At 39.1% G+C, this 144,179-nt stretch overlaps 1 protein-coding gene and 1 long non-coding RNA gene across 7 annotated transcripts; one reads left to right on the forward strand and one right to left on the reverse strand.

Moving 5' to 3' along the window:
* Positions 1 to 9,367: 9,367 nt before the first annotated feature.
* LOC123792835 (uncharacterized) lies at positions 9,368 to 22,203 on the reverse strand. 5 transcript variants are annotated; one of them, XR_015727830.1, is made up of 4 exons: positions 21,498 to 22,203; positions 21,176 to 21,334; positions 19,361 to 19,507; positions 9,368 to 17,557 (listed from the first exon to the last, which is right to left on the reverse strand). It is a non-coding gene; the product is annotated as an uncharacterized LOC123792835 (long non-coding RNA). The 5 variants fall into 5 exon arrangements; XR_015727828.1 differs by having other exon boundaries at positions 9,368 to 12,215; positions 15,774 to 19,507; XR_015727829.1 differs by having other exon boundaries at positions 9,368 to 10,352; positions 12,034 to 19,507.
* A 561-nt stretch (positions 22,204 to 22,764) lies between these two features.
* On the forward strand, positions 22,765 to 119,210 carry OXSR1 (oxidative stress responsive kinase 1). 2 transcript variants are annotated; one of them, XM_045798233.2, is made up of 18 exons: positions 22,765 to 23,165; positions 40,872 to 40,984; positions 50,087 to 50,195; positions 57,880 to 58,021; positions 70,455 to 70,510; positions 83,624 to 83,733; positions 86,682 to 86,783; positions 88,270 to 88,403; positions 93,396 to 93,444; positions 94,071 to 94,136; positions 96,734 to 96,856; positions 101,776 to 101,811; positions 105,089 to 105,235; positions 109,527 to 109,591; positions 113,419 to 113,471; positions 114,896 to 114,964; positions 116,048 to 116,112; positions 116,533 to 119,210. In XM_045798233.2, exons 1-18 carry the CDS (start codon positions 23,096 to 23,098, stop codon positions 116,605 to 116,607), a joined length of 1,584 nt encoding a protein of 527 aa, XP_045654189.1. In that variant the 5' UTR covers positions 22,765 to 23,095; the 3' UTR covers positions 116,608 to 119,210. The 2 variants fall into 2 exon arrangements, with proteins under 2 accessions (XP_045654189.1, XP_045654190.1); XM_045798234.2 differs by lacking the exons at positions 22,765 to 23,165; positions 40,872 to 40,984 and adding an exon at positions 52,685 to 52,821.
* Positions 119,211 to 144,179: the final 24,969 nt, after the last annotated feature.

The raw sequence follows: 144,179 nt of genomic DNA on the forward strand, positions 1-144,179 counted from the left end.
GTTAAGTGTCCGACTCTTGATTCAGGCTCAGGATCGTGGTCTCAGGGCCATGAGATCAAGCCCCTCTGTCAGGCTCCAAGCTGAGCGTGGAGCCTACTTAAGAATCTCTCTCTCAGGGCGGCTGGGTGGCTCAGTCTGCCTTCAGCTCGGGTCATGATCAGGGTCCTAGGATGGAGCCCCGTGTTGGGCTTCCTGCTCAGTAGGGAGTCTGCTTTTCCCTCTCCTCCCTGCTTGTGCTCTCTGTCATTATCTCTGTCTCTCTCTCTCTTGAATAAATAAAATCTTTAAAAAACAAGGATTCTCTTTCCCTCTCCCCCGCAACCTACATGCATTTACACGCATGTACGCTCTGTCTCTAGAAACAACAACACAAGAACAACCTTAAAGTTGGAACAGCAATGAGTCAAACTGCTGCTGGAGTTCCTGAATGTACCCGGGGTCCATGCTCTCTCACTGCGAGGCAGGATCTAGGCACATGACTGTTCATTTAGGTATATATATATGACCAAGAAAAGTGAGAGATGGAAACCACTGGAGAACAGAGAGAATTAAGAGCTTTTCATCAGGCAATCCCAAAGCTCTCTGTCCTTTTCCTCTTCTTTGCCTCTGTATGCCTCTGTTCCAGCTGAATTGTAACAATCTCAAATTGTTCCTTCCTCTTTTTCAGGTTTTCATCATCTTCAGACTTTCTAGAGATTGAAGAGACATTCAAACCAAATCTTTGAGCTCTTTCCTTTAGTTTATCCAGGTTAACCATAGGTTTGGCATCAGATGACAGGCCTTTTGAAGGAACTGAAGAAATCCCAAATCTCACTGCCCAGGAGGCAGTCTTACTCTCCAAGCTCACAGGCACATTGAATTGTTCAGCTCTCTTCTGCATTTCCTCAGTCTGTGGTATCTCAGATGCAATTTTTACCACTTTCTTCTCTGCAGCCACATCAACAGATGCTGCTCCATCTCAGGGGGTTCTTCCTCTTTGACAGACAGTTCTATGGGCTTTGGTTCTTTTTCCTGTCTCACCTCCCAGTACATTTTCTTCATTTGCCTCCTCTTCAGGATACTTTCAAGCTATACCTGGAGCTGGGGCGCCTGGGTGGCTCAGTAGGTTAAGTGTCTGCCTCCAGCTCAGATCATGATCCCAGCATCCTGGGATTGAGCCTCACATTGGGCTCCCTGCTTGATGGGAAGCCTGCTTCTCCCTCTCCCTCTGCCTGCTGCTTCCCCTGCTTGTGCTGTCAAATAAATAGCATCTTAAAAAAAAAAAAAAGATATGCCTAGAGCCCGTTCATAAGATCTTGTTTTATTCCCTCAGTCTCCAAATCACGAGCAAGACATTACTGTTTTAGTTCAGCAAGCTTTGGCTTATGGAGCTCCACTGTCTCTGCCGCCATCTTCTTACCCCACTAGTCTACTCACAAACGCACTTTAAACCAACAACAACAAAAAATAGTCTTGGCAAAGAAATAAAGGAAATGAAGAACTAAATTGAAAATCTAGACCTGAAAAAAAGTGAAAAAAAAAAAAACCCTCACTGGATGAGTTCTATGGTAAAATGGAGAGGACAAAGGAAAGAATCAATGAACTTGAAGACAGATAATAGAAATTACCCAATCTGATCAGACAGAGAATAGATTGAAAAAAAAGTTAACAGTGTCTCAAGAATTTGTGGGATTTTGAGAAAACATCTAATATTTGTGTTGCTGTGATGTAGAAATGGTGGGGTTTGGAGCCAATAGACCAGAAAGAATTCTTGAGATGTCTTCACTGCAGTGGTTTTATTAAAGGACAGGGACAGGACCTGTGGTGGGAAAGAGATGTACTGGGGTTGTGAGGAATTATACTTTGGAGTTGGGAGAAGTAAAGACAAAGGAAGTTTCCAAAAGGATTTTCATATTTAAAGAGGACTGGATCTTGGAGGTCAGGTTAATATTAAGATAAGGTTGCCTTTTGCTTAGCATATTATCATTGAGGCAGCTAAGCTCCTTGAAGAAGGTCATTCTGCCTGTCCCAGGTACTTGTCAATGGGCTGTAAGTCATAAGGAGATTTAATTTAAAGTACAATTCCTTTGCCTTTATTCTCCACATCAATTGGAATTCCAAAAGCAGAAGAGAAAGAAGGTAGGGCTTTAAAAGCATTCAAATAAATATAGCTGAATATTTTCCAAATATGACAAAAGACCTAAACCTACAGATTCAAGAAACTGATCAAATCCCAAACAAGATTAACCCCCCCCAAAAATCTATACCAAGATATATCATAGTCAAACTTCTGAAAACTAAAGACAAAATCTTGAAAGCATCCAGGGAGAAATGACACCTTCCCTATAATGGAAAAACAATTTGAATGACATCAGATTTCTCATTGGAAGCCTTAGAGATGAGAAAAAGTGGCATAATATTTCCTTTCCTTTTTGGCACAGCATTTCTAAGTGCTAAAAGAAAAGAACTGTCAACTCAAAATTCTACATCCAGTGAGAATCGAGAATGAAGAGGACATGGACATTCTCAGATGAAGAAAAACAATGACAATTTGTCAACAGCAGACCTACCCTTAAAAAGTAGCTACAGGAAGTTTTCAAAAGAGAAATTAAATGATTAAAAAAGGAATCTTGGAACATCAAGATGGAAGAACTAAAGTGTGAAAATAAGTTAATATGTTTTCCTTCCCTGTTTGAGTTTTCTAAATGACATCTGATGGTTTAAGCAAAGCATTAGTGGTTGCGTATAGGATAAATTAGGGAAGTTGGTAAGTGTAGTTATAATTTCTCCTTCAAGCAACTGCACAATGAAAAGGAGAAATGAAGTGATGGCTGGCCAGGAGAAGGGACTCTGGGGTTCCTATGACTTCCTCTTTCCTCAAAAGATCAAAGCCCACTAGGCCCAGTCTAGTGTCCCCTCCCAGTCTGGTGTCTCCTGTCCTATATACTCACTCATGCATTGCCTGATGTGATTCTCAATTTATACAGAGGAAATTTTAAGACCATTATAAACAGGGGCAGGTAAAGGGACTTGAAGGGAAGAAATTTTTGACATCTCGCTGAAACTGGTAATGTTAACACAAGTAGAACTGAGATAAATGATATACATACAATATTATACTGAGTACCTACTAAATCTCTATAAAAAGAAATACTCTTCAAACTCTGTCAATAAATCAAAATGAAATTCTACACAAATGACCAAATTATATGGGGTGCCTGGGTGACTCGGTTAAGTGTCTGCCTTTGGCTGGGGTCATGATCCCAGGGTCCTAGGATCAAGACCCACATCAGGCTCCCTGCTTGGCTGGGAGCCTGCTTCTCCCCCTGCTTGTGCTCTGTGTGTGTCAAATAAATAAATCTTTTTTAAAAATGAGCAAAATTATAGAAACAGAGACCAGATTAGTCAGGTGTTAGGGCTGCTGGGGGGGGAAGGGAGTATGTATATAATGTATATATAATTCTTATATTCTTTATCCATTCATCTATCAGTGGGCACTTAGGTTGTTTCCATGTGTCGGCAATTATAAATAACGCTGCTACGAACATGGTAGTGCAGATATGTCTTTGACACGGTGTTTTCATTTCCTTTGGATATACACCGAGAAGTGGAATTGCCGCATCATATGCTAGTTTTATTTTTAATTTTTTTGAGGAATTGCCATACTGCTTTCCATACCAGCTCTGCTAGTTTATATTCCCACCAACAGTGCATGAGGGTTTGTCTTCACATCCTTGCCAGCATTTACCTACTATCTTGTTTTTAAAAAAGAATACTCTTCATTATAAAAATGATCACTGGTAATACATATTTATGCATAAATAAAAGTCTTTATATTTTCAACTAGCATTTTATGTTGGGAAAATGAACCAAATTATGTTTTTTGAGGATCTACTTATTACATAAGCTCTGGTCAAAAGCAGAATTCAAACAAAACAAACAGGGCTCTGTCCTCAAGGAACTTAAAGCCCAAGGAATCAAGGCACAAATGCAGGAAAACCTTCATAACTCAAGAGTTACACAAGATAGCCCTCCATAACAGAAAGGCTGGATTGTGCCAGAGAAAGCATGTCTTACAAGTTCTGAGGGCAGGCTTCTGTGGGCCAAGTCTTGAAAAACCCCCATGGAGGCAGATAACCTTGAAGTGGGCTTTGAAAGGTAGAGTTGGTGGAGCCGGAGATTCAAGCAGTAAGGAAATAACTTAAGATGGATGGGGAAAGTGAGAGACACACTGGGAGCTGGTGGACTGGAAGGACAAGACCCTCTGATTCAGTAGGGAGCCCCTGGAATGGAGGCTGCAACTGGGTACATTGATCTGGGCAGGAAAGGGCTAAACCAGAATGTAGAGATTAGTTTAGTGGTTGTGTGCAGGACAGATCAGGGAAGTGGATAAGCACAGTGGTAATGTCTGCTTCAGACAACTGCATAAACAAGAATGAGAAACGAAGTGACTGCTGGTTGGGAGGAACAACTCTGGGATCCCCAGAATCTCCTCAAACCTCACCAGGTTCATTCCAGTGTCCCCTATCCCAAGCACTCAGCGTTAATTCAACCTGCAACTACCCAAACCTGAGGTCCTGAGGTCCGAGGAGTGGGCCAAGTCCAAGGAGGCAAGTCTCACATGGTCCCTGCTATATTAGGTTCTCCTCCTCCTCCTCCTCCTCCTCCTCCTCCTCCTCTTCCTCCTCCTCCTTCTTCTTCTTCTTTTTTTAAGATTTTATTTATTTGACAGAGAGAGACAGCCAGTGAGAGAGGGAACACAAGCAGGGGGAGTGGGAGAGGAAGAAGCAGGCTCCCAGTGGAAGAGCCTGATGTGGGGCTTGATCCCAGAACTCCGGGATCACGCCCTGAGCCGAAGGCAGACGCTTAATGACTGAGCCACCCAGGCGCCCCTATATTAGGTGCTTCTGACTGAGTACCCATAAGTGAAAATGAATGTTTAAAGACCACCACCCTTATCCACTTCATAACCTCCTTCTAGAGTAGCCAACAGAAATATATAAGCCACACATGTATTTTTAGATTCTCTAGTAATGTATTAAAAGAGTAAAAATAGGTGAAATTAACTTTAAAATATATTTTATTTAACCCAATATATGTAAAATATCATTTTAACATGTAATCTATATGAAAACTCTTGATGAGATTTTAACTAGTTTTCAGTCTTCAAAACCCAGTGCATATGTACACTTACAGCACATCTCAAGTTAGACTAGCCACACTTCAAATGCTCAATAGGCACACATGTGGCTGGTGGCTATCATATAGGACTATGTAGCCATAAAACCTTGCTACTCAAAGTGTGGTCCTTGGACCAGCAGCATCAACATCACCTGTTAAAAATAAGGAATCTTAGGCCCCACTCCAGACCTAATTCATCAGATTCTCTAAAAGGATCCCCGGATAACCCATAGGTACAAAAAATTGAACAGTTCTGCCTCATATATTAGAGGAGAGAGATACAGGGTGCACAGAGTTTTGGCTGTTCGACATCAACGTTTCTTCTAGTCGTCAAAGTTCCACACCATGATTTCACTCAGTCCTAGCTCTAAGAGATCTAAGCCAACCAGCACTTCTTGGTGCTGAGCGCTATGGTTCGTTCAGGTAGTTCATGTGAGCCAACAAGAGTCAATGAGACCCAATGAATCCTTTGATAGATTCCACTGTGTTTGAATGAAAAAGGCCGTGCACTCTGGAGCCATTTGGGGGCATGATGGGAGAGCCTGCCTGTATATGGGGCCTGTGAATGGAGGAAAAACCACATATGACCACCTCATTTGAGCCCGTTTCAAGGCTTACAGCTTGACTTTTCAGACGTGTGAGCCAGTAAATTACTTATTTGTTTAAACTTGTTTGGGTTGTGTGCTAGATAGATATCGGTCTCCTCCTCCACCTCTCCTCCCCTGGGTCTCTACCAGGCTCTGAGCCTCAGGGTATTGACATTCAAGGATTACATCAATAGGCTCCCTTTGCCCTCTGGTTCTCTATTGGGCTTGGCCAATGGGAGGTACCAGCAGGAGATCGGAGAGTCAGAAGAGATTGAAGTCAGGGTATGTATTCCACTTGCCTCCCTTCTTGCAAGCTTGCTGAGGGCTAACTTCTTCCTGTCAAAGGCTACAATCACTTTCAGGTAGCTTTCTCCTTCACTTACCTTCTCTGGTTCCAGTAGTCCTCTGTCTCCCTGCTCCTTCATGGCCTAGGGCTGTTTGCTCCCCAAGGCTGCCAGTCCTGGACTACTGCACAGTCCTTTTGGTTTCCCTATTCCCTGACCGTGACTCTGCAAAAAGCTCCTTTATCAAACTCTCCTCGAGGTATCCATTTTGAGTGTGCAATTTATTTCCTTTTGGGACCTGACTAGTACAATAATTAGTATCAGGAGTGGTCTTAAAATAGGATTACACACACCCACACAATGAGCTATTACTCAGACATAAAAAAGAATGAGATCTTGCCATCTGTGACAACATGGATGGACCTAGAGGGTACTATGCTAAGTGAAATAAGTCAGACAGAGAAAGACAAATACCATATAATTCCACTTATACGTGGAATCTAAAAAACAAAACATATAAGCAAGCAAACAACAAACAAAAAACAGAAACAGACTCTTAAATGCAGAGGACAAACTGGTGGTTGCCAGAGGGGAGGTGGTAGGGGGAATGGGTGAAATAGATGAAGAGGATTAAGAGGTACAAACATCTAGTTATAAAATAAGTGATGGAGATGAAAGTACAGGATAGGGAATGTAGTCAATGATATTGTAATAACACTGTATGGTGACAGATGGTAACTCCAGTTACTGTGGTGAGCACTGCATAATATATAGAATTGTTGAAAGAAAAAAGGATTCCAGAATTGAGTTGCTCATGTATATGAGAAAGACATGGATAACCTACTTGTCGGGGTGAAATGGGACCCTGGCAATCCACAACTTGCAGTGTTATCACATATAAGCCAATTATCACTGGGAGTGGCATGGGATAAAGCAAAGGTAGAGGAGGATCAAGATTTGAGTAGATTAAACCAACCTGAAGTACCTATCACAAACTGTGTATTATCTAGTCCAGTGAGCCATAAAATTGGAGAGGCATATCAGCCTGCCATTATAAAATATAAATGGTATATACTGGTCAGGTCCAAAGGCATAGAACTACCTGATTCCCCTCGTATCCAATGCCGCTGCCTGACCACATCTCCTTCAACCTTCTTCCCATGCCCTCAAGAGGAACAAATAAGGTCAGTTGGCGGAGGAAAAGAAAGCACAGGCTTCTCTTACAGAAGCAGCCAGAAGTGTTGTACCCCAGCCGACTCTGGAGTGGCTCCCAAAGTGAAGGAATATTCTCCAGTGCGCAGAGATCTAACCTGATTTGTGGGTAGTAACTAATAGGCTGTCCAGCTGGTCAGGAATTTACAGAGAATAAGATCTGAAGACCAGGGACAAGGAGGTCAAGGGAAGGATAGACTTCTTGCCATCCAGAAAGTATAAAGATGTTCACGTTCCACATAAATGCTCATCCAAGGGCCTCTGTTGTAGACGAGACTCTGAATAATCGGGAGGACAAGATGACCCAACCCGTGGACATCAGAAGGCCTCTTCCTCAGATACTCTGGTGCTTGGTCAATAGACCCATTTACAAAGTGGCTATGGGGACAGGAAAGGAGACGGTGATAGGCTTAACAACATAGACTTGCCCTCACCAAGGTGATCCGGCTACTGCCAACATTTTCTTTGTGTGAGTGTGTGGGGGGTATTTTAACTACAAATCCAAAAATTTTAATAGATAGAACTCTACGCAGGTTATCTATTTTTTTCATAAATAAGATTTGACAGTTTGTGTCTTTCAAGAAATGCATCCATTTTGGGGTGCCTGGGTGGCTCAGCTGGTTAAGCATCTGCCTTCAGCTCAGGTCACGATCCCAGGGTTCTGTGACGGAGCCCCGTGTTGGGCTCTCTGCTTAGCAGGGGAGTCTGCTTCTCCCTCTCCCTCCCCTCATTCATGTTCTCTCAATTAAAATCTTTAAAAAATAAAGGCATAAAAAAAAAAAGAAATGCATCCCTTTAAATTTATTGGCATTAAGTTTTTCATGATATTTCTAAATTATCCTTTCAATATTTGTAAAAACTGTGATGATGTCAACTCAATCATTCCTGATATTGGAAACCTGTGTTATCTGTACTCTTGAGCAGTCAGACTACTGGTTTAAAAACTGTAGAGATCTGGGGCGCCTGGGTGGCACAGCGGTTAAGCGTCTGCCTTCGGCTCAGGGCGTGATCCTGGCGTTGTGGGATCGAGCCCCACGTCAGGCTCCTCTGCTATGAGCCTGCTTCTTCCTCTCCCACTCCCCCTGCTTGTGTTCCCTCTCTCGCTGGCTGTGTCTATCTCTGTCAAATAAATAAATTAAATCTTTAAAAAAATAAATAAATAAATAAATAAATAAAAACTGTAGAGATTTGTTTTTCTCAAAGAATCAGTTTTTTTAGTTTCACTGATTTTTCTCTATTTTTTGTTTAGTATTTCACTGAATTTCACTCTGGTCATTATTTCTTTTCTTCTGTTTACTTTGAGTTCAAATGACTCTTTTTTTCCCCGATTTACTAAGATGGAGGCTGAGGTCATTGATTTTTGACCGTTCTTCTGTAACATAGGATACTTAGCGCTACACATTTCCCTGAGTACTGCTGCTGAGTGTCCGGCTTGTTTATTCAGAAGCTGTGTTGAGCCCAGAAATGGTACCACTGCCGTAGGGACCAGCCAGACGCCTAGATACTGAACCCCTTTCAACATGCTGGGGAAAGTTGTCTTTACAGGAGTAGACACTTAGCATGGAAATGGATTTGCCTCCCCCGCCTGCAGCATTTCTGCCAGCATCACCAGTTTCGGACTTGCAAAATGCCACATTTATCTCACACTATGCTGCTTCCATCAAAGTGACACATTTTATGGCAAACCAAGTGGGACGGTGGCCTCACGCTCTTAGAATTCCTGGTCTTACCACATGTTCTATCACCCAGAAAGAGCTAGTTTGGTAGAACAGTGGGTTGGCCTGTTTAAGGCTCAGTTTATAAGCCTTAAAAATCAGCAGCCAGTCTACAGCACCATCTCCCCCATAGCCAGAATGCATGGCTTTGGGAAACAGGGGTAAGGAGGGGTTCACCCAATGAACTACAAAGAAATTTTTGTGCTTCTCATCTCTGCAAACTTGGGCTTCGTGGGTTTGGAAGTTCTAGTGCCAAAGAGAAGGATGCTTCCACCAGGGAACACATCCATGGTTCCATTAAACTATTAGAAGAAACTGCCTCCTGACTGATAAACGCCGTGGCAGAGACTGTTCTCAAAATCTAGCTTCCTTTTCTTTCCTTGAGAATAGAACTCCAGAGTTTGTTTGGTTGGTTTTTTTTTTTTTAAAGATTTTATTTGAGAGAGAAAGAAAATGAGAGAGAGGGATAGAGAACCGCTTACACTCAGAGAACATGAGAGGAGGGAGGGTCAGAGGGAGAAGCAGACTCCCCGCTGAGCAGGAAGCCCAATGCGGGACTCAATCCCTATCCTGATCCAGGGACTCCAGCATCATGACCTGAGCCGAAGGCAGTCACTTAACCAACTGAGCCACCCAGGTGCCCCAGAACTCCAGAGTTTTAACTGGAGTTAAAATGGTCACCCTGCTGAACACCATAGGTGACATTATCATTTACAAGACATTTATTCCTTCTCTCCTCTCCTCTCTTTGTGAGAGTATACGTCCTGCCCCACTGATGTTGAGTTTGGGTATGTGACTTGTGTGGGCCAATGGGATGTTCGCAGACATGATCTAAGAAAAGGCTTTAAATATGCTTGTGAGGAGCGCCTGGGTGGCACAGTGGTTAAGCGTCTGCCTTCGGCTCAGGGCATGATACGGGCGTTATGGGATTGAGCGCCGCATCAGGCTCCTCCGCTGTGAGCCTGCTTCTTCCTCTCCCACTCCTCCTCCTTGTGTTCTCTCTCTCTCGTTGGCTGTCTCTATCTCTGTCGAATAAATAAATAAAATCTTAAAAAAATATATGCTTGTGAAATTGGTGGGCTCAGACCTTCACCTTGCCATTCTGATTCTGGACAGGTAAGTGCAGAAGTAAAAGGGTTCATACCTCTGCCAGGTCACCAATCTTACTCTAAGGAAATCTTCTCCACATAGCTTATAACCTATGTATATAACTTACCAAGGCATATGTATGTTGCTATAACCATGGAAGTCATTACCATGAAGAGCACGTGGCCTGGGGAGCGTGCTGAGGGCAAGAGGAGGAGAGGTACATCCCAGAGGATGAGATCTGAAACCAAGCTGTGGTGAGCCATGTCCAGCTGAATCCAACACAGACTAGCCAAACACCAGTGCATCTGTAGACACGTGAACGAGAAATTAATGCTTACTGTTGGCTGCCACTGATATTTTGTGGGTGTTACACAGCATTTTTGTGGCCACAACTAACTGAGACCCTAAGTGTGGCCATGTGACTAACTTTTGGGAATTAGGATGGAAGAGGAAGTTATACATGCAACTTTTAGTTCATGACCTCAACAGTAAGGTGTGTGCCCTCTACTTTTCCTCTTCATGCTGCAGGAATGTGGTGATGGGAACCAAGAGCTGCATGCTGAGGATGGTAGACACAAGATGGGAAGGGCCTGGGATCTCGACACTATGGCATTGAACTATCAGCATAGGACCGCTTACACTCAGACTTTTATATCAGAAAGAAACAAATTTTTATTTTGGTTATCAATACAGCAGGAATGCTAGCAACCTAACGTAGCATGGGTTTTCTGTCAGTAGCAACCAGGAGGTCCTAACTGAGAAATCAGTTTGTTGCAAGCCCCCTGCAGTGTTCATCCAACCACAGTCCCATGATGTCTGCTGCTGGTCTCCTTCTTGCTCTACTGTGGGTCCTGCCCATTGACCACTGCACACTGGTCTGCCTTGGATTGCTGCTGCTCCTGTCACGAAGGCTCCCATTTCCTGCTGTACTGCTAGTGGTGAGGGTATATCTGACTTGAGTGAAGGGCTAACTGTAACTGGACACTTTATATGCCTGCCGTATAGTCTAAAGCACAAGAAAAATTAAAGCAGGGATGCATGTTCACTCACCCTGTAAGTCAGACAATGCAAAGACAATGGAGCTTCTGTTTTCTAAAATCTAATCTTTCTCATATGCCCCTGCCCTGCTGGGTACACGAAGGGGAGATTTAGACTTGCCAGTAAATAATAGATAGGATTAGTTTGGTTCAGTGTCTTTGGGGGTAACTTGGTCTCTCTTAAGTAAATGCTGCTTCTCTTTTCCCTTCCCCTTCATCTTTTCTTTTTTTAAAGATTTTATGTATTTATTTGAGAGAGAGAGACAGCCAGCAAGAGAGGGAACACAAGCCTGGGGGGTGGGAGAGGAAGAAGCAGTCTCACAGTGGAGGAACCTGATGCGGGGCTCAATCCCATAACGTCGGGATCATGCCCTGAGCTGAAGGCAGAGGCTTAATGGCTGAGCCACCCAGGAGCCCCGCCCTTGATCTTTTCAAGATAGTTATCTGGGAGTATGCGAAAGGAAAGATACAAACATGACTATGTGATAGAAAGAAAGAGCTTCCTTGGATCCCTGTGAGCAGGTCCTTATACTGTCCTCTGGTTCTGCCACGAAATACTGGGTTTGATTCCTGAGTTCCCATAATTACCTGCTGAGATGCAGGGGGCCTAATCTGGTCTTTGGAGTGTGATGCCAGCACCTAGAGCTGAAGTCCATTGTCCCAACATATGCCTTCTCCCAAAAAGCCCTACCTCTGCAGGCTTTTCATTCCAACTCTCAGTGTAAGCCTCTACAACACTTCCTCATGCCTTCTTGGGGCACAGAGAAGCTTTTGATCTCCTGTGGAACAAGTTTAGGCTGTCAGGGACTGGGTACCGTATACTGGTTTTCATTGGCCTAGATTCTGCCCTCCATCATTGCTACATTATTGTTCCTACAGTATTTTGGTCACGATGCAAAGCTAAGTGCAAGGCTCCTCCTAGTAGCCTGCAGCCTCCCTGATGCCATACCTGGGGAAGTGGTCTACAAGCCTCTGATGTTCTTGGGTTCTTCATAGTCTCTGTATCTGTCTTCTAGAGTTTCCCCCGGTCAAGATCCGGATGGACTGGGGAGGATGGGTAGGGTAAAATGAGAACCCTGGAGCATGCCTGCCTTCCTTCCTTTCCCTCTTCTGTTTCTCCTGTCCACATGCCTGCAGGTTGGAAAACACACGTTACTTTATTTCCTCTTCCTTTTTTCCAGGGCAATGACCCTCATGATCTGGACATTATAGGTAGTTGGGGTTTCATCCCTACAGTATGGAAGGAGCACCATGCTCTGACTGAATTAGGCATGGCTTCTGATATGAAGGCTGCAGGGTATTTGTGAACTACGGCCCTCCAAGAACAATTATATTGATGGTTCATCCCTCGAATGTTACCTGTTGAAAGGTTAAGGCACTCTGCTGGGGTGCTTTGTGCAAGCATCCTAGTTGCTGGCTCTACTCTACTACCCTCAGGTCTGCCCACTTCTCTTTTTCAAATATTCACAGTGCAAATTCCTTTCTATTCTTTCTACACCCAGGGGTATGGCACTAAGATCAGCTCCCTTACCTCAGGCAATCTGTGGACACGCGCATCTCCTGGCCGTACATTTCCTACAGCCTGATTTATTTAACCTGTAAGAATGCCACATTTGTATGTGCCCTTGCATATGCACCTGCTTCCCCAGGACCCTCCAAGGGCTTCTCGGCACTCCAGATTTGCTTCTTTCCAAGGTTTCCCTACCAGGTGAAACATTAGTAACACACCATGCGCACCATATGCACATTTACAGGTGAAATGATCCAACTTCTTATTGAGAAAGGTTTTTTCTTGCTGCAACACAGTCTCTACAGCTTTACTTTCTGAAGACCAGTGGGTGCTGGTGCAATATGTGGAGTTAGTTCCTCTTTCCCTGCTTTCAGGCTGTTCCCCAAGGCTTACCAGGCACATAAGAAGGCCCATGAGAGCACCAACTATTCTATAATAGTTACCACAATGCTACCAAATCTTTAACTATTTTTCTCTCTGGGATTTTGGTAGATTAAATTCTTAGACAACGCATACTGTAGAACACTTTTATGTAATTCTATTTAAGAGGTCAGGGTGGGCTTTGTTATCTTCACGCCCCACTAGATGCTCTATGGGAGCATGGCATGGGGATGTGGGAGGGCTAACTGGGTTAGCATTTACCAAAGAGAGATCAAGTTTCCCCCATAAGACTGAACCAGAAGAGTCTGTTAATAGTAGGATAACACCTTCTCTGTCTGCTGGATGGGGTACTCAGACTCTGCTCTAAGGTCACAGGGAGCCCTCCCTCTGTCATGGTCTGTTGCCATTCACCAGGGAAATAACACCAGTTCTGGGGGCCAGGTCCCTTTGGGAGATTGGAAGGCAATTTCCTCTTTAGGCAGACTGCTCACAGCTGTGCATATAGAGAATGGTTCATAATCTGGGCACTGCATTTGATAGGGCACTTTTGGACCCATTTCTTGTGTCCTGAATTTTCCAACTCAATGTCCAGGCAACGGGGGGCCTAATTTTGGTAGACCTGAAACCTGAATTCACTTTTTCAGGTTGGGTGCTGAAGGCAAACAAGCCCTCACAATTCCCTGAGAATCAAAGAGAAAGCCTTTATTTCCTTCAACAGATTTTGCAATCAGAAATGAGGCAGTGCCGGGGCGCCTGGGTGGCTCAGTCGTTAAGCATCTGCGTTTGGCTCAGGTCATGATCCCAGGGTCCTGGGATGGAGCCCCGCATCGGGCTCCTCTGCTGGGAGCCTGCTTCTTCCTCTCTCACCCCCCCTGCTTGTGTTCCCTCTCTCGCTGGCTGTCTCTCTCTCTGTCAAATAAATAAATAAAATCTTAAAAAAAAAAAAATGAGGCAGTGCCATTGGCAGCAGGGCAGCAGTATGGAGTCAACGACATCACGCACATGGTGGTGGAAACCTGTTTGTCCTGAGTAAGCAGACCCGGGTCAGACGTACAGCAGGCACTGCTGCTCAACCTCCATCCCCAGAATGCGTCCTTGCTCTATTCCCACCAACTAGTAAATGACAGCTGTCACTTACTCAGCACTCACAACAAGGCAGGTACTGTGCTAGGCATTTCCAAGAATTTCTGGAGGCAAGTTCCTCAAACTTTCTGAGTTTGTTTCCTCATCTGTAAAACTGGCATAAAAACCTCACAAGGTTATTTCACTGACTATATGAGGTATTTATATCCCTTAGCACACTGCCTGGCACATCATAAGCACTTAAATCTAATTGTTGCTACAAAGATTTTATTGGGCTTTTTATCTGAATTTATATTAGGAAACTAGCCATTAAGTTCTAGGCTGTCTGAATCTATTCAGCTCCTGAGTTCACAGAGGGAGGGATACCAAGTTATCAGGTTCCTGAGTTTAATGAGAGATACCTATAGTTTTAAATTTTCAGAGATTCTGAAACCCCTGCCTGAGGATGAGAAGTAAATGGCATATACCTTTTTGTAAACTTCCCCAGAAAGGAGAAAAATGTGGTTCTTCATATATTTCTAAATTGTCATCATGCTGGCAGAGCTTAAGGTGGGTGAAAAAGCAATACAAAATATGAAACCCAAAACTCCACAAAAATCCTTTGATTCCTTTCTAGTGATAGGGTATTCCCCACTCCTCATGGGTGACCCACAACCTAATCTGAAATACAGAATAATCACAAAAAGAGAAGACTATGGGTCCGTGGCAGCACAGGCTCAGCGCCCAGAAATGGTTTGGGTGAGGTGGAAAGCGTACATGACTTCACTCAGGCCTGGAGCAATCCCAAAGCATTCAAAGTGTTGGGGGGGGGGGGAACCATCAGCTGAAGCTGTCAGAGCCAGCAAGACTTGGACAGGTGGACAAGAAAAATGGCGTCCCTGAAAAGAAGACCAATCTGAACAAAGGGGCCAAGGGAGGCACAGTGAAACCAGGTTGAAGAGCATGCTGGAAGGCCCCTCAGTGTGAAAGAAAAGAGAAGGTTGTGGAGTACTATAAACATCAGTACTGCCTGAGATATGAAACTTAAACATACACAAGTAATTGAGCACTTGTAACCTGAATCTTGAAAGTCTTCTGTGTGACTGACACTGGTGGCATCCCTCTCCTTTCCCTAGAGCCAATCACCAAACTGGATTTTTTTGTTTCCTTGCTCTTCGTATCAAATACAGAAAAGCTTATTCAATTGTGCCTACTTTTGACCTTTTTGTGAGTGCAATCACAGTATATGTATTCTTCTGTTACTTTGTTTCTACTGTTTTGGAGATTTCTCTGAGTTTTTTATATAGCTGTAATAAGTACCTTTCCACTGTACAGTACCCATTCTATAGATTTTTTTAAAAAGATTTTATTTATTTCTTGACAGAGAGAGAGAAAGAGACAGCCAGTGAGAGATGGAACACAAGCAGGGGGAGTGGGAGAGGAAGAAGCAGGCTCCCAGAGGAGGAGCCTGGGATCACACCCTGAGCCGAAGGCAGACGCTTAGCTTAACGACTGAGCCACCAAGGCGCCCCCCACTCTATAGATGTTTTTACATTCCATTTGGGTGATGTCTTTTGTTTAGCTAGTCATTATAAAGCCTACTGATATAAGCATAAGTATTTATATATATATTACTCAGAATATACGCAGAGGAGTTTATTCAGGATCGATACCAAGGAGTGGAACTGCTGGGCTGCAGGGGAAGCGCAGGTGCTACTTTGCTAGGGAATACCAACCTGCTTTCCAAAGAGTTGTATCAAGTGACGTTCAACTAGCAAAGTCATAATTTCTGCTGCTCTTCATCTTCGTCAACACTTGGTATTTTCTGGCTTTTAAATTTTGCCCCGCTGGTAAGGGTGAAATGGTATCTCACTTTAGTTTTAATTTGCATTTCCTTGATTATTATTGCAGCTGAGGTTTCTATTTCTGGGTCCCCAATATACTCTTGTGAAACATCTCCAAAGGCAAGAGAAACAAAAGAAAAAATGAACTTGTGGGACTTCATCAAGATAAAAAGCTTCTGCACAGCCAAGGAAACAGTCAAAAAAACTAAGAGGCAGCCCACAGAATGGGAGAAGATATTTGCAAATGACACTACAGATGAAAGACTGGTATCCAAGATCTACAAAGAACTTCTCAAACTCAATACACGAGAAACAAATAATCAAATCAAAAAATGGGCAGAAGATATGAACAGACACTTTTCCAATGAAGACTACAAATGGCTAACAGACACATGAAAAAATGTTCAAAATCATTAGCCATCAGGGACATTCAAATCAAAACCACCTTGAGATACCACCTTACGCCAGCCAGAATGGCAAAAATGGACAAGGTAGGAAACAACAAATGTTGGAGAGGATGTGGAGAAAGGGGATCCCTCTTACACTGTTGGTGGGAATGCAAGTTGGTACAGCCACTTTGGAAAATAGTGTGGAGGTTCCTCAAAAAGTTAAAAATAGAGCTACCCTATGACCCAGCAATTGCACTACTGGGTATTTACCCCAAAGATACAGATGTAGTGAAGAGAAGGGCCATATGCACGCCAATGTTCATAGCAGCATTGTCCACAATAGCTAAATCATGGAAGGAGCCAAGATGCCCTTCAACAGATGAATGGATAAAGAAGATGTGTTCCATATATACAATGGAATATTACTCAGCCATCAGAAAGAACGATTACCCAACATTTGCAGCAACATGGATGGGACTGGAGGAGATTATGCTAAGTGAAATGAGTCAAGCAGAGAAAGACAATTATCATATGGTTTCACTCATTTATGGAACATAAGAAATAGCAGGAAGATCCATAGGAGAAGGAAGGGAAGAATGAAGTGGGGGTAAACAGAAGGGGGAATGAACCATGAGAGACTATGGACTCTGGGAAACAAACTGAGGGCTTCAGAGGGGAGGAGAGTGGGGGATTGGGACAGACGGGTGATGGGTATTAAGGAGGGCACATATTGCATGGAGCATTGGGTGTTATACGCAAACAGTGAATCATGCAACACTACATCAAAAACTAAGGATGTACTGTATGGTGACTAACATAACATAATAAAAAATTAAAAAACAAAAAACAAAATACTGCTGTGGAATCAATCTAAATGAATTACTTCAACAATTTACATTGTTAGTGCTATAAATTACTGGAATGTTTTGTTCTTACAGTTATAACAAGACATATAAAGCAAATGTGTCTTGCACCTCCAAACATCTCCCAGAACTTATTCTATATATTCACATACACGTATGTTATAGACTAAACTTTTGTGTCTCCCCCAAATTCATATACTGAAATCCTAATCCTGAACGCGCTATTAGAATTACTGCTGGAAGGTAATTAAGTTATAAGGGTGGAGCCCTTGTAAATGGGATTAAGGCTTTCTCCTGCTCTCTGCTCTGTGCCATATGAGGAAACAATGAAAAGACAACCATCCACAAGCCAGGAAGCAGGCTCTCACCAGACACCAGATCTGCCAGCACCTTGATCTTGGACTTCCCAGACTCCACTCCAGAACTGTGAGAAAAAGACGTTTGTTGTTTAAACAAGCGGTCAACGGTAATTTGTTATAGTAGCCCAAACTAAGCAATGCTGAAATCTATTTTATCCACGACTTGTTTACCTTAATTGTAGATCATCCCATTCCAATATGCATAGATGTACTTCATTCTTTCTAACTGCTGTCTAATAGTCCACGGTATGGATGACCCATAATTTCAGTCTCCTCTTTAATTTTTGAACCGGTAATATTTGGATTTATAAAATCCAATGTGTACAAGGGCATATTCCTTCTACTCCTCTTCCTCAACAAATCAGTAGCACTGGCCTGGAGACAACGAAAGTTAGCAGCTGCGGTAGAAGATTGGCCAGATGCTCACCACTCTTATTTCTTCTTCCTGAGCACAGGGGAAGCCATGTCCCAGTTTCCTTGACTTTGGTTGGGGTCAGACAACCCGGTCTGACCAACACAACATGGGAGGAAGTAACAGACACAAGTTCCAGTGTCCGCTACCTTTCGTGGTTTTCTCTCTCTTAGCTAACCAGCTGGCTGAATGCAGAGTCCAGTGGAGGACTCCAAAGAGGCCCTAGTAGATGGCGCCACAAGACATTAGAATCCAACATCTCTGATTCTCTGCTTGGAGGAGAAGAACTAGGAACATCTGTATTGGACTTTACGTGAGAAATAAGCTTTTGGGTTAAACCAGTCAACTTTTGGGGTTGTAATTTTAGCTAGCATTAATTATAACAACACACACATTTCTTATGTATCCTGAAATGTTTGAAGTAATATATACAAACAATTGCCAGTCCTCTGTCAACAGACATGTAGATTACTTCCAGTTTTTCCCTATTACAATGATGCTACAATAAACATCCTAATGAGGTAGGTTTTTAGACATAGTAAACCTTTAAGAGTAGTGTTTGAAATGGAGCAGGCACCTAGCAACCTGCGTCACCTCAGTGAGGTATTTCCCATCTTTTCCTTAATTCAGCTTGAGCTCATCAAGTTGGCTGCAAGGTGCCAGTCTGAGGTGAACTTCAATCTACTCCCTGGCTCAGAATCCAGCGTGATGCTGAGATTCTCCTTCCTGCACAGAATGATTTTTTTCCTACAGTAACCTTTGCACCTACCTATTTCTTATACACTCTGAGTGCCTGTCCCCTTGGACATTCATTTCCTGGGTTTGCCAAGATATCAGCTTCTCACCAGGCTCCACACTCCTAGTTTGTGCATGTCTCCTATAGTCTCATGCTCCATCTATTTATTCACCACAACACCTGAATATGTGCCTGTGTGGGGTACTGTTCCAGGCACAAGGGGGGAAGCACACCTATGTAAGGTATGGGTGTTGTCCCCTTTCATAACAAGAGATGATATTATACCACATGTGACATGCGATAGGGACTGATGAGGTGGGGGGCAGACTCCAGCAATCTACAGTTGGTCCTGGCACTGACATGGAAGTGCTGAGAAAACTGGTTTATAACAAAGACATAAAATTGTGCTTTTCTTTATTCAGGTTACTTATATAGGATACACATCGATTTCTAGACTTCAAAAATTTTCTTTCATTAAAGGAGCCTACAAAACTTGAATTATTACAACTGTAATTACCACTTGAAAGCATCACTAGTCCTGAAATCAGTCCTTTTTCCTCTATCCTGTAGGTGCTAAAAGCAGAACACAATGCAGGTAAGCTGCTTAAAGGCAACAAAGAAAGAAGGTGAAGCATGAATATACTTTCCCTCTGGGTTTCTCAGTCCAGGCAGTGATTCTCAACTTTTGGGTTTATACACTGTAGTAGATGCTGTCTATACCTTGGGGGCTTACTCTGGAGTTTGCTTTCAGAGCATTCCAGTACGTGAGGAAGACCGCCTGTGTCTGTAGCCTGAGTGCATTCTCTGACTTCAGGAGCATGCTTTTCCCAGCACTGAGCTGGACAGAAATACAGGAGCATTAATACCCTAAAGAGGGAAAGGAGATGGTGGGTAAGTACCTCAGCTACCTTGCTTCTTCGTGGGACAATTCTGGGGTGTGTTTCTGTTTCTCAGTTCACCGCATGATTGAGCCCACACAGTAACCCCTCATTAATTCACCCTTTAATGACTTTCCTTCCTGTCTCACTTCTCCACCCTGTCAGAGTGCCTCTTGGGGACACCTCCTAAATAAACTATTTGCATCCAAATCCTGGTTTCAGTGCCTGATTTTGGGAGAAACTCAAACTAACACAAACACTTTTTTGAAAATGTGAGGGAAAAACAAGGTCTCTCTCCCCAGGAAAATATGTCATACTTTCAAGAAACCTAGATAGGATTTAGTAAAATTTTGATATTAGGGCCAGGCTTCCAGAATCACCCTAACTTCTCTCCCTCCTCCCACTTCCATCTTCCAAAACATTACTGAGGGAGCCATATACAAGGACTAGCAGCCTAAGAGGAATGGAAGTATCACTTTAATAGATTCAGAAGTGCCTAAAACCCCTTTTACCTGTTTAAATACTCTCTGTATGAACGGCGTCCTCTACAGTTTTCTCTTAGAGGGTGTTCGCCAAACTCCTTTTTTCTAGCACAGTATACAGATGGTCCGCAATTTACAATGGGTCAACTTATAATTTTTAGACTTAATGATGGTACATTCTACATTTGGTAGAAACTGTACTTCAAATTTTGAATTTGGATCTCTTCCCAGGCTAGTGCTATGTGGGAAAATCTTCTCCCGTGAGGCTGGCCAGGGGCAGCTGTCGCAGCTCCCAGTCAGCCACGTAATCACCAGGGTAAACAACCATACACTTACAACCATCCTGTACCCATACAGCCATTCTGTTTTTTACTTTCGATACAGTATTCAATCAATTACATGAGATATTCAATACTTAATTATAAAACAGGCTCTTTATTAGATGACTTTGCCCAACTGTAGGTGAATGTAAGTGTTCTGAGCATGTTTAAGGTAGTCCAGGCTAAACTATGATGTTTGGGGGTTAGGTATATTAAGTGCATTTTCGCTTACAATATTCAACTTACGATGGGTTTATTGGGACATAACCCAATCATAAGTTGAAGAAGATCTGTGCCGGCCTTTTCTGCATGATGCCTTATGACATAACTATTTATCTACGTATATGCTTAGTTGTTTGCTGTTTCTCTACTAGACATATATGCTCCACGAAAACAGGAACTAAGCCACTTTGTTTACCACTGTATACCCGGTATTTATGACGATGTTCTCACATGGAAGATACTCCATAACCAGAGAAAGAGGTTGAGGTTTGGGCTCCCGGGCTCCAATAGACACCAATTCCTTGCTCATTAAAAACATGGACTCAACCTCTTCAGGCCACATGGAGAAAGCCCCAGAGTAGGCAAAATAAAATGATCAGATCTGCAGAGCAGATTCTGGCTCAACTACACCATCAAGCTATGTGTATGGAGGAGGGAGAGAAGAACTCATTGATGAATGTATAGTGACCCTCCCCACCCACCAAGAATGTGGGTCAATTAATAAACTAATTTTCACTATTAGGTTAGTAGCTCTTTTCCTTGGGGAAGGGGGAGAAAGGAAGGTGGTCAAAATCTCACCCTGAAGTATATACTATTCTGCATGTAATTTCAAGGGAGTAAAACAAAACTTACACAAACTTCTGAAGTCCGTCCATGGTCCATGCAGGCCAACAATCCCAGGTTAACAATCTCTGTGGATTTGTTTTTAACCAGTACAAACCTTGAGATCTCTAATCTTTACCAACAGATTTAGCTCCTATCTGATATATTTGATCCTCATCCCTCTTCTCCCTGCAAAAAGAAAGGCAACACATGGCTGTAAAGGTGTCAGTGGTAATGGCTGAAATAAATTCCTGCAGCAAGGCCTGTGTTCTGCTTTCAAACTTGGGAAATGGCCCTTTGGCTGCGACTGGAATATTCTATCTTGTAAAGTTCCCACCTGTTGAAATGTTACCTTTGCAGGGCCTGGTACAAATGCCAAGTCTTCCACGAGAAACGTTCTCCAATCCCACCAACCAGGAAACCTAACAGTTCCATTCTCGCAGCTCCTAGTTGACTACTTTTGTTTTATGGTCAGTGGCCCTCCTATAGCAGACCTCAGCACAGGACTTCCAGGGCCTGCCAGGAAGGTCTCAGCGAAGGTCTCTCTTAATGACTACTGTCATTAACGTCTGAAAGGTGCTCGAGGGAACAGTTTTGCACCAGGCCCAATTCATGCTGATCCCCTTTCTTCCATTTTACCAAACGCGTTCAATTTTCACCTCAGGAATTTCCCCAATGGACTTAAGTGGTCAACCTGAGAAAACTCAGGTTCAGGGAGGTCACACAAAAGTCAAGGCCCTTGCAACGACGCCAAACCACATGGACCGAATATCACTTCTTTAATGGCCCAAGCCGCGGCAAGACAAAAAGCCCAACTTTTCGAGGCCCCCAAAGACAGGTTTGAGCTCTGGATCCAAAGTTGAGAATGGACAAGAACTTCCTCCCTGCCCAATAAGGTGACAGAGAGGGCGGCGATAAACGCTGCAGAGAGCACTTCCGCCTTGCGAAAAGTGTTGTCAAGGGACAAGCTTCCAGTTCCATTCCCGGCCCACAGCTCAAGGCCTTTCATCCTAGCAGGCAGTTGTCCACACCCCAAGGCTACCCCACCCAGCTGCGCCCTCCAGCTTCTCCACACCCTGCCAAGCCTTTTGCACGTCTCGAGGGTGTGACGGTTACGCAGTGACATCACTCCGGGAAAAGGGCAAAGCTAGCAAGGTCCTGGCGATCTTCACGCGGTCCTGGCGCTGAGAAGCGTGCAGAAAGTCTAGAGGCGGGACTAACTTTGACTGACGTCCACACCCACCCATTGCCTTTCTGATTCCTGCTCAAACAAACCAATAAATGAGACGACGGAGACGGCAACGTGCCCCAGACCCAAGGAGTGGCTCCGCCCCCTCCACTTGGGCATCCTTTGGTCTCCATGATTAGTGTGGCTACCACCTTTTTGCTACTTTAGGCCCTCTTCTGGCTTTCCGATACCCTCTCTGAACTCCTTCCTAAGCATTTGTTCCCTTCCACTGTCAACTTCCACCTTCTCGGGATTCTTGCTGGCTCGGTGCCTATACAGCCACACTTGAGATGGCGGCCGGAGGCGGGACCAAGGCGGGGCCTGCCCGGCGCGGTGACGTCAGCGCGCTGCGTGTCGGCAGGTGGAGGGAGAAGGGAAAGTTTGGCCCGTGCGTGGGGCTGGGGTGGAGGGCGGGACAGAGGGGTTGGGCCCAGGCGAATACTCTGTCGCTGCTGCAGCGGAGGCCGAGGCCGGGACTTGGGCCGGGCGGGGAGTGCCGGACGCGGAGGAGCAGCGGGCGAGGTCCGCTGGAGCTTCGAGTCCCCGCCGCACTGCCGCGCGGTGACCCCGCGCCCAGACGCCGTCCGACCCGAGGCTGTTCCCAAGGCGGTTGGTGGGGGCGCGGCGGCGGCGGCGGCGGTGGTTGGGGGTGGGGAGAGGCGCGGCGAGGAGACGAGAGAGGTCAGCGAGTTTGAGGGAGGATCGCGAGCCGTGCCGCCGTCATGTCCGAGGACTCGAGCGCCCTGCCCTGGTCCATCAACAGGGACGATTACGAGCTGCAGGAGGTGATCGGTGAGAGCTGGCGCCGCTGAGGGGGGACGCGCCGCGTTGGGTGGCGGGTGACACGCGGGAACGTGGGTACCCGCGGGAGCTCGGGGAGCGCAGGACTCACAGATAACTCGTGGGCGCTCGTGGGGTCCGGGGTTTGTAGGGCGCGTGGGTGAGCCTTCGGGTTTGTGCAGCGCGTGCGAGGCGGGTAGGGGATTTTGTGGCGAGCCTGTGAGGCTGGTGGGGTGGGGTTTGAGGGGCTCGTGAGCGATTTGGGTAGTGACAGATATTTGAACCTGAGCGATAGATGGGTCTGGGAGGGGAAGAAAAGTGCAGGCACTGGACAGGCCTTTAGGAGGCTGTGTGAGGCTGTTGAGTTGTGGGCACAGCCACCTATTTTGGGGATTGTGGGATAGGAGGTTTTAGTTCATTCCTGCGCTGGTGTGAGAACACTAGAGTGCCCACGAAGTGCCAAACATTGCTGGGGTGGAGCTGAGGATCCTCTCCAGATGAAGCTGAAGGTACCGGGCACCGAGGCAACGTAGACACAACTTCCTACTGTTCGGGAGTAACAGTCTAGTCAGGGAGGTAGACATTGAATAAGTAGACAAATGAAAAGAATTTCAAGGTTTGGCAAGTGCTAGGAGGGAAATAAACAAGATGTTCTGATAGAGAGTGACCTGGAGACCTAGTTAGGGTGATTTCAAGGAAAATTCTTTTTCTGAGGCGTTGACATTTAAGTTGACCGCTGAAGGATGAGGACTCTTAGGATTCCAGGGAAGATTTTTCCCTACTGAGGGATGAGGAAGTGCAAAGGACCTGAGGAGGGAAAGAGCTTGATGGGTTTCAGGACCTGAAGGAAAACTGGCAAGGATAGAAAGGGGATCTTCTCAGGCTTGGTAAGGTTTTTGGAATTTTGTTCTAAGTGTATTGGAGGGCTTCAAGCAGAGACAGGACATGATCTGAGGGATCTGGCTGCTGTGCGTGGAGTGGATTTGAGGTCCAGGAATACCAGTTGGCAGAGACCAAAACTTGCACAAACGTGGATTGTAATTCTCAGGCACAGTGACTGGGGGAGGGTGGGGACTTGGGATGAGGGGAGTATTTGTTGGACAACAATAATCCAGTGACTTTAGAAATCAAAAGGGGGTGGGTTTAGCTACACAGAAGCTCAATCTCACTGACATGAGCAGACCCCTCTGTATTGGAGGAAGGAGATTGTCTACTTTGCTAGATCAGCATCCTGTCCTAAAATTAGTTATAACAAAGACTGGCTGAAAACTCCTTAGCTGCCTTAAGAGTTGTGTTTATTGCAATGTGTCTGTATTTTAGAGAGACTTTAGCATATTTCTTTTTTTTTTCTTTTTTCCTTTTTTTCCTCTTGTTTCAAAACAAATCTGGGCTAAGTTTTATCTGAAAGAAATCATATCTTTTTCCTTAAGCCACGTCATGGGTGTCCTTGCTAGGTATTTGACATGTACTGGTTTGTTCTAAAGACAGCTAGTTAGGTCTCTGTCTTGATTGATTGCTTCTGGGTCCCTCAGTCAGTTTCATACTGAAGAAAGAAATTAAGTGAGAGATTTGAAAATGATGTCTGAAAAGTAAGGGAAGGGGATCCTTTTCATTGTTTTGGAAAAGGAATTTTGCTTTCCTTTCTGGAAAGGTATACATCTTTCTGTGGTCATTTTTTATGCCCAGCTGTTAAAGGTGGCATAGGGTTCTAGACACTTAGAAACTTATTAATTTGGTATCCGCGTGCCAGTAGGGGGTCTGTGAGTGGGCAAAAGGGAGTCTTAGTCCTCTGGGTTAAGGTTAGTCTTCATCTCATTCTTAAAGTGGGCCCTGGGTAAAAGGTTAAGAACTCCAATTTGATTTGACCATTTTATTTTTTATTTTATTTTTTTTTTTTTTAAAGATTTTATTTATTTATTCGACAGAGATAGAGACAGCCAGCGAGAGAGGGAACACAAGCAGGGGGAGTGGGAGAGGAAGAAGCAGGCTCCTAGCGGAGGAGCCTGATGTGGGGCTCGATCCCATAACGCCGGGATCACGCCCTGAGCCGAAGGCAGACGCTTAACCGCTGTGCCACCCAGGCGCCCCTGACCATTTTATTTTTAAAAATAACTTTACTGAGGTGTAATTTAATGCTCTTCACCCATTTTTAGGTACAAAATCCAGTGGTTTTTAGTAGATTTACTGTGCTGTGCACCAGCCAGCATAATCCAGTTTTAGAGTATATTCATCACCCAGTAAGATCCTTGTGCCTGTTTACAGTTAATCCCTGTTCCCGCCCCCAGCCCCAGGAACCGCAAATCTTTCTGTCTCTATAGGTTTGCCTTTTCTGGACATTTTCTGTAAATGAGGTCATAATAACATATTGTCTTTTGTGTTGGGCTTATTTCACTTAGCAAATATTTTTTCATTTGTAAAAACAGTTTTACTGGGTTATAATTTATATACCACAGAATCCACCTGTATAAGTTTACAATTCTATAATTTTTTAGTAAATTTACAGAGTTGTTCAGTCATCCCCACAGTCCAATTTTAGAACATTTCCATCATTCCAGAAAGATGCCTCATGTCCATTTGCAGTCACTCCCTGTTCCCACCCCCTGCTGCAGGCAACCACAAATCTACTTTCTGCCTCTATAGATTTGCCTTTTCTGTATATTCATGTAAATATAATCATATAATATGTGATCCTTTATGTTGGTTTCTTTGACTTACTGTAATGTTTTCCGAAGTTCATCGATGTTGTAGCCTGTATCAGTACATTGATTCCTTTTTATTGGACACCACATAATGGACATTGGGTTGTTTCTGCTTTTTGGCGATTTGGGATAATGCTGTTATGAGTATTCACTCATCAGATCTTCATGTGAACATGTTTCATTTTCCTTGAGTGGAATTACTGGGTCATATGGCAAATTTATGCTTAACTTTTTAAGAAACTTATAAACCTTTTCAGAATGACTGTATCATTTTTCATTCCCACCAGCCATGTATGAGGGTTCCTATTTATCATTGTCAGCATTTGTTGTCTTTGATTATAGCCATCCTGGTGGGTATGAAGTGGTATCTAGTGGCTCTGTTTTGCATTTCTTAAATGACTACTGAGGGTGAGTATCTTTTCATGTGTTTATTTACTAGCTTTTCATATATCTCCTTTGGTGAAATGTCTATTCAAATGTTTTGCCCATTTGGGTTGCACTTGGGTTATTTTCCTATTGAGTTATAGGGTGTGTGTGTATGTGTTCATTTGGTTGTCAGTCCTTCACCTGATACATGATTTCAAGTATTTTTCCCCCTGGTCTGTAGCTTGTCTTTTCATTTTCTTAATGGTGACTTTTAAGGCAAAAAAGCTTTGAATTTCGATAAGGTTTTATTTATCACTTTTTCTTTTATTGATGATACTTTTAGTGGCGTAGCTAAGAAATTTTTACTAATCCAACATTACAAAGACTTTCTTTCCTGTGTTTTCTTCTAAGTGTTATAGTTTTAGCTCTTACATTTAGACCTCCAATACATTTTGAGTTAATTTTTTAAGGAATGATGTGAGGTAAGATGAACCATCTGTTTCACAGATGAGGACATTGGGGCGTAAAAAGGTAAAATGACCAGTCATAGAGCTAATTAGTGCACAGCTAACACCTGTGTCCAACTCTCCTGTTGCCTAATTCAGCATCCTTGTTTCTGTGTAGGAATTTGATTGGTTTTTGTATATAAAATGGAAAATAATAGTCCTAGTCTGACAAAGGGAAATTTTGAGGGTTTAAGTGAAATTAATTAAAGGAAATATTCTTAAAATGAGGGATTAAGGGAAATACAATGAAAAATTAATAGGAGCAGATACTTTGAAGGTGACCCTTTTGGATATAGTAGAATTTTTCTTTTGTGTATCCTATTTTGTAAGTTTTAAATGTCTCCCCCTCATTTGTAAATTCCCGAAAGTTCCCAACAGGGAGGGGAAAAAGATTCTTTTCCTTGAACTATAGCTTATTACAAGTAGCCAGCCCCAACAAAGTGGTGTATTCTTATTCTGAATTTGCTTCCATGCTGAAATGTTCAGAATACAATATTTTGTAATAAGCTATAATCTCCAAAATGAATCTTTGTGATTTTTTCAAACTACACCTAATTTTTTCAGGAAACAAATGATTAGAGTTCAGAAAAAGAAGTTTGGGGGATCATTTGAATTTTCTGTTTTCAAAGAATTTTATTTTAAGGCAGTGGTTACATGATGTTTCCTTTCTGATCAAAGCACATGCATTTATTTGAAATGTAATTTTTTTTTACACTTTCTACTTAGCCTATAATATTTGTAGGGTTGGGGCGCCTGGGTGGCACAGTCGGTTGAGTGTTGGACTCTTGGTTTCGGCTCAGGTCTGATATCAGCATCATGGGATTGAGCGCCTCTTCAGGCTCTGTGCTCAGAGCGGAGTCTGCTTGGGTTTCTCTCTCCCTCAGGTGCCCCCCCCCCCGCTGTCTGACAAATAAACTTTTTTTAAGATTTTATTTATTTATTTGAGAGAGAGAGATTGAGCAAGAGCATAAGCCAGGGGGAAGAGGCATAGGGAGAAGCAGACTCCCCCACTGAGCAAAAAGAGCCCTACGTGGGGCTCAGTCCCAGGACCTTGGGATCATGACCTGAGCCGAAGGCAGATGCTTAACCGACTAAGCCACCCAGGTTCCCCCTTAAGATCTGTTTTTAATAAGGTATGATTTCTCTAGCTTCGATACTTTGGTGAGGGCAACTCATTAGCTTTATTCTCTACTTTCTCCTCTCCTTTTTTATTTTCATTATTGTTCACTAGCCACACATTTTGGTATCTGAAAGTAGTGGTTGTCAAGTACAGGTTCCAGGATCCCACCTCTAGCCCCTCCATAAATGTGAAAGACATCATGCTTTATCAATAGAATGATGCTTAATGGTTAGTGTATTTTCTCCCCCTGATTGGGAGACTTAGCTATGGTGATACAATCAATAAAGGCCAGCATTGGGCCAACAACCTCATAAGGCTGTATCAGATAAGGGATTGCATTGGCCGCATGTAATGGAAAACAAATAATAATAGCTTAGTAAAGTACCTTTTCAGCCTTCTGTAACTGGAGTGGCAGCCTCTGTGCCCTAATTAAGCACCCAGGCTCCTAGTTTTTACTCCACCGCACTTAGCATGTAACTCTCATTCTCATAGTTGTAGCGTAGTTGTTCTACCCCTAGCCTCATGCTTGTGTTCTAGCCTGGAAGAATATGGCAAAAGGACAAAGGCACGTGATGCCTGAGTTGGCTCCCTTTCAAAGAACTTTCTTTCCTGGAAGCCTTACCCAGTGACTTCCATTTCTAGTTTATTGGCCAGAACCATGTAATTTGGCCATTTGCAAGGGAGGCTAAGAAATAAAGCTTTTTAGCTGGGCACATTATTACTTAAGCAAAATAGGTCAAGGTTCTCTTATTAAAGAAGAAGGGAAAATTTTATGTTGGATAGACAATTAAAAATGTTGGCTTTGGTGGTTTTTTTTAATTAAAATAGTTGAATACATTACAAGTAAGTAATTTAACCATAGTAATCAGTTAATAAGTGTTAGCTTTACTCTAAAGCGGCAGTTGCTAACCAGTTAAGATCATGGTATTGAGTCATCCTGTAGTTATGGTTTCTAGACCCTACTCTGCCTCTTACTAGTTTATGACCTAAGTCTTATTTTTGTAATTATTATTATTATTATTATTGCATTAGATGAAAAAGTGAAATGCAAGTAAAAGTGCTCAGCATGGCACACAGAATAAATGTTCGATAAATGTTAATGCTCCTGATGGTAATAATGAGCTCATGCCCATGAAGACTGGGCCATTTTTGTGTTTGCTCTGCCTTAAATGAGTAATTTTTTCCCTTGAACTTCTATTACGTGGCAGGTACTGTTCTGGATGTTAGGGATACAGCAGTGAAGCAGACAGAAATCCCTGCTTTTATGGAGTTTATAGGATTATAAACTGGTGGTGATAAAAGTGGTGATAAAAGACAAAAATAAAGCAGAGAAAGGGGTTGGAGACTGCTAGGGATAGAGGTGAGGTTTTTTTTTTTTTTTTTTTAAGATTTGTTTATTTTAGAGAGAGAGAGCGGTGGGAGGGGCAGAGGGAGAGAGAGTCTCAAGCGGACTCCCCACTGAGTGCAGAGCCCAACGCAGGGCTCAGTCCCAGGACCCTGAGGCCATGACCTGAACCTAAATCAAGAGTCTGAAGCCCAACCCACTGAGCCACCCAGGCGCCCCTAGAGGTGAGTTTTAACTAGGTCAGGGAAAGCCTCACTGAGAAGATGATATTTGAGAAAAGACCTGAAGGAGGTGAGCAAGTGAATATTGTGGTTATCTGCAGGAAGCTTGTTCCAGGCAGAGGGAGCAGCAGGAGTGAAGACCCTGACGTGGAATGGAAGCATGCTCATGTGATCAAGGAATAGGAGGCAAGAGTGGCTGGAGCAGAGTGAGATGTGGTGAGGAGGCAGACTGGAAGAGATCAGAAGAGAAGGGAGGTAGGGTTGTGTGGTCCTGACCATAAGATGAGGTGAAACCTTGTAAGTCATTGTGGGTACCTGGCTTTTGCTTTGAGTAAGAATGAAAATCATTGCAGGGTTTTGAGCGGAGGGTGAATATAACTGTGTTTTAATAGGATAATTCAAATCTGCTGTGTAGAGAATAGTTTTGTAAGGGTGAAAGGGTGGGAAGAAAACTTTATCCAGTGGGGAGAGGTAGTATTAGAGGTGGTGAGAAGTAATCAGGTGCTGGATATAACATAGTTTGGAGTTAGAGAGTTGCCATTGGATTAGATGTGAAAAGATTCTAAGAGTTTTGGCTGGAGCATCCGGAAGGATGGAGTTACCATCCGTTGAGATGAGAGATTACCAGAGTGAATAGGGGACAGAAAGATGATTCATTACAAAACCATCAGGCTGTGTGAATAATCACTGAAAGCATATGGCAGTGTGTCTTTATTTTCATCTTTGTATGGAGAGAATAGCATGATTTTTATGATGATGACTATTCTTACAGCTGTTTTACCGGTTCTAGGAGCTTTAATTTGCAACATGACGCTGACAAGAGAAAAGGGTTTTTAAAATTGTAATTTCCTTATATTTCCCTTGATTCAGGTGACAGTGCCTTAATCATCTTTCAGAATGATGAGTCTGGGCTAGCTCTTTAGTCGAATGCAAAACCTTACTAAAGAACACTTAAAATCTTTAGAATATGTATCTGTTATAATGATGGCTGGCCAAGATTTGGAGGAAATTATCTTCAGCTGATTTCCTTTATTTTTTCCTCACAGTTAGGAATAATATCCATTTTTAACTTTATTTCTTAAATTTCTGTGTCTAGTAAAGTGGCCAGAGACTAAACATTTTTTTAGTCCTCCTCATGCCTTTGGGCATCTCCTTTTCTGTCTTGAGGGATGTAGTTACCCAGTTTGAAGAATTTTAGGAGAAAGCTCATTCATATTTTTGTATACTTAATCCATTCTGTATGTAATGTATGTTAAGACTGCAGTTTAAGAGCTCAGTAGGAGGGACGCTTGGGTGTCTCAGTTAAGGGTATGTCTTCTGCTGGGATTGAGTCCCACATCCGGCTCCCTGCTCAGTGGGGAGTCTGCTTCTCCCTCTGCCTGCCCCCCCCCCCTTGTGCTCTCTCTCACTCACTCTCCCTCAAATAAATAAAATCTTAAAAAAAAAGAGCTCACTAGGAGAGGACAGAACAGTGGAAAAAACGGGGACGTAGGGAATGGTACATGGAGGATACACAACTGTGTAAAGTAGTGAAAGTCTGAATTAGGATGTTCTATTGGAAACTGGTTTACATTTTCCATTATATTATTCTTCACATTAGTCCCATGCTTAGTATTGGGCATTAGAGCAGTAGCTTTTACACTTTTCACTAAACCGTTTCTAAGAGATTTCTTTTACAATTTGCATGTGTTTTTATAATGAAGTAAAAGTTTCACTAAGTAACATTTACTATGTGCCATGCATACTTAGGTTTTCTATTTGACTGTATTTACTCTAAGAAAAGTGATGGCTGAAACTCCATAAATTGACTTGTAGTTTGAAAAATTCCTCATAAAGGAACATGCCTTAAAGAGACGAGTATTTTTAAAATTTGTATCTCTCTCTTTTTAAAAAATATTTTATTTTATTTTTATTTTAAGTAGACGCCATGCCTAACATGGGACTCGAACTCACGACCCTGAGATTAAGAGTCACATGTTCTACCAGTTGAGCCAACCAGGGCCCCAAAATCTGTATCTCTAATCCTGTATTTTCAAAGTCTTTCAAAAAATTGGTGAATAGTTATAAAGACATTTTAAAGGTATTCTTCCTGTCCTCTTATCTACATTATATAATTGTTATTTTCTGTGAGTAAATTTTTTCTGATGAAAGAACATCCTTAGCTATTCTGAATTAGTGGTGTTGAGTATTGCATTTTTACTGAATTACCATAAGCCTTTATGTTAGAACCTTAAAATATTTTTCAGTTTCTGAATAGTGTTTTGGTATTTGGGGAAGATAATATGAAGGTCAATGAAAGTGATTTATTGTTAGCATGGAAGAACTGGAGCCTGCAAGTCTCTTTTTATCATTAAATGTGGGAAGTGCTGGCGACTTTGTCTTTCGGCCATTTGTTAAATCACGTCTTGCTTCTAGGGAGAATTTTCATTAAATGAGTGATTCTTTGTGTAAAAGAAAGGTATTTTAGTATGTAGACAATTATGATTTATAATACCTAGGTTGAGTGTTTCATTATTAGTGAAATCAAGTCTGTGCTTAATAATGACTAGGAATTAACTCCCCAAATTGCTATGTCTGTATTTTTAATGCCAGCATGGTTTTGGTTTATGTATGATATGACATTAGTATGTTTAAAGCTAGTATTTCAAATTTTGTATAAATAATCAATGCTTGATTTTCCAGGGGTAGAGTAAGTGGTTTGAGAGTTGATACTGGTTTAAAAAAATACCACTAGGTAGCACATTTGCAAAAAATAAAATGATAACGTGTCAGGGAATACCTTTAACATATTGGAAGACATCTGTTATCTAGGATCGAAGGTACCCTGTAGAGGCCTCATTGTGTCTTCTTTGGCTTAAGAATGCCTCTCATCTTTGCCTGATAGATATGTGACCTGCATGATTAGCTTCCTTCCTCTGGGACTTCCCAGAGTGGGGCAGCGGCCTCTCACTGAAGGCAAGAGAGTTGTTAAATTTTCTAAAGGCATTGCATGCAAAAGAACTTGGAAAGGAAAGGATGGGAGAGGGAGAAAAGTTAATGCCAGGCACTACTGTACTGCTTAGTTCTGTCTCATACTCATGTGCAGAGCAAAGGGAGTTCAGCGAAGAAGCAAACTGCAAACTATTTCAATAGTAGCCTATTGGATCGATCGTTCTTATCAAGGAATATGTTAGTGATCCTAAACTATTGTCAAAATAATTCAAGTACACTATTGGATAATGTCATTGAATGGCAATGTGTTCTTGAATATTGGATTTTATTTTGAATTTTGCATGTCATGAGCTTTGTGCAGAGTTTTTGCTTGGTTTGTTATAGTTGCGATTTGGGTTTATCCATATCAGTGTTGACTGTGGTTGTGTATGTATGGCTTTGATCAGGGACTTTCAAATGGATTTCAGTGTAATGAACAAATTCTGTTGAATTTATATAATTGTATGTAAATTGTTTTCAAATCTTAATATCTATAGCACATTTATACTGTTAGAAATTTGATGTCATACTTGAAGGGATTTTTTAGTAACAGCTTTATTGAGATACAATTTACATACTATGAAATTTGCCCTTTTAAAAGGTTTGCTGTTCTGTGTATTCACAGAGTTGTGCAGCCATCACCACTGTCTAATTCCAGAACATTTTCATAGCTCTAGAAACTCCATATCCATTAGCTGCACTCCCCATTTCCTCCTTTCTCTAGTCTCTGGCAACCTCTAATCTACTTTCTGCATGTATGGATTTGCCTATTCTGGACATTCTACATAAATAGAATCATACTGATGTGAAATGTTGGGGTCTGGGAGCGAATGGTCAAGAAAGAATTCTTGAGACGTCCTCGGTGCCAAAAAAGTGTGGTTTTATTGAAGCATGGGGACAGGACCTCTGGGCAGAAAGAGCTACACTGGGATTGTGAGGAGTGACTGATTACGTACTTTCAAGTTGGAACGGAGTTAGGGATAGCATAAGTCTCTAAAGAATTTGGAAGCGAGGTTTCCAGGACCTTGAGGGGCTAGCTATTGTTAGGAAAAGGACATTTACTACTGTCTAGTAAAACTTTAGTCATAAGATTCTTCAGATGTCTATCAGTGGGCCATATGCTTGGAGGATGATTACTAACATATATCTTTGGGGTGGGGGTAGAGATAAAGGAAGTTTCCAAAGAGATTTTTACAGGATCCTGGATATCGGGCTATTAATGTCAAGCTAAGGTTGCCTTTTGCCTCTAGCAAAATATTAACACTGAAGTAGCTAATAAGCTCCTGGAAGGTTACTCTGCCTGTCTCAAGTAGGGCTGTAAGTTATAAGGAAGTGTAATTTTTTTCTTTTGCCTTTGTTCTCTATATCAGTGCCATATATGGCCTTTTGTGTCTGGCATATTTACTTAGCATGTTTTCATGGTTTGTCCATGTTGTAGCATGTATCAGAACTCTTATTTCTTTTTATTGCCAGATAGTATTACCATTGTGTGAATATACCACATTGTCTTACTCTGTTCCTCAGTTGATGGACATTTGGGTTGTTTCCACTTTTTGGCTTTTATGAGTAATATTGCAGTGAACGTCTGTGTGAAAGTATTTATGTGTGTACGTTTTTTGTTTTCTTGGGTATATACCTAGAGGTTGAAGTTCTTGGCTGTATGGTAATCTGTGCTTAACATTTTGAGGAACTGCCAGACTCTTTTCTAAGGCTAGTGCATCATTGTACAGTCCCACCAGCAACGTAGGAGGCTTCCAGTTTCTCCACATCCTTACCAACACTTGTTACTGTCTTTTTGATTACAGCCATCTTAGTGGATGTGAAGTGTTATCTTGCTATGGTTTTGTGAAGAGATTTTTAAAATTGAAAACTTTGTATTACAAAGTGTTAGCTATTGTAGCTTGTGTGTTAATTTTTTTTTTAAAGTAAATATTTGAGGGAATATATAAGAACAATAAATAGTAATTAATGAAATAACTTTTAACACTGAAATAAATGATAATTACAAAGGGTAAATTTAATACTATGTTGTCTGAGCCTGACTTTTTTAGATATTTCACTATAGTTAGACCATATAAACATAGGTAACTCTCAGTTCGTGTTTAAGATAGTCTTTTCTTTGCCATATTCTGGTGTTCAGGTAAGTTGACTTGTAACTTGAAAATGATTTCAAAATCATTACCAAGCCTTTTTTCTTTCTTAGAAAGAAATTTCTTAAATTTCCTAGAATCCAGAAATCTTCTGGAAGATTTGCATATTTCATTTTAAGATGATATGATATCTCTTGCTCAGTCTGATGGGGGCCCCCTAATGTGGGGTGACAACCTGGTGGAAGCCAGCAGTGCAGGCAAAGGATTCACCAAGGCAGAACAAAGGAGAAAGGAGATAGAAGTTTACTGAATATACTGCAAAGGAGCAGCAAGACACAGAGAGAGGGAGAGCAGAGAGAGGGAAGGAGGGAGGGGGAGAGCCACATAGAGACACACACATACAGAGACAGAGACAGATGTAAGTAGCCCATTGGTTAGTTAGAGCCTATGGATATTTTCATATGGGTCGCCGGTGGGCCTGTGGGTCCCCGTGGGTCCTTTCTACATTCCATTGTTCAAGCCTGTTTGCCTAAAAACAACCTCTACAGATGATAGAAATGGAAATTTTTTCTGGTAATATACATAATAATATGATGGCAAATTGGGAAAAATGAACATTTAAGGATGGAATACTGTATATTTTTTATTTTGTCTTCTGGTGATAAGGTCCTCCTTTTCACTGTTAACTGCTTCTAATTGTTTCTGTGGATTTTTTAAAGAAAACTTTTAACACATATGTATCCTTTTGTAGAGTGTTTTGCTTTGCTTTTTTTCACTTAGATAATTTAAGTTTTAAAGCCCCAGGTGTTAAATTGCCATATACTTCTCTTGGATGATCTAATTAGCTCTTTTACAGGCTCTCATAGAATCTTATTAAAGTAAATATCTCATTCTCCAAACTGAATCCTTTGCCTGAGAGTGGCTAGGTAGTATTTCCCCCAGAATATTGAAAGCATGTTGCATTTTACATGAAGCATTGTGCTCAAGGTTGCTTTTTCTTAATATAATTACTGTGCAGTACATAGAGCACTTTTTCTTTCCCTGTGTTCTCATTTGCCAACATTTGGATAAAAATCGCTATTTGGGAAGGGGATGGGAGAAAGTAGAGGAAGGAGGAAAAATTTAATGATTGCTCATTTTTCCTTTTTTAGTATTTACAATTCAGTTTTGTTCAAGGCTGAGTATTTGTACAGGACAGTGTTTAGTCTCTGGTCATACCAGTGATTAAAACTGTGAAAAAAACCAATGTTAGTGGAATGGGTATAGATGGGGAGTTGGTGAGGGTGATTTTTCTTCATGCATTTTGCTTAAGATTCAAGTACCTTAGAAGTGTAATAAACCTGCCCTGTGCCAAATACTTGAGACACAGCAATGTCTTTTAACAGTTTAAACATTTAACAAGAAGATAAAGGGTAAAGAAATGAATAGTAGTGACAATTATTGAGCATTTATGTGTCCCTGGCACATAGGCAGGAAATGAAGACTTACTCTGCTAACAGTAGTGGGGCTGAAGTTTGACTCTGTGTTTTGCATGAAGCTTCCTGAAGTTGGGTGAGTTGTACATTGGGCTTTCAAAGGAGGGGCAGGTATGGATTAATACGTAGAAAGCAGGGTAAATGGCATCTGCAGAGGCCTGGAGATGGGGATAAATAAATTGCATCTGGAATGTGGAAAACAAGTTGTTCAGTTATCAAGTGGTACTGTGTCAAGTAGCTGCTGTGGTTTACTGATCTGATGAGTGACATTGTGCAAATGGTGTTTGAAGATTATGTTATTAATGGCAGAGGACGGGTTGAAGCCTTTTTTTTTCTCTCAAACCACAGAATTTACTCAGATTTTGTTGGTTATATGTATACTGTACTTATTTGTGTGTGTGTATCTATATAGTTCTATGCAGTTTTGTTACACATGTGCTTTTGTGGAACTACCAGTAAACTCAAGATACAGAACTTTATCCCACCACAGAGTTCCCTCAGACCACTGATAGCCGGGCTACTGATAGTGGTACTTAACCTCTCTCTCCACATCCGTATTCCCTGACAAGCACTCATCTGTTCTCCGTCTTTGTTGTTATTTCAAGAGTGTAATATACAAATGGAGTCCTAAAAAAGTGTAACTTTTTGAGATTGGCTTTTTTTACTCAGCATAATGCCCTTACGGTTCATCCAAGTAATTGTGCATATTAATCGTTTGTTCATTTTTCTTGCTGAATAGTATTTCTCTGTATGGATGATTCTGTTCTTCTGCCAATACCACGTTGTCTTGATTACTCTAACTATATCATAAGTCTTTTTTAAAAAAATTAATCAGTCAGCATTTATTTTTTGAGAACCTAATATGTATTTTTTTAATTGAAGTATAATTGTCATGCAGTAGCCTGTTAGGTGTACGTCATAGTGATTTGATTTTTGATCCTTTTGAAATGATCCTCGTGATAAGTCCAGTTACTGTCTGTTACCATAAAAAGTTATTACAGTTTCATCAACTATATTCCCTATGCTGTACTTTATATCCCCATGAGTTACCTTTTTTATAACTGGAAGTTTGAACCTATAGTAAGTCTTGAAGTTAGATAGTATGAATCCTTCAGCTTTGTTCTTCATAAAAGAACTTCATATAAACTTTAGAATGAGCTTGTCTGTGTACAAAATACCTTGCTGGGGTTTTGATAGGAATTGCTTTAAACTTATATATAGTCATTTTGGGGAGTATTGACGTCTTCAGTATGTTGAGTTTTCTAATCCATGAACATGGTAAGTTTCTCCCAATTTTTAGACCTTCTTTGCTTTCTTTCATCAGTATTTTATAATTTTCAGGATACGTATCCTCTTCATATTTTATTGGATTTATACCTAAGTATTTCATTTGGGGGGAGCAATTGTAAATGATAACTGCATTTTAAAATTTTGGTTTCTACTTGTGTTTGCATATGGAAATGAAGTTGATTTTCATATGTTGATCTTGTATCTTGCAACCTTGCAAAACTGTCTTACAAATTCTGGGAACTTTTTTTGTACATTCCTTGGGATTTTCTTTATAAACAACCATGCCATCTAAAATAAGGACAGTTTTGTTTTCTTCTTTTCCAACCTGTGTGCCTCTTATTTCTTTTGCTTTATAATGAAGGCTAGGATTTCCAGTACTCTGTTGCTTATGAGTGATGAGAATGGACATCCTTGCCTTTTTCCCAATCTTAGAAGGAAGATATTGGGTCATTCACCATTGAGTATGTTGTTTGCTCTAAGTTTTTTTGTAGGTGTTCTTTATGAAGTTGAAGAAGTTCCCCTCATTTCCTAGTTTGCTGAGAGCTTTTTATTATGAATGGTGTTGAATTTTTTTTAATGATTTTCTGTGTCAATTGACATGAGCATATGATTTTTTTTCTTTAGCTTATTGATATGTATTGCATTGATTTTTTTTTTTCATATTGTACCAGCCTTGCATGCTTGGAATACATGTTACTTGGTTGTGGTGTATTAGCTATTTTGGATTCAATTTGCTAATTTGTTAAGGATTTTGCAGCTAACTTCATGAGAGAGATTGGTCTGTAATTTTCTTAATTCTTGTGATGTCTTTATCTGCTTTTGGGATTGGTAATAATCGGTTTCATAAAGTGAGTTGGGATGTGTTCCCACTTCTTGCATTTCTGGAAAACGTGTAAAATGGCTATTAATTCTTCTGTCAATGTTTGGTAAAATTCTCCAGTGAAACCATCTGGGCCTGGGGATTTTTTCAAGAACTTTTAAATTACAAATTTGATTTCTTTAATAGTGTTAGTATTATTCAGGTTATGTGTTTTATCTTGACTGAGTTTTGATAGTTATTTTCAAAGAATTGGCCCATTTTTTCCTAAATTGTGTAATTATGAGCTAAAGTTTTTTTGTTTGTTTTGGTTTTTTTTTAAGATTTTATTTTAAAGTAATTGCTACACCCAACGTGGGGCTCCAACTCAAAACCCTGATATCAAGAGTTTTATGCTCTACCGCCTGAGCCAGCCAGGCGCCCCGAGCTAAAGTTGTTTGTAGTATTCTTTTATCTTTTTTAAGAAGTTGAGGTAGAAGTTGTATAACATAAACCCCACCATTTTAAAAGTGTACATTTCAGTGGTTTTTTAGTATATTCATGCTATTTTGCAACTGTTGTCTAATTCCAGAGCATTTTCATCACCCCAGAAAGAAATCCTTTTCCCATTAAGCAGTAACTTCCCATTGTCTTCTCTTCCTAGCCCCTGGAAATTAGTAATGTATTTTCTGAATGGATTTTCCTGATTTGGACATTTAATATAAATGGAGTCATACAGTTTGTGATTGGTTTATTTCACACAGCATAATATTTTCGTGGTTATCCATGTTATTGAATATATCAGTACTTGTTCTTTGGTTCATGGTCCCATCACTCTGACCTCTGCTTTCATTATCTCATCTTCTTCTCGGACTCTCCTGCCTTTCTCTTATAAAAGAAAGACCTTTATAATTACCTTGGGCCCACCCAGATTATCCAGGGTAATCTTCTCATCCTTAATTTAATTGAAAAACACATGTGAAGTCTTTTTTGCAATATAAGGTAATGTTCACAGGTTTCAAGGATTAGGACATGGATACTTTGTGGGAGGCCATTATTTTACCTACCACATGGACTTTAGATTTTTTATTATTATCCACTGCTCCCTGAGGCTCTGTTCTTTATTTTTCAGTCCATTTTCTCTCTGTTGTTTAGATCCAGTAAACTGTTGCTCTTGTCCTCAGGACCGAATTTATCCTGTCATCTCTACTGTTGAGCCTATCCAACACATTTTTATTTTGGAAATTGCATATTTCATTTGTATACATAGTTTCCATTTGGTAGTTTTTAAGAAAATAACCTCTGTTTCTTTGCTGAAATTTTCTGTTTTTTTTTTTATCTAAGAGAATTCTTAATTGTTTATTGAAGTATTTTTATGGTGACAGCTTTAAAATTCTTGTCAGATAATTCCAGATTGTGGTTCATTTTGGTGTTGGCATCAGTATGGTTCTCTTTCTTATTCATGTGTGTTTTTCCTGATTCTTGGTGTGTGAGTTTTAAAAAATTTTATCCTGGAATCTAAGACATTAATGTCAGGAGAGTCTTTATCCTGTTTAAATCTTCTATTTTTGTAGGCAAATAACTCTATTTAGGTTTAGTGTGTGGGTTCTGGACTGCTTTTGGGAGCTGTGTATTTCCTATGATAATTTAGTTTTCAGAGCTCTTGCAGTGCTATTCTCTTCTTTATTATTCTGGCATCACAGGAACTCCTGCTTGATCTCTACAGGTGTTGCACGGGCTGACTGGTAGGTGTGGGTCCCCATCTCTGCTACTGCTAAGGGCAGATTAGCTGGACGTTGCCCAAGTGTGGCAAATACGGCCTACTGCTGTCTGGGGATGGGGTGGAGGCCCTGCTAATGCCAATGTTGTAGTGAGTTGGGGTCTCCTGCTATCCTGGATAGGGACTGGGGAGTCCTGGGAAGGGTCTGTCTCCCCTTTAGGTCTCTGATAAGCTTCCCCTTTTACAGTCCTTTGGCCAGAAAGCAAGATTTTCTCATTTGTTTGTCTGTCTGTGTTGGTGGTTCTGGGTTGCAGGCTTTTCCTCACATCCCAAGGCCCCTAGCTCATCTACCTTCTTTCCACCTGTCAGGGTCATTATATGATTGTTAAATTATTTCTAGGGTATTCAGGTGTATTTAGAGGAGAGGAATAGGGAAATGTGAGCCTGTGCCATCATGCGCTAGAACTGGAACTGTAGCCCTTTTGATTCTTCCTCCCAGCTGGTATTAATAGCAATTCTATGAAATGGTCAAGGCTTTGGCTTTTATTGACACCCTACTTTTTAGAGTGTTATCTGTCGTTGAGTGTAGGAACTAGATAAGAACTATTCTCTTGTTAATTTTATTTTATTATTTATTTTTCTTTTTAGAGAGAGATAGCATGTCCCCAAGCTGGAGGTGAGGGGGAGAGGGAGAGAGAAATCTTTTTTTTTTTTTTTTAAAGATTTTTACTTATTTATTTAACAGAGATAGAGACAGCCATCGAGAGAGGGAACACAGCAGGGAGAGTGGGAGAGGAAGAAGCAGGCTCACAGTGGAGGAGCCTGATGTGGGGCTCGATCCCATAACGCCGGGATCACGCCCTGAGCCGAAGGCAGACGCTTAACCGCTGTGCCACCCAGGCGCCCCAGGAGAGAGAAAATCTTAAGTGGAGCCCAGTGCGGGGCTCAGTCTCACAACTCTGAGATCAGGACCTGAGCTGAAATTAAGAGTCAGGTGCTTAACTGACTGAGCCACCCAGGCACCCCAAATTATTTTCTTGTTTAAATTGTGTGGGAATTAGAAATGTCATGTTCTTACCTATTCATCTATTTATTTACTCATTTATGTATTTATTTTTAGGAAGTGGAGCAACAGCTGTGGTCCAAGCAGCATATTGTGCCCCTAAGAAGGAGAAAGTGGCAATCAAACGGATAAACCTTGAGAAATGTCAGACTAGCATGGATGAACTCCTGGTATGCACATTTCATATTTTTTATGTGAAGAAATATACTCGTATGTGTATTCATGTTGGAGTGGGAAATAACTTGAAACTTTTGATTACTTTTCCAAAAAAAAAGGTGTTGTGATTTGCTCGTTAAGTAATGCTTATTATAAATTCATAAAAATCCAGTTCTAATCCTTTAGTTAATTTAAATTAAGTTAAATTTAAATTAAGTTAATTTAAATTAAGTTAATTTAAATTCTAAATTAATTTAGAATTAAAATTAGTTCTAATCCTCTCATTCTGAGATTAACACTTGCTATATAGTCTTTTAGACTGTGCACATTTAAATATCTTTGTATTTCTATGATAATGTAATCATTTATTCTTTTCATTGAAAAATTTATCAAATTCTTTCTGTATCTATAAATATGAATTAATACACCTTTCAGTATGTATGTAATGTTCCACTGCATAGGTAGACCACATTTTATTTAACCTGTTTCTCATATTGGACAATTACCTTTTTCCTCTTTTTTATTGTTTTAAACAATGCTTGTTTACTGCTCTCTTTCCTTAAAATAGTATCATGCAATCATGATACCTGGTCAAATGGAATATGCTTTAAAAGGCTTTGGCCTCCTAGGAACATGGTACCAATCTGCATTCTGACCATTGATGCAAGATGAGAGGTAGAAGGTGGCATTGCCTTCTCCAAAGTCTAGGGGAAAAGAGAAGAAAAGGAGTCTCAGGGATTAATAGCTGCAAGAGATGTTCTGTGACATTAAAAGCCAGACACACAGGGATTGTTTTATACTACTTTTATGAACCGTGACACCCAGAGTTGTTTTGAGTATATAGTAAGTGCTCAGTAAAGGACATGAGATAGATTTTCAAATCATTTAACTTTGTAAATCCTCAGTTTCTTCAGCTTAAAATGGAAGTAATAACATCTGCTTTGTGTACCTCCTGAGGTTTTCCTTCCTTTTTTAAAAAAAAATTTTAAAAGCTATTTATTTATTTATTTATTTAGAGAGTGGGGGGAGGGGCAGAGGAAGAGAGAATCTCAAGCAGACTCCATGCTAAGTCCACACTTAGCTTGATCTCACAACCCTGAAATCATGACCTGACCCAAAATCAAGAGTTGGATGCTTAATTGACTGAGCCACCCAGGCTCTCCCTTCATGAGGTTTTTCTTGAGGATCAAATGATCCAGTACTTGAAAACTATAAACTGCCATACGAATAGGGACTAATGTTATTTTATTAAGTATTTCTCTAAGGTCACGTACAGCTAGTGATAGAGAGGCAGGAGTTATCACTGGGATGATCTAACACTCCAGAAGTCTTTCTGCTCCCAGGTTGGATTTAATTTCTGGTGGAGCCTGTGCTGAGTATTAAGGAATATTGGAATAAAAGGAAAAGAGATAATAGAATTATGTATTGAACTTTCAGCAGATTAAAGAAATGCATTTCTTCAGGGGTTGGTAATGTGTGAGCAGAAGCTAAAAAAGAAAAGTGCTAGAGTGATCTTGAGCCTCTTTGGTGAGAGAACATAACACACACTGGGAAAGAGATGCTGATGGAAATCCTGGGTACTGATCTTAGATTTACAGGTGGCCACAACCCCTTAGAGCATCATTTAGGTATTTGAACTGCAGTGATCAGAAAAGAAGGCTGTAAATTGTAAACTAATTGTTTTGAGGAAAAACAGAATTTTTAACCTACATATTAAGACTGGAATTTGAGAAGCCCAGTATGAATTTGTATCATTTGCTGGTTATTTTACATAACCCGTAAGGATAGCATAAAGGTGAATGAAAGTCTTATTTATTCCCTCATGATTAAAGAAATGGAGGTTCAAAGTTTACATAACTTGACTGTGCCCACATGATGGTAACAGCAAACATCTGTTTAGTGATAGGCACTTAAGTGTACTTTACCCTCATAAACGCCTCCATGAGACAGGTGGTAGCTCCAGTTTAGATGAAGGAAGTAAATCATACAATAAGTGACAGTCTGGATTAAAAATCAGGTCTTTCTGAGTGAAGTCTAGTATTTTCTACTTCATGTAATGGTAACTAATTATAATCTTGGTTCAAAAGTAGAAAGACCATCTATTCTTGGATATTTGACATCTTGAAAATAATATCTGTGTTATAACACTAGGGCCTTAGTTATAGAGGGATGCAAATTTGGTATAGCTTAGTAAAAGAAAAAAAATAAATTAGACCTCCATAATTTTGCCCACATAGTCCAGTAAGCTTTACATTACAAATATAGTATTTATATATTAGCAAATAAGGAGGGGGAGAAGTGACTTCTAGTAAAACAATTTTTTTATTTTTTATAATTTTATTTATTTGAGACAGAGAGAGCATGAGTGGTGGGGAGGGGCTGAGGAGAGGGACAAGCAGACTCCGTGCTGAGCACAGAGCCCCAGGTGGGACTCTATCCCAGCACCCTGCTATCATGACCTGCGCTGAAGGTAGATGCTTAACCGAATGAGCCACCCAGGTGCCCCTTAATAAGACAAATTTAAAATAATAGGCCTTTTTGGTGGGCAAACAAGTTAAGATACCACTAAAGTCTAAAGAAACATTGAGAATATAAAGAGGGCTGAATTTATATGTGGTGTTTGTAGTGTCAGGGACCTGAGATCTGAGTGAGAAGGGCTCCATTTCTAAGAGATAAGAAGCCCTTTAGTTTGTCTTAGAAAATCTATTAGATCCGCATACCAAACTTGTGGTATCATGATTTTAAATTTGTTTTCAAAATGGTCTCTACTGTAATATAGAAAGGGTGCTGACGTGAACCAGGTTCTAGGTGTGTATCCTGTGTGACAGTTACTAGTGAGGAGGCAGCATATTGTTCCTTTCTCTTGTCAAAATGTTTTCTTGTCTGACAACCTTTGCTAAGTGTGATGGGAAAATCGGCTGTCAAATCTTACTACATTTATTTTTTCCAGAGATGTTACTCACAGGCACACTAAGCAGTGTTTTGAGCTTTTTCTCTTCTCTGGTAGATGTTAGGACTAGATTCATTGGCCAGACAGCTGAGGGGAACATGAAGAGGCTTAAAATGTCTTTCCTTCTACTGGGAGGCTCACAGTCCAGTTGAAGAGGTAAGGCTCTTGCCTCTTGTACAAGGCTGAGTATGATAGACTCCTAGGAGAGGTGTTAAGTACTGTGAAGTAAGAGGAGGAGGCTTGCTCCTTGTATACCCAGGGCTGGGTATGCTTTGAACAGAGATAGATAGAAACCCTACCAGGCAGGGGTTTAGAATTAGGAAAGAATTCTTTTTTATGTATATATTCATAAATATTAATATAACTGAAACAACATTTTCATAAAACAATTCTTAATTCTGTGGAATGCACTCTGATTTTCTATTTCTTTTTTGTTTCTAACTTTATCTACTTAGTTTGTGTCATGGCTCATGTGGGTTGCAACCCATGGTTTGCGGTACACAGGGCCACACAAAGAGGTATGTAGACTCTAAACTGAGGCAGTAACAGTGATAAGGGAAAGGAAAACACATTCCATAGACATTTTATAGATAGAAGAATTGTTTTATTTATTTATTATTATTATTTTTTTTGGTGGGCAGCAAAGCAGGGTTTGTTGAGCAATAGCAAAGTGATAGCACAAAGCTCCTGAGGAGGGAGGGGTCCTGAGGCGTTGCCCCAATTGTTAGTTTTAGAATGAACATTCCATGAGGGTAGGGACTTTATTGTGTTTAGTCAGTATAAATGAATGAGTAAATTAACATTACTTGAGGACTGACTGAATGGTGTGAAGTGGAGGAAAACTGCTTGCATTGGAGTAGTAAAAAACCAGGAGTAGGGGCGCCTGGGTGGCTCAGTTGGTTAAGCGGCTGCCTTCAGCTCAGGTCATGATCCCAGGGTCCTGCGATCGAGTCCCGCATTGGGCTCCCTGCTTTGTGGGGAGCCTGCTTTTCCCTCTCCCTCTGCCTGCCGTTCCCCCTGTTTGTGCTCTTTCTCTCTCTTGCTCTTTCTCTCTCTTGCTCTTTCTCTCTCTTGCCCTCTCTCTCTGTCATATAAATAAATAAAATCTTTAAAAAAAAAAAAGAAAGAAAGAAAACCAGGAGTAAACGTTAGAAATCAAGATGAGTGAGTTCCAGGAAAGAATGAAAGTCATCGTTAAGCAATGCTTGAGAAAGCTTCATGTGGAGAACAGAGAAGTCCACACAAAAGCTCTGGCAGCAGCAGGTAACAGGACTTTCAAGAAAGCACTTTCAGTAGGAGGGGTGGAATTCATTTCCATGTGGAAGGGAGCTACTGAGAAATTTGAGTCAGAGTGAATATAGCACTCCTGCAAAGCACTTAGATATTTATTTTTGCTTGAGAGGAGAAGGAAAAGGAAAAGGATTACTCCAATGGGAGTTAAAATAAAGGAACCTCCCCACACACACACCCCACCCTTGAAGGAATAGAAGAGAAGGAAAGAAATATTTAAGGCCTTTTCAGTTTGCATTTGATGGTTCTCTGATAGTCTCCTGTTAGAGGACCTTTTGTGGTTCCCCCTCCCAGGGTAGAGCTGAAAATCCTTAGCTTCACTTTTAAAGTTTCACCCCAATTCTGTGTGTGTGAGTTGTTACCTTCTGTCTCCCCTCCCCCATTCAGTTGGTCACCAAGTCCTGTGATTTATACCTCTTCAGTATACCTCTTGACTCCTTCCTTTCTTTCCATTCATATTGCCATATATTTATTTTTTTAAGATTTTTATTTATTTATTTGACAGCACAAGCAGGGGGAGCGAGCAGGCAGAGGGAGAGGGAGAAGCAGGCTCCCCACTGAGCAGGAAGCCGGATGTGGGACTCAATCCCAGGACCCTGGGATCATGACCAGAGTGGAAGGCAGATGCTTAACCGACTGAGCCACCCAGGCGCCCTGCCTTGTATTTTTTAAAAACTATTTTGAGGTAGTTTTAAACTTCTAGAAGAGTTACAAAAGAAGTACAGAAAGTTCCCATATGCTGTCCACCCATCTTCTCCTAACGGTAACATGACCATGGTGTTTATCCATGATTATCCAAACTGAGTAACTAGTTCTTTATCGATTTTCAGGCTACTTTTCATCCCTCACACAGGTCATAGCAACAGTGTTCAACAGTGTCGTTGCCTCTAGTCGTGCCTTCTCTCATTTATTTTCTATATTGGAGCCTTAGTGATTTTTATGAAACGGTACATATGGTTAAACCTTTGATGCCTTCCCTTTGCTGTTAGGATGAAGCCTAAATTCTTGAACACAGTTACATGGTCCTTTTGATATGGTCCCATGTAATTAAACAGTCAAACCCATAAAGTCTAGTTATCTTTCTTGTGTCAGTGTAGTAAAACTTCTTACAGGAAGCCTTCCCTGATTATCATTCCTATTTTCTGATAATTTGCCTCTCCAGTGAAATCATGTAGCATCTGGTACTTCTCCTATCCAACTGTTTATCATTGTGTGTTGTTAAATTAATATTTGTCTAACATCTTCACCAGTAGTCATTGTAGTCAAGCAGCTAGCACTGTGCCTGGCACATAGTAGGCACTTGGTAGATATCTGTTGAAAGTATGAACCACTTACCCTAGACAGGCTTACTCATTGTGTCCTAAAATATGTTTTGCATATTTTATCTTTTTTTTTTTTTGTAATTATGTGTGCCTTTCACCTTACACTGCTGTAATTTCCCCATATCCTGCAGAACTAAACCTGGTTCCCACCTCTCTTGAGAGGACTTCTTGCCTGCCTTCACTGTTGTTTCCAATGGATTCTTGTAATATTTACTATCTTTACTACTCATTGGCAATATATGTTGTCATATATTTGTTCTCATATGTACTTCTCTTATCTCTTTTAATCTTGTATAACTATGTCAACAGGGAGGTGCTTACTTTAGTTTTACTTAGTTTTTAGTACAGAAGACTATGCTGGTGACTTTGGAGGTTGCAGAAATGTATATGATAAGATCCTTGCTATAAAGGAATTTACATTCAAGTAGAGAAGATGAGAAAAGAAAAACTAATGTTCATGGAGCAGTGCTTTTAAATCAGATTATGGGCAACTTTTACACAATTGATTTTTACTTAACAAATACCAAGGTCATAGGGCAAGTACAGTACTTGAATAAGTAAAAAGTTATATAAAGTACTATAGGATTTAATTCATTCAGTGAATATTTATTGAAGGTGTACTGTGTGCCAGGCACAGTGGTAAGTGCCATGAATACAGTCTTAGCTTTCACTGAGCTTAAAGTTTTGTGAAGGATACAGAAAAATAAGCAGTTATAGTATAATATGATAAGTTCTGCAGTGTTTAGAGAATCCACTTTTTTTCATGGATTTTTTAAATTCAAGTATAGTTAACATACAGTGTTATATTAGTTTCAGGTGTACAGTATAATGATTCAACAATTCTGTGCATTACTTAGTGCTCATCACGATAAAGGTACTCTTTAATTCCCTTTATCTGTTTTACCCCCCCCCCCCCATTTCCCCTCTGGCAACCACCAATTTGTTCTCTGTATTTAAGAGAGTGGTTTTTTTTGGTCTCTTTCTTTGTTTTTTTTTTTAAAGATTTTATTTGTTTATTTGACAGAGACAGCCAGTGAGAGAGGGAACACAAGCAGGGGGAGTGGGAGAGGAAGAAGCAGGCTCCTAGCGGAGGAGCCTGATGTGGGGCTCGATCCCAGAACGCCGGGATCACGCCCTGAGCCGAAGGCAGACGCTTAACCGCTGTGCCACCCAGGCGCCCCTGTTTGTTTTGTTTCTTAAATTCCACATATGAGTGAAATCATATGGTATTTGTCTTCCTCTGACTTACCTCACTTAACATTATACCATCTAGGTCCATCCATGTTGTTACATATGGCAAGATGTCATTCTTTTTTTATGACTGAATAATAGTTCAGTGTGTGCGTGCATGCGTGTGTGTGTGTGTGTGTAATATGCATCGGCTTACATTTAAGGATCCACTTTTAAGTACTTGCTTTATGGAGTTCTCAGTCCACCAGGGAGGGACAGGTAAATAAGTACCCAAGGTACTGTTCAGTACATATGTGCCGTGATATAAAGAGATACACAAGGAGTTTGGAAGCCAAGAGACACCTAACTCAACTTGGGGAGCTGGTGGAATTGATATTTTGGCTAGATCAGAAGGAAGAATTAGCATTTTTTGCCAGGGTAGAATAAATGAGGGATGTACATTTGAAGTAGAGGGAACAGTAGCATTAAATATCCATGGTTAGAAGAAGCATGCTCACCTGGGGTTTACTATGGCTGGATTATAGAGGGTATGCTGGAGTAGGGGTCAGTGAGGGAGTAGGATTGAGACTAGAGAGGTGAGCAGGGCCCAGATCACTCAGGGCTCTGTAAGTCCTTTTGTCACACCCAAGCTAATCTAAATTCATAACCTGAGGTAGAATAAGCTTAGAGGGAGCTCAGGTTTCTACTTTGGACTTAGTTTCTGATCTTTCCATTTCAGGATATTTCTCATTAGAGTGAGAATTGTTAATTATTTCACCAAAATGGGAAGAAACTATTTTCAAAATAAAGTAAAACCCACAAACTAAAAAGCACCCTCTACCTGAATAGACATTTTTTCAAAGAAGACATCCAGATGGCCAACAGACACATGAAAAGATGCTCAACATCACTCATCATGAGGGAAATGCAAATCAAAACCACAATAACGTATCAACTCACATCTGTTAGAATGGCTAAAATAAAAAAGACAAATAACAAGTGTTGGCAAGGATGTGGAGAAAAGGGAACCTTCATGCACTATTGGTAGGAATGTAAATTGTTGCAACCACTATGGAAAACAGTGTGGAGGCACCTCAAAAAATTAAAAATAGAACTACCATATGATCCAGTGATTAATTCTGCTGCTGGGTATTTACCCAAAGAAAATGAAAATGCTAATTTGAAAAGATATTTGCACCCTTATGTTTATTGCCATAGCCAAGATACAGAGGCAACCCAAGTGTCCACCTATAGATGAATAGATAAAAAAGATGTAATTTTACACACACACACAGAGACAGACACACACACAGTGGAATACTACTCAGCCATAAAAAGAATGGAATCTTGTCATTTGTGACAATGTGGATGGGCCTAGAGGGTATTATGCTAAGTGAAGTAAAACAGACAAGGCAAATAACATACGATTTCTCTTACGTGTGGAATCTAAGAAATGAAACAAGTGAACAAATGAAAAACAGGCTATTAAATACAGAGAACAGACTCACTGCCATGGGCCAGGGAGATTGGTGAGAGAGATAAAGGGGGTTAAGAGATATAAACTCACAGTTATAAAATAAGTCACAAAGATGGAAAGAAAGTACAGCATGGGAATATAGTCAGTAGTATCATAGTAATGTTGTATGGTGACAGATGGTGACTACATTTGTGGTGAGCAGTGAGTACTATATAGAATTGTCAAATCACTATGTTGTATTCCTAAAACTAATGCAACATTGTATGTCAACTGTACTTCAATAATAAAAGTAAATTAAAAAATAAAGTGGGGCACCTGGGTGGCTGTGTTGGTTAAGTGTCCGACTTGATTTCGGCTCAGGTCATGATCTCAGGGTTGTGAGATTGAGCCCCAAGTCTGGCTCCTCATTCAGCATGGAGTCCGCTGGAGATTCTCTATTCCTTTCCCTTTGCCCCTCCCCCTGCTCGTGTGTGCACACCCTCTCTCTCTCACTCTGTCTGTCTCTGAAATGAAATTTAAAAAGAAAATAAAGACACTTTAAGACAAGCAAGATAAAGCAAAAACCACCCTCTATTTATTAGTAATTATCCTCTGTGGCTGCAAAACCAGATTTCCCAAGAGAGTTTTTCAAGGGCACCTTGAAGAAAAACATGTCCTAGTGGAGGCCTCTGTGGTGCTATGTAATGCTGTGATTAATAGTGCATGTTTCTAGTTTCAAAGATTATGAATGGAATTAGTAGTCAGAATGGACTAAGGGAAACGGAGGAGTTTTTTGGTTTAACTGCTCTCGAAAAGGTCAGAGCCATGGCTCACAAAGGTTGTAATATAGTCTTGGGATTTTCAAATCTGAATTCACTAACTTGAAGGCTTGCATCTAATAAATTATCATGGTTTCTCTTCTTTGTAGAAAGAAATTCAAGCCATGAGTCAGTGCCATCATCCTAATATTGTGTCTTACTACACGTCTTTTGTGGTAAAAGATGAGCTGTGGCTAGTCATGAAGCTGCTCAGTGGAGGTGAGTAGAGTACAATGAATTGCTAACTTCCACTGGTTGGAAAATCCCTAAAAGTATTCTTTTTTATTCTGGTTTGGTGTTCATGGACATTTGCATTTGAGGAAATACTGAAAATACAGTATCTACTAAAGATGCTAGTGTATGAGCTGAGACAGTTTTCACACATGGCATTTGGCTGCCATGCCTCTTAATCTGTGATGATTCCCTCCAGCTTCCTCTATTCCATGACAGAAACTTATTGAAGGTTCTAGTCTGGAGGGTCTGAGAATAACTATCTTGTAGAATGACCCACATTTTGGATTTATCTGCTCATTTCTTCCTGGTGATACTTCACTTGATTTGTATTCCTCTCTTTCTTGCAAATTGAAAATTGGACCCAAAGGCTTGATTAGATTTAAGTTAAAATTTTTTGACAATATTTCGTGAGTAATGCTGTGTGTTCATAGTGCATCATACTGGAAAGTATTTGTACTCTTGTTATATATTTAATGGTGATGTTACTTTTGATTGCTTCAGGTTTTGACAGGTAGGCCTCAGCACGGAAAGGTTAACTTTTTTCCCTTTGCAGCTAGCAAGTAATCTGTGAGGTGATACTCGGGCACTGTGAGTATCCAGTTCCCCACCTCAGGCTTTTTTTTTTTAAGATTTTATTTATTTATTTGAGAGCAAGAGAGCGCACAAGCAGGGGGGAGGAGCAGAGGGAAAGGGAGAAGCAGACTTCCTGCTGAGCAGGGAGCCAGACTCAGGGCTAGATCCCAGGACTCTGGGATCATGACCAGAGCTGAAAGCAGATGCTTAACCAGCGGAGCCACCCAGGTGCCCCCTCGCCACCTAATAAGTCTTTCATTTAATGATTTTAGCATCTACTCATAATCCTTGTTTAAATCAATTATTCTGTCAAGGGTTGCACAATGGTAACTTATGGTATCCTTTCTTTTACACTTAAAAACTAGCATTCTTCTGTGTAAAGGAACTTTACCTCATTAACTGGGGCTCTTTGATTTAGTAGTTCCTACTAAAAATGGAAGGTATATAATTGATTCTTTTTTTTAAGAATCAATTTTCAGAGTAAAAATTTGGTTTAATATTCACCTCCAACAGTAACAAATGAGAGGGTTCCCCCCCCCTTTTCCTGTTGGGTAAGGCTTTTATATTTTTTGAATATCATTATATAGACACACAGAATTTTATGTATTTAGTGACTTTCAGTCAGTTTTACTCTATTTTTTTGATGCTTAGATTGTCCAAAATTTTGTCAGTGAGTCTCACTTTAAGCTTACTCTTGTGTCCTTTTGACATGAATCCATTAGTCTTTGGTTACTTCCTAGTTTTTTGGTTCAAGATTTCCTAGGGTCACATTTATATTGCTTTTACCAGACCCAGAAGCAGCCAGTATTCTAAGGTTTTTTTTTTTTTTTTTTAAAGATTTTATTTATTTATTTGACACAGAGAGACAGCCAGTGAGAGAGGGAACACAAGCAGGGGGAGTGGGAGAGGAAGAAGCAGGCTCCTAGCAGAGGAGCCTGATGTGGGGCTGGATCCCAGAATGCTGGGATCATGCCCTAAGCCGGAGGCAGACGCTTAACGACTGTGCCACCCAGGCGCCCCATAAGGGGTTCTAATCTTTGTTAGGAGAAAGGTATCCAGAGAGCATAACTGGGATGTTGGGGATGTTCATTGCTACTACGTTGTCATCATTTCAAGTTGTAAGAACTTGGAAATATAGTGTATTAAAAATTATGATTTGAAATTAGTGTTTCCAGTTTGTTTAACATTATAGACTTTTAAGACTTCTTTTTTAAATTATACTTGAGTCTCTTCTCTTACACAGAAAATTTTGATCCCCAATATTAATATAATTAATTATGGTGCTTTATCCTGCAGTATGTATACAATTACTTCTGCTCAGGCCCTTAGAATAAAATGTAAGTATTGCTGATTGCCAACAGTGGGCCATCATCGTGTATAGATTGAAATGTTTTGTTATGGTTACCTGAATGCCCAAGTCACCTAGTAAATTAGACATTTTGCCAAGGCATGGATTTGGATCATGTGGCAAGATTGAGACAACCACCCAACCTCCCCATCACTATGCTTCTTGGTTTTTGTTTGCATATGTATTTTGTGTGGGAGCATGATTTTCCGTTTTAGAATTGATAATATAGTACCTCATTGAACGCCTTACTTCCACAGAGAAGCCGTAAAGGAAAGAGCATAGGCTTTAGAATTAAATTCCACTTTTCCTACTTAGTAGGTTTATGTCATTGGGCAAGCTATTTAAACTCTTTGAACCTGTTACTTTTCTGTCAAATGGGGATACCTTTCTGTATTTTAGGGTATTGGGGTGTAATAAATGAGGTGACGTATGTCACCAACTGTCATTGTGCTGACATGTAGATGCACAAGAAATTTAGCCATTAATAATAATCCCTTGTTATTTGGTGCTTTTCAGTGTAGCCAGAATCACCTTTTTGTTTCAATCCCATTAGTGTCACACTGGAGAAACTGGATGGCTTTGTTAAAGGCCCTGTTCATATGATGGTTGGAATCCTTGCTAACACCAACCACCTTTCAAGATGGTGGTCAAGCATGGTTCTTTCAGTATGGACAGATATGGGAATATTAGGTAATACTGTATCTTTCATTATTGATCACCTATAGCATAATTTTCTTTATTTGTAATTTACAAAAATGTATAATACAAAGTTTTTAATGTTTTGCTTAAAAGTCCTCTGATGAATAAGAGTACATTGTCTTGCTTAATTCCTTCATCCATACCTGTATGCCAGCCCATCCTTTCTGCTACTCCTAAGCAGAATGAATACATATTTTTAAAGAATCCCTGTTTCTTTCTCAGGGAGTATATATTCTGATCTTAGAAGGGACAGGACATGTAGCTGGGTGGGATGTGTTTTAGAGGTACCACTCTGTCCTTCCTGGTCTTAGGTTCCTGGGACAGTGCCCAATTTTTCCAGCCCTGGGACTCAGCAGATTTCCTGGAGGATAATTTTCAAACATATTCCAGCCATTAGCTCTCTTTTTAATTATTTATATTTTTATGAGTCAGCATAATCTTATATCTAAACTTTTAAGATATTAAAGAATTGACATCTCTTTTTAGGAAAATGAAGTCTTGCTTTTTTAGTTACAAAGCGAGTAAACATTTAAACCAAAGAGGTACATTAAACACTTTTTAGAAAACAAAAGATAGAACTAAGCACAACTTTAAAATGTTTTTAAAATACAGAGAAACTGTGCCAAGATTTAGAGCTCAATTAAAATTCCATTCATCAAATACTTATTGATGACCAATACATTGCTGAATCATGCTGTTAGTTCCTTGCTCTTAGGGACCTCATGGCTAATAAGGAAAAGTTACAATTAAATAATTATAAGTATGTAGAGGACCAGGAAGAAGTATCAGGTGCCAGGGGTACAGGTACCAGGAGAATGTGACCTTACTGAGGGAGAATAGATGCGGTGGGGTTAACAAAGACTTCCCTCAGGAGGTGATACTTAGCTGAGACCTAGAGAATTGGTGATAATTAGCAACGTGAAGTGGGAGGTAGAGGTGGTATCAAGGGAAAGATGGGGGAAGTGATCCAGATAGAGGGAACACTGTGCAGAGAAGGTTCTGGAGTCAGGATAGAGGTGTATGGTGTGAACTGATGGAGACCTACAGTTGGAGCCGAGAGAGTAAGAGAAGACCATTGATAAGCAGGGGCTCCCTTTGAATAATAATATAAATAACCAGAGTTAACAGAAGTATCTTTAGACTGCCTTCTTTCACATCAACTTTTTTAGCCAAAATATTTAAAACAAAAGTATATTGTTCATTTAGCAACATTGCCCTGATGTAGAATTTATTAAACTAATTAAATCATAAACTGAATTGCAGTTATCACTTTTAAACCTATCAAGCAGGTGGACATCGTGGTTAAAGTAAGTTTAGATTCAGTGTGTCAATATTATAGTCATTTCTTAACTGCTTCCTTGTAACTGATACTCCTCTGTGAATTAAACTCTGATGTTGAATATTGGAGTATATTAGCATAGGAAGTAAATCTTCAGAAATTGGAAGCAGTTCTGATCTAAATAGCTATTTCTGCAATTTACTAGTACCAAACTGCAATTTAAGAGTTTTAGAAATCAAAGTAATTAAGAAAGCTTAATTGCCAATTAAGAAGAGAGAGAATTACCTGTAGGACTGAGAGGCATGCATTGTGGCATTGAAGAAACCTAATTTAAATTCACTCTCTTAGTGAATTATTTTGTTGTTTAGAGATGCTCTCAAGTTTGTCATCTTCCAAGACATAAAAAGTATGGGAACTTCTTTAATCTAAGCAGGACCCAGGTAAAATACCTGGTATTAATAATAGTGACCAGTTTTGGTTGTTAAAGCAACAGTAGAGTGGCATGTCTGTTTGAAATGGAATACTTAGCCCAAGCAAATTTCGTCACCTTTGAAACCTTCCATGGCTCAGGAAGACACAAACAAAACCCAGTGGTTAAATAGTGGTTGAAGCTTCTTGGCAGAAATTCTAGTAACCAAAATGAGTGAATTTTGGATTCAAAGAGTGTTTTTTCATAAAAGTAAACTGAGGAAATGAACATGTTGACTGAATAATTTGAGCTGTAATCATGAGACTTAACAGGTGTCTAAACCAGCAGCTGTTCTGTCACTTTTTCAATATTATTTTAATATTTAGTAATGATTTTCTTGGGCAGTTTAAGTATTGCATTGCTTTTTAAATGTTCTATGCCATGGGCTAGGAAAGCAGACATGAGATGGATTTTTTGGAATAGGTGTCTACATTTCGGCTTTTTGCTTTGTTACCAAATTTGTACCCATTCCCGCTTGTTTTCTAGTCTCCTTGATTTTACTAATGCTTACATTTCAGTGGACACTGGTCATCAGGTAGCCAAGTTTGTTAAAATATGTCTTCTAGGGCCTACTGTGGATCTCTTGAATGACAGTCTGCGAGATCTGGAAATCTGCATTTTTAACTAGTTTGCTAACTAATCCCTTCATGTGTTAAAGTTCGAGAACTGATTATCCCTGCAGAATATTTCTTTCAGATTGTGCCCAAGGACATAAGATGGTGTGTGCTGTTATAGCCTTCCCTCGTTATTACTGCTCCTTAAGTGTTAATTGAATCATCCAGTGATAATATACAGTCTTCTTTTGCTTAACGTATTTTACCTTCACTTTTCTTAGTTGATATGAAGAGTTCTATGTAATTTCGATATTTGAGGAAGGAGGATTATAAGCAACATCATCATGTTAGATGCTGCAAGATGCTGAAGAAATAATTCAGGAAAAAATGGATACCTTCCAGGACCAAGATTTGTCAGTTAAAGATCAACGTCTTCCTGACATAATTATCCCTCCACCTGTAAGGGAAGACCGAAATGGAAAAGAAACTGTATATAAGAAGAGGGGATTTCTTGGGGTACCTGGGTGGCTCAGTTGGTTAAGTGTCTGTCTTTGGCCTAGGTCATGATCCCAGGGTCCTGCCCACATCAGGCTCCCTGCTCAGCGGGGAGTCTGCTTCTCCCTCTCTCACTCACCCTGCTGGTGTTCCCTCTCTCCCTGTGTCTCTCTCTGTTCAATAAATAAATAAAATCTTTAAAAAAAAATCTTTTAAGATTTTAAAAAGGAGTTCCTGCTTCAAACTCTTTAAAAAATACAGATCTAATAACTTTCTGTATGCCCCAAGTCTCTCTTGCTCCATTTTTTTGATCCCTCAAACTGGAAGTTCCCAGAAAGTCAGCAGTTATACCATGTGTATCTTGACATAGTTTGTGGTATCCAGATCTAGTCTTGCATCTAATATGGCCAAATTGTTGAATAAATAAATTGTGTTAATTTTTAATTCCTAGTAGGAATTTCTTCCTTTGCATTCCTTATTTTAGATACTCTTTATATTACAAACATGTAATTCAGTTGGCATTTATTTATACAACTGTCTTCTTACTAGGCAGTTCCTATGTGGCCTGAATTTCTCAGAAGAATGAAACATATAGCCTGTTGGTATAGTTACTTTGCTTTGGGGACTAATATGTGATTGATTAAACTAAGCAGAACAAAATGTCTCCTTTAGGCCTCTCCCTGTGTGAGTCACAGTCTTGTGAATCCCAGCAATAAAGAGGGGAAAGTATGTAATAATGTATTTGAAAATGCCACCTGGAATCTGGAGTCTTCTTGGTTCATTGTCTCCAGAGTAAACTGCCTGTCTCCTGGGGAGTGGCAGTGGCCTGGCTTCCAGAGAGGGGGGAAGAATTTGGGCATCTTCTTCCTGGATAAATGAACTTTCAACCAGTTTTCCTTTTTTCAGCCCTTTTCTTCAATCCCCTCTCATTTCCCCTTAGGTAGGCCTTGCTGTATGTGCTCTATAGGGATACGTTGTTTCCTGATTGGCACACACTCCTCCACAGGCATCGCAGTTCCAGATTGCTCTACTCTGCTTAGTCAGTTAACTTGTTCTGTGTTCCTTCCTCCAAAAAATGATTGTTGTTTCTCTTCCTTATCTTCTTTGTTTTCTTTTTCATCCTGGATTTATGCCTTTTTTTTTTCTATTGAGTTTATCAAGTTAGTGAATTTCAAGTGGGAGCTGAAGTAAGTGTGTGTGTTTTGAAGGATTTCATCTAGACCTTTCCATCTATTTGGAAGTACTTTTTTTCTTTTTTTTCTTGTAAGGGTGTGAAATAAAAGCACACACTAGGGCAAGTTTTCACCGTAAGTGTGTGTTTTAATTTTAGTCTTGATCATGGAGGTCTTGAGCCAAGAAATGGAAATCTAGTCTTTTCTGTCCTATTTATGTTATATTCTACTTCTTGGCACAATTTCTGAGATCAGAGATTGTTTTGTTTTGATTCTGTGATCTTTATGGGCCATTGTACTGTCAGAAATCGTATGAATCTCTAGCAAACTTTTTTTGATTATAATAATTAGTTATGGTAGTCAACATTCTATGATTTTAATTACTACGTAGGTGTCTTTTCCCTGTCTCCCCCCAGTTTTTAGTCAGAGCATTATTTCTGATCTGGGGAAGAATAAGAGTGATAATACATCTGGTATTATCGTATAGATAATACGTCTATTATTGAAAGAGAGCTGCCATTTTTATCCTTTTCATTTTTTTCTTGCCTTACCTATTTTATTATTATTTATTAATCTGAAGAATAATTTTAACCCTTAAGTTAGTTTGCATATACATGTGATCTTTACTTGCTAAGCATTTCTTCTGTAATTTGACCTGCATTGCAATTGTATTTTTGTATATTTATTCATACAATGTTGCATAATCTGATCCGTTGTTGGAAACCTAAAGTAGTCAATGATATCTTACCACTAAAGTGTTATTGATGGGTATGGTTTACCTAGGTATTCTTCAGATGTGGTTAAAAATCCTCTTACCTTTTCCAAATTCTTATTTTAAAAGTCTAAAGGAGATGCTGGTGTAACACTGCTATTTGGATATTAGGGTGCTTTCTGTTTTAGATTACAATCAAGAATATGTTACTAATATTAAACGTCTGTATTTCCTTGTATTTGCTTTTTTTTTCCTTTCCTACACAATTAAATTTATGAAAAGGCTTACCTGTGGATTGATTTCAAAATGGCTCTGAATTATATTGAATGAGTCAAAAATTTATGGCAAATTTTGTCTTCTGTTTTCAGGTTCTGTTCTAGATATTATTAAGCACATTGTGGCAAAGGGGGAGCACAAAAGTGGAGTCCTAGATGAACCTACCATTGCTACAATACTCAGAGAAGTGCTGGAAGGGTTGGAATACCTGCATAAAAATGGACAGATTCACAGGTATGTAAAAGACAGCACTCTACTGTTTTGGAAAACGTAGTAGTTGTGCTGTATCATTTTGTTGAGACTATTCCCCATTTTTCTGCAGAATTGATCATAATCTCTGAGTGTTATGGCTTTTTGTATCACTAGTTTTAGCACATTGTGGTTAGGATTTTAATTACACAGCTAGCAAGTATTTAAAAAGTAACATATTTTAGTCGAATTGAAAAATACAAAAACAGGAAAAATTCATCATTTCCTGTTAGGAGGCAATCATTGCAATCACTGATGACATTTCGTGATATTTCTTTCCAGTTTCTTTTATATGCTTAAAAGATACTTAAGACAAAACTATGTATAGGTTTTATTGTTTTTTTTTTTTTACCTTGAGTATTTTCTCAAATTACTGAAAGCTCTTTGTAAAATAACTTTTTATTAAGACTTTTTTTTTTTAATGTAAAAAGATATGTATCATTTCATAGTGCAAGTATTCCTGGTTGTCTCTATCTGTTCAGTCCCTGGGTAGGGATAATAAGAATCCAAATGGCGATGGATGGTATGTTACCCAAATCTGTTTAATCCCTGGATTTAGTTTTCCTTCATATCAGGCAATCTTTTCAGCCATTCTTAAGGATAGTCTCATTGGATATAAGAATTTGCTGTTGACATGGCTTTTCTCTCAGCAATTGAAAGATGCTGTACTACTTCATTCTGGCCTTCAGGGTTTCAGATGAGAAGTCTGTCGTTTGAATTGATGTTCTAATATGTTATTTTTCCCTGGCTTCTTTCAAGATTTTTTTGTCTTTGGTTTTCTGAAGTTTAATTATGATTTCTTGGTGTTGATTTCTTCAGGTTTATTCTGTGTGTGGTTCCCAAACTTCTCGAATCTGTAGGATTTTGCCTTTTACCAAGTCTGGGGAGTTTTTAGCCATTATCATCTTTGGGTAGTTTTTCAACCCATTTTTTTCCTCCTCTTTTTTCTGGGACTCCGATAATGCAAATGTTAGCTGTTCTGTTATTGTGCTGTAAACCCTGAGGCTCAGCTTAATTTTTGTCATCCTGTTTCATTTCTCTGTTCAGATTGAATAAATTCTCTTGATTTGTTCTCAAGTTCTCATTCTGTCCTCTGTATTCTGCTCTAGAACCCATTGAGTTTTCTATTTGTTATTGTAATTTTTTAGGTAATTTGGTTCTTTTTTATAGCTTTTCTCTGCTGATATTTTCTGTTTTTCATTTGTTTTGATAATCCTAAACTGCATGTTGAAGCATTTTTATAATGGCTGCTTTAAAATTCTTGTCAGGTAATTCCAAGATCTGATTCATTTCAGTGGTGATGTCAGTTAATTGTCTTCACTTATTAAAGTTCTTCCTGGTTCTTGATATGATGAGTGATTTTTTAATTGTACCCTGGATATTTTGGATATATGTTAGGAGACTCTTGATCCCATTTAAATATATATTTTAGCAGATATTTACCCTGTTTGGGGTTAATATATAAGTCTTGGTCTACTTTCGTGGGCTGTAGTTCCAGTGACAGTCCTTACAGTGCTGTTCTGGTTTGTTTTTTCACCTGGCACTATTGGGACTCTCTACTCAATCCATGCTGATACAACCATTGAGAGCAAAAATGCACGACCCCAGGCCTGGTGCTGCTAGGTGGAAGGTGGGAGATAGATGCTGTACCTGTGGGTCTGTGAGCACTTTTATGGGCCTACTCTGTGGGCCAGGCCACTTGGTGCCAGTGGGGCTCCCATTCATTCTCTGATGGTATTGCCTGTGGGGATGAAGGCATTTGCCTGAGCCACCTTTTGCTGCTGAATAGAGAGTTGGGAGATACTGGGCCTGGGTTGTCCTTTGCCACTGTGTGGAGGGCCAGGAAGTGCCGGGCCTGGGTGGTTCTCTGCAGCTGGATAGAGGCTGGGGGTTGCTGCTGGTGTGGGCAGTATGGGCCTACCTGCTGCAGTGGATGTGGGGCGGAGAATGGAGTTTCCCATTTGGTTCTTCATTTAAATGTCTGGTTCTGGCATAGTGGGCCAGCCTGCAACTCCAGCTATGTGGTCCTTTGCTAGGTTTGTGCTAGGTTGCCCCTTTCCTGCTTTTGGCCACAGAGAGCAGGCTTGGAGGTTTTTTTTTCTGTTTTTTTGTTTTGTTTTTATTTGTCATCTATGCCTCTTGATACTAGTGCCCAGTCCAGGATATGTGAAATTAAAAGAAAAGTCAGAGAAGTCATAGAGTGCTCTTTGAAAGTGGACTTGGATTAGTGTAAATGTTTATAGCAAACTCTAACACAGCCACTAAAAAAAGAAAAAAGAATTAATATTGCAGAGAGGAGAGGAAAATGGAATCATGTAAAATGCTTAGTTAAAATCAAGGCAGAAAAACAGGTGGAAGACACAGCAAGATTGTAATCTTAAAAATCACCTACCTTTAAGGAACTAGAAAAGAAAACTAAGAACAAACTAGCCCAAAATTAGCAGAAGGAAGTAAATAAAAAGATCAGAATAGAAATATATGAAATACAGATGTTTTGGATGTGACACTAATAGCAAAAGCAACAAAAGAAAAATTAAATGACTGGGACTACACCATACTAAAAAGCTTCTTCATGGCAAAGCAAACCATCAACAAAATGAAAGGGCAACCTAGGAATGGGAGAAAATATTTGCAAACCACATTATCCAGTAAGGGATTAATATCCAAAAATATACAAGGAACTCCTACAACTTAGAGACAAAAAACGATAAATAACCTAACTAAAAAGGGGGAGGGGCTCCAAATAGACATTTTCCCAAAAAATGATATACAAGAAAAAGTACTCTATATCACTAATCCTTGGGGAAATGTGGTTAGAACCACAATAAGATACCATCTGACATCTGTTAGGATATCTGTTTTTAGAAAGACAGAGATAGCAGATGCTGGATGAGGATGTGGAGAAAAGGGACCTTTAGTGCACCAATGTTGGCGATGTAAACTAGCACAGCCACTATAGAAAACAGTAGGGAAGTTCCTTATAGAACTACCATATGATCCAGCATTTCCACTTCTGGGTATATACCCAAAGGAAGTGTAAAATCACTGTGTCAGAGCCAATTTGAAAACAACCTACGTATCCATCGAAGGGATAAAGATGTGGATTATTATTCAGCCATAAAAAAAAAAAGAAGGAAATCTTGCAGTTTGTGACAACACGGATGAACCTGGAACACATTATGCTAAGTGAATTGAGCCAGACAGAGAAAGACAAATACTGCATGATATCACTTATAAGTGGAAAAAAAAAAGTCAAAATCATAGAAACAGATAGTAGAAAAGTGGTGTCCAGGGACTGGGGATTTGGGGATATAGGGAGACATTGGTAAAAGAGTACAAACTCAGTTATAAGATGAGTAAGTTCTGCTAAGAGAGTAGAACTTAAATGTTCTCACCAAAAAGTAAATATGTGAGGTGACATGTGTTAATTAACTCAATGGCGAGAATCCTTTCCCAGTGTATACATCTATCAGACCATCACATTGTAACACTTTAAATTTAATCTTACAATTTTGTCAGTTATACCTCAGTTTTTAAAAAATCACCTACTTAACCCTAATCCTTCAGCAAATAGATAAGCAAAGGCCCAGAAAAGTAACTGATTAAAGATCAGGCAACTGGGACGCCTGGGTGGCTCAGTCGGTTAAGCATCTGCCTTCAGCTCAGGTCGCGATCCCAGGGCCCTGGGATCGAGCCGCATGGGTCTGCCTGCTCCCCCTGCTTGTGTGCTCTCTCTTGCTCTCTCGCTTTCTCTGACAAATAAGTAAAATCTTAAAAAAAATAAATAAAGATCAGACAACTATCAAGTGGTGAAACTTAGGTTTTAAGGAATAGAATATGGAGGGGGAAAAAAGCAAGGTATCTCCCCACCCCCACCACACACACACCTACAAACTTTTAATTAGGTTATTCTGAGAATAGCACCATTTTAAAGAAATTATGTCAGTGAAATTAGCCCATTTATAAAAGTATCTTAGTCTAGGAAAAAAATAATGCCTCTAGTTGTGTAAATTTTCCAACCAGCTTACATCTTAACAAAGAAAGGTGAACTCTTTTTATGGTAATGAAGCAGAACAGTTGACTCTAGGGAATAATATTCAAACTAGAAATCTTGGAAACATTGAAGGCATATTCTTCAGACAGTAGGACTTTTCATCTCAAATTATATCCATTTGTTTCGTACCTAGTTAAAATAATGTGTTAACAGATGACTGAAAAAGGGCATGACCAAAGGTGAAACATTTGGGAGTATATTTCCTGTGCTCTCAAGAGGAAAAGGTGCCCTGAAAAACAAGATTCCCATCCTCTGGACAGTGATAACCCTATGGATACATACCTTGATACTAGCAATAAGCATAATTCAGTTACTACCTCAGTTCTGATTTCATGTTCATCAAGCAATCTTCTAGAAAAAAAAAATGTGCCAGAAACTGCTAATTGGCCCCTAGCGTGTCTCTTCTTTTTGAATCATAAAAACATGACATTTTTACCGGGCATATGACCATCCAGCAGAAAGGCAACATTTCATAGTCTCCCATGAGGACCAGATACAGCTGTGTAAATTAGTGTCTAGCCACTGTGATGAGAACAAAAATGCATATACTATTTCAGAGTCGTTCCCTTAGCAGGTTTTGTCAACCCCCAGCCCTAGTGACATTAGGGCTGGACAGTGCTTTGTTGCAGGGGCTGTCCTGTGCATTATAGGGTTTATTTAGCAACATCCCTGGCTTCTACCCATTACATACCAGTAGCACCTCCCCCGCCCCAACCCAGTGTAACAACCAAAGATGTCTCCAGACATTGCCAAATGTCCTGAGAACCACCGCTAATAGAAAGTGGCATAATCTCTATTTCTCCTTTCCTTCCTTCCACTGAAATGTGGATGTGGTGATAAGCCATCTTGGACACCATAACAGGAACTTAGGGATGGTAGAACAATGTGATAGAAGGAGCCTGAGTCCCTGATTCTGTGGAGTCACCGTGCTGGACCAATGTCACTTATGCCTAGACTATTATATGAGAGAAAAAAAAGCAGTCTTCTACAGCCATGTAGATCATCGGGGATTGATAAACTATAGCCCGCCAGTTAAATCCAGCCTGATGTCTGTTTTTTGTAAAAGCAGCAACAAAACAGTCAGTGCCCATTCATTTACAGATTGCCTGTGGCTGCTTTAGCACTATGAAAACAAAATAATGGTGACAGAGAACATCTGGCCCATAAAGCCTAAAATATTTACTCTCTGGCCCTCTAAGAAAGTTTGTTGACCTCTGGTGTAAATAATAACAAGCATTCACTGAAACTTGTGTGCCATATAGTATTCTGAGTAAATCGTGTATGTTACCTCATTTAATCTTTATAGTTAATTGATGAGGTAAGCTACTCTCTCATCCCCATTTTACAGATGAGGAAACTATGGCAAAGAGAGGTAAGTAATTAGCCAGAAGTCACCTACCTAGTGACATAGCTGGGACCCAAATTTAGGCAGTGTGCTTCTAAAACCTGCTGGGAAGGAAAGACTATGCTAATCTGTGAAGCTGAGTATACGTTAATTTAATATCAGTTACATTTTTTTAGTTAACTAAATAGAATTTAGATCTGTCGCTGGAGTTATTTTCTTTAAATACACTATGTGTTGTCTCTTTTATTTAATATATCCAGTCCCTGTTTTAAAAGTCGAAATCTTCACCCAGAACACAGGAAAAAGTATGTTTTTTATCCTAAAACTTTACATATACAGACTTTATATAGTTAAAGGAATACACATTAAGGTCACTGTCTTTTTTAGAAAGCAGTGGATAGATTCACATCAAGTTGAGGCAAAAATTCAATCTGTGTTCAGTTTTGTATGATTATAACATCTACTTTGAATATATACCAGCCCTCATTTAGCTAAATGAGTAAAAGAGCCAGAAAAAATACTGGAAGAAAATAATGGCCCCAAATTGCCAAATCATGAACCATGACGAGGATGAATACAAAGAGATCTGAGTAGACACACTGTAGTTACACAGTATCTTGAAAACAGCAAGATTTGGAAAACAACTCATCATGTAGGGAGAGTGGGAAAGACAATGTTTGTGTCTCCTCAGAATTCATATGTTGAAACCTTATTAGTATTGTGATGGTTTCTGGAGGTGGGGGTCTTTGGAGTGTGATTAAGTTATAAGGGTGGTGTGCCCCCATGAATGGGATTGTCCTTTTAAAAGAGACCCTAGAGAATTCCCTTGCTCCCTCTGCCATGTGAAAAGATGGTCACCTATTGTTAGAAGGTGGAAGAGGGTCAGTAATCTATCCTCCACACTGAGAAGGCATTTGGAGACCGAAAAATGACACGCATCACTCCATACTGTTTACACAGTTTTATTTGGAGTAACTTCCTGATAGGGGGATTGCATGGACTGACAGTCCAGGCAGCGGTGCGACTCTTCTCTGCCCCCATTCTCTGTCTAGTCCAGATCTTAACCAACAGTTTTTATAGTGTGAGGGGCATGGGGGTGATATCAAAGGGTAGTTACCTAAAGTGGCGCCTTCTCTGTGTGTCAGAACAAGCCTCCCACATCTGGTCAGGGCATTCATTAACCTCCACGGGGCCTGGAACATGTGGCTCCGCGGGAGGTCATTGTGCAGGCATGGACAAAAATGGAGGGCCAAAGGTGGAGTCAGTGTTGTCAGCACTCCTATGCCTATGAACCAGGAAGTGGATCCTCAGCAGACACCAAATCTGCCACTGCCTTGATCTTGGACTTCCCAGCCCCAACCGCGACAAATAAATGTTCATTGTTGAAACCACCCAGTCTGTGGTATTTTTGTTGTAGCAGCCTGAACAGAACAAGCTAAGACAGTAGCAATATGATTGAGAGCTGACCGATCAGAACAGTGGAGGCCAGAGATTAGTGAGAAGGGGCCCTACAACCCAACAACCCCTTCAGAATTCTTATCTTCCTGGGGAATTATTCCTATTTTTTAAAATTATATAATGGCCCTTTCCATTCCTAGAAATGCTTTTGTATTAAAGACAATTACATCTTATTTTAATATGGATGTACTAGCTTACTTTTGCTAAGCATGTCTTTCACTGTGGCTCATTTTTTCCTAGGGTCCTGATTTTATGAAGAGGTCTCAATTCTACTCTCAACTTTAAACTAGTCCAGTGCCATGTGTTCTGTTTAGGGGGTGGGTTTTAAAACCTGAGGTTTTAGCCATTTCTTCTCTCTCCCAAGGCTTACTCCTCTGGCTCCTAAGTGTCCCTTTCATTTTTGAAACTTGAGGATTTCCTTGTCTTTATTTCCTGTTCAGCTATGTGACAGTTTCCCTTCCTAATTTATCCAGCATTTCTTTGTAGCAGGGAAATGGTGGGTTTTGCAGCAAAGTCCTGGGCAGTAATGATGAAAGACTGTTTGCCATGTTACCGGAATGGATTCTCTATCTCATTCTTTAAATCAGAGACTCTCAACCTTGGCTGCTTATTGGAATCACCTGGGAAACTTCGGCGAGTACTGATTCCTGGATCCATTGCAAGACATTCATTTAATTGGTCTGACATGAGGCATTGGCATTCGGGCTTTTAAAAGCTCCCCAAGTGATTCTAATGCAGCTGAGGTGGAGAACCCCTGCTTATACTTCAGTAGGAACCACTCTGAGTTGTGAGCTTCACTGAGACTTCAGCACACTTTGATGTTGGTCTTACTGGGAAACAGATGGACCTATTTAGTAGGTTTCTCTTGATACTCCTCATCTTTATTTCTGGTCCATTTGTGTGTTAGCCTGGTGGCTTGGGTCAGATAATTTTCCTCCATCTTCACTATGATCCCTGCTGACCCTCTAGGCTTTAGAGGTTTTGACTAGGGTGAACAGGTGTCTGAATTAGACTTCTGCTTTTCTCTCTGCATCTACCTACTCCAGTATTTTTTCCTGTTAAGGAGGTTAGCTCTAACAGAAATGTTGGCTAGTTTAAGATGCCTAAATGTAGTGTATTTTCCAGCTTTCATTTTGATTCATTGCTTGTCTTGACTTTTTTCAAAATTTCCACAAACTGTGCCTATTGATGAGTCATAAAAATGTCCTGGGCAGTAACTTTTGCTGTGTGCTAATGAAAAAGTCAAGCATGTCTATGATAGTCCTTTTAATTTTACAAGGAATTTGTAACTTTGGTGCAATAGCGACACGTGAGAAATGGCATTAAGCTGTGAAAAACAAAACTCACTGTTCTTATTTAAGAGTGGATGGTAGATTTAACCGGTGGGGCTGCTGGGTTGCTTGATATTCTTTGTGGCAAAGTAAAAAATGGTTTTTAAGGACTCTGTTGATTTCCAGATATTTAGTTACAAATCTTTTCCTTGAAAGGTCAGTTGTCCTGTTGGGTAGGAGGGCAGACTGTTGTGTTTGATTGTCCAGTGAGCCATTTAGCTTCGTGATATTCCTCTGCTTTTATTCCTGGAAGCTGTTCTACAGATTGCACTTTGGTTTCTTTCTTTTTCTTTTCTTTTCTTTTTTTAAAGATTTATATATTTGAGAGAGAGAGAGTGAGTGCAAGTGTGAGTGGGGGGAGGATCAGAGGGAGAGAATCTCAAGCAAACTCTGCTGACCGATCTCATGACCCTGAGATCATGACCTGAGCCAAAGTCAAGAGTTGGATGCTTAACCAACTGAGCCACCCAGGAGCCCCTGCGCTTTGGTTTTAAATGGGAAACAAGAATTGATTATCTGAGGAGTTGATCAGGAAAAGTAGTCACCCAAAGTGCAGGCTCTACTGAAAATGGATTACTCCCTCTTCGCTTATGAAAGACAAAAGCTTATGAAACATTTGAATAGGTAATACATATATGTGGCTTAAAAATTGAAAAAGCACAAAATGGTATATGATAATAAACAAGTCCTGTCAATATCAGCTGTGCTAAGTCATGTTGATACTATGTACTCTTGATATGATGTGATGAAAGTGGCACTTCTGTGGCCTTCCTTCCAAAAACTCCTAACACCAGTCTCATCATGAGGAAAATTCCATTAGAGGGGCATCCTACCAAATACTTGGCCATTACTCCTCAAAACTGTCAAAACATCAAAAACAAGGAAAGTCAAAGAAACTGTCACAGACAAGAGGAACCTAAGAAGACAATAATTAAATTTAATATGGAATCCTGAATGGAATCCTGGGACAGAAAAAGGACATTAGGTAAAAAATTTTTAAAATATGAGTAAATCGAGGACTTGAATAGTGGTGCATCAATATTGGTCTCATTAAATGTACCATACAAATGTAAGATGTTAATAATGGCAGAAACTGTAAGGTGTAGGGAACTCCTCTGCACTATCTTCTCATTTTCTGTGTAAATCTAAAACTGTTCTAAAAAATAAAGTATTCTTTAAAAAGTCTTCTTCCTTTCCTGAACCTCTAGTACCCTGGTCTAAAGGGACCCACTTCTTGCCATTTTTCTTGTGTCTCCTTTGAGAGAGATTCTATGCCAATATAAACATAATATATGTATATTCTTCTTTCTCCTTAAAAAAAAAAAAGACAGTGGCAACGTACATGCATAGTATTATTTCACTTCTTATTTGGTGATTTTTCCATATTATCTCATATATTCATTACTATTCATAGTATTTCATTATAAAGATATACCACAGTTTAACTGGTTTCCTGTTGTTGGATAGTTAAGTTGTCTTGTTTGACTGCCGGTGTATTAATTTATAACCCTGTCATTTGGAACAGAGTTAGGAGGTGGGAATTGGGGTTTGGGATGGTGGGAAGGGGATAGTCAAGTTTTATTTTGGTATTTAGCTGGATTCATTCATTCATTTTTTTAAATTTAATACTCCACCTATATCTGGGAGAGGATTTGAGGGAGATTGTTTAGTTATTTAAATCTATTTGATGAATATCTTGGAGATGCCTCCTGTGCACTAATCATAAGTGCAGGTGATACAGAAATCTGTTAAGGTATAGGTCCAGATCTTTTTTTTTTTTTAAGATTTTTATTTATTTATTTGAGAGAGAGATTGAACGAGAGAGAAAGAGAGCAGAGAGTGAGCATAAGTGGGGGGAGGAGCAGAGGGAGAAGAAGAAGCAGACTTCCCCATTGAGCAGGGAGCCTGATGCAGGGCTCAATCCCTGGACTCCAGGATCATGACTTGAACTGAAGGCAGATGCTAGGTGCCCCAGTACAGGTCCAGATCTTAGCTCATGGTGAAAGAGCCCCAAGAATATAATGATATTTTTATAGTCTCTGCTAACACTGTGCTACAGAAACACAAACGAGGAAGTAACTAAACTATACATTTTGAGTTTTAGATGTCATTCCGGATGAGCTCAAAAGGCAGTTGAAGGTTCATGGTTGACTCAGTTGGATGGTTTTTGTCATCAAAGGAAGGGAAGGTCCTCAATTTTCTCCTGTTCGTAGTATTCGTAGTATCTGGAGTCAGAGACTTTATGTTTGTAGAACAGACTTAGCTGCCTCCACTCTAAGTTGGCCTCTGGGAGAATGTCCTGTAAATTGCTTAGATTCATAAGCAGTGAAGAATACTCAGTAGCATGATTTCCTTATGCTTCAGTATGCATTTAGGAAAAGTACTGTATACTGTGGTTTGGTGAAGCTGCTACACACAGTTGTGAAACTATTGTTAATTTTTCCCCAATGACTGGTTATATCTAAAGATGCAGGAGGGGACGCCTGAGTGGCTCAGTCGGTTAAGCTGCTGCCTTCGGCTCAGGTCATGATTCCAGGATCCTGGGATCAAGTCCTGCATCAGGCTCCTTGCTCAGCGGGGAGCCTGCTTCTCCCTCTGCCTGCTCTGCCTACTGCTCCCCGTGATTGTGCTCTCTCTCTGACAAATAAATAAAATCTTAAAAAAAAAAAAATAGGGGCGCCTGGGTGGCACAGCGGTTAAGCGTCTGCCTTCGGCTCAGGGCGTGATCCCGGCGTTACGGGATCGAGCCCCACATCAGGCTCCTCTGCTATGAGCCTGCTTCTTCCTCTCCCACTCCCCCTGCTTGTGTTCCCTCTCTCACTGGCTGTCTCTATCTCTGTTGAATAAATAAATAAAATCTTAAAAAAAAAAAAATTAAAAAAAAAAAAATAAAGATGCAGGAGAAGGCAGGGACAGGGAGAAGGATGAAGTGTTGTGCTTTTCACCGGTTCTTTTTTGTGGTAGAGCTTTCCTCCATGAGCTAGTCTTGTTCTTCTTTCTTGTCTAGCTTCAAAGACTGGCTCTCTTTTGTTTATTTAATTATATATTTATTTTTAATTACAAAATAAATACGTGATTGCATTTCCACAAGATATTTAAACACTGTTTCTCTTGACTCCAATTCCATTCTTTTCCAAAGAAGGAACCATTTATTGCTCTCATTTGGTATATATGAAAAGTGTGTGTGTGTGTGTGTGTGTGTGTGTGTGCGCGCACGCGTGCGCACGCGTGTGCATGTGTGTGTGTGTTTTACATTAACAGTGTCCTACAGAATGCGCTGTCCTCTTATTTGATATGTTCACTTAGTAGGATGTATTAGATGATATTTCAAGGCATAACATGTTGATTGACCTTATTCCATTTTTATGGCTATAACAAAATTAGTTCAATATTTCTGCTATTGTTGGCCTTCTGGGTTGTTACCATTTTTGCTTTGTTATTACAAACAACGTTGTAGTGATCCCCCCTTGTACATTTGGGGGTTTCTCCGGGTTATTGAGAAGTGAATTTGCTGCTCTTAGGATACTTCTAACACATTGTTACACGAGAAAAACAAGTTGTAGATTTGACTGGTTAGTGTCCTATCATTTATGTTGGAAGATAAGCCCAGATACGTCACAGGAACATATTCTATTGACTAGACTGGTAATAGTTGGAAACTTTGATACTAGACTTGAGAATGGTGGTCAGAGGGACTTTGGGCTTTTCAGTGATGTTTAGGTTTTTATAACAAGACTGTGTGCATGTCCTATTTGAATTATAGTTACCGATAAAAATATAAAGATGTTTAAATAATTTATATCCATCTTTATGCCTCAGACATAGAATAGTCCCTGTTTTCAACCACATACTGACCATTTAAAAATTTTCATCATGTATTAGGCTGTGGGAAAACAAATCATTATGTTTCAAAAAGTAGAATTAGGTGATGGTAGGTGAGGGTCACATTCTTTGGCCATTGTTATCCCAGTCAAGTATTTAATCATCTTGGGTTTTCTGAATTTTACAGTAAAAAGCTATCTGTTATTGTAGCTTCTAGTTTATAATATTTAGATTCTTGTACAAGTGACTGAAATTTAAAAATTTTTTACTATAGACCTTAATACTCTTTATGTAAGATAAGAGTATTTAAATATTACCATTTTTGTGTGAATACAGTAAACAATTGCTTAAATTATGTGACTCCAAAGAGTAGGTGTTTTTTAATATGTAACTTTTTTTTTCTTAAAGAGATGTGAAAGCTGGAAATATTCTTCTTGGAGAAGATGGCTCAGTACAGATTGCAGGTAATGATTAGTATTTCTTTTTATTTTGATTTAATGGTCAGTAGAACCACCTTACTTATCTTTTGTGTTTTCAGAGCCAGTTTTCTCTTCTAGTCCCTGGACTGTCTCTAGTCAAGCAGACTATGTTGGCATATCCCTGCTGTCTCTCAAGATATCCTACACTATTCATCCTTCATTTTTGATCTCAGACACTTTTCTGTCCATTAGTCATTACCTTCCAGTTATCACTTCTTATCCCCATGGAGTCACCTTCTGTGAGTTCTCATAGCATTCTGTGCTTTCCTTTGAAGGAGAGATACTCAAGAAACCTCACTGTATTTATGAATTAATATGCTGTAGAGGGGTGATACAGAGCTGCTTCTGTCTGGAGATGATTGGGGTATTTGCCAGTGAGGAGAAGGCGTCTGAGAGGTGGAAGTGCACTTTTTGCAGCTTCAGAACTGAAGAGATAAGAGCTGGAGTCCAGGGCCTGCCAGAGGTGGCCATGCTGGTGAAATACCCCTTGTCCAGGCTGAGACTCCAGAGTGGCTGTACTGCAGGATTGTTGAGCAAGCCACTCATCTGAGGCCTCCGCTTGGTCCCACCCTGCTGGGTAATCAGGTGTTTGACAGGAGGAAGATAATCGCCCAGACCATAAATTATTTCTTCAGCTTTAGAGGATAATTTAGGTGCACATTTTCCTTCATGCCCCAACCTAAGGAAATATTTTAACGAAGCCACATAATGCTTCAGATAAAAGAAAATATTGATAAATTTGACTCCTTTAAAATTCACAGCTATTTATTGAAAGAGGAACAAATATTTTATCATCACTAATAAGCAAAAAGGCAAACAGTAGAGAAGATATTTGCGGCATAATAACTGATATAGGGCTCAGATTTAGAATATATAAAGAACTCATTAAGAAAAATCAGATAAGGTTGGTTAAGCATCTGCCTTTGGGTCAGGTTATGATGCCAGGGTCCTGGGATTGAGTCCCACATCGGGCTCCACCTGCTCTGCGGGAAGCCTCTTCTGCGTGCGCGCACGCTCTCTCTCTCTCTCTCTCTGTTTGCCACTCCCCCTGCTTGTGCTCTCTCTTTCTCTCTGTCAAATAAATAAATAAAATCTTAAAAAAAAAAAAAAAAGAAAAAACAGATAAAAAATGGGCAGACGACTTCCCAAATGAAGACATCAAAACATAAATGTAATAAAAGATGTTCAACCTCACTATAATCAGTTAAATGCCTATATTATAGGCATGCCTTGTAGATATTGTGGGTTTGGGTCCAGACCACCACAGTAAAGCAAATATTGCAATAAGGCAAATCAGATGAATTTGTTGGTTTCCCACTGTGTATAAAAGTTATGTTTACACTATACTATAGCTTATTAAATGCTCAGTACAGTGTTTCCAAAAAAACCAGTGCATACCTTAATTAAAAATACTTTGTTGCTAAACATGCTAACCATCCTTTGAGCTTTCAGTGAGTCATAATCTTTTTGCTGGTAGAGGGTCTTGTCTCCATGTTGATGGCTGCTGGCTGATCAAGGTGGTAGCTGCTGAAGGCTGGGGTGGCTGTGACAGTTTCCTAAAATAAGACAACAATGACATTTGCTACAGCAGTTGACTCTTCACAGATGATTTCTCTGTAGCATGCAGTGCTGTTTTACCCACAGAAGAACATTTTTCAAAATTGGAGTCAGTCCTCTCAAACCTTGCTTTATCAACTAAGTTTATGTAATATTCTAAATGCTTTGTTGTCATTTCAACAATCTTCACAGCATCTTTACCAGGAATAGATTCCATCTTGAGAAACCATTTTCTTTGCTCAGCTATAAGAAGCAATTCCTCATTCGCTCAAGTTTTATCATGAGATGCAGCAATTCAGTCCCATATTCAGGCACCACTTCTCATTCTAGTTCTCTTGCTGTTTCTACCACATCTGCAGCTATGTCCTCCACTAAAGTCTTGAACCCCTCAAAGTCATCCATGAGGGTTGGAATCAACTTCTTCCAGATTCCTGTTAATGTTTTTATTTTGACCTCTTCCCATGGATCATGAATGTTCTTAATGGCATCTAGAATAGTGAATTCTTTTCCAGGTTTTCAGTTTACTTTGCCCAATCCCAGTAGAGGATTCACTAGCCGTATAGAATGTGTTCAATAATAAGACTTGAAAGTCAAAATTACTCCTTGCTCCAAGGGCTGCAGAATGGATGTTGTGTTAGCAGGCATGAAAACAATATTAATCTCATTGTATGACTCCAGTGGAGCTCTTGGGTAACCAAGTGCATTGTCAATGAGCAGTAGTATATATTTTTTAAAAGATTTTATTTATTTTAGAGAGTGTGCATGTGAACAGGGGGAGGGGCAGGGGGAGCAGGAGAGAATCTCAAGCAGATTTTGGACTGAGTGTGGAGCCCAACATGGGTCTTGATCTCATAACCCTGAGATATGACCTGAGTCAAAACCAAGAGTCAGTTGGATGCTTGACCAGCTGAGCCACTCAGGCGCCCCAATGAGCAATAATATTTTGAAAGGAATCTTTTTTCCTGAGTGGTAGGTCTCAACTTAAAATATTTAGTAAACCTTGTAAACAGATGTGCTGTCATCCGGGCTTTATTCTTCCATTTACAGAGCACAGGAAGAGTAGATTGAGCATCATTCTTAAGGGCCCTAGCATTTGTGGACTGGTAAATGCACATTGGTTTCAACTTAAAAGTCAGCAGCTGCATTAGTCCCTAACAAGAGAGTCAGCTTGTCCTTTGAAGCTTTGAAACTAGGCATTGACCTCTCTAGCTAGTAAGTCCAGTTTCTTCCAATAGAAGGCTGTTTTGTCTTCAGTGAAAATCTGTTGTTTAGTGCAGCCATCTTCATGAATTAACTTAGCTAGATCTTCTGGATAACTTGTTGCTGTACTTGCTGCTCCACCTTGCACTTCTGTGTTATGGAGATGACTTCTTTCCTTAAACCTAATGAACCAACCTCTGCTAGCTTTGAGCTTTTCTTCTGCAGCTTCCTCACCTCTCTCAGCCTTCCTATAATTGAAGAGAGTTAGGGTCTTGCTCTGGATTAGGCTTTGGCATAAGGGAATGTTGGGGCTGGTTTGATCTTCTGTCCAGGCCACTAAGACTTCATATCAGCAATAAGGCTGTCTTGCTTTTCTTATTTGTGTGTTCACTGGAGTAGCACTTTTAATTTCCTTTGAGAACTTTTCTTTTGTATTCACACCTTCCCTAACTGGCACAGGAGACCTAGTTTTTTGCCTATTTCGGCTTTCAACATGCCTTCCTTACTGAGCTTAATCATTTCTAGCTTTTGAGTTAAAGAGAGAGACTGTGACTCTTCCTTCACATGAACACTTAGAGGCCCTTGTAGGGCCTAATAATTTAATTGGCCTAATTTAAATATTATTGTGTCTCAGGGAATAGGGAGGCCTAAGGAGACAGAGAAGGATAGGGGAATGGCTGGTCAGTGGAGCATTCAAAACACACACATTTATTTATTAAGTTCTCTATCTTATAAGGACCTGGTTTGTGGTACCCCCAAAATAATGACAATAGTAACATCAAAAATCACTAACACAGATTACCATAGCAAATACAGTGATAATGAAAATCTTTGGAATAGTGCAAGAATTATCAAAATGTGACAGAGATAAGAAGTAAGCAAATGTTGTTGGAAAAATTGTGCCAACAGACTTGCTCAATGCAGGGTTGCCGTAGACCTCCAGTTTGTAAAAAAAAAAAAAAAAAAAAAAAAAAAAAAACCCAAAAAACAAAAAAACCACAGTATTTGTGAAGCATAGTAAGGCAAAGCATTAAAAAACAAGGTATGCCTATAAAATAACATTGGGATACCAAGTTACACTGGCTGACCTGGCAAAAACATCTGACGCTACAGTTGTTGGTGTCATTATAAAGCAAGGAAAAATCTCATTCCAGTGGTGGGAGAATTAAATACATGAAGTATGCATACCCTAAAACTTTGGCTTCTAGGTGTATGGCCTAGAGAAGATCATGCTTATGTGTGCCACAGGGCTCATAAGCATTGAAAGGTTGAAACAGTCCCAATACCCTTCAATACTAGAATGGATAAATATGAATAAATTGTGGTTAATTTGCGCTTTTGAACTACAACTACATTCAAAAGCATTAATAAGTTATACAAAGATAAGGTGAAAGAAAACAGTTGAAATAGAATATATAGCATATGATTTCATTTATATAGGTTCAAAACCAAGTACAATTATGCTGTATTGTGTAGAAAGGTAAAAACAAGTGGTAGAAAACTAAAGAAGAGAGGATTCTGGGAAGATGGTGAAGTAGGAAACACCAGGAATCTCTCCACATCTAGACAACAACTGAACCAGCAGAAATCTATCTGATGTAACTGTTTTATAATTCTGCAGTTCCTTTGAAGGTTTGTAAGTTCTAGGGGAAGGTTTGGAAGGTAAATTGTGGTTAATTTCAGTCAATTTCAGAGCTACCTATTCCCTAGCCATCAGCCTCCTGGCAGGCCCCGTGCACCTGTTTTAGGAGCAACTTGCACACAGGTTGTGGGACCCACAGTGGGCAAAGTGGACCCTGTCTTCCAAATATGGATCTGTGCTCTGATCACTGATTGCTGCTCCTGATCACATTGGTGCAGATAAAGAGGCAGACAGCCATTGTTGTGACACCCCATCCCCTCCAGATGACTTCCAGGGACTTAAAGGAACAGCACCTTTTTTTTCCTTCCCTTTGTTTTTTCTCCCATTTTTGGAGCCAGACATTTAAAAATAATCACATTGGTGGGGAAAATTGGAAAATGACTGCACATGCCAGGAAAAGGTATAGAAAAGTCCTGAGAAGAGCTTGTTTATACTTAAGGCTGATGCTTAACACAGAAATAGTCTATAACAACCAAAATAAAAACAGCAACCAAATTTAAGCATCAAACCTTGGGAAAGGGAGATGATCCGATTTCCAGAATAACTACATCATTAGACTCAAATGTCCAGTTTTAAACAAAAACAAATCACAAGGCATTCAATGAAACAGTAAAGTATAACCCATTCAAAGGAAATAAATAATAGAAACTGTCACTGAAAAAGCCCTGACGGCAGATATACTAGACAAAGAAAACTAAAGGAAGATGTGAATAAATGCAAGAAAACAATGTGTGCATAAAACGGAGCTACCAATAAGGAGAAAGAACCAAAAAACAAAAAAGAAATTCTGGAGCTAAAAAGTACAGTAGCTTGTATTATGAATGAAAAGCCCACTAGAAGGATTCAAATGCAAATGCAGATTTGAACTGGCTGAAAAAAGAATTGATAAATTTGAAGACAGGAAAGTGGAAATAATAGTGTCTAAGGAACAGGAAGGAAAAAGATTGAAGATAAGTGAACAGAGCTTAAGGGACCTGTTTGACACCATCAAGCAGACCAGCACACATGTGGAAAGTCCCAGGAGGAGAGAGAAATGGGCAGAGAGATATTTGAATAACTAATGGTTGTAAACTTTCTAAAATTGATGGAAACGTGAATATAAACATCCAAGAAGCTTAGTGATCTCCAAGTAAGATGAACTCTGAAAGACCCTACACATTATAATCAAACTTATGAAAGCCAAAGAAAAAGAATCTTGAAAGGAGGAAGATAAAAGTGACTCGACACATACGAGGGATCCTCAATATGGCTGTCAGCAGGTGTCTCATCAGAAACTTTGGAGGCCAGAAGGCAGGAGGCCAATATATTCACAGTGGTTAAAGAAAAAATTTGTCAATCAAGAATCCTATATCTGGTAAAACTATCCTTCAGATTGAGGGATAAATCTCGACATTGCCAGATAAACAAAAGGTGAAGAAATTTGTTTCTGATAGATCTGCCTGCAAGAAATGCTCATGGGAGTCCTGCAAGGTGGAATGAAAGGACACTAGACAGTAACTCGATGCAGTATGAAGAAATAAAGATCTCATAAAGGTAAATACATGGGCAAGTATACAAGCTAGTATTATTGTAACAGTGGTTTGTGACTTCACTTTTTTTTTCTACATAATAACATTACTAAAACCAGTTAATGGTCTAAAAGTTAATATTACGGTAACTGGTTTGTGAATCCAAAACATGTTTTCTGCTTAAGAGACCAGTGTATTTAAAAGAATTACCAGTTCATGTTTTTGAGCATACAGTATGTTAAGATATAATTTTGTGACAGTAACCAGCAGGGGTGGGGATAGTACTATAAAGAAGAGATTTTGTGTTATTGAAGTTAGGCTGGTATAAATTCAAGATTTTTTAAAAGAAATTTTCTTTTTTAATTAAGTAATCTCTATGCCCAACGTGACGCTCAAACCCATGTTGCATGCTGTACTGACTGAGCCAGCCAGTGCCCTAGGCTGGTATAAATTCATATTCGAGTATGATAACTTTAGAATGTTAAATGTAATCTCTATGGTAATCAAAAACAAAATAGTTACAGACTATAAACAAAAGGAAATGCGAAAAAAATTAAGCGTTTCACAACAAAAAGTCAACAGAAAAGCAACACAGGAAATGAGGGACAAAAAAGCTATAAGACGTATGGAAAACAAATAGGACAATGACAGAAGTCAGTCCTTCCTTATTGGTAATTGCTTCAAATGTAAATGGATTAACTCTCCAATCAAAAGACAGAGATTGGTAGAACAGATGAAAATACTTAACCCAACTATATACTGTCTGTAAGGGACTCATTTTAGATCCCAGACACAAATACATTGAAAGTGAAAGGATAGAAAAAGGATGTTCCATACAAATAGTATCCAAGAGAACAGAGGTGGCTATTCTAGTATCAGAGAAAATAAACTTTAAGTCAAAAAGGGTTACCAAAAAAAGCCCAAAACAGAAAAAGGGTTACAAAACAAATAAGGACTTTACCTATTAACAAAAGATTCAGTACAGCAAAAAGATACAACAATTATAAATATTTGTACACATAATAACATACTAACAAAATATATGAAGGAAACACTACTGTAAGAACTGAAGAGAGCTTCACATTAGCAGTTGGAAACTTCCATACTCCATTCACAATAATGGATACAATAGGAGATAAGGAAATGAAAGACTTAATACTATACAGTACACCACCTAGAACTAACAGACATACAGAACTCAACAGGATCAGAATATACATTCTTCTCAAGTGCACATGGGGGCATTTTCTGGGGTAGACCATGTTAGACCACATATTAAGTCCCAATAGATTTTACTTTATTAAAGATTTATTTATTTATAGAGAAAGAGTATGCATGAGTGGGGGGGAGGTGAGAGGGAGAGAGAATCCTCAAGCAGACTCCTCCCTGCTGAGCATGGATACTGACTCAGGGCTCGCCAGGAACGTGAGATCATGACCTGAGCTAAAACCTAGAGTTGACTGCTTAACCAGCTGAGCCACCCAGGTGTCCCAAGTCCCAAAAGATTTTAAAAGATATTATACAAAATACTGTCTCTGACCACTGTGGATAGTGAGAAATCAATAGCAGAAGACTAAAAATTTCACAAATTTGCAGAAATTAAGCAACACATACTCAAACAAGGAATGGAAAAAGGAAAGCTTCACAACGGAAATTAAAAAATACTTAGGAATGAAAACAAAATCACAATATATCAAAACTATGGGTCATAGCAAAAGTATTGCTAAGGGGCAAGTTTATAGCTATAGACATTTTATTTAAAAAGTAAGATAGCAAACCAACAACCTTACTTTATACCTTAAGGAACTAGAAAATGAAGAAACTAAACCCAATGCTAGCAGAAGGAAGAAAATAATAAAATTTAGAGAAGAGATGAAGGAAATAGAGAATAGAGAAGCAGTAAAGAGGTCATTCTTTGGAAAGATCACCAAAATTGACAAACCTTTAGCTTGATGGACTAGGAAAGAAGGAGAGAAGACTCAAATGACAAAAATTGCAAGTGAAGTAGATACATCAGACAAAGCAGACTTTAGAACAAAGATCGTAATAAGAGTTAAAGAAGGGCATTACATGGGATGCCTGAGTGGCTCAGTTGGTTAAGCGTCTGCCTTCAGCTCAGGTCATGGTCCCAGAGTCCTGGAATGGAGTCCTGCATTGGGCTTCTTGTTCAGTGGGGAGCCTGCTTCTCCCTTTGCCTGCCGCTTCCCCTGCTTGTGCTCTATTTCTCTGTGTGTCTCTCTAACAAATAAATAAATCTTAAAAAAAAAAAGAAAAAAAAAGGAAGGGCATTACATAATGATAAATTGGTCAATCGAAAAAAGGATAAAACATCTGTAAATATTTATGCACCCAACATTAGAAGCATCTAATTATAAAAAGTAAATATTAATAGACCTAAAGGGAGAAATAGATAGTAATACAATAAGATTAAGGGGCTTAAATACCCCCACTTAAATCAGTGGATAGATCATCCAAACAGAAAATCAAGAAGGAAACATCAGCCTTAAATGATACGTTAGGCCAGAAATAGACTTAATATACATTTACAAAACATTCCATCCTCAAACAGTAGAATACACTTTCTTCTCAAGTACACATGGAGCATTTTTCAAGACAGAACATATGTTAGTCCACAAACTAAGTCTTAATAAATTTAAGAGGCCTGAAATCAAATCAAGCATATTTTCCAACCATGCTTGGTTGGAAACTAGAAATTCATGTGAAGAAAATGGGAAAATTTACAAATACCTGGAGCTTAAACAACATGCTACTGAACAACCAATGGGTCAACAATGAAACTAAAAAATACCTTGTGACAAATGAAAATGGAAATATACCACATTTATTGGATGCAGCAAAAGCAGGTCTTCCCACCCGAATCACTAGTCTCTTTGTTCTGAAAACAAAAGCAGTTCTAAAAGGGAAGTTCATAGTGATAAATGCCTACCCCAAGAAATAAAATATCAAACAAATTTATACCTCAAGGAACTAGAAAAAGAACAAATGAAACCCAGTTAGCAGAAGGAAGGAAATAACAAAGACTAGAACAGAAATAAATGACATACAGACTGTAATGACAATAGAAAAGATCATTGAAATAAGAACTAGTTCTTTGAAAAGATAAACAAAATTGGCAAACCTCTAGCTTAGATTCACCAAGAGAAGGAGGATTCAAGTAAATAAAATGAGAAATGAAAAAAATATGAAAGAGAAGCTACAGCTGATATTAGAGAAAGGATTGTAAGCAACTACTGTGAACAATCATATGCTAACAAATTGGGCAATTTAGAAGAAATGGGTAAATTTCTGGAAACATACAACCTACCAAGACTGAATCATGATGAAATAGAAAACCTAAGCAGACTAATTCAGTTACTAGTAAAGAGAATGAATCAGTAGTCAAAAACCTCCCAACAAACAAAAGTTCAGTACCAGACAGCTTCACTGGTGAATTCTACCAAACATTGAAAGAATTAATACCAATCCCTGTCAAACTCTTCCAAAAAATAGTAAGAGGTGGAAACTCTTTTAAATACATTTTATGAGGCCAGCCTTACTCTGATACCAAAACCAGACAGGAATGCCACAAAAAAAGAAAATTACAGGCCAATATTCTGATGGACATAGATACAAAAATCTTGAACAAAATATTAGTAAACTCAGTTTAGCAATACATTAAAAGGACCATATACCTTGATGTAGTAGTGGGTCTTATTCCAGGGATGCAAGGATTGTTCAACACCTGCAAATTAGTCAGTGTGATATACCATATTAACAAAATGAAGGATAAAAAGTATATCATCTCAACAGATGTGGTAAAAGCATTTAACAAAATTCAGCATCCGTCTCTGATTCTCTATAAAGCCAGTATAGAGGGAGCTACCTCAACATAACAAAGGTCATGCATGACAAGCCCACAGCTAACATTATACTTAGTCGTAGAAAGCTGAAAGCGTTTCTTGTAAGATCATGAACCAAGACAAGGATGCCCACTCTCGCCACTTTTATTCAGTGTAGTACTAGCCAAAGCCATTAGGCAAGAAAAAGAAATCAAAGGCACCCAAATTAGAAAGCAAGAAGTAAAACTGAAACTGTGCAAATGACATGATATTAAATATAGAAAATCCTAAAGACTCCATCAGAAAACTGTTATAATGATAAAATTTAATAAAGTTGCAGGATACAAAATCTGTAAATGCAAATCTGTTGCATTTCTGTACATTAATAACGAAATTAAGAAAACAATCATTTATAGTTGCATCCAAAAAAGTAAAATACCTAGTAATAAATTTAACCAAAGAGGTAAAAGACCAATGTGTGGAGAACTATAAGACATTAAAGAAAGATGTTGGAGACGTAAATAGAAAGATACTCTGTGCTTATGAGTTGGAAGAGTTTATATTGTTAAAATGTCTATATTGCCTGAAACAAAATACAGATTCTTTGTAATTCCAATCAAAATTATAATGGCATTTTTCCAATCCTAAAATTTATGTGGAACCATAAAAAACCTCAAATAGCCAAAGCAGTTTTGAGAAAGAACAAAGCTGGAGACATGATGCTTCCTGATTTCAAAGTATAGTGTGAATCTGTAATAATTAAACAGTGTGTTACTGGCGTAAAATGGACACATAGATCAATGGTACAGAATAGAAAGCCCAGAAATAACCCCCCACACACATATGGCAATTAATTTATCCTAAAGGAGTCAAGAGTATACAGTGGGGAGAGGATAGTCTCTACAATAAATGGTGTTGGGAAAATTAAACAGCCAGATGTAAAAGAATGAAGCCAGAGCACCATCTAAGATCATATGCAAAAATCAACTCAAATTAAGGACTTGAATGTAAGATATGAAACCATAAAATACCTAGAAAACATGGATGGCAGTCTCCTTGATATAGGTCTTGGTGATGATTTTTTGAATCTGACACCAAAAGCAACTAAGGTAAAAACGAACGAATAGGAATATCAGACTAAAAATCTGCACAGCAAAAGAGATCAACAAAATGAAAAGGCATCCTAGTGAATGGGAGAAAATATTTGCAAATCATATATCTGGTAAGGGACTAATATCCAGGGACACCTGGGTGGCTCAGTTGGTTAAGTGTCTGCCTTCGGCTCAGGTCATGATCCTGGGGTCCTGGGATCGAGTCCCGCATCGGGTTCCCTGCTCAGCAGGGAGCCTGCTTATCCCTCTTCCTGCTGCTCCCCCTGCGCTTGCGCGTGCTCTCTCTCTCTCTGACAAATAAATAAAATCTTTTAAAAAAAGGGACTAATATCCAAAATACGTAAAGAATTGGTACAACTCAGTATCAAAACTGAACAATCTGATCAAGAAATGGGCAGAAAATTTGAATAGACATTTTTCCAAAGAAGACATACAGATTGCCAACAGGTAAATTGAAAAGATCCTCCATGTCATTAATTATTAGGGAAATGCAAGTCAGAGCCTCACACACATCGAGATACTGTCTTACACCTGTTAGAATGGTTATTATCAAAAAGACTGGAAACAACAAGCATTGGCAAGGATGGGGAAAAACCAGAACCCTTATGCAGTGTTGGTGGGAATGTAAATTGGTACAGCCAGTGGAAAACAGTATGGAGGTTCCTCAGAAAATTAAAAATAGAACTGTTATATGACCTAGTAATTCCACTTCTGGGTATTTATCTGAGGAAAGTGAAAACACTAACTCAGAAAGAAATATGCATGTTCATTGCGGTATTATTTACAATAGCGAAGAATACACAATGGAGAAAAGGACAGTATCTTCAATAAAGTGGTATTGGGAAAATTGGACAGCCTCCTGCAAAATAGTGAAGCTGGATTGGATCACTCTCTTACACTGTAGATAAAAATTAACTCAAAATAGATTAAAGACTTGAGCATAAGACCTGAAACCATAAAGCTCTTAGAAGGAAACATAGGTAGTAAGCTCATTGATGTAGGTCTCAGAATGGATAGAGAAATTGTGGTGTATACATATGGTGGAATATCATTCAGTCATAAAAAATAATGAAATCTTGTCATTTGTGCCATTGTGTGTATAAGACCTTGAGGGCTTTGTGCTATGTGTAGTAAGACAGTGAAAGACTAATCTTTTTTATATATGGAGTCTACTATATATATTAGACCTTAAGCTCATAGATACAGAGAACGGATTGGTGGTTGCCAGAGGCAGGGGTGGGGGATAGCAAAAATGGTGAACTCGTTTTTAGTTTAAATTGTATTTTTTTGAGACTATGGGCTTAAGTAGACTTTTCTCCAGAGAGGACATACAGATTGCTAATAAGCACGTGAAAAGATGTTCAACATCACTTATCATTAGGGAAATGCAAATCAGAACTACAGTGAGATCCCACCTTGCATACATCAGGATGGCTACTATCAAAAAACCCCGCAAAACTAGAAAATACAGGGGATGTGGAAAAATTGGAATCTTAGTTCACTGTTGGTGGCCATGTAAAATGGTACAGCTGCTGTGGAAAATAATATGGCAGTTCCTCAAAGAATGAAAAACAAAATTACTGTGTAATCCAGCAATTCCACTTCTGGGTATAGAATCCCAAAGAACTGAGAGCAGGGACTCAAACAATTATTAGGACACCCATTTTCACAGCAGCATTTTCTCCATGGCTAAAATGGGGAAGCAGCCCAAGTGTCCATTAACAGATGAAAGAATACACAAAATGTGGTATGTACATACAATGGGATATTATTCAGCTTATAAAGGAAGGAAATTCTGTAATACTCTACAAAAGTGGATAAACGTTGAGGACATTATGCTAAGTAAAATAACCCAGCTACAAAAAACAAATACTATATGACTTTATTTATATGAAGTCCATAGAGTATTCAGAATCACAGAGGCAGAAAGTTAGAATGATGGTTGCCAATGACTGGGGAGAAGAAGAATGAGGAGTTATTGTGTAATGGGTACAGAGTTTTTGTCTGGGAAGGATGCTAATAGAATGGATTGAAGCAGGGAGGAAAATCTGTTGAGATGGTGATGTGTGAGGGTAGAGAGTGGAATGAGGGACCCATTAAGCTATGTCTTAATTTAGTCAAGAATTTCAGTGGAAAGAAGAGAAAGTGTCATGTTGTTTGTATGTAGGACTGTATTATTTTCCTATCCACCTATGTTAGTTACTGTACTTCTAAATACTTTGCTCTTGTATCTATTTCAGACTTTGGGGTTAGTGCTTTTTTAGCAACTGGTGGTGATATTACCCGAAATAAAGTGAGAAAGACCTTTGTTGGAACTCCTTGCTGGATGGCACCTGAAGTTATGGAACAGGTACTTTGTCTTTCGTTTTTTTAAAAATGGCTTATGGTTTTGTACAGAATGGAAAAAAAAAACAGTAGCGTTTGCTTTTGTTTGGTGTATAGGTTTCCCCCACTAATGGAAAGTAGTTCTGTGAAACCTTTTGTAAGCTGAAATGGCACAAAGCAAAGAAACAGTTACCACTGATTTATTTGTAAAAATTTTTCAGCATTTCCAGACCCAAAGAATAACCTCTTTTAGGCCTTTCTGATACCATAGAATACCTCTTGCTACTGGATACACAAAATAAATTGAAATGAAGCACAGATGTTCACACAGTTCAAAGCTCTGGTGGCCTGAGCTGAGTGTGGTTCCCTGGGAAAGAGCTGAGCGACTGGGGCTGCCTCCATAAGGGCTGGCTGCAAAGCAAACGCTCAACATCATTTTCACTTTTTTCGTAAAAGCGAAAATCCTCTTCTGATTTCTTTCAATAGTGTAAATAGGAACTACTGTAGGTCTTTCGTATAAGCCAAATGGCTTAATGGGAACTTTGAAACAGTAGGGGACACGTGTGCTAGGTTAGCTTTGGGAAATGCATGTTTCTGTTTTTGGTTAAGATAGTGATCCACCCTTAACAACAACAGACCTCTAGATCTTTACAAATGATACATGAAACTCAGGATTTGTACCACACACAACCTAAGGAACAATATAATGAAGATTGGTATTAGTTGCATTAATAATAGTTTCCTTGTTTACAAATTACATGACCTAATCTTTGTACACGTAGATTCACTGCTGTGGTTCTTGAAGGACTGGTTTTGCCCACAACCCCATTTCCCATTTGCTTTCTAACAGCTACAGTCAGAAGTTGCTCATCTAGTCATCTTATGGAAACTCTGCTAATTCTCAAATCAGTGCTCATTTCTTATTCCTCGCCTTACTTGTTCTCTTATCATTTGAAACAGTTGCTCATTTCCACCTTTACTTACATCTTTAGCTTCCCTAGTATAGTTTCCTCATTCTTCCCCTGTCGGTCCAGGCTGTGTCTCTGACTTCTTTTCTGCCTTCCTTCTACTTCCTGGGACCTTGTTCTTGAATTCTTCTCTCACTAGTTAGTCTCATCTCCACTTCCCATCTATTATATTTTCTTTTTAGTTTTTTTTTTTTTAAGATTGATTGATTGATTTTATTTTTTAAGTAGGCTCCACACCCACTGTGGGGCTTGAGCTCAACAACCCTGAGTTTGAGAGTTTCATGCTCTACTGACTGAGCCAGCCAGGTGCCCCTAAAGACTTTTTTAAAGGTTTTATTTATTTGAGAGAGAGAGAGAGCATGCACATGAGCTAGGGGAGGGGCGGAGGGAGGGAGAGAGGGACAAGTAGACTCCACACTGAGTGCAGAGCCCAACGCAGGGTTTGATCTCATGACCCTGAGAGTGGGATGCTTAACCACCCAGGTACCCCCCAAAGATTTTATTTTTAACTAATCTCTACACCCAGTGTGGGGCTCGAACCCACAGTCCCCAGATCAAGAATCATATGCTCCACTGATTGAGACAGCCAGGCGCCCCCCCACCTATTATATTTTCTAAAGTATATCCATGCATAATCGTATTTCCTAAGCTCCTAGGTAGAGGTTTCCAGCTTCCTATAGATGTTTTACATAAATGTCTTTTAAGTATATCAAAGTCAGTATGTAGAACTGAATTCACTTTTAACTCTGTTATAATGCCTGTATTCACCCTGTTGGTGAGGGAAGCATTCCCACCTTAGGGTTATGTAGTTGCTGAACACCTGACACTGGACTGGTGGGACTGACAGCAGTTTATTAGTCATGTACACACAGAGCTGCAGGGAGGAGGACACTACATGTCACATGTGACTCCACTCAGGAAGAGAGTGAATAAACAGTTGCTGTGGGAAACAGTCTTTGTAGTATCAAGAGAGTGAGGCGCCCCTCAGTTTCCTTGCAAGGGTGATTGGCTCATTTGAATAATTCTGAGGGCTGGTGGGGAGCTGAAACCTGCTACTCAAGGCTGAGCAGGAACTTTGCCTGATCCAGTTGATAAGCAGCGTTGTTGGGATAGGGGATCTTATCCTTAGGAGCAGACTGGGGAGGGGAACTTACACTTAGCTCATTAGAGGCCCACCTTATTTTACCAAATGTCAAGGCAGCACATTATATGGAACTTCAATTTCTGGTCCCAAACCACACATTCCCCCCACCTATTTCTTCTCCTGTGTTGCTTAGGATAGAAAATGAAAATATTTAATTTTACATTGTGCTCATGACAGTATAAAAGGACAGAAATTTGGCCAGATGTTCATATCAACAACTTGGAAAATATTCAAACCCCTTGTATCTTTTTTCATTATAAAAATTAAGGTGATAAAACAAGATGATAACATAGAAAATTTGGAAAACCAAAGACTTAGCACTATTGCCTAACAATTTTGTTCTAGTTCTTTCCTTTTTCTAAAAAAAAAAAAAAAATTATATACTTTCATAATAAGTATCAAAACTTGTGAAGAATTTTGTATTCTTTTTTCTTTATAAATGCTTTATCACAAGTGGTTTTCCATATTTTCATATAGAATTCATTTACATTGCTTTTAGTTGACTATATAACATTTTTTTAAGTGAGTATTCCATACTTAACAGTTTCCCCATTGTTGGGGAACATCATTCAGATTGCTTTTTCTTTTTTCTTCAGTTACCAAGTATATTTATTTAGCTTTTGCCTACTGTAGATTATTTTATTGGTTTAAAGCTCATGATTCTTGATACATATTGGAAGCTACCTTTTAAAAGTGCTTTTAGGGGTGCCTGGCTGGCTCAGTCAGAAGAGCATACTACACTTGATTTCAGGGTCATGGGTTCAAGCCCCACACTGGGTGTAGAGATTGCTAAAAAAAAAATTAATTAAAGTGCTTTTAGGGTGTTAAAAATAATCGTGTACATCTTTATGTTCTTTACAGGTCCGAGGCTATGATTTCAAAGCTGACATCTGGAGTTTTGGGATCACAGCAATTGAACTGGCCACAGGGGCAGCTCCTTATCATAAGTATCCACCAATGAAGGTGAGATTCATAGTCAAAATACTGCCCCAGCCCCATGTCCCAGTTTCTTTTCAGAGCCTACTCCTAGGAAATAAATGGATTTGAAAAGGATGAGTTTTTAGAACTGTAAAGTGGAAATCTATTTTGAGGCCAAAGGAATGGTTTATTTTTTAAAAAGAGGTGGGGGAGGAGATGAGGTTTATTTTTCATCCACCACAGGCAGTGAGTCCTATAATTGTAGCCAGATGTACACCTTAGCCTGTTTGCTCAGAATGAGAAATACCTCCATCCTTTAGTAATTCCATTTCAGTAAATATAAATTGAATCTGAAAAGCAAGTATTAATTCTGACTACAGCCCCCTTTATTCTTTAGTGTTGATGTTGTGTTTAGAAAGTGGCTTATGGGGCACCTGGGTAGCGCAGTCGTTAAGCGTCTGCCTTCGGTTCAGGGCGTGATCCCGGCGTTCTGGGATCGAGCCCCACATCAGGCTCCTCCACTGGGAGCCTGATTCTTCCTCTCCCACTCCCCCTGCTTGTGTTCCCTCTCTCGCTGCCTGTCTCTCTGTCAAATGAATAAATGAAATCTTCAAAAAAAAAAAAGTGGCTTATGCTTTTATAAAAAAGTCACACAATATAGAAGAATCACCCCAGATCTCACTATATAAACATGACCTTCCTTATTAACACCTCTGTGCATCAAGCTAGTATGTTGCCATGAAAGTCAAAGAAAGAGGCAGAATAATCAAAATTGTCAGTTACTTCAGAGAAGGTAGGAGGAGTGAAAACTGAAAAAGGCTGCAGCTCTGTTAACTAGGCATCGTCAGTGGTTTCTCAGAAGTGGCTGAGAAGTACTGGGAAGAGAAAGCCAGATTACAGGGGGTCATGTTAAAACAGAGCCATGGACAGGTAAAATCAGCAAGATCACATTTTTAATTGTGCTGTGGTTTTATTTATTTATTTATTTATTTCTTGATTGTATTTTATTTTTAAATTTGCTATGCTTTTAATTTTTTTATAAAGATTTTTTTAAGATAAGGGCTCTTTTTTTTTTTTTTAAGATTTTATTTATTTATTTGTGCGAGAGAGAGAGTACAAGCAGGGGGAGCAGCATGCAGAGCAGGCAGAGGGAGAAGCAGGCTCCCCACTGAGCAAGGAGCCTGATGCAGAACTCGATCCCAGGACCCTTAACTGATGGAGCCACCCAGGCTTCCCTGATTTTAATTTTTTTTAAAGGTAGTTTGGCAGTATAAGAATGGGGACAGAGGACATGAAGAAAAGACATTCAGTGCTGATACAGTTGAGCCCTTGCAGGCACTTTACCTGGGAAGCCAACTATCTGTAGGATATTATTTGTGTGGAAAACACCTAAATAACTCTGTGTTCCAAATAACTGAACTAAAGTGAACTGCTTATGTATTGGGAGGTTGTCTGTATTGAAGAATTTTGGCCACAATACTCAACTTTACTGAGTCATGAGAAGTTTATATTATATTGAAAATTCTTCCAGGTTTTAATGCTAACACTACAAAATGATCCTCCTTCTTTGGAAACGGGTGTTCAAGATAAAGAAATGCTGAAAAAATACGGAAAATCGTTTAGGAAAATGATTTCATTGTGCCTTCAGAAGGATCCAGAAAAAAGGTAAAATATGAGATCAAGCTTATGTTTCTCTTCATCTAATATTGTAACCATTGTGGGAAGTCTTAAGTATCACATACATACATTCACGTGCAGGAAATTATTTGTGCATATTCAAATATATTTATTTAAATATAAACTTCAGAAAAAATTCACAAAGACTATTACACTAGACTGAAAATGAATGAATTACTTTCTCCCTTCTTAAATAGTTCAGCTATTTCCTGGTTAATTTTTTATAAATTTGTATGTTATGAATTCTGTGTTAATACCATGTTAGTGGGATGGCTTGTTTTCAAATGTATTTAAAAGTCATAAGCAAATATATTTTGATGCTGTTTACAATTTTAATAACAAAAGAAATACACACAGCAAATGTTATATCTAATGCCAAATAACCATATATGTTTCCTTATTGAAAAGATATTTTTTAATGAGTGAACCAAAAATGCAGAGTGCTTCCTTGTTAACACTAGACAGATTAGAAGGCCAGTAAGTGAATAAACATGGTCATCTAATGTCTGTATCTTTATGAATTGAACAGAATCAAATGATGTTGGAAGTCATTGAGTACAACCTTTTATCTTTGAGGTCAACCAGCTACCTAGTCATTGAGGTCGGACTTGAATCCAAAACTTCTGATTCCTTACCTAGGGCTCTGTTTCCACTGTATCTCATTTTTCTGTTTCACATATATATTCCACTCAGTTTTTTAGCGCTAAGAGTTTTTAAATTTTGATTTCTCTAACAATCAACAAAAGTAAAAGATTTTAATTGATATCCTTAGTCATTTCTTTAGTGTATTTCATGGGACTTCAGAATTTACTGTTGGAAATATTGGAAAGTGTAAGAAAAACAGGTAGCAAAGTTCAAACCTGTGCTATTAGAACTTTTTTTCTGTTTCTGAATAAATTGGTATAAAAGATAAGGAATACTTTTGCTTCTGCTTAGTTAATTGACTAAAATAACATAATTTTTTTGTTACGAATACCCAGAAATGCTGAGTGAATTTATCAAACTTAAAAATCCAAATCCAGGGATAAGCTTGCAATAAAGGGAGATGCTCAGGTGCAAGAAATAATGAGGATAACCTAAATCAGAGAAGAAATATCGTGAACTAATCCTGTGGCTACCCTCAGTGAGACACTGTTCATTTCAATAACATACTTAGTTAGATTTCTGATTTCCACATGGGGACTGGAAATGAGATAACTGGGCCCAGCCACTGGCGTTCTGAACTGAGATCCCTGCTTATGGCTAAGACCTTTTACAAGTCTGCCTTCTAAGTAAAAGGACAGACCAGAAAACAAAATATGGTTCATCATCACAAAGACAAAACAAAATTTCTCCTGAATAATCCATTCCTCTGACCTGGACATTCTGTAAGTTGACAGTCTGAATTTATATGACCCATATTATCCAGGAACCCACAAGATTAGAGAATAAAAAAATATTGCCAAGCCAGTTTTATTTCTGGCAGAAGCAATTAGAAAACTGTATCATTCAAATTGTTCCAGACTCCAGATCTGTGAGATTCCTGCAAATAATGCCCCACTGAAGAGATCAGAAGCTGAAATTATAAAACACACAGTAAAATACTACACGGCAGACTGGAGTCAGCAGATACAGGAAGCAGAAGGATTAGTGCTCCGAGAACTTTGGATAATGCAAAGATGCCTCAAAAAACTATAAAATAAGTATATTTAAAATAATTAAAATGCTAATGGAGGAAATCAAAACCATAAGAACTTGGTCACCATTGTGACCAAGAAAACAAACAAATGGAGCTGCTAGAAATGAAAAATACAATAACTCAGCTTTCCCTTGAGTATAGGCTAGACTTAGTGTCTTGCTTCTGAAAAATAGAATATGAAAAAGGAAAAATAGCAGCTTTAGAGTGGAAAAACCTGGCGGACACCTCCTTCACAAGTGATCAGGTTAACATTAGCAGTAATAAGACATACGGATTATTACATACTCCCGGATATGATACAAGGCAAAGGGCATATCACTTCTGAGGTATTCCTTCCCCAAATCTTTCACTTCAATCTGTAATGAGAAAACATCAGACAAAGCCAGATTGAGGAATATGCTATAAACTCCCCGACCAGCACTCTTCAGGAGTGAGGAAAGGGATGACTGAGAAAGTGGTACAGATTGGAGGAGATTAAGGAGACATGAAGACTAAAAGCAACATGGTGTCCTGGGTTAGATCCTGGAGCAGAGAAAGGATGTTAGTGCAAAAACTGGGGAAACCTGAATAAAGTCTATAATATAATGTACCAATATTAATATTTTAAAGTCTGTAGCAATGTTAATATTTTTAGTTAATTTCTTGATAATTATATCACAGTTATGTAAAATGTTAACATTGGGGGGAACTGGTGACAGGTATGTAGGAACTCTATACTATCTTTGCATCTCTTCTGTAAGCCTAAAATTATTTCAAAAGAAAAAGGAGCTGTAGAATATCTTATTTCCAGTTCGTAAACCAAAATTATACCTTGTTTAGAACACTTCTAAGTTAAAAAAGAAACAAAACTTCAGTGGAGTGGTTAAACAAAACAGCCAATAAAATAAAAAAGATAATTATTTATTGACTACTCATCAAGTTACTGGGTACTTTTGTAAACACAGCGTACATATCATCTCATTTAATTTTTACAGTGATCATATGAGGGTGGTGCTGTTATTTTCTGTTTTACAAATGAAGAAACTGAATCAGAGTGGTTAAGTAACATTGCCCAAAGTCACACAGTTAATACATGTAGGAGCTAGAATTTCAACCCATACAATTTGACTATGGAGTTTCTGCTCTTAATCACCCTACGTACACTATACTGAGGAAGTTGCTCAGAATGCAGCATAGAAAGATTTTTTAAAAATGGAAATATAAAAGAAAGATGAATATTTGGGGGATCGAATGAGAAGGTTCAGTGTGTGTGCGCACGCACATGTACATACACATATACATGGATATGTTTATGTAGACTTTGCAGGAGAGACTAGAGAGAATGGGAGAAGCAATATTCAAAGAAATAATGGCTGAGAATTTTCTAGAATTGATGAAATACCTATATCCTCAAAGAACCATCGCCCCTAATTCCAAGCAGTATTCCCCTTTCCCCATTTGTACACAAGTCATGAAACTGCTGTATTCAAAGGCAAAGAGAATCTGTTAAATGCAAGCTAAGGGGGCAAATTACCTACTGAGGAATAGTAGGTAGACTGACAGCCACTTTCCTTTTTTTTTTTTTTTTTTTTTTTAAGATTTTATTTATTTATTTTGACAGAGAGAGACAGCCAGCAAGAGAGGGAACACAAGGAGTGGGAGTGGGAGAGGAAGAAGCAGGCTCATAGTGGAGAAGCCTGATGTGGGGCTCGATCCCAGAACGCCGGGATCACACCCTGAGCCGAAGGCAGACGCTTAACTACTGCACCACCCAGGTGCCCCTGACAGCCACTTTCCTAATAATAACAACAGTTGAGGCCAGAATATACTGGAACAATGCTGAGAGAAAATAGCTGTTAACACAGAAGTCCCCATCTAGTGAAACTATTACCTAAGAATAAGCATGAAATTAAGATTTTTTCAGACAGAAATTGAGTTTCCAATCATTTTTATCACTTAAAGAACTCCTAGAAATTGTACTCTAGGAAGAAGAACATGAACCCAAAGAAAAGGATGAATCAGAAGCAATGTTGTGCAAACTGTTGAACATACTGAAATCTTGACTGGATGAAAAAATAGGAAGGATAATGTCTACTTTCAGTTTGCATAGCACTTTTACATCTCTTAATCTGTACAGTAATCCTCTGAGGCCCTAGTTCTTAAGCGTGAGTGCACGTTAGAATCTCCCAGGGAGTTTTAAAAACTACTAATAAACAGAAGGGGAAATGAACCATGAGAGACTGTGGACTCTGGGAAACAAACTGAGGTCTTCAGAGGGGAGGAGGGTGGGGGAATGGGATAGGCTGGTGATGGGTATTAAGGAGGGCACATATTGCATGGTGCACTGGGTGTTATACACAACTAATGAATCATCGAACTGTACATCAAAAATCAGGGATGTACTGTATGGTGACTAACATAATAAAAATATTATTAAAAAAAAAAACCAAAAAACTACCGATGCATTCCCCCCCCCCCCAGATTCTGCTTTAATTGGTATGGGGTACAGCCTGGGCGGTGGGGATTGTTTTAAAAGTCCCAGCTATTATAATGCACAGTAATGTTTAAGAAGCACTGCCTTCAGGGGCTTGACCAGGTAATACAGAACCTTAGAGAAGAGATTTGTTTAGGGTTACCTGGTAGGTGTGTGATATAATCAGGTCCAGTCTCTTAAAGTGTAGTATGTTTATTCTTTATTCCCAGTCATACTATTTAAAAGTTTGTAAAATTGACAATGATAATACCTTTATTCAAAGAAAGAAAGACTGTCCAGCTAAGAACTGAGTGTAGATTCAATTTGGGGAATATATACATTACTTTTAGAATCTTCAGTTTTTAAAAGGAAATTGTTAGACCTATTTTTAAGAATATGTAGTTTCCTAAGTTGAAGGCTGGCAGGCAGGCATATGTCAAGAGGCACAGGACTTGATTTGGTTCATTTCCTCTTTGTGAAGTTAAATGTATTTTTATGCCTTGTTAAAGTAGATATTGTCTACTCTTCTTGGGAAATGATATTCTTGGGAAAATAATAGCAAATATTTTGGAAGCCACTAAGGAGTCATGATTCCAGAAGAAACATTTCACTAATGAATATTGCAGAGGACCTATGATAATTATCAGAACATTTCTGTTTGAGTTTTCTTCTCTACTCAGTGTCTTATACCGAGTTAGTTTATCCTGCTTTTTGCTTTTTAGCCCGTTAAGGAAAGTGGAGAACACTGAGATTTTATCTTGCTGCTCAAGAAATCCTTTTCTCATTTTTGAAGATGGAAACCCACAATTACACTTGAATTAACTATTAAAACGTTCTTTTCTGGTTTTAGACCAACAGCAGCAGAACTGTTAAGGCACAAATTTTTCCAAAAAGCAAAGGTAGGAAACTTATTTGATTTTGTGTGTTCATGTGATCCTCCTCAGTTACCTAAATTAGATTTACTGCTCAGAAGTTGCTTTTGCTTAATATGATAATGTTTGGAAAAGTGATGGTAGATCAAATAATTGCTGGGGGCATTATCTGTACAACCTTTTGTAATTAAGACACATGCTTTAGAATTAGTAAATGTATTTTTCATATAAATTAATTTAAACATAAGTTTAAATTTATAACAGGAACAATGAATATTAAATTTTGCCATTAGTAGTATAATCTGTGAAAAATACTCAACTCTCATTTCAGGGTTCACCACTGAGTTAGTAAACATCTCATTTCCCAAAGAGAACAGATAAGTGGGAAGTTACTGGTCACAAAGGACGTATGATAAAGCAAACTTCTCATAGATAATGGTTCATATGGAACACCAAAGCTCTGTCTGAATTTGTGAAAGTGTGGTAGTAATGTACTAAAGGAGCTTCAGAATTTAAAAAAAAAGAATGGAAGCTTTCCTCAGACTTCTTTATAAAGCAGTTACTATATCACATTTTAATTGTAGTGACTATTTCTGTGTGTTTCTTTGGTTCAATAAAAACTTGTAAGAAGAAAACTTATTTTTCCTCTCCAGAATAAAGAATTTCTTCAAGAAAAAATACTGCAGAGAGCACCGACTATTTCTGAAAGAGCTAAGAAGGTAAATGAAGATTTAACTCCAGTTTCCTAGGAAATTGGTTAAATTTACTTCTGCATTTTGAAAGTATATGTTAAGTAATGCTTTGTTAATGGTTGTATTACTCATTTTTCCCCAACCCTTTCTTTAGCATTCTTTGATATATTCATTCGGTAAATATTATTAGTCTACAGTATGTCTAGGTGTGCTGTCTACTAGAATGAAAAGGTATGTTACACAATTGATTAATTAATTCTAGACTCTGTTATATCACTGTTTGTAGCTACCAGAATGAGTTGTGAAGTTTGGCCCTTTCTTCACACTACACAGAAAACAATGAAGACCCATTAGGGTGACTGTAATAAAAAAGTCAGACAGTAGCAAGTGTGATAAAGATGTAGGGGAATTGGAACCTTCACACGCTAATGATGAAAATGTGAAATGGTACAGTCACTTTAGAAAGTAGTCTGGCAGTTTCTAAAAAGACTAAACAAAGCTGCCATTCGACCCAGCAATTCCACTCCTACGCATACTTGGGAGAATTGAACACATGTACACACAAAGCTACGTACATGGATGTTCCCAGCAGCATTATTCATAATAACTAAAAAGTGGAAACAGCCTGATTATCCATCTATGGATGAATGGATATATAAAATGTCATGTGTCCATAAGATAGAATATTATTCAGCAATAAAAAGGAATGAAGTACTGATATATGTCATAACATGGATGAACCTTTAAAACATTATGCTTAATTGTGGAAGCTGGTTACAAAAGGCCACATATTATATGATTCTGTTTATGTGAAATGTCCAGAATAGGCAAATGTGTAGAGACAGAAAGTAGATTCGAGGTTACCCAGGACTGGGATTATACAGAAATGCGCAGTGACTACTAACGGGTCTGGAGTGTTTTTTTTGCCATGTGGAGGAGTGATGAAAGTGATCTACATTTAATTATGGAGATAGTTTCACAACTTGGAATATACTAAAAAGAATAGAATTGTGTACCTTAAATGGGTTAATTATATGATATATGAATATATCTTATTAAAGCTGTTACATAAAAGGAGCATTTGGACACTGATACCACCATGGACAAAAAGCTCTTGGAAATGGAAAACATTATAGAAGAAATGAAAACAGTTAATACACAAGTTGTATGGTAAAGCTGAGAAAATTTCCCAGAAAATATTCCAAAAGGCCAAGAGAGAGATAACAGGAGAAAAAAGCAGCATTAGAGGATCATTTAAGAAGGTTCAGTCTTCGAGTGAAGAATGCAGAAAAGCAGAATGGAGAAAAGTAGAAGAAAGAAAATCACTGAAGAAATAATTCAAGAAAAATTTCCAAAATGGATAGTCATGAATTTCCAGATTGGAAGAGCCCAAGTATGGAGCAGAATGAATGGAAATAAACCAGCACTAAGACACATTGCTGGAATACTAGAGGCAAAAAAGAAGATCCTGTAGCTTCCAGAGAAGGGGGAAAGATGATGGATAGGTTTGGAAATCATAATGACATTAGTAGCTCCTCTGCAAGCCAGGTCACAACAAAACAGTTGTAAACAATGTTATGAAAGAAAATGATTTCTAGTAAGCCGAACTTTTTTTTTTTTTTCTTTAACCAGGCCAACTAATAAGTGAAGTGTGGGGATGGAATCAAGAAAGTTGAGAAATGCATGGCTTTAATTAGCGTGGCATGCTAATAATGGAGGAAGTGCTTAAACTGAGAAAGAGGAAGTCATATGACAGGTGGTAGAGGGAGATCTGAAGTCCAGACTTGGTGTGAAACCAGTCTAGGGTAGAGCAGATGAGGAGGCTCGGTGAGAGTCTTCCTCTAGAAGGTGACCCTGAGGAGTACCTAATGTGTATGAACACAGCTGAGAGACAATTTGGGGGTAAATATGACAAGTATATAGAAATAAGCAAATGTTATTATTCCAAGGAAATAAAAAAGTTATACAGGAGAGAAAAGTAATTGTAATACACAGTAAGGCTTAAGTGTCTCAATATAATCATGTGGTGGAAATACTGAATATTGATTTAACCAAAACTTCACTGTATCTTGAGAAAAGAGTTATGGGGGTTGATAACAGGGTTAAATTCTCATCTTTCATAGTGGGAAGTCCAGTAGATAATTCCTAAAACCAAAAAATCAAGGGATAATAATAAGAACACATTACTTAGAGGAATATAAATTTAAAAAGGATATGCTAGAATGAGTTGAAAGTGATTCCCTGTAAGAGGATAAAAGAGGATTGCTGTTTTTCTTAACAAAACTTGCACATATACAGTATTCTTGAAACTGCAGGTATAATTATGATTTTTAAAATTAAAAAAAAAAGAATCTTCTCTATCTTGGGTTTATTTTGAGGCTGAAAAAAATTTTTTTAGACCTCTCAGAACATGAAACCATTAATAAGATTTAGTCTGTGACTTTACATAAGAAGGATTTGGATGGTGTTTGGGCCCATAAGTGTAGAGGTATAAGGAAAGTCAGTGGCTGGAGTAAAGACAGGTAATAGAGTACAGAGAGCAAATGAGGAGTGCAAGATATAGATAGTATATATAGTAAATACCAAACACTACCATAATCCACATCTCTCTTCCCAATGTGCAGGTTCGGAGAGTACCAGGTTCCAGTGGCCGCCTCCATAAGACAGAAGATGGTGGCTGGGAGTGGAGTGATGATGAATTTGATGAAGAAAGTGAGGAAGGGAAAGCAGCAATTTCACAACTCAGGGTAAGTCTTGTTAAACTCTATGCTTAAGATAGAGCTCTATCTTTTTGTCCGAAGCCTCTGAGATAATACTATATACTCTGGTTCTGTCTGGCTTAACCACCTAAAATATAGAAAATACAAGTGTTAGTGACAGAATTTCCTTGAACAAGTTATTAACAGTAGGAGCCCATTTAATCCTACATGGAAAAGTGGACTGACACATCTGTTTGAATATGATATTTAGGGTATATAAAAATGGCCAAAATCTAGAGATGTAAACTGTGTCTGAGATGAGAATACACTGGATAGGATTGATGACTGATTAGACATTGCAGAAGAAGAGATCACTGAACTAAAAAACCTATCAAAACTTTGTCCCTGAAGTCTGCTAACTTTCTACCTGAAGAGGAACAGTATGCCTTTCTTTAGTTGCTATATTCTAGATGGCGTGTATTTGTGTGTGTGTTTACTAGAAGCAGTAAAGACAAAGGTCTTGTATTGTTTTGTTTTGTTTTCCCATCACTCTTTCCTAAAGTTAATGCCTCAAGTTGATTGTTAGGACTCATTCCCAGGAGTAGAAATGTGTACGGGACATGTTAATGTTTGAGGTTCATTAAGCCTTGACTGCCTAAAACCTTTTTGTGGTAATAGTGGTGGGTGGGTGGTATATCTCTGCCTGTCTGTAAGATCTGCTCTGCCATAGTACTTACGACTTCACTGATCAACACTCTTTGTTGATCTTGTAAAAGGAAGTCTTTGAGTCTAGTCTTTTCGCAGAGCTAAGTTTGTAAAGACCTTGCCAATGAAAATCGGCAAAAATTTATTACGTTCTAACCTTGGAAAGTTCTTCAGAAAATAACAAATATAAACATTTGTTTATGTACAATTGTGAGTTTATTAAAATGTGAGACTGGTTTCTTTTCTCCTTATTTTCATATGATTCCTCCTTAAATTAGGCATTGTTTTGTAATGTTACATTAAAGTGATCAGAGGAAGCCAGAGGCACATGAATCTTGTAGTTCTAGCTTCCTATGAAAGAGATTTTTCATAGGAATTTTTCCTCTGACTAACAAATTATATTTGGGAAGATAAATTACAGTGTTTCAGTGTCTGATTATTACCCCCTAGCTATCTGCAAGAGAAATTTATTTAAAATTTTGTAGTTCTGAAATACTTACAGTAGCTTTTTTATAGCCTAATACACTGGTATATAAATAGCATAGAAAATTATATACTTTGTTATCTGAATAAATAACTTTCTGTATTTCTCATGTTCTTCTTCTAACCATTTTTGAGGACATGAATTCTTTTGTAAAAGGAAAGTCTTTTAAAACTAAATTGAATTACCTTGAAAATACACACCATGATCAAGTGGGGTGGTCTTGCAAGGATGGTTCAATATTAGGAAATCTTACAATATTAATAGGCCTAAAGATAGATGAAAAAACTTTGACAAAATCTAATAGGCCTAACGAGAAGACAAATCATATTCTTACTTTCACATGTTCTGGAAAAACTTTGACGAAATTCAGCACATGTTCACAATAAAGGCTCTTGTGTACATCCAAATTTCCATCTTTATATCATTTTCTTTCTCCTGAAGAACTTTCCTTAACATTTCTTGTGTTATGGATCTGCTGGTGATGATTTCTTTGAGGTTTTTTTGTCTGAAAATGTCTATATTTCACTTTTGTTTTGAAAAGATATGTTTGCTAGGTATGGACTTTTAGACTGATAGGCTTTTTCTTTTATTATTAAAGATCTTTCACCGTATTCTTGTTTTTATTGTTTCTGTTGAGAAATCTGTGGTATCCTTGTCTTGTTCTTTTATAAGTTATATGTCTTTTTACTCTGGCTGCTTTTAAGATTTTTTTTTTTTTCTTTTTGAATGGTATTGAGCAATTTAATTATGATATGCCTGGGTTTTTTTTGTTTGTTTTCATGTTTCTTGTGCTTGGGGTTTACTGAGCTTGTATCTGTCAGGGTTTATAGGTTTCTATCAAGTTTGGAAATTTTTCAGCTATTATATTTTCAAATAATTTTTTCTGCCCTTCATGCCCCTTGGAGACACCAGTAACATGTATATGAGGCTGCTTAAAATTGCCAGCTTACTGATTTTCCTTTCATTTTTAAAAAATTCCCTTTTTACTCAGTCTCATTTTTCACAGTTTCTATTGCTGGCTTTCGGGTTCATCTTTCTTTCTGTAGTGCCTAATTGCTGCTAATCCCATTCAATCTATTTTATATCACAGACATTAAATATTTTAGAAGGTTGATTTTGTGTTCGTTTTTACACCTTCATGTCTCTACTTTTTGAAGATAATGTGAGATGTAATAACTCTAGTATAGTTATAATAACCATTTTAATGTCCTTCTCTGCTCATTCTAACACTTATGTCAGTTCTGGAGCACTTTTGTTTGATTGATTATTCCCTTTATTATGCTTGAAGAGTGTTTTCTTGAGTTAAGGAAATAGGGCTAAGAGTCCGGGGAGACCAAGGCAGATGAAATCGATAAGGTAGAGTACCAGGGAGGAGAGAGCTGTGCAGTGAGAGAAGCTTGGAAGTCTACAGAGCTTCCTTTTTGAGTGTTCAGCAGAACACTCTTCAAGAAATATATGTGAGAAAACCACCTGAGACTGGATAACAGCACCCAGCATTCAGAGAGAGCCAGGAACAGTGCCTCTTTCCACCAGGCAGAGTGGAGAAGCCTGTAATTCACAAGGCTTTGGGTAGAGTTCTTAGAAAGGTCTTGTCTAACTAGTGGGGAGCATATGGCCCTAGACTGAACACTGCTGCAGATCCAGCTAACAACTCATAAAGCAAGATCCAGAAGGATTAAACCATTTCCAAGTAACAAAGCTCGAGAAGATTTATAGCAGTACAAAATTATCAGCTTGCAACAAGGTAAAATTCATAGCATCTGGCATCCACTCAAAGATTACCAGTAGTCAAAGAGTCAGGAAGACAATAACAGTGAGCACATTTATACCCAGATCTTGGTCTTTAATGTCATTCTCTACGAAAAGAATGAGGGCTTCTTGGAGAAATAGCGGATTCTGGGGATTACATGGGGAAAATACAGGATGAATCTGGAATGTCTTCTTTTGTCAAAAAGAAAAGTTTTTTATTAAAAGGAAAGGTCATAATTTGATAACACAAGGGCCAGGTTGAATGAGCTCCCACTGACCAAATTAGAGAGAATTGAACTATCAAAATCATTAAGTGCAATAATAAATTGCTAACCATTTTAAAAATAGGAATCCATGAGTCCATGTCAATAATGAATAGGTGGATAAATAAGTGGGGGGTGGCTAGTTCTTCATTATAGTAAATTGCCAATGCTAACTAGTAAATGTGGAGGAGTATTGGAGGGGAAAATCATTTTTAACCATGGTAAAGCAGTCGTAAAGACTAGGTCAAAGATCATCAGTGGTTGCTAAGTATAGGGGAAATTTTTGATGAGCAGGTTATTTACAGGGTCTTGAAGTGTCCCTCCACAGATTGCCTATTAGTTGCAAGGAGAAAAATAATTACTGCGTCCTGGAGAACTTAGAAAATGTCTTTTACATTATTATGAAATTTACCGAAGTTGGTAACTTCAGTAGTGTAATGTGAAGTTATATAAGAGAATATCCCTATTAAGAAATACACAGTGTCTGTTCAGTGGTAAACAGCTAGGATATATGCAACTTATTCTCACATGTGATTGGTTAAATATATATATTTAGAAAGAGAGAAAGTGAACATCTAAATAGGAAAGCAGATAAGGAGAAAAGGTTAATGATGGGTGAATCTGGTATACTTCTGTTCTTTGTACTATTCTTATTCTAACAACTTTTCTGTAAGTTTGAAATTATTTCCAAATATTAAGTTTGAAAAAAAAAAAAGTTTTGTTTTGGCCATATACTTGCTGTGATATATTAGCTATCACCTGAACCTTGATTCTCCTTAATAAAGTGATGAAGATTCACGGAAACCTAAGCTGACTTTTTAAGTAGTCTAAATTTATGCTTGGTAGAATTGACCATAAACTGATACTTGTTTAGAGATAGGGTAAAGGTTTTTTTTGTATTCTCCAGTTGCCTGTATCCAGAATCACTACTGTTATGATTTACTAAAATAAATTTAGCTTAGATATTCATATGACAGATTACAACTGGTTTTTCAATTTTGGCTCAAGAGTTTTCTCCATTGAAGTGCATAACCTGAATTACTCTGCTTTGAAGATACGTTGCGTAATTAGCTTGAAAGCTTACATTTGGTCTGGGTTATTATATATATAATATGTTCATGATTACACTGGGTGTTATACGCAACTGATGAATTATTGAACTCTACATCTGAAACTAATGATGTACTATATGTTGGCTAATTGAATTTAAATAAAAAAATAATAATATGTTCATGGTTAGTAGAAAGAATTGTACTTTGAAGAATATGACCTCCTACTGCCTTAGAACTCAGTCCCATTATGTTTGCTTATAAACCTCAAGTTGTAAACTCTTAAAATACCATAGGGGGGCGCCTGGGTAGCACAGTGGTTAAGCGTCTGCCTTCGGCTCAGGGCGTGATCCCGGCGTTATGGGTTCGAGCCCCACATCAGGCTTCTCCACTGGGAGCCTGCTTCTTCCTCTCCCACTTCCCCTGCTTGTGTTCCCTCTCTCGCTGGCTGTCTCTCTCTCTCTGTCAAATAAATAATATAAATAAAATCTTTAAAAAAAAAAAAGATTAATAGGGCATTGATGTTTTAAAGGCTACCTAGACAAAGGAATGCAATAGTATGATATTTTCTTTTTCCAGAAAACTTTGGCTAGAGTTACCAGTGACTTAACTTATGGATCACAATGAAATGGAGTTTACTTGCATTTCAACATTCTGTGCAGTTTGGAACTGACTCTAAGTTTTGAGTTAATAATCCTTTTTTTGTATTTCTTTTAGTCTCCCCGAGTGAAAGAATCAATATCAAATTCTGAGGTAAGTAGTTGTGGTTTTTGAATCATTAAAAATCAATCGTTTTGTTTTGTTTTGGTTTTAATGTTAAGCATGTTTTTTTATATGTGCCTAAATGGGAATGAGAATTTACAGCATTCAGATTTCATCAGAGGTATTGATTCTGGGGGTGCCTGGGTGGCTCAGTAGTTAAGTGTCTGCCTTACGGCTCAGGGCGTGATCCCGGAGTCCTGGGGTCGAGCCCCACATTAGGCTCCTCCGCTGGGAGCCTGCTTCTTCCTCTCCCACTCCCCCTGCTTGTGTTCCCTCTCTCACTGGCTCTCTCTCTCTCTCTCAAATAAATAAATAAATAAAATGTTTAAAAAAAAAAAAAAAGAGGTATTGATTCTGAGTTTAAAAGGACTTCTGCAGTAAGTTGGTGCCATTGTGCTATTTTTAAAAGTTGACCTAAAAGGCCCAGAAAGTTGTTCCTTCCTTACTTGCCTGACTTTATGATTTACTTTCCTGGCTTGGGTAGCTTGAAGTGGAAAGTGGTCATTTTGCATTAATCTGTCCAGGAATTTGTCATATGCTACCTTTTCTTTTTGTTTTTTTCCCCACCTATTGTCTTCTCTTGTCATGTAGATTCTGTTATCTTTGGTTATTGCCTCATGGTGATAGGGAACCCTACTGAACAGAGTCCTATTAGGCTGGCCTGCCTTATGCTCATTTCTTGAAGGTAACAATTATTTCAGGAGATACATTCTGTCATACATTCTTCCTTCTAGCAGCTTGCATTCCAAGCTCAGTATTTGGTTTAATGATACATGTCTTGCCCCCTTAAATCAGTTTGTTTTTGCCCCTGTGCTTAAAAGTACCTATTTTTCTACTTGATTTGTGTGTATAGCATATGATTTTTGCACACCATTATGTACAGGATTTGTGTACATAGTATTAAGACTGAAAATAAATACTGTGCTTTCAGCATATTTACAGGCCAGTGTCTGACAATTTATATCAGAACTGCGGTTCACTAAGATTTCTGGCTTCTCTGAGTCTTGCTGCGTGGTAGAATTGCATCTCCCTACCCCTTGAAGTTACTCATGGCCATGGCAGTTGCTTTGGACAATGAAATGTGAGCAGAAAGAAGAGCCCTGGGTTGTTGTTCCCTGGGTCCCCTGGCCCCTGCCACCACGGCCTGTATCCCCAAATGAGGATGATCCCAAACAGCCTCTGCTGGCCAGAGGTAGATGTGAAGTGTGAAGAAATAACTTCTCTTCTTGTAATCTCCTGAGAATTTAAGACTGTTTCTTACTCTAACTTTATCTTGACTAGTTCTTAGTTTCTCCACAGTTGAGAGGAGAGGGCATGTTACAGATAATCCAGAGTTGTTCTTGTGACCTTCTCCTTGTCCCTTTGCCTCAGTAGCCTCCCCACATGGACTCTCAGGCGTTCATCCTCACACTCCTGTGCTCGTTACTTTGTGGTTGTGCTTGAAATCCATGGTGAAGTACACATAACATAAAAGTTACCATCTTAACCTTGCTGAAGGGTACAGTTCAGTGACGCTTAGTACATTCACACTGTTGTGCGGCCATCATCACCACCATCCATCTCCAGATGAGCAATCACCCCATTTTTTCCTCCCCCCCAGCCCCTGGCAGCCACTATTCTACCTTCTCTGAATTCTACTGTATATAGACCTCATGTAAGTGGAATCACGTAGTATTTGTCCTTTGTGACTGGCTTATCTTACCCAGCATAATGCCCTCTGGGTTCATCCATGTAATATGTATCAGAATTCCCTTCCTTTCTTCCTTTTTGAGGCTGGATAATATTCCATCGTATGTATCTACCACATTTGTTTATCCGTTTGGGCAGACACTTGGGTTGCTTTCACCTTTGGGCTGTTGCGAATAATTCCACTGTGAATATGGCTACATAATAAATATTTGTTTTAGTTCCTGCTTTCAAGTCTTTGGGGTCTGTACCCAGAAGGGAATCATTCTATTTTTAATTTTTTGAGGAATCACCTCATTGTTTTCCGTCATGGCTGCACTGTTCTACACTCTCACCTCAGTGCGCAAGGATCCAGTTTCTCCCTATCAGCTCATTGCTTGGTTTTGTCTAACCTTTCTGTTCTTATTACAGGTAAACGCATGTGTGTGCAATTTGGAAACTCCTTTTGAAATAATGCTAATACTTAACATTAACATTTTCAAAACTAATCTTAATGTTCTGTTTTTATATCAAAACCCAGAACCAAAGTTACTTTTAATTTCCTCTGTATGAAATTAAATGAACACAAAATTGTACTACTTTGTCTCTTGATTTTGTTTATGTAATATCAGCTGTTAGACCTCTCTTGTTGCCCTTTCAGTTTTTTCTCCATCAATTCTAAATTTTAGCCAATTTTAGCATTTTTTCACCAACTTGTAATTTTGAATATGTGTAAGTTGATTTTCTACTCACATCAGTCTTTTCTCCCCATGTTACATAATTAAAATTTATAAAATATTTGAAACATGCAAAATTATATATACATATAATGTCTGTGTTGGTTATAAAGCTTCACATCTGTTTTGAAAAGCATTTCAGATGTTAGTGAATAACTGATTGTCTTTCTTTTTAAATAATGGAAGGCTCCCAGACCTAGAAAAATGTAGCTTCTGTAATTTAGTATTACTACTTAATTCTGTGCCTTGGAGGTGCTCTTTTATTGGGCAAAGGGAATAGAATAGATGTAGTTAAAAATAAATGCGATGCAATGAAATGTTATTCTGAAGGAAAAAAGCGAACTATAGGCTATAACATGGCTGAACCTCAAAACACTGTGCCAAGTGAAATAAGCCAGACACAACAGAGTGCTTGCATTTTGTTTGTATGAAAGATCTAGAAAAGGCAAACTGATGGAGACCGAAAGTAGATCAGTGGTCACCTAGGGCTGAGTGTGGGAGCAGGAACTAAATGTAAATGGGCACAGAGAACTTTCTGAGTTGATGAAAATGTTCTAAAACTAGATTGTAGTGATGTTTGCACAAGTATAAATTTTCTAGAAATCATTGAATTGTATACCTACAGTGGGTAAATTTAGTGGGATGTGAATTACACCTCAAAAAAGTTGTTATAAACAGTAAAAGCCTCGTAGAACTCTTTGACTTCCATTTGAAATAGGTGTATTGAGGAGAGGTAGAGTTGTGGCAGTACACTACACAAAAACCATTTTGAAGATGTCAGCCCGTGAGGCTCTGCTTGCCCATCAGTACACCTGCCTCCTTTTCCACTCCACTAAAGCAGCCCTGTGTGGATGTTTTTGTTACAGCTCTTTCCAACAACTGATCCCGTGGGTACTTTACTTCAAGTTCCAGAACAGATCACTGCTCATCTACCTCAGCCAGCTGGGCACACGCCGGCACAGCCAACTCCAGTCTCTCCCCCACCCCCCGCAGAGCCGGCAAAAACAGCTCAGGTAAAGCAAGGGTGCACGTTAATGGCCGGCCTTCTGGGTCGATGAAGAAAGCAGAAATTGATGCGGAACACAACCTTATGTAATAAAGTTGATATTGTGGTAGATTTTAAAATAAGTTAGAAATTGTATTTTCACAGTTTTTCAATGTATGCAGATAAGAGAACTTTTCAAGGATCACATAGGTTTTTTAAGCAGCAAAATATAGTTAACAATGGAAACATTCCAAATATCAAATTTGGGGGATAATTTTTCATCAGCTTTTTATGAGATCATTATTGTGTCTGCAGCTGACGGAGTTCATCTTGGCACTAGGATTGTTAGCAGTTCTGTTTCCTTTTCATTCGCTTATGCTTGTATTATTAATACATTTCAATCCATGATTTCCTTGTATCACTCTTTTTTAAAATATTTGTCAGTTTTGACAACCTTCCAAATAACAAAACTCCAGGCCCGGACGGTTTTCCTGGGGAATTCTACCAAACATTCAAAGAAGAAATAATACCTATTCTCCTAAAGCTATTTCAAAAAATAGAAACAGAAGGAAAGCTACCAAACTCATTCTATGAGGCCAATATTACCTTGATCCCCAAACCAGGCAAAGACCCCCTCAAAAAGGAGAATTACAGTCCGATTTCCCTAATGAATATGGACGCCAAAATCCTCAACAAGATACTTGCTAATAGAATCCAACAGTTCATTAAAAGGATTATCCACCACGATCAAGTGGGATTCATACCTGGGATGCAAGCGTGGTTCAATATTCGCAAATCAATCAGCGTGATACATCATATCAACAAGAAAAGACTCAGGAACCATATGATCCTCTCAATCGATGCCGAAAAAGCATTTGACAAAATACAGCATCCTTTCCTGATTAAAACCCTTCAGAGTGTAGGAATAGAAGGTACATTTCTCAATCTCATAAAAGCCATCTATGAAAAGCCTACTGCAAATATTATTCTCAATGGGGAAAAGCTGGAAGCCTTTCCCTTAAGATCAGGAACACGACAAGGATGCTCACTCTCGCCACTATTATTCAACATAGTACTAGAAGTCCTTGCAACATGGTGCACTGGGTGTTATACACAACTAATGAATCATCGAGCCTTACATCGGAAACCGGGGATGTACTGTATGGTGACTAACATAATATAATAAAAAATCATTTAAAAAAAAAAAAATTAAAAAAAAAAAAAAGAAGTCCTTGCAACAGCAATCAGACAACAAAAAGGGATCAAAGGTATCCAAATCAGCAAAGAAGAAGTCAAAATGTCTCTCCTCGCAGATGACATGATACTCTATATGGAAAACCCAAAAGAAGCCACTCCCAAACTATTAGAAGTTATAGAGCAATTCAGTAACGTGGCGGGATACAAAATCAGTGCTCAGAAATCAGTTGCATTTCTGTACACGAATAACGAGAACGAAGAAAGAGAAATTAGAGAATCCATCCCATTTACAATAGCAACAAAAACCATACGTTACCTTGGAATTAACTTAACCAGAGACATAAAGGACCTTTATTCTAGAAACTATAAATCACTCTTAAAAGACATTGAGGAAGACATAAAAAGATGGAAAGATATTCCATGCTCATGGATCGGAAGAATTAACATAGTTAAAATGTCCATGCTACCCAGAGCAATCTACACTTTCAATGCTATCCCGATCAAAATACCGAGAACGTTTTTCAAAGAACTGGAACAAATAGTCCTTAAATTTGTATGGAACCAGAAAAGGCCCCGAATCTCCAAGGAACTGTTGAAAAGGAAAAACAAAGCTGGGGGCATCACAATGCCGGATTTCGAGCTGTACTACAAAGCTGTGATCACAAAGACAGCATGGTACTGGCACAAAAACAGACACATAGACCAATGGAACAGAATAGAGAGCCCAGAAATGGACCCTCAGCTCTTTGGGCAACTAATATTTGATAAAGCAGGAAAAAACATCCGGTGGGAAAAAGACAGTCTCTTCAATAAATGGTGCTGGGAAAATTGGACAGCTACATACAAAAGAATGAAACTTGACCACTATCTCACACCATACACAAAAATAAACTCCAAATGGATGAAAGACCTCGATGTGAGACAGGAATCCATCAAAATTCTAGAGGAGAACATAGGCAAGAACCTCTACGACATCGGCCAAAGCAACCTTTTTCATGATACATCCCCAAAGGCAAGAGAAACAAAAGATAAAATGAATTTATGGGACTTCATCAAGATTAAAAGTTTCTGCACAGCCAAGGAAACAGTCAGAAAAACTAAGAGGCAGCCCACGGAATGGGAGAAGATATTTGCAAATGACACTACAGATAAAGGACTGGTATCCAAGATCTACAAAGAACTTCTCAAACTCAATACACGAGAAACAAATAAACAAATCAAAAAATGGGAAGAAGATATGAACAGACACTTTTCCAATGAAGACATACAAATGGCTAACAGACACATGAAAAAATGTTCAAAATCATTAGCCATCAGGGAAATTCAAATCAAAACCACACTGAGATACCACCTTACGCCAGTTAGAATGGCAAAAATAGACAAGGCAAGAAACAACAATTGTTGGAGAGGATGTGGAGAAAGGGGATCCCTCCTACATTGTTGGTGGGAATGCAAGTTGGTACAGCCACTCTGGAAAACAGTGTGGAGGTCCCTTAAAAAGTTAAAAATTGAGCTACCCTATGATCCAGCCATTGCACTACTGGGTGTTTACCCCAAAGATACAGACATAGTGAAGAGAAGGGCCATATGCACCCCAATGTTCATAGCAGCAATGTCCACAATAGCTAAATCGTGGAAGGAGCCGAGATGCCCTGCAACAGATGACTGGATTAAGAAGTTGTGGTCCATATATACAATGGAATATTACTCAGCAATCAGAAAGAACGAGTTCTCAACATTTGCTGCAACATGGACGGCACTGGAGGAGATAATGCTAAGTGAAATAAGTCAAGCAGAGAAAGACAACTATCATATGATTTCTCTCATCTATGGAACATAAGAACTAGAATGATCAGTAGGGGAAGAAAGGGATAAAGAAATGGGGGGGTAATCAGAAGGGGGAATGAAACATGAGAGACTATGGACTATGAGAAACAAACTGAGAGCTACAGAGGGGAGGGGGATGGGGGAATGGGATAGGTCGGTGATGGGTAGTAAGGAGGGCACATATTGCATGGTGCACTGGGTGTTATACACAACTAATGAATCATCAAGCCTTACATCGAAAACTGGGGATGTACTGTATGGTGACTAACATAATATAATAAAAAATCATTATAAAAAAAATAAAAAATAAATAAAATATTTGTCAGTTTTGTGAGGGTTGATTTTATTGAAGTGATGTAATCTGTGCACATCCTCAGTCACACAAACGTCACTAAATCCTCATGCACTGAAAGCGGTTGAGGGAAGGAAGGCCCCACTGTGAATCACTCCCTCTCTTCCCTCAGGAAACTCCAAATACTTTGCGCAACACATGATCTTATGCTCCCTGGTTGGAGTGAGGTTTCCAGAGTTTGTTCATTTATTAAATATTAGAGACTTCATTTTTTTTTCTAACATTTTAGACTGAAAGAGGTGAAGATGGAAGTTCTGATTTTTTTTCTTTTGCATCCTAGTGGTGTTCTGCCTTTGAAGGCCACTGCTCTGAGAGCTTCCTGTTAGTCATGTAATCTTTTCATCAAACCCAAGCTTTCCATTTCTTTCCATCATCTCCAAAAAGATACAATTGTCTTATGAAAACTGATGGAAAGATTGGATTTGCTTTATAAACAACTTAAATAGAATATATATTCTCTAGTAAGCAAGGGATAACTTAAAATTCAGAGAGGATTAGTTTCCCCATTAAAAGACCAGGAATCTCAGGCTGGGTGGCTTCCTAAGGGGCAGCCAGTTTAGATCCTACCTTGTATATTGCTGTATGATACACTGGCAGATTTTTTTAAAGGGAAAAACCCAGCTATAGTGTCTTTCACTCTTGTGGAGGGAAAGAGGGATCTGAATAATACAAAATGTAAATGTGGCTATGTATGGAATTTCATGTGGGTTTGAGAATTCTCTTTTTAATTGTGCTTGACTCAGGCTGACGTTCAGCTCTTGTTGCTGCCTTGGAGTGCATGTCCTACCATAGCAGGAACTGTCCCAGCAGCTGGTCTGGGTCTGGCCTCACCGAGAGCCGTAGGAAATTGCTGCTATGTAGACATTTCCTCTGCTGATGGCCATTAGTCACCTTCATGCTTTGTAGTCCGGACATTGACTTTATACCTTTCAATGCTTTTTAGGCTCTGCCTTCAGGAGCAGGCTCACAAGAAACCAAGATCCCAATCAGCCTAGTACTCAGATTAAGGTGAGTAAACATCTTGTTTGTTTCCTGAATACGCTATGCTGTTTTCTATTTGAAAGTGACTCTTCTTTCTAATAGTCTGTGCCTGAGAGTAACTGGATGAGATCGTGTGCCCTCCAGTGTTAAGTGCTGGGCGTTGCAGGGGTACTGTTGCCCTCAGATGTAATAGCAACAGGGCGTCCGGGTGGCATAGTGGGTTGAGCGTCCAACTCTTGGTTTCATCTCAGGGTTGTGAGATTGAGCCCCGTCAGGCTTCACGCTGAGCATGGAGTCTGCTTAACATTCTCTCTCCTTCTGCCCCTCTCTGCTCCCTCTCCTCTAAAATAAATAAAATCTTTAAAAAAAAGAAGAAGAAGAAGAAGAATGGCAACATTGCAAGGACGCAACATAACCTGGACGTTAACTAACACACACATTCTCTTAGCGGTTTTTCCATTAGTGGTTTTTTTCAATATAGCTAGTTTAGGTTCTGTAATTGAGTATGGTCTGTAATTGAGGAACGGTTTTTAGGGGAACAGCACTGGTTGGCTTATCTGAAGATTAGGCTTGTAATTTTGACCATATATCATAGACTCTGAAATCAACTGACCCAAGAGTGGAGTGCTTTCTGATTGTGATAGATCATATTAAGGCCTTGTTCTTAAAAGATGAAAGGAAAACCCTCTAAGTATATATTTGGTCTCTTTCTCTGTTTTATAGCAGGTGTTCTGAATCAGTGGTTCTTTGTGGCATCTTATAGACAGGCTCTGACAGATTGCTCACAGGAAGTGCCATAGGTGGTAATCTGTTCATTCTAACCCTCTCCTTTGTCAGGCAGTTGTATTAGGATTGCAGAGCTTGTTAGAATAGCAATGGCTGTTGTATTGTTCTAATTGGGACTCATTCTATTTGTAAAACTAGAAGTATTACCTGAGACAACTCAGACCTTCTTTAACTACCACTAACATTTTGTAAAAGGATTTCATTGAATTACCATGGACTCATTCCTCTTCCCACATATGATTTCCTACTCTTCTTCTCGGTATGACCATAATTAGAGATAGAAGCAGCAAGACCTGTTTTGAGAATGTTTTTGATTCTACCACTGGGAGCAATGAAACTGTGCCATAAATGTGAAGAAAGCAGATTTGGTTACCTTTCCTTTACAAAAACCTATTCATCTCAAACAGTTTTGAACTTATTAGAATGTCTTGATAATCTTGTCCAATTTTGATTGTACAAAAAGAATACCACTTGTTTCTTTTAAAAGCATTTTTTTGAAATCATATAGCAGCTAATAGTACAAAACTTATATTTGACATGTGCTTCAGGAAGGTAGAGAAGATACTTGTAAGTGATGCAGCCAGCTTTTTGAGAGGGTGGTTTTTTAATGTGCTGTGTTCCAGATTTGTTTATGGAAGAAGAGGCTATGTTCTCACTCTCACTGGTGAAGACTGAAGTGAAACGACTAGAAGAGATGGTAGACATATTTAGCCCAGCTTAGTGTCTTGTCTTTGAAGGCATTTGTGCATGCCAGTTCAATCACTGAAATGATGCTCAGCATTCGATCTTCCTTTTATTCAGCTTTCAGAAAGATGGTTTGAACAATTACATATCAAGCAGACTATATATCACACTGTTGCTTATTGTGGCAGGCTCCCAAGTAAAGAGCTAATAAAATGCCTCACTTGTTAATCAGGTCTAGGTTGGAAGCTGATCTGTATTACGTACTTAGCATAGGTTAAAGACATTTCAGGTGGCACACATGCAGAAGTACAAACCTGTATACAGGTGCAAAGAGAAGGCAATGCGCCATTTGGGGGCAGGTTGTGTTAGAGATGGGTAGGTACATTCTAAACACAACTTCAGTAACATCCTCAAGTATCTGTCAGGTAGACCTAAGCCCTGTGCATTGTTTAGATAAGGTGGATTTGGGTCCTTAGTGATCAAGCATGTCTGCCTTTACACATAATATTCTAAATTCTCCACTTTAACCAGAACCTCCAGGGAGCCTGGTTAATCTCAGTATGTGGTTTGCTGAGTGATCACTGTAAGTATCCCTCACCAGTCACGTTTAAATCTCTGGAGCCATGTATGAACTGCTGCCTGTATGGGTCCCACTCCTTTTCTCAGCTTCTCTTCCTTCCCCCTCATCCTCTCACCTCCTGTGGAATTTGGGAGATCATGATGTATTTCATTTTGTGAATCTGCCAAGACTGAGCACCTGTGGTGGGCAAGGCACTCTTCTAGGCATAGAGAACCCAGGGGTGGGATTGAGGAGGAAAAGGGTATCCTGTATCTTTTTTTTTTTTTTAATGCTGCCACATTTTTTTTTAATTTTAATTCCAGTATTAAAATAATTTAATTCCAGTTAACATGTGGTGTTAGTTTCAGGTATATAATGTAGTGATTCAGCAATTCTGTTTTATATTACTCAGAGCTCATCAAGATAAATGTACTCTTAATCCCCATCCCCTATTTCACCTGTCCCCCTTCCCACCTCCCCTCTGGTCACCAGTATAGTTAAGAGTTTGTTTTTTGGTTTGTTTCTTTTTTTCCTTTGTTCATTTGTTTTGTTTCTTAAATTCTACATATGAGTGAAATCATATTTGTCCTTCTCTGACTGACTTACTTCCGTTAGCATTATACTCTCTGGTTCCATTCATGTTGTTGCAGATGGCAAGATCTCATTCTTTTTTATGGCTGAGCAATATTCCATTGTATGTATACACATCTTCTTATCTGTCCCTCAGTTGATGGACACTTGAGTTGCTTCCATATCTTGGCTCTTGTAAATAATGCAACAGTAAACATACGGGTGCATGTATTCCTTTCAATCAGTGTGTTTCTGTTCTTTGGGTAAATACCCAGTAGTGTAATTACTGGATTATCTGGTAGTTCTATCTTTAACTTTTTGAGGAATTTCCACACTGTTTTCCACAGAGGCTGTACCAGTTGGCATTCCCACCAACAGTGCACAAGGGTTCTATTTCTCCACATCCTCACCAACGCATGTTGTTTCTTGTGTTGTTGATTCTGCCATTCTGACAAGAGTGAGATGGTATCTCATTGTGGTTTTGATTTGTATTTCCCTGATGGTGAATGATGTTGAGCTGCTTCTCATGTGTCTATTGGCCATCTGGATGTCTTTGGAAAAATGTCTTTTTCTGTCCTTTGCCCGTTTTTAATTGGATTATTTGGGGTTTTTTGGTGTTGCGTTGTGTAAGTCTTTTGTATTATTTTGGATACTAATCCTTTCATCCCGTATCATTTTAATTATACCTTCCTGTGCACATACATTTTCCTCTTAGTTTATATGATATCTTAGTGGGACTAAGGATGGGAATAGGCATATAAGAATCTCCTCAAAAGCATGAGGGCTTTTTGGTTTTGTTTTGTTTTTTTCTTACTTTGTGCTTGGGTGGTTTTTTCCCCTCATTTATTAATTTCCAGTATAATTAAAGTACAGTGCGATATTAGTTTCGGGTATAGAATATAATGATTCAGCAGTTCTATGCGTTATTTGGTGTTCCTCACAACAAGTGTACTCTTAATCCCTTTCACCTATTAGCACGAGGTTTTTATATTGATTAATGGAGGAAATAAATTAAGACTAACATAATATAATAAAAAACATTAAAAATAAAATAAAAGGGTTGTAGGACAGTTAGTTGTTGGTCACTCTGAGTAGTTTGCTATGAGCCCTGCAGTGTGAGCTCATTAGGATGGATCATAGGATCTGTGAGAATAGAATGATCTTTTTTTGAGGCACAGCTTTCCTGTTATATGTTAGCAGAGTTAGTATGCATAAATCCTGAAATTTATTTTACACATTCCCTTTTCTTTTGTAGGAATTCAAAAAAAGAACTAAATGATATTCGATTCGAGTTTACTCCTGGGAGAGGTGAGAAATGTGTTATGATGTTTTTGTTCTTTAGATATATTTTGCTTTTAAAAGATAATGAAAGTATTCCTGGTTTAAAGGGTTTGGGCAGCATATGAATAAAATAAAAATTCAATTTATTTACTACTAACCTCATTTATAAAACCTAGTATAATACAAACAGTAATGAATGTAGCTCTAATTTACTGCCTACTATAATAGGCCAGGCATTATGCTAAGCTTTCTGTCTCATTAAATTCTTAGAACAGACCCCTAAGGAAGATTATTGTTCCCGTTGCATAGGTGATGAAATCCAGGCTTAGAGAGAGGGGAGGTAACTTGTCATTTCCACAGCTGGGAATAGGTGCAGCTAAAATTCATATCCACCCTTGTCAGGGTGCAGAGTTCTCACTCTCGTTACTAACATGGTTGTCCTCCATGACAGTAAAGAAGAAACAAGGCTTCCAGGCTCCTCTCTTCCCAGGCTGAAGCTGAGTCCTGTCAGGCATAGTTTCTGGCCATGAACTTCTCCCTGGGATGAGGCTTGTTTCTTTTTTGCCTTTGTTACTCAAGGGTTCAGACTGGGGAGGTGGCCAGCAGCCAGCACTTTTGTCCTGTGTGCCATGCTCATTCTTCCTGCTGTCTTGGTATCATCAGCAGCTAGGTATGAAAGAGAACAGAAGCAGGTGTGCAGAAGTGTTATCTGTTTCACTGTTTAAAACCAGGAACAGTCCCATTTTAAGGAACTAATTCAAGTCACTGGTCATCAGCACAAATGTGTCCCCACCCACTCCCCAGTGGTCCACCTGTTCCTTTCAGGGGCTCAGTGTTCAGCCCTCAGAAAGCAGCAGCACTGACTCAGTTGGAGATGAGATCAGTTAGGGATGCTGTGTCCTTGTCTTCATTTCCATTACAACCATCGATCAGATTTATGATCTAAAATCAGTAGATATGAAGAAAAGCCCACCAGAATAAAAAAGAAAATGACTTTAGCAAAAAACCTGGGGTGTGATCTCCAAAGAAAAGAGATTACAATTTGTTCTTTCAATATGTATTTGAAAAGAAATCGTTGCATTGTACTAGCCCTGGAGATGTTGCACACACATCATCACATCTCAGAGCTGATGGGACTTAGAGCCAGGGCTGCCCTCAGAAAGGGACTTACCTCTGCAGCATCACTGTCACCTACAAGTTATCTTTACCCTGAGTTGATACTGGCCATCTGGTTGGTAGAGATTCTGCCCTCTAGCTAGACCTAAGAGAACCTCCCACTTGAGATAAGCCCAGTGGTGAGAAACCTTTGTGTGGGAGGAAGACCCCACCTGCCTCATTGGTTCTGTGAATTTAGCAGCTAGCTCGGGCCTGGCAATGCGAGCATCCGCTCTAAGAGTTAGCAGTGACATGCATGCACAAGAAACGGAGCACCTTCTTTTTTTTCCTTGCAGATACAGCGGAGGGTGTCTCTCAGGAACTCATTTCTGCTGGCCTGGTCGATGGAAGGGATTTAGTAATAGGTAACTACTTTGTGCTCTGCCCTTTGCCCTGGTGTCTCTGTGTATTTAGGACCCGGAAAACACGCTTTGATTCCATTGGGAAGGTCTCATGGGTCTTGGAGTGGTCTTGGCATTGCTGAAATACAGGTATTGGGAACAGTTCCTCATAAAAAAGAAAATCTCATTTCTGAGTTCACTTCGTGACTTCCACGACAGTAAGTGAAAGCTGGGAGACTCTAGTAGAATTGATGACGTAAGTCACAATTTACAAAGTAAACTTAGCCATATCTAGTTCATTTTGGAGGGTGAAACTCTGCCCTTATAGAGCTAAGAAAGAGGTAAGCAAAACTCTTTTGAAGTTTATTTCTAGAAAGTAAGAAAAGGTACAGTCGGCCCATGTGTACAATGTTATTGAAGAAAAAGATCATTGTCTAGGGCTAGTCAGCAAAGTTTTCCTATAAAGGACCAGTTAGTAAATAGTTTAGGCTTTGTGGGCCGTGCACTGTCTCCATCCTCTTTAAACCACTCTTAGCCCACAGCCAGACTAGAAACACGGTGCGGGCCAGAGTTTGCCAACTGCCAGTGTAGGGCTTTCTGGCCCATGAGTAGGCAGATCCTTCCTCTTTCACCTGTGTGTCTTGCTCCAATTAATACAGCATCTTAAAGAAAGCTATTTTGACCATGATTCAAGATTTATTTGTGCTTAGAGTTGAGTTTATTTATTTATTTATTTATTTATTTATTTATTTTTTAAAGATTTTATTTATTTATTTGACAGAGATAGAGACAGCCAGCGAGAGAGGGAACACAAGCAGGGGGAGTGGGAGAGGAAGAAGCAGGCTCATAGTGGAGGAGCCTGACATGGGGCTCGATCCCGTAACGCCGGGATCATGCCCTGAGCCGAAGGCAGACGCTTAACCGCTGTGCCACCCAGGCGCCCCTAGAGTTGAGTTTAAAAGATAACTTTTGTTTGGGGAGTGATTTATCTTTCTGCTTCCATATTGGTTGAACATAGAAGATTCTGAGCTATCATTTAAGTTTTTAAAATATGGTAGAAAGTGGATTTAGTTAGCTTCTCATTACTTTCTGTTTGTATGATTACAGTGGCAGCGAATTTGCAGAAAATTGTGGAAGAACCTCAGTCGAATCGATCTGTCACTTTCAAACTGGTACTCATCTCATCTTCCTCTTTATTAAACTGTCCTTACACAGCAGCAGCCTCTGCAGACCAGCTTCTATATTCCCTGAGTGATGAGAATATTAAAATATGGTGGACTGTGTTCATTTAGCCTCCCCAAGGCCCTAGGCCATTGTCTCCTTTTGAGTGGCCTCCCTCTGCTCTCCCTTCCCAGGAAGTCTCCTATCCCAGGCCCTTGACTCTTCTTAAGAGAAAGCGTTAGCCAGTCTGACTCCAGCTTTGTACTCAGACCCCACCTTTTCTGGAAGAGACACCTTCATCTGCATCCTGTTTGTATCCCAGGGACCTGTACCCCACTGTCTTCCTTTCCATAGTCCTTATATCAGTTTTAATTGCTACCTGCAGTTTTGTTTACAAATAACCGCAGCTTCTCATTTTTTTTGGTTCTTAGGCATCTGGTGTCGAAGGGTCGGATATTCCTGATGATGGTAAACTAATAGGATTTGCCCAGCTCAGCATCAGCTAAACCACAGCCCTGGAAGAGGCGGCCTAAGGAGATTCCACACATGCGTATCTCTGTTGCTTCTGTTGGCCTAAACCCACTACTGCCAAAGAACCCAGCAACAAACCTCCCGGCTAGGAGCTTTAGAGGTCTTTCTTTATGTTCTTCCTGCCATCATTCCCCCTTTTTCCCACAGGGAAAGAAAAGTTGGATCACCAGTGGCCAGCATCCCTTTAAAGAGTTCCGTTAGTAAACATACTGCACGTGTCCCCTATCTTCCTCCATCTGAGAAGGGGACTGTGCCTCAAGGCTCAGGAGGGAGATCTGTCAGCTCATCTTGCCTTACTCCAATGATGGCGCTGGGTGGAAAGTAGCAGCTATATTGGGCTTCCTCATTCTGCCAGTTCTCCCACACCTGACAGGATGTGGGCATCTAGGGATATCTCTTTACCACTGAAGTAGCAATTAAAAGTTGATTGTTTATCTGGAGCCCAGAGAATTTAATTTAGTGATTTTTTTTTTTTTAATCTGATGTGAATTCTAGCAACCTTTGTTAGGAAAAAGCACAGCCTCAGAAAGAGGCAGCCTAAACTGTGTTCTTGTTTTGTTCATGTTTCTAAGCGTTTTGCTGAAGCTGCTCTCAGGCACCCCTCTTCATCACTCCCTCCAGAAAGGGTTGCTAGCCTTAACTTCAGCTGGTGCAAAACATCTGACTGTAGTTGAACTTCAGCCGTCAGATCCTTCAAAGTGGAACTTTGGACTGTTTTTAGCAAAAACATCAAGTAATGGCTTGTAAAAGTGAATTTCCCCAGCAGTGGTTTTGAACAGGAAAAATCATAACTCATATCATTGTGGAAGTATTTATTTTCAAATCTTAAAAAATTCAGTTGAAGAAAAACTGCTCCTCAATCCTCCCATGAAAATTTGCCTGGCCTCCATGTCATGAGGAAATGCAAGGCTGAGCTTTCTACAGCAATAAAGGAGACTCACAGGCCAGCGAAGCCTGCCTTCCGCCCCTCTCCTGCACTGACCCTTTGGAGGGGGTCCACACTTCTGTGCGCTGAACCTGACCCAGGATGGAAAGTGAAACCACATGTGCCGTGACTTTTAGGATTTATGAGTAGACAGTGTTCATTTGATTTTCTATAGAAATAATATAAATTATTCTTTAGGTTTAAAAAAGAGCACTCATAATGCAATATGCGAGTAATCAGTGGGGCCGATTTTCTTTCCTACTGTTTCACAGTCAGCCTCTGTCAAACTGCAAGTAGCCCTAACAGTTTTTGTATAAGAAAGGGACACTCAATCTGGCCTTAAAATGACACACAAAGGTGGGCTTTGGCCCCACAGAAAGGGGAGTATTGCCTCTTACAGAATCGCTCGAGCCCTTTCCAGCACTGTTGGTCTGTGAATAACAAGATCGCTTCACCTAGTTTTCTCTTCGAGTATCTCTGGAAGCTTTCCCCACAACTGAGTTGTCGCAGCTCTTGTTTCGTTCTGAGCTTGTTGTTTTAGTCATGGGCTTTCTTCCCCTGCCCTGGGTGCAAAGGCATACTTGGAAAAGAGTGATGTTGGGGAGAGGGAGGGGGGCATGGTTTTGGGGTGGCCGTTTGGAGGAAAGTAGATGAGAGGATCGGACACCAAAGTCCAGGGTCCCAGCAGGATTGGTAAAAAGTGGGAGCCTGCCAAGCGTTGAGAGGGAAAAGATTGATCAGCTTGCTGGAAAAATATTTAGCTTTTCTTTTTCTTTTCTTTCTTTTTTTTTTTCTTTAAGGGGTTTGGAATAATATACGAAAAAGAGATAGTGTCCTCTTTGGCACAAGGCTAGTGGCTTACCTTTGAGTCTGTATTTTGGTTTCAGGCAAGCCATCATCTACTTATTGATAAATCCAATGGGTGGTGGCCTCAGTCTGTTCTAGCATTCTGTTTGGAAGTGGTCTAGAGCCCAGGCTGGAGGTGAGCAGCAGCCATTCCCCTGTTCAGTTTCCCCAGCCAGCCATGACTTTTAAACTGCAGTGGGACAGGCATGCCAATAGAAGTAGGCTGTGGCTTTCTCTTTCTTTTCAGTTCATTTTTTGCCCTGCTGGGAATTAGGAGCCAGACACCAAGCCCCAGGACAGTGTTATTTCTTCTGCATGATGTATGGTGGACTCCCTTTGCTGACTTAAGCAGCGATGCTGAGAGAATACGTGAACGGAAACTTCCCAGGTTGGACAGCACGTGACCTAGTGAGTGACCTTGCTCCTTTCCAGGAGCAGTGGTTCAGGGTACACCTCTGTCTCTAGGTCTCCAGGATCCCTTGGTCCCTGGGGGTAGGGACTAATTTAGCACAAGGTAACATGTGCCAATGCTATTTGTGAAATGTATGGTCTTACTCTAAATGACTAATGGATTTGTTTGGGTTTTTTTTTTTTTTTTTTTAAGTTTTGAACCAAATCCTAGAGCCAGCTGATACTATTTAATAATCTGAGGATAGAATAATGGTGTATCAATAAACGGAGGTTCCTCCTTATGACGTATGCTAGATTATGGAAGATGTAAAATATTTGACCTTCCCCCTCCCTTTTTTTGACTTTGTATTTTGCTGCATGTTTCCTTCATTTTTAATCAATAAAGAGTAAATTGTCTGTGGCGGTGTAAGGATTCTTTATAAACTTCAGTGCTTGCTGGTGGGGAACTGTGAGGAATGGGTCAAGGAGTCATTACTAACTTAATTTCTCACACGAATGGAGAAAAACCAAAGTGCACATAAACTTAAAAATGTGTGTATTGATCTCCAAATTATCTAGAACAGCTTAAAGCCATCGTAGAAATGGGGAAACTGAAATCCCAAAAGGGAGAGAGAAGATAATGGCCAGGGAAATTTCATAGCATAGGGCACAAAACTTGTACTATCTTTTCTGTTCGATTCTACTTATGCTGTTGGATAGGGAAAGAGGCCACCCTCAAGCCCTTACGAGTCCCTTTCGGAAAATTCAGAGCAGGGCTGAACTTGTTGTATTTGACTTTGATATTGAAATGGTGGGGTTACATGTGAGAGTCTAGGCCCCTCTGTATTCTTCCACCTCCCAGATAAATAATCTTGATCATAATACCTTCTCCAAGAAGGTGTCCTTCTGGGACAGGGCTGCTTATGGATCCTCGTAATTCTGAGCTCAGGCACTGACAGGATTGTATCTGAGTGAATTTGCTTTCAAGATAAGCAGGTTGTAAAAGTGGACACTGAGGCACCTGGATGGCTAATAATCTCATTCACTTTAATTAAGTGAATTTAAATTGTTCAATTTTTCTTCTGAGAGCAGATTATAAATAATAGCACAGAATTTCAGTTGGAGTAGATTAAATTGTTTGATTAATTAAAAGTTTGACTAATGTTCTTTTTATGTGAAATATAGTTAGCAGTTCAAAGTGGAAAAAAATCTAATCCTGGAGAGGATTGTCATCATAGAACTTGAAAGAAATATTGACTTGATAGTTTCCTATTTTATGCTCAATGGAAAATTCCATTTCATTTGATTTCTTAGGAATTTCCTATATCCTTTAAACATGAAAGATGTGAGAAGAAAGATGTCTTATGACCAGAAACCTAAAACTTGAACAAACTCTTTATAATTTCCAAGATGATAAGGGCCACTCCTAGTTTACTGAGCTCCATACTGTACAGATGGCATGCTTTTTGTCCCTTAATTAAAAGACTAAAATCTCCAAAAAAAAAAAAAAAAAAAAAAAAAAAGGTTGTAAAAGTGGACTCTGAGGCGCCTGGATGGCTCTGTTGGTTTAGCGTCCTGCTCTTGATTAGCTGAGGTCATGATCTCAGGGTCCTGAGATGGAGCTTCGTGTGGGGCCCTATCAGGCTCTAGCCTCAGGGCAGAGTCTGCTTGAGATTAGTTCCCTCTCTGCCCCACCCCCCACTCATTCACACGCTCTCCGTCTCGAAAATATATAAAATCTTTTCTAAAAAGTGGACTCTGACTATTGTTGGGACAGAGGGGGTGCTAGTTACTCATAAGTGACTGTGGTGTATGTGGGGGGAGGTGGCAGGGCAAGAATAAATAGAGCCTTTCTGTTGCCCGTTGTCTAACAAGATCCGATGTTGTCAAGAGGCCTGATTCCTTAGCTCTACCTCCTCATAGTAGCAGTTCTCAGTGCAACAGTTCATGGATTTCTCCTTTACAACAGTTCATCTATAACACACTTTCTGCCTTTTTAAAGAAATTGGCTTCATTTTTTTTAGCGTAGTTTTAGTTTCACAGTGAAATTGAGCAGAAAGTACAGCGTTCCCATATACCCTTTGACCCCATACAGTCACAGCTTGCCCCACTGTCAACAACCTGCGCCAGAGCGGTACACTTGTGACAATCAGTGAACCCACATTGACGTCATTATCGCCCAAAGACAGTAGTTGACATTCAGGTTCACTCTTGGCTGTGTATGTTCTAAAAATTCAGACAAGTGTATAGCGACATGTATCCATCATTATATAAAATAGCTTTACTACTCTAAAATCCCCTGTACGCCACCCGTCCATCTCTCCCTTCCCTCTAGTCCCTGGTAACCACTCATCTCTTTATGTCTCCATAGTTTTTTGCCTTTTCCAAAGTGTCATGTATTTAGAATCCTACAGTATGTCGCCTTTTCAGAATGGCCTCTTTTGCTCGGTAATATGCACTTAAAGGTCTCCGCTGTGTGTGTGTGGTTAAATAGCTCTTTCTTAGTGCTGAATAATATCCTACGTCTAGATGTACCACAGTTTATTAATCCATTTACCTATGGGTTGCTTTCAAGTTTTGACAATTATGAGTAAAGCTGCTGTAAACATCAATATGGAGGTTTTGTGTGGATATGAATTTTTAACTCCTTTTGGTACTCAGGAGCCTGACTGTGGATTGTATGGTAAAGGAATAGTTTCTTAGGAAACCACAGTGGCTGTGCTATTTTGCATTCCCACCAAGGAATGAAAGAGCTTCTGTTGCTCTACATCCTTGCCACCATTTGGTGGTGTCAGTGTTTAAGACGCAATTCTAATAGGCGTATACTGATGCCTTGTTTTAATTTGCAATTCTTTAATGAGATGGTGTGGAACATCTTTTCATATGTTTATTTGCCTTCTGTATACTTAGGTGTCTGTTCAAGTCTTTTTTCCATTTTTTTTATTTTAATGTTTTTTTATTATGTTAGTCACCATACAGTACATCCCTGGTTTCTGATGTAAAGTTCGATGATTCATTAGTTGCATATAACACCCAGTGCACCATGCAATACATGCCCTCCTTACTACCCATCACCAGTCTATCCCATTCCCCCATCCCCCTCCCCTCTGAAGCCCTCAGTTTGTTTCTCAGAGTCCATAGTCTGTCATGCTTCATTCCCCCTTCTGATTACCCCCCCCTTTCTTTATCCCTTTCTTCCCATACCGATCTTCCTTTTTAATAAGGTTGTTTTCTTATTAAGTTTTAAGAGTTCTTTGTGTATTTTATATAAAAGTCCTTTATCAGAAAGAAACATACCTCATTTTACTGCACTTTGCTTTATTGTGCTTTGCAGATACTACGTTTTTTACAAGTCGAAAGTGTGTGGCAACCCTGCATTGAGCATGTCTCTCAGTGCCATTTTTCCAATAGCATTTGCTCACTTTATGTCTTTGTGTCAATAAAGTATTTTTTAATTAAGGCATGTATATTGTTTTTTAGACATAATGTTATCACACACTTATTACACTACCACATAGTGTAAACATAACTTTTATATTCAGTGGGAAACCAGAAAAATCATTTGACTGCCTTTATTGCAATGTTGGCTTTCTTGCAGTGACCTTGACCCAACCTGCATTATTTCCAAGGTCTGTCTTTTTATGTCTTTGCAAATATTTTCTCCAGTCTGTGGCTTGTCTTTTTTTTTTGGGGGGGGGGGGGCGGGGCAGAGCGGGAGGTTTTAATCCTAATGTAGTCTAGCTTATCTATCCTTCCTTAAATGGATCATATCTTCCTGCTCTATCTTAAAAAATGTTACCATACCCAAAGCCATCTAGATATTTGCTTATGTTATCCTCTAAGAGTTGTGTAGTTTTGAATTTTACATTGGGATCTACGATCCACTTTGAATTAATTTTCTTGAAGAGTATAAAATCTGTATCTAGAGTTATTTTATGGCCTATGGGTGTTCAGTTGCATGTGGGTGTCCAGCACCATTTGTTGAAAAGACTATTTTTCCTCCATTGTATTGTCTTTGCTCTTTGGTCAAAGGTCAGTTGAATCTGTAAGTCTATTTTTAGTCCCTATATTCTGTTCCACTAATAATGTTTATTTTTTTGCCAATACTATACTCGCTTGATTACAATAGCTTTATCTAAGTCTTGAAGTCAGGTATTGTCAGTCCTTTGGCTTTGTTCTTCTCCGTCAATATTGTGTTGGCTATTCTTGGTCTTTCATGTCTCCATATAAACTCTAGAATGAGTTTCTCAATTTTCACAAAAACTTACAGGGATTTTGATTGGAATTGTTCTCTGTCAACAGATCAAGTTGGGAAGAACTGACATCTTAACTATCCATGAACATAGAAATCTCTCCATTTTCAGTTCATTGATTTTCTTCATCAGAATTTTCTAGTTTTCCTCATATAGATCTTTTACATATTTGTTAGATACTATTTCATTTTGGGGATGCTAATGTAAATGGTATATTGTATTTTTTATTTCAAATTCCACTTGTTTGTTGTTGATATATAGGAAGTGATTAGCATTTGTATCTTAACCTTATATCCTGCAAACTTACTATAAACACTTTGTTCCAGGAGTATTTTTGTCAATTCTTTTGGGTTTCCTAATAGATACTGGTATCTGGTGGATAATCACGTCATCTATAAACAAAGACCATTTTCTTTCTTTCTAATCTATATATACCTTCATTTCCTTCTTGTTTTTTTTTTAGATTTATTTTATTTATCATTAGAGAGAGAACACAAATGGGGGGAGGGGAAAAGGGCAAGGATCTCAAGCAGACTGCTCCAAGTGTGGAGCCCAACATGGGGCTCAATTTCAAGACCCTGAGATCATGACCTAAGCCAAAATCAAGAGTCAGACTCTCGATTGAGTCACCCAGGTGCCCTTCATTTCCTTTTATATTGCATTAGCCTGGATATGTAATAGGTTGTTGAAAAGCAGTGGTGAGAAAGGGTATTCTTGTCTTGGTCCTGATTTTAGTGGAAAAGCTTCTAAGTTTCTCATAAGTACGATGTTATCTATAGGATTTTCATAGATGTTCTTTTTTAATAACATTTTAAAAATTTAAATTCAATTAACATATAATGTATTATTTGTTTCAGGGGTACTGGTCTGTGATTCATCAGTCTTATATAATACCCAGTACTCATTACAACTCCCCATTGTCCATCATCCAGTCACCCCATCCCTCCACTCCCCCACCCCCTCCCCTCCAGCAACCCTCAGTTTGTTTCCTAAGATTAAGAGTCTCTTACGGTTTATATCTCCCTCTCTGGTTTTGTCTCCCTCTCTGGTTTCATCTTCTTCCATTTTTTCCTCTCTTCCCCTATGATCCTCTGCCTTGTTTCTTAAATTCCACAAATCAATGAGATCATATAATTGTCTTTCTCTGATTGACTTACTTTCCTTAGCATAATACCCTCTAGCTCCGTCCACGTCGTTGCAAATGACAAGATTTCATTTTTTTGATGGCTATGTAAAATTCCATTGTGTGTGTATGTGTGTGTGTGTGTATACATACCACATCTTCTTTATCTCTCGATGGACATCTGGGCTGTTTCCATAGTTTGGCTATTGTGGATATTGCTGCTATAAACATTGGGCTACAGGTGCCCCTTCAGATCACTACATTTATATCTTTGGGGTAAATGCCCAGTAGTGTAATTGCTGGGTCACAGGATAGCTCTATTTTCAACTTTTTGAGGAACCTCCATTCTGTTTTCCAGAATGGCTGCACCAGCTTGCATTCCCACCATCAGCGTAGGAGGGATCCCCTTTCTCTGAACCCTTGCCAACATCTGTTCTTACCTGACTTGTTAACTTCAGCCATTCTGACTGGTGTGAGGTGGTATCTCATTGTGATTTTGATCTGTATTTCCCTGATGCCAAGTGATATTGAACACTTTTTCCTGTGTCTGTTGGCTATTTGGATGTCTTCTTCACAGAAATGAATGTTCATGTCTTCTGCCCATTTCTTGATTGGATTATTTGTTCTTTGGGTGTTGAGTTTGATAAGTTCTCTATAGATTTTGGATACTAGCCCTTTATCTGATATGTCATTTGCAAATATCGTCTCCCATTCTGTCGGTTGTCTTTTGGTTTTGTCAACTGTTTCCTTTGTTATGCAAAAGCTTTTTATTTTGATGAAGTCCCAATAGTTAATTTTTGCCTTCGTTTCCCTTGCCTTTGGAGATGTGTCTAGCAAGAAGTTGCTGGGGCTGAGGTTGAAAAGGTTGCTGCCTGTGTTCTCCTTAAGGATTTTGATGGATTCCTGTCTCACATTTAGGTCTTTAATCCATTTTGAGTCTATTTTTGTGTATGGTGTAAGGAAATGGTCCAGTTTCATTCTTCTGCATATGGCTGTCCACTTTCCCCAACACCATTTGTTGAAGAGACCTGTCTTTCTTCCATTGGATATTCTTTCCTGCTTTGTTGAAGATTAGTTGACCATGAAGTTGAGGATCCGTGTCTGGGTTCTCTATGCTGTTGCATTGATCTATGTCTCTGCTTTTGTGCCAGTACCATACCGTCTTGATGATTACAGCTTTGTGATAGAGCTTGAAGTCCAGATTTGTGATGCCACCAGTTTTGGTTTTCTTTTTCAACATTCCTTTGACTATTCCGGATCTTTTTTGGTTCCATACAAATTTTAGGAGTATTTGTTCCAGTTCTGTGAAAAAAGTTGATGGTATTTTGATAGGGATTGCATTGAATGTGTAGATTGCTCCAGGTAGCATCGATGTTTTAACAATATTTTTTCTTCCAATTCATGAGCATGAAATGTTTTTCCATTTCTTTATGTCTTCCTACTTTCTTTCATGAGTGTTCTATAGTTTTCTGAGTACAGTTCCTTTGCCTCTTTGGTTAGGTTTATTCCTAAGTATCTTATGGTTTTGGGTGCAGTTGTATATTTGATCAACTCCTTAATTTCTCTTTCTTCTGTCTCACTGTTGGTGTATAGAACTGCGGCTGATTTCTATGCATTGATTTTATATCCTGCCACTTTACTGAATTCCTGTATGAGTTCTAGCCATTTTGGGGTAGAGTCTTTTGGGTTTTCTACATGGACTCTCATGTCATCTGCAAAGAGTGAGAGCTTGACTTCTTCTTTGCCGACTCGGATGCCTTTTATTTCTTTTTGTTGTCTGATTGCTGAGGCTAAGACTTCTAGTACTATGTTGAACAACAGTGGTAATAGTGGACATCTCTGCCGTGTTCCTGACCTTAGGGGAAAAGCTCTCAGTTTTTCCTCATTGAGAATGATATTCACTGTAGGTTGTCATAGATGGCTTTTATGATATTGAGGTATGTACCCTTTATCCCTACACTGTGAAGATTTTTTTTTTTAAGATTTTGTTTATTTATTTGACAGAGATAGAGACAGCCAGTGAGAGAGGGAACACAAGCAGGGGGAGTGGGAGAGGAAGAAGCAGGCTCATAGCGGAGAAGTCTGATGTGGGGCTCGATCCCGTAACGCCGGGATCACGCCCTGAGCCGAAGGCAGACGCTCAACCGCTGTGCCACCCAGGCGCCCCTGTGAAGAGTTTTAATCAAGAAAGGATGCTGTACTTTGTCAAATGCTTTTTCTGCATCTATTGAGAGGATCATATGGTTCTTGTCCTTTCTTTTATTTATGTAGTGTATCACATTGATTTGCGGATGTTGAGCCAAACTTGCAGTCCAGGAATAAATCCCACTTGGTCGTGGTGAATAATCCTTTTAATGTACTGTTGGATCCTATTGGCTAGTATTTTGGTGAGAATTTTTCATATATGTTCATCAGGGATATTGGTCTAGAATTCTCCTTCTTGATGGGGTCTTTGTCTAGTTTGGGGATCAAGGTAATGCTGGCCTCATAGAAAGAGTTTGGAAATTTTCCTTCCGTTTCAATTTTTTGAAACAGCTTTAGAAGAACAGGTATTAACTCTTCTTTAAATGTTTGGTAGAATTCCCCTGGGAAGCCATCTGGCCCTGGGCTCTTGTTTGTTGGGAGATGTTTGATTACTGCTTCAATTTCCTTGATGGTTATGGGTCTGTTCAGGTTTTCTATTTCTTCCTGGTTCAGCTTTGGTAGTTTATAGTCTCTAGGAATGCATCCATTTCTTCCAGATTGCCTAATTTGTTGGCATATAGTTGCTCATAATATGTTCTTATATTTGTTTGTATTTCTTTAGTGTTGATTGTGATCTCTCCTCTTTCATTCATGATTTTATTTATTTGGGTCCTTTCTCTTTTCTTTTTGATAAGTCTGGCCAGGGGTTTATTGATCTTATTAATCCTTTAAAGGAACCAGCTCCTAGTTTCATCGATCTGTTCTACTGTTCTTTTGGTTTCTATTTCATTGATTTCTGCTCTAATCTTTATTATTTCTCTTCTATTTGTTGTTCTTTTCCAGCTCCTCTAGGTGTAGGGTTAGGTTGTGTATTTGAGACATTTCTTGTTTCTTGAGAAAGGCTTATAGTGCTATATACTTCCCTCTTAGGACCGCCTTTGATGCATCCCAAAGATTTTGAACAGTTGTATTTTCATTTTCATTTGTTTCCATGATTTTTAAAAATTCTTCTTCAATTTCCTGGTTGACCCATTCATTATTTAGTAGGATGCTCTTTAGCCTCCATGTATTTGAGTTCTTTCCAACTTTCCTCTTGTGATTGAGTTCCAGTTTCAAAGCGTCATCGTCCAAAAATGTGCAGGGAATAATCCCAATCTTTTGGTATCGATTGAGACCTGACTTGTGACCCAGGATGTGATCTATTCTGGAGGATGTTCCATGTGTACTCAAAAAGAATGTGTATTCTGTTGCTTTGGGATGGAAATATCTGAATATATCTGTGAAGTCCATCTGGTCCAATGTGTCATTCAAAGCCCTTATTTCCTTGTTGACCTTCTGTTTAGATGAGCTGTCCATTGCAGTGAGGCGGGTGTTAGAGTCCCCTACTATTATCATATTATTATCGGTGTGTTTCTTTGATTTTGTTATTAATTGGCTGCTCCCATGTTAGGGGCATAAATATTTACAATTGTTAGATCTTCTAGTTGGATAGACCCTTAAATTATGGTAAAGTGTCCTTCCTCATCTTTTATTATAGTCTTTGGTTTAAAATCCAATTTGTCTGGGGCGCCTGGGTGGCGCAGCGGTTGGGCGGCTGCCTTCGGCTGAGGGCGTGATCCCGGTGTTGTGGGATCGAGCCCCACATCAGGCTCCTCTGCTATGAGCCTGCTTCTTCCTCTCCCACTCCCCCTGCTTGTGTTCCCTCTCTCATTGGCTGGCTCTATCTCTGTCAAATAAATAAATAAAATCTTTAAAAAAATAAAAAAAAATAAATAAATTGATCATTTAAAAAAAAATAAAATCCAATTTGTCTGATGTAAGGATTCCCACCCCAGCTTTCTTTTGATGTTCATTAGCATGATAAATGGTTCCCGCCCCCCTTGTTGATGTTCTTTACCAAAATGAGAAAGTTACCCTCTGTTCCTAGTTTATTGAGAGTTTCTGTTATAAATGGGTGTTGGATTTTATCAAGTGCTTTTCCTCATTATGTGATTTTTCTTTTTTAGCCTATAGATGCGATGGATTATATTGATTGGTTTTTGCATTTCGAACCAGGCTCACCTATCTGGGATAAATCGTACTTGGTCATGGGATATAATTATTATTTTACATTGTTTGATTTGATTTACTAATATTTTGTTGAGGATTTTTGCAACTTTGCTCATAAAAATCTCTCCAGTTTTCTTGCAAGTCTTTTGTTTTGTTATTAGAATAATGGCTGACCTCATAGAATGAGTTTGGAAGTATTCCCTCAGCTTCTATCTTCTGGAAGAGATTGTAGAGAATTGTTATAATTTCTTAAGTGTTTGGTAGAATTCGTCAGTGAACTCATTTGGGCCTGGTGATTTCTGTTTTAGAAGATAATTAGTTATTGATTCAATTTCTTGAATTGATACAGGCCTGTTCAGATTGTGTATTTCTTTATAACCAAATTATCAGAAATGGAATTCAGAGTAACAATGGTCAAGATGATGTGTAGACTTGAAAAAAGTATTAATGAAAATGTTAATGAGAATGTAGAATCTCTAAGGGCAGAAATGAGAGCGAACCTGGCAGAAATTAAAAATTCTATGAGCCAAATACAGTCAAAACTAGAGGCTCTGATGGCCAGGGTGAATGAGGCAGAAAAGCATATCAGCGAATTGGAGGATGGGTTAGTAGAAGAAAAAGCTAAAATAGAATCTGGACTCAAAAAAATCCACGCTCAGGAACGTAGGTTACGAGAGATTACTGACTCAATGAAACGTTCCAATGTCAGAATCATCAGCATCCCCAAGGGGGTGGAGAAAAACAGAGGTCTAGAAGAGATATTTGAACAAATTGTAGCTGAAAACTTCCCTAATCTAGCAAGGGAAACAAACATTCGTGTCCAAGAGGCAGAGAGGACCCCTCCCAAGCCCAACCACGACAAACCTACGCCACGTCACATCATAGTGCAATTCGCAAATATTAGATCTAAGGATACAGTATTGAAAGTGGCCAGGGCAAAGAAATTTCTCACGTACCAAGGCAAAGGTATCAGAATTACGTCAGACCTGTCTACACAGACCTGGAATGAGAGGAAGGGTGTGGGGGGGAGGGCATTTTTAAAGCTCTTTCAGAGAAAAACATGCAGCCAAGGATCCTTTATCCAGCAAGGCTGTCATTCAGAATTGATGGAAAAATAAAGACCTTCCAGAATCGCCAGTCATTGACCAATTTCGTAAACACGAAACCAGCCCTACAAGAGATATTAAGGGGGGTTCTATAAAAGTAAAAAGGCCCCAAGAGTCATACAGAACAGAAAGTCACAATCTATAGAAACAAAAACTTTACTGGCAACATGGCATCATTAAAATCATATCTCTCAATAATCAGTCTCAATGTAAATGGCCTAAATGCTCCCATAACGCCACAGGGTTGCAGATTGGATAAAAAGACTATGACCCATCCATTTGCTGTCTACAAGAGACTCATTTTGAACCTAAAGATACATTCAGACTGAAAGTAAAGGGATGGAATACCATCTTTCACGCCAATGGACCTCAAAAGAAAGCTAGGGTAGCAATTCTCATATCAGACAGATTGGATTTTAAACTAAAGACTATAGTTAGAGACACAGAAGGGCACTATATTATTCTTAAAGGATGTATCCAACAAGTGAATATGACAATTATAAATATATATGCCCCCAACAGGGGAGCAGCAAGATACACAAGCCAACTCTTAACCACAGATTGTGTATTTCTTCTTATTTAAGTTTTGGCTTGTGTCCTTCAAGAAATTGGTCCATTTCCCCTAGGTTATCAAATCTGTAGGCATAGAGTTATTTATAGTATTACTTTGTTATCCTTTTAATGTGCATTGGATCTGTAGTGATGCCTCTCTCATTTCTGATGTTAGTCATTTTTGTCTTTTCTCTTTTTTTCTTAGCTAGCCTGACTAGAGGCTTATCAATTTTATTGATCTTTGCAAAGAATCAACTTTTGGTTTTATTTATTTTCTCTATTATTTTCACTGATTTCTCTAATTTTTACTTTTTCTCTTCTGCTTTCTTTGGACTTAATTTGCCCTTCTTTTTCTATTTTCCTAAGGCTTAGAAATACTGATTTTGTATCTTTCTTTTCAGTGCCATAAATTTCACTCTAAACACTGCTTTTGTGGCATCCCATTGATTTTAATATGTTGTATTTTCATTTTCATTTCATTCTAAATACTTTAAAATTTCTATTGAGATTACTTTTGGGGCCCATGTGTTGTTTAGAAGTATGTTGCTTAATCTCCAAGTTTTTGAGATTTCTTGTCTATCTTCATTTTGTTGATTTCTAGATTAATTCCACTGTGGTCTGAGAGAAGATATATGATTTTTTTTAAGTTTCAGGTATTTTTTTAAGTGTAAGATGTGTGTTATGGCCAAGAATGTGGTCTGTTTTGGTAAATGTTCTATGTGAGCTTGAGAGGAATGTGTGTTCTGCTATTGATTGTAAATCATCTATAAATGTCAGTTGTATTCAATTGATTCATGGTGCTTTTGACTGTGTCATTACTGATATTCTGCCTGCTGGATCTGTCCATTTTCTTTTTTTTTTTAAAGATTTTATTTATTTATTCGACAGAGATACAGACAGCCAGCAAGAGAGGGAACACAAGCAGGGGGAGTGGGAGAGGAAGAAGCAGGCTCATAGCGGAAGAGCCTGATGTGGGGCTCAATCCCATAACGCTGGGATCACGCCCTGAGCCGAAGGCAGACGCTTAACCGCTGTGCCACCCAGGCGCCCCCCTGGATTTGTCCATTTTCTGATAGAGAGATGTTAAATCTCCAACTATAATAGTGGATTAATATATTTTCTCCTTGAAGTTCTATCAGTTTTTGCCTCATATATTTTGATCATTTGTTTTTGGTGAATACACATTAAGAATTGTCCTCTTGGACTCAAATAAATAAAATCAGAAATGAAAGAGAAGAAACAACAATCAATGCCACAAAAATACAAAGGATTATAAGAGAATGTCATAAAAATTATATATCAATAAATTGGACAAACTAGAAGAATTATATAAATTCCTAGAAACATATAACCTTCCAAAACTGAATCAGAAAGAAATAGAAAAGTTGTACAGACTGATGATTAGTTGTAATGAAATTGATTCAGTAATCAAAAAACTCCCAACAAAAAAAAGTCCAGGACCAAATGGTTTCATGGGTGAGTTCTACCAAACATTTAAAGAGTTAATACCTGTTCTTCTCAAACTATTCCAACAAGAAGAGGAGGAAGAGCTTCCAAATTCATTCTGTGAGGCCAGCATTACCCTGATATCAAAACCAGATAAAGACACTACAAACAATGAAAACTACCAGCCATTATCTCTGATGAACATAGTTGTAGAAATCCTCAACAAAATGTTAGCAAGCCAAGTCCAACAATACATTAAAAATTCACCAGGATTAAGTGGGATTTATTCCTGGGATGCAAGGCTGGTTCAATATTTGCAAATCAGTGTGATACCTCAGATTAACAAGAGAAAGGATAAAAACCATATGATCATCTCAGTAGATGTAGAAAAAGCGTTTGACACACTACAATATCCATTCATGATAAAAAAAAATTCTCAACAAAGTAGGTTTAGAGGAAACATGCTCAACATACTTAAGGCCATATATGAAAAACCCACAGCTAGCATCATACATAATGGTGAAAAACTGAGAGCTTTTCCTCTAAGATCAGGAACAAGAAAAGGGTGTCCACTCTCACCACTTTTATTCAACATAGTATTGGAAGTCCTAGCCACAGCAATCAGACAAGAAAAAGAAATAAATTGGTAAGGAAGAAGTAAAACTGTCACTATTTGCAGATGACATGACACTGTATACAGAAAACCCTAAAGACTCCACCAGAAAACTATTAGAACTGACAAATGAATTCAGTAAAGTCTCAGGATACAAAATTAATATACAGAAACCTGTTGTATTTCTTTAATAATGAAGTAGCAGAAAGAGAAATTAAGAAAACAATCCCATTTACAATTGCACCAAAAATAATAAAATGCCTAGGAATAAATTTAACCAAGGAGATGAAAGACCTGTACTCTGAAAACTATAAAACATTGTTGAAAGAAATTGAAGATAGCATAAGCAAATGGATAGGTATTCCATATTCATGGATTGGAAGAACCAATATTGTTAAAATGTCCATGAAATTCAAATCAATCTATAGATTTAGTGCAATCCCTATCAAAATACCAAATTTTTCACAGAACTAGAATAAATAATCCTAAGATTTGTGTGGAATCACAAAAGACCCCCAAATAGCCAAAGCAAATAGCCAGATCTTGAAAAAGAAGAACAAAGCTGAAGGTGTTATAATCCCAAATTTCAAAATATACTACAAAGCTGTAGTAATCAAAAGTATAGCTCTGGCAGAAAAATAGACACATAGATCAAAGGAACAGAATAGAAGCCCAGATACAAACCCACACTTATATGAGCAATTAATCTATGATAAAAGAGGCAAGACTATACAATGGGGAAAAGACAGTCTCTTCAACAAATGGTGCTGTGAAAACTGGACAGCTCCATGCAAAAGAATGAAACCAGACCACCTCTTATACCAAACACAAAGTAAGCTCAAAATGGATTAGAAACCTAAATGTGAGACCTAAAACCATGAAACTCCCAAAAGAAAACATAGGTAGTAATTTCCTCGACATCAGCCATGGAAACATTTTTCTAGATCTTTCTCCTCAAGCAAGGGAAACAAAAACAAAATTAGACTATTGGACTATAGTAAAATAAAAGGCTTTTCTGCAGTGAGGGAAACCATCAGCCAAACAAAAAGACAACCCACTGAATGGGAGAAGATATTTGCAAATGATATATTTGATGAGGGATTAATATCCAAAATAAATAATGTATACAACTCAACACTGAAAAAAACAATCCTATTTTAAAATGGGCAGATGACCTGAATAGATATTTTTCCAAAGAAGACCTATCGATGGCCAACAGACACATGAGAAAAGATGCTCAACATCATTCATCATCAGGGAAATGCAAATCAAAACCACAATGAGGTATTACTTTACAACTGTCAGAATGGCTAAAATCAAAGAGATAAGAAATAACAAGTGCTGGTGAGGATGTGGAGGAAAAGGAACCCTCATGCACTGTTCATGGGAATGCAAATTAGAGCAGTCTCCCTGGAAAATAGTACAGAGGTTCCTCAAAAAATTAAAAACAGAATTACCATATGATACAGTAACTCTACTAATTGGGTATTTATCCAAATAAAATGGAAACACTACTTTGAAAAGATATGTGCACCCTTATGTTTATTGCAGCATTATTTACTAGCCAAGTTATGGAAGCAACTCCAGTGTCTGTATAGATGAAAGTATAAAGAAGATGTGGTACATATATACAATAGACTGTCACTCAACCGTAGAAAAGCATGAGATCTTTCCATTTGCAGCAACGTAGATGGACCTATAGGATATAATGCTGAGTGAAATAAGTCAGAGAAAGACAAATACAATATGATTTCACTAATCTAGAATTTAAGACACAAAACAAATGAACAACAACAAAAAGACCACTTTTAAATACAGAGAACAAACTGGTGGCTGCCAGATGGGAGGTGGATGGGGGAAGGGGATAAAAAAGTGAAGAGGATTAAGAGTAGATTTACCTTGGTGAGCACTGAATAATGTATATAATTGTTGAATCAATATATTGTACACCTGAAACTAATATAACCCTGTATGTTAATTATACTTGATTTTTAAAAAAATTGTCCCCTTGGAGTATTGACCCCTTTATCATTATGTAATACTTTCCTTAACCCTAATAACTTTCCTTGCTCTGAAGTCTGCTCTCTGAAATTGATATAGCTAGCCTTACTTTTTGGGAGGTTTAGTATTAGCATGATATATCTTTTTCCATCCATTTACTTTTAATCTGTATGTGTCTTTATATTTAAAGTAGTTTTCTTGTAGACAACATATAGTTGGGTCTTATTTTTTGTTTCACTCTAACAATCTCTGTCTTTTACCTGATGTATTAGACCATTATTAACATTTAAAGTGTTTATTAATATAGTTGGATTAACTATATTAACTATATAACCATATTTGTTTTCTATTCTTGCCCTTGTTCTTTGTTCCTATTTTTGTCTTCTTCCCTTTTACTGCTTTTTGTGGTTTTAACTGATAATTTTATTTTTTAATATTCTTTTAAGATTTATTTATTTATTTTCAAGAGAAAGAGCACATGAGCAGAGAGAGAGAGTGAAAGAGAATCCTTAAGCAGACTTCCCACTGACTGGATGGGAGACCAATCCCAGGACCCTCTCTTCTCGCTTGCATGATTTCTAGAAGTCAATGTAATTCTTATATTTGCTCCTATATAGGTAAGGTGGGGGAGGGGGTTCCCTCACCTCTGTCTTCTTTCAAGATTTTTCTTTAACATTGATTTTCTGCAGTTTGAATATGATATGCCTAGGTGTTGTTTTGGCATTTATCCTGCTTGGTGTGTTCTCTGATCTTTCTAGATCTGTGGTTTGGTGCCTGACACTAATTGGAGAAATTCTGTCATTATTGTTTCAAACATTTCTTTTCTTTCTTCTCCTTGCTGGTTTTTCCCAGTATGCCCATGTTATAACTTTTGTACTTGTTCCACAGTTCCTGTATATTCCATCTGTCCCCCCCTCCCCATCTTTTTTCCCCTTTTGTTTTTGAGTTTTGGAAGTTCCTACTGACATATTCTCAAGCTCAAAGATTCCTTCATTAGCTTTGTTCAGTCCACTAATGAGCCCATCAGAGGAATTCTTCATTTGATCGCTCATTTTTTTTCTTTGTTAGAATTTTCATTATTCTCCTTACAGTACCTGTCTGCTATTGCATGTTGTCTACTTTTTCTGTTAGAGTCCTTAGCATGTTTATATATTTTTTTTAATTTCCAATCTGATTATTCCAATATCCCTGCCATATCTGAGTCTGGTTCTGATGGCAGCTAGGTCTCTTCAAACTGTGTTTGTGCCTCTTAGTATGGCTTGTAACTCTTTTTTTGAAAGCCAAACATGGTCTGGGTAAAAGGAATTCCAGTACACAGGCTTCTGTGATATGGTGATACAGTGTGGAAAGGAAAAGCAGTCGATAGTCCTGTGATTAAGTCTCAGTTTTTAATGAGCCCATGTCTCAGCTGTGAACTACACAAGTGCTTCTCAGTCTCCCGTGCTGCCTTAAATGGGAGAGGATGGCTAGAGGGACTGGAATTGGGTATTTCCCTTCCACCATGTGGAAGGCTGGTGGGTGTTAGAGCTGTGTAACCCCCAGGTGAGTTAAAGTCTGATAAGAACCCTGATAGTTTAGGCTCTAGAGGTTTCTCTTGAGGATAGGCCCTATTAAGAAGTACGGAATGCTCTCATATTTCAAAATGTTTACCCTTTCCCTCCACTGCTAGAAGCACAGGGGACTTTTCTGTGATATTCACTGTGAGAACCTGGTAGAACTCCTGAAGGTAACACTTAACAAAAGTGTGGAGACTGTCCTCTTTGGAGTTTTTTGTTTTGTTTTGTTTTTTGTTTTTTTAAAGATCTTCTTTATTTGAGAGAGAGCAGACTCCCCCCTGAGTGGGAAGTCCCATACAGGGCTCGATCCCAGGACCCTGATATCATGACCTGAGCTGAAGTCACATGCTTAACTGACTGAGCCACTCAGGTGCCCAGTCCCCTTGGGGTTTCTAATTCTCAGACTTACCTACTCTGAACTTCCAGCGACTTGTCAATTATAGTTCAGGTTTTCCTCTGACACTGGTTACTGTAGAAGTTTCTGTTTGTGTATTTCTTTTCCAGTAAGTTATAATTCTCTGTGTTTACCCATCTTTCCAATTTTAGAGATAGCAGTTTGCCCTTTGACCTTACTTCCCTGATGGATCTAGAAGAGCTGTTGATTTTTCAGTTTGTTCAGCTTTTTACTTGTTAGAACAAGACCAGAAACTGGAAGTCCTACCTCCAGTTTTTATTTACTAGCATCATTAATTCTCAAATTTAGAAGAGATTTGAAATATCGTCTAGTGCATTCCTATAGGGAATTTTCAAGGACCACCTCCCATTCCCACCCCCCTCCAATCCCCAAACACCACCTTCTACTCCATGGACAGATGATTGCCAGTGATTGTCCTGAACACTTCCTATAAGGAGAGTGCGTTAAATTGCTCCAGTGGCTCAAAAACTCTTGTTATACCCTCTTTGGTCTTAGTTGTGCACTTGAATGATTGCAGGTATAAGGAGAGGAGGAGGAGGGAGACAGTCTATAGATTCTCCCTGAAGGGCCAGAGGCAACCCCAGTCTTATCCTGTAGTCTTCCATAAGGTGATGGGGGTGACCAGACTGCATTGGGAAGTCAAAGGCCAGCTGTGCATGTGGATATTGGACTTATACTCCCATGTTAGTGAGACCATGGGGTAAAGAAAGGTTGCTGGGGTGATGGTGATCCTGGGAGGGCTTCCTCCAAGAAGAGAGCTGATTGTGGGCCTTGAAGCTTCATGGGGACATTTGACATGGTGGTTAGGATTGCGGGTGGAGTTACAAGGAGAAATAAGTTAACCAGAAACTTGAGATTCAAGGAATATAAAAGTGAAGCCAGTGGCATCCAGCACCTCAATACCAAGATTTAGGAATCATAGTTCTTACAGTGGAAGGTCTTTGGTTACGTCTCATTCATCTGTCAAGAGTCTCCCCATCATCTCTCTATATTAGTATCACACATAAAGAAATAGAAGAATCCTTAGAGACCAACTAGTTCAAGCTTTCCCTTTACATAGATGGAGAAATTGAGGCCCAGAGGGGTAGTAGGGTGTTAACAAATAAAGAAGAAGCCCAGAATGGAGTCAATTGTGCTGAGCCCTACATCAGCAAACCAAGGCAATACATAGTTGAAGTTTCAGTCTCTCCCAGGAGTGTGACCCTTAACTTGTGAGGTAGTCTGCCTGGCAGACCCCCACCTTCTCCCAAAGGAAGGTGATCTTGCCAGAAACAATCCAGTCTTTGCTGGAAATTTCCTTTTTCTCCCCCCTTTCCATTTTGTACAGATTCTTGGAGCTCCTTTCTACAGGCGTACTTTGGAGAAATGCAGGTTTGGTTTCAGACCGCTGCAATAAAGCGCATATCACAATAAAGTGAGTCAGATGGATGTGTTGGTTTCCCAGTGCACATAAAGTTATGATTACACTATGTCGTAGTCTACTAACTGTGCAATAGCATTATGTCTTTTTGTTAAAAAGTACAATAGATAAATAGTACCTATATAACCTTAATTTAAAAATATGGACACAGAAACATGAACAAATGCTGTTGGAAAAAATGGTGACAAAAGACATGCTCAGTGCAGGGTTGCCACAGACCTTCAGTTTGTAAAAACAAACAAACAAACAAAACAACAAAAACAAAAACAGTATGGGCAGAGAGCAATAAAATGAGGTATGCTGGTACTTGCTAGATGGGATGCTGTCCAATTCATGAATTGTTTACTAAAGCCAATTAGATCTTCAAACTTACTCAAATTTTTATTTTTTTAACAGATTTGGTAGAAATGGTGGGACCAGAGGGGACAGCTTCGGAGACAATGAGAAACACATGGTCCTCGCAAACCCTTTGAGTTCTCTCTCTTTCTTACCATTTCCAGAGGTTGTGTGTAGGTTCCTCTCAGTTCTGAGTTCTGCTCTTTGCATCCAGCTCCTGGTCAAATTGATTTTCCAGTCATTCCCACATTTGGAGCTGCTAGTAGTATAGACCACAATTCCCCATTTGTATGGAAACCCCAGCCCTTGGTTCTGTCCCCAGATAACACACTAGTAACTGCTGGTGGTTCAGTCCACCATTCCCCATTTGTTTGGAATCAGTCCATAGCGTCCACTCTTTGGGGTCTGCTGGTTCAATCCTTTCTTCAGTCCCCAGTTCCACTTTGGGAATTGGTGGTAGTGGACGCAGGGCCTCTCTTGGCCACACTGCAGTAATTTCTCATAGTTACTGATGGTGTGGTAAGGTGCACGCATTTGTTTGTCTTGTTTTCTGTAGATAAAGGTTATTGCTAATGGGAATCTCAGAAGCCAAAAAGCTATAAAAATTGTTGAGCATGAGTTGAGCCCTTAAAAGCTGTTAAGACACTTACCATCTAACCCAAAGACTCCTTTGTTAGGATGGATTGGTCACAGAATGGGTTACATTAACACTAGGTTGTCCTTCAACCTCAAGAAAATGTAAGGTGGTGCACTAAAGTATCACAATCCTTAGTGGTATTTAGTTTGGTTCTGAGAGACCCAAAGGCTTAGCTTTAATTAAAATAATAATACATAAATAAATATTTATGTAAGTATAAATATATATATATATAAATAAGTACATATATTTTTTTTTAAAGTTCCCAGCACCTTGACCAAAGCTGGCACACAGCAGGTACCCACCAGATACTAAAAAAGGAAAAAAAAAAAAAGAAAAGAAAGAAAAGAAAAACTTGCCAAATCTGGCAGATACCAAAGCTATACTGTAAACCTATTCAGAGCCTGCAAATGGGATCCTGGGAAAACTGACAAAAGCTGGCTAACAAGAGAATTCTTAGCAGAGTCAGGTCCCTCTTATCTCTGTGTGTACTACTTGGTAGAGAGACAAAAATAAAATTTCACATTGTCCCTTTCTAGATCAGTCCTTTGGTTTTGGATCTTCGGGAGTGGCTCTAGTTTGTACCCTCCTCATGTACATCTTTTGGGTCCCTGAGCTTGTTTAATGCTGCCAGAAAAAACTGTTTATCTCAGTTGAAACCTGACGATATTTGAAAGGATTTAATAACTCTATGATTAGAAATTCGGCCAAATCCGGAAGGTAATATTCTGGGCTTGATGGGGTTTTTTAAAGTCCTATCTCCTAAGCTAAATGTACCCAGACGGAAAGAACATTCCAACATTAGGTGTATGGGTGTGTCGGTCTTTCAATACAATTCAGACTACAACCCAATTATTTGAGGAATTAGAAGCAACTATACTTAACCTACAAATCTTTGCAAGACCAGAAGAGTAGCTCTACAAACAACTCAAGGTCCGCTTGTCCTTTTTGACAATTAACTTCACCTACTCCTCTCCAAAACCTTGTAGGTATTGTAAAATTCTGGCTTTCCAGAGCAAAAGTCCTTGGAGTAATTTGCATTCTTTCCATCTTTGAGAAGTAAAATTTCTACCCTGTCTTCTCTGAGAACTCTTATCTTCTTATCTGGGTCATCTTATTGAAATGCAAACTAGAGGGAGGTAATTCTTAACTGGAGAAAAAAACTTTAAAAGGGAAGAGGCTTTAAAATGCAAACCACTGGGGCACCTTGGCGGCTCAGAGAGTTAAGCGGCTGCCTTCAGCTCAGGTCATAATCCTAGTGTTCTGGAATCGAGTCCCACATCGGGCTCTCTGCTCAGCTGGGAGTCTGCTTCTCCCTCTCCCGGCCACTCCCCCTGCTTGTCCCGTCTCACTCTCTCTGTCGAATAAATAAATAAAATCTTAAAAAACAAAAACAAAAACAAAACAACAAATACAAACTGCTATAGAAGCTCCCTTGCCCAGGGGCGCCTGGGTAGCGCAGTCGTTAAAAAGCGTCTGCCTTCGGCTCAGGGCGTGATCCTGGCGTACGGGGATCGAGTCCCACATCGGGCTCCTCCGCTAGGAGCCTGCTTCTTCCTCTCCCACTCCCCCTGCTGTGTTCCCTCTCTCGCTGGCTGTCTCTCTGTCACATAAATAAATAAAATCTTAAAAAAAAAAAAAAAAAAAGAAGAAACTCCCTTGCCCAGTACAGTCCACAGCTTCCTTGAGATTACTTGTCAAGGACAAACACACATCTTAAGTGTCTTCTCCACAAATATCAACAGAAAGAGCTTCGACAATCTGAGCAGGTAATTATTCCAACTCTTCTTTTAAAAGCTAGTGAGTTTTGCATTGTGATACCCATCTCATGGTTAAATTTTTTTAAAGTTTTTATTTTAATTCCAGTTAACATACAGTCATGGCTAAATTTTTAAGTGACCATTTTAAGGCCCCTGCGTCTGTCTATATGTTCATGTAGATGTGTGGTATTTTCCACCCCTGGGTGTCATTGCCACAATTAATTTGCAAAACTTTGTTTAATCGGCTTGAAGAAAATCAAGCACTTATGTGAAATAAGGATTTCTAAAACTCTTAGACATATAAAACTTAACCCAAATATTTTTCAAGTTCTGTAATCTAGGATTAATCTTTAGCACATAAAAGCTAGTTTACGGCTGTTAGTTCAATTAAAGCAGTCATGTCTCAGGCGCCTGGATGGCTCAGGTCATGATCCCAGGGTCTTGAGGGTCTGCCTTCAGCTCAGGTCATGATCCCAGGGTCATGCCCTCCTACTTGTGTGTGCGCTCTCTCTGTCAAATAAATAAATAAAATCTTTAAAATAATAATAATAATAAGGGAAACACCTCTGTGCGGCAACCAGATTGTGTGGAGTCCAGGGGCTGGGCAGTGAAAGAATTCACCCAAGGCAGAACAAAGCAGATAGAAGTTTATTGAATATACCATAAGGGGGTAGGACAGCAAAGGAGAGACCAACTGCCTGGAGGCAGTGGGGGGAGAGGGGCTATAGGTAAGGAGGAAGGTGAGGAGGTACGGGAAGGTATGGAATTTTCCCCTTTTTTGGTACCTGTGTCTGGGTGTAAATAGCCCATTGGTCAGCTAGGGCTTGTGGCTGTTTTGAGGTGAGTCACCTAATGGGCCTGTCTGCATTCAGCCAGGGGACTGGGGGTCACTGTGGGCCCTTCTACCTGACTCAGGTTTCCAGTGCTCAAGCCAGCTGCCCAGCAGCAGCCTGTACAATCTCTGCATGCAAGGAAGGTAGGGTGTATGTTTTTGCTAAGAGAAATTATGAGGAATGGAAATTCATTTTTGTTGAGGGAAAGGAAAATAATTTTGTCCTTATATTTAAGCCCCCCCCCCACCCCGCTGCCAGAATGGGAAAGAGAAAAAACACAGGACAAAATACGAAAAGAAAAAAAAAAAAGAATAAAAAGGTGGTAGAAGGCTTGTGGAAAAGGAATCTTGGGAAATAATTTCATATGTGGTCAAACTGGCTAAGATTGGAATGGATCTAATTAAGTTTTTAAAAAGGATTGATGAATTTTAACATCAAAAGTATACTGGTATAAAATTAGAATTGGTCTCATCTGTGTTAAAAGGACAAAGTTTTCTTATACTCTTGGTCTTCTCTTTAAGAGATCATAAAAGTTTTTTTTTAACCTTTTAAGTATCTTCCTAGAAAACAAAGATTTTTGTCTTGTTAGTATAATTTCTTGTGTTTCATATCAGATCTTTGATTACTTAAGAAAACAGTCTTCTCTATTAAAAGAACTAAGGGTTTTTGTTTGTTTTACAATTATTTAACTTTCTGTATTTGCTGGTGAAGTTTTAAATTATCACTATGGTTAGATAACCAAATATTCTTTTACCTTGAACTATGATCCTATTTGACTGTTTTTAAAACCTTTTGATATTTTTGATGAATGTCCCAAAAATCAATGCTAAATGAAATTTTTTTAAAACTCAAACTTACTGTGGGATATTTCAGAGGTTCCCTGGAATATCTTAAAAGATTTGTTCTTGGGGTCCCTGGCTGGCTCAGTCAGTGGAGTGTGTGACTCTTGATCTCAGGGTCATGAGTTCAAGCCCCTCATTGGTGAGCTTTCTGAAAGAAAGAAAGAAAGAAAGAAAGAAAGAAAGAAAGAAAGAAAGAAAGAAAAAGAAGAAGAAGAAGAAGAAGAAGAAGAAGAAGAAGAAGAAGAAGAAGAAGAAGGAGAAGAAGAAGGAGAAGAAGAAGGAGGAAGGAAGGAAGGAAGGAAGGAAGGAAGGAAGGAAGGAAGGAAGGAAGGAAGGAAAGGGGAGGGAAGAAAGAAAGGGAAAGGAAAGGAGAAAGGTAAGGAGGAAAGAGGAAGGAGGAGGGAAGGAAGGAAGAAAGAAGAAAAGAAAGAAAAGAAAAGGAAAGAAAGAAAGAGAAAGACAAAGAAAGAAAGAAAAAGAAAGAAAGAAAAGATTTGTTCTACTTACAAGAGGGGAATTGTTAAACCAATTAGGCTTATTTGATGTTAAATTACAGGGTAATTTAACACAGATAAAGCCAATTACATTGTCAAATAAGAAGTGATATACTAAGCCCTCTTTATGTTGTATTTGTATAGTTATAGATCTATAAGTGTTCCAGAAACTGTGAAACTCCTGGAAATCTGATATGTCCTGGTACAATGTTATCAGTCGTAATTTCAGTTACTATCTTAAAATGTTGTGTAAAGAAATAACCAAATTTCCTTGTTGATCTATTATAATGAGCTCCCATCTGATCTTTAACTGCGGGCATTTAAGTCTTTATCATTTACAGACAGTTGTCATTTCACTCAGATGTTTTTGCCAGTGTTTCTGCAAAAGCGCTTCATCTTTAGGGCACCTGGATGGCTCAGTTGGTTAAGCGTTGACTCTTGACTTTGGCTCAGGTCACGAACTCAGGGTCGCTGTCTGTGAAGCCTACTTAAGATTCTCTTTCTCCCTCTGCCTCTCCCTCTCCCACACCTCTCGTGCACAGCGCGTGCTCTCCTTCTCTCTTAAAAAAAAAAAGTGAAAGAAAAGTGCTTTGTCTTCAAGGAGATTCAGGGAAAGGACTTTGAAAGGTACAGGTTTCTGATAACTTCAAGATCATAAAACAGAACTGGGTAAGGATTTCCAGAACTAATGGAAAAACTAGATTCAAGCAAAATGGTATTAATTACATGGGTCTGAATGAATGTAGGCGGATGATTATTATTTTTTATGACTTTTTGTTTGAAACATTGCTGGTTCCTTAATGTTTTGTTTTTCCAGATTTAAGGAAATCTTTTCTCTTTAGCTATCTAAGACTTACTTGGTAAAGAACACCTTTGTAAACAAAGATGAAACATTTATTTTTTCTTCTTGATCCTGATCCCTCCAGAATTCAGAGATTTTTGAGTATTCTTTACATGACAATATAATTATTTATTTGCCTAAGTTAAATAAGAATCTGGTCTCCTTGTAACAGGACACAATTTGAAACATTGGCTATATTACCAAGGCTTTGACTGGAATGTCATATGTAAAGACTCAGATAGGACCAGACAGCTTTAAGGGAATAAAGTTGACTTTATGAGGCCAATGAATCCCCTTGGAAAATCAGCCTGATCCTCTGCCTACAGGGTTGCTGGCAGTCTTACCAGGTGAGTGAGGAAGGTTATCTCCTGACAGGCCCAGGAATCTCAAAATATTTTGGGGACCTTGAGAAAGGAGGAATTCACCCAAACCATAGGTATTGCATGTAAAAATCTAATGATGAGCCCTTGGCTTGGCTTTTTGGCCTCAGAAGCTTTGAAGAGTTCAATATATGAGATTCACTATGAAAAGTTGAAGCAAAGCAAGCTCTAAAAGGAGCTTATATGCTCCATTGTTATTCTTACTACACTTATAGAAATAATCAGGCTGAGTTTAATGCATATTAATTTTACTGTGATTATCTCTGATAAAAAAAAATGGAGGTAACTGTAGAGAGAAAAATTATGTATGTACCAGATAGATGTTAGAGTCTAGCCCTGTTAATTGTCTTTGAGGGATTGTTATACACCTGTGAACTAGACTAGATTCTGAATTCTAGTTTCCTCAATTATCTGGCTACAGCTCTCTAAACTAACATTTCCAATTTTTCTCCCACCCTTCTGATTTGGAGTCAACTAAGAACAAAGTCTTCCCTTGAACCTTCTTGGAAGGGACTATACAAGTCCTCCTCACTGCTCAGATGGCA

This window comes from Ursus americanus, chromosome 20, assembly GCF_024610735.1.
Source record: "Ursus americanus isolate L20-20 chromosome 20, mUrsAme1.1.p, whole genome shotgun sequence".
NCBI classification, from domain to species: Eukaryota; Metazoa; Chordata; class Mammalia; order Carnivora; family Ursidae; genus Ursus; species Ursus americanus.

What these genes read in the sequence shown, in the direction of transcription:
- OXSR1 (XM_045798233.2), top strand. Translation starts at nt 23,096, where the DNA reads ATGTCCGAGGACTCGAGCGCCCTGCCCTGGTCCATCAACAGGGACGAT. An exon ending in CGAGCTGCAGGAGGTGATCG is followed by an intron (nt 23,166 to 40,871) that starts GTGAGAGCTGGC and finishes ATTTATTTTTAG; the next exon opens with GAAGTGGAGCAACAGCTGTG. An exon ending in CTAGCATGGATGAACTCCTG is followed by an intron (nt 40,985 to 50,086) that starts GTATGCACATTT and finishes TCTTCTTTGTAG; the next exon opens with AAAGAAATTCAAGCCATGAG.